General features: G+C 37.6%; 1 protein-coding gene and 1 long non-coding RNA gene across 3 annotated transcripts; one reads left to right on the top strand and one right to left on the bottom strand.

Annotated features, from left to right (window-relative positions):
• The first annotated feature begins 38,898 nt into the window (after window positions 1-38,898).
• LOC146542321 (uncharacterized) lies at window positions 38,899-44,278 on the top strand. Its single transcript, XR_014880505.1, has 3 exons — window positions 38,899-38,969; window positions 39,461-39,608; window positions 42,765-44,278. It is a non-coding gene; the product is annotated as an uncharacterized LOC146542321 (long non-coding RNA).
• Window positions 44,279-62,399: 18,121 nt separating this feature from the next.
• On the bottom strand, window positions 62,400-140,769 carry LOC146542320 (uncharacterized). Of its 2 annotated transcripts, XM_085213482.1 has the most exons (3): window positions 140,362-140,769; window positions 73,032-73,251; window positions 62,400-70,954 (listed from the first exon to the last, which is right to left on the bottom strand). In XM_085213482.1, exon 3 carries the CDS (start codon window positions 70,869-70,871, stop codon window positions 69,933-69,935), a length of 939 nt encoding a protein of 312 aa, XP_085069608.1. In that variant the 5' UTR covers window positions 70,872-70,954; window positions 73,032-73,251; window positions 140,362-140,769; the 3' UTR covers window positions 62,400-69,932. The 2 variants fall into 2 exon arrangements, with proteins under 2 accessions (XP_085069608.1, XP_085069609.1); XM_085213483.1 differs by lacking the exon at window positions 73,032-73,251.
• Between the last annotated feature and the right edge of the window lie 3,410 nt (window positions 140,770-144,179).

Genomic DNA, 144,179 nt, shown 5'->3' with positions numbered 1-144,179 from the left:
TTCAAACACTAGTCATTTTAGTAAAATGCTGTTTAAAAGCAGGCTTAGTCTTTTAATTGTACCACATAATCCCAGCAAAGTTCTGTTACTTTGCCATCAGCCCATATAAGCAATACCTACATTGACGCAGAGTGCTTCACAGAATTTTCCTTAAATATCAATTTCCTGGAGCTTTTTTGGACTACAGCTTTTCAGTCATTATTATAAGACTTTTTAAAAATAGTTTGATATAAAATTTATGTTAGAAAAATAAAGTGTGTATCTTTGCTTCTGAAAAGGAAAAAAATAACCTTTTATGTCACTAACGTACTATGATGTCAATGTAGGAAAATGTTTAATTTTCTAAGAAAGATACAAAAAAAAAAAAAAAGAAAAAGAAAAAGAATTTTTTTTTATATTACCAGAAAGAATTGCTTCCTATTAGAAAGAAAGAAAGAAAGAAAGAAAGAAAGAAAGAAAGAAAAAGAAAGAAAGAAAGAAAGAAAGAAAGAAAGAAAAGAAGGAAGGAAGAAAGGAAGAAAGAAACAAAAGAAGGAAGGAAGGAAGGAAGGAAGGAGATATATTTTATGTAAGTTCTCTTTGGGAGTACCTCTGCTATGAAGAAAAGCGGAGGGAGATGGCTCCAGGTTGAGCCTGGAGAAGAGAAGGCTGTGGGGAGTCCTCATTTTGGTCTTTCTGTAAAGGAGACTTAAAGGAAAGACAAGAAAACTTTTTACCAGTGCTTGTAGAGGCAGGAAAGGTTAAGTTACAGTAGTTTTAAACTGAAAAGGAGTAGATTCAGATTGGATATAGGGAAGAATTTTTTCATAATGAGGATGATGAAATAGACATTGGAACAGTTATACCAGAGAAATTTTGCCCAATTTTGGAAGTGTTTGAAGTTTGCCTTGAAGTGGAAGGTGTTCCTGAGACTAGACGATCATTACAGTTTCTAAAACCACTTTATAATTTTATGGTTTTATGATCCTGTGCTTTATGGACTACTAAGATAGCATTGCAGTATGTAGTACTGTCACACATATGGCTAAAAAATTACTGACAAATATGAATAATTTTTTGTGTGAAATTCCCAGTTGCCAACAGCTCTTAGCAAAAGGCAAAGTTTAGAGCCTATAACACCCTACAACCTTCAGAAACTTAATATGAATATAAATTAGACAATCACAAGAAACACCAAAGCCAGTGTCTCACCTGTCCTGTATAGGTGGTCTCCTGTGGGGGCATTAATAAAGAAAGATTCCAATGAACACTCCACATTTTGAAAAATCTAGTGGTGTTTACAGGAAATACTGACAAGTTCCAACTTTATGATACCCCGAAAACAGTGCTGGTGTGCTCTTTTGAAATATAAGACTTCTGCTTAATTCTTAACTATTACAGGTGAATATGCAGAGGCACAGTTCTATATTAGGAAATTAAAGAATCAAATTCTGATATTCTCCCAGCTGTCTAGTCTAAAATTAGTGGAAAGTGGTGTTTGATTCCAGTTGACATCATTTTTCTCTTAGTAAAGGGAATTTTCTAGCAGTCCCACAATAATATTACAGAGAAGTAAAGTTGTCCACTAACAGTGACAACAGATTCAGTGTAGGCATGGTTCTGCCATACTCCTGCCCTCTATCTATCAAGATTCTTCCTCCTTCCTCCCTATGCTCAGTGATGAATCAGCTCTCGCTCAACTTAGCAACGGGTTGATAGGAGCAAAGGTTTCCTACATAAATGTTAGGATTTTGGAAGAGTAGATTCGATTCAGAATTAAACTCTCCCATTGTGAAATAAAGGAAAAGTTGCTGAAATAGGATTTTCTGTATATCATTCTAATTTGCCTCTTTAATAAATTCCCGCTTCAAGACTTTTGGTTTGTGCTATAGCACCCACAGTGTGGTGAAACAGTCCTTGTTCATACAATAACTTGACAGAAACACATTAGAGATCTTTCAGTGCTGCAGCGTTTATCGTGTTAGAAACATTTAGCTCTGCCTGTGCAGTATTGTCCTTTATAGTCAAGCTAAATCCTGTAACTGCTGATTGCATGGGAGGTGTCTAAATATGGAACAGCTAACTCCTATGTGGGACCCAGCAGTAAAGGTTTTATAATAAACCATTTTTCTTGTAGAAGCAAAATCACTGCAAGAATAAAAATAATCCATGGGAGAATTTTCTGACTGCCTCTAAATGTGGTGCAACATTTAACTCCCACTGTGCCCACCCTTCTGCCATAGACCTGTCATGATGCTAAAGGAAGTTATTTAAAATAAAATGGGAGACTCCCACTATGTGAAACCAAGTTGATCATCTTCACCATTTTGTACAGAATCCGTGTCTTGGAATGAATTATGTATTCTAGTAGTAATAGCTTCTAGAAATTTTGCATTAAACTTTTCTACTTCCTATGGTGAAGGAGAACTAAAAAACACGTGGAAAAGTTACTGTCTGTCTTATAATGGTGTAAATTTCCTTCAACATCAAGAATGTACTCATTTGCATGAAATATAAGAGTTGAAGGAGCAGGTATCTCGGGAGATGTGGAGATTTAATTTTAGTATAAAGCAAAAAATTAACCACTACTTTGGTGGGAAACTGCACAGTATATAAGGGAATTGAGCTGAGAGACTGCTTTGCTTACTGGCTGTTGATTTAACTTCACACAGTGTAACTATAAAGTTTGGCCACTGTCTTGGTGTAAGTTTCTGTTCTAGTTGCATATGACATTGCATGAAGCTGTAGCTGGTATAGGAAAGAAAAGTGAATAATAGAAAACTGAATAATAGAATCACTTGAGTTGGGAGAGACCCATAAAGGTCATCTTGTCTACCTCCTCTGCAATAAACAGGAACACCTACAGCTAGAACAGGGTGCTTGGAACCCTGTCCAGCCTAATCTTGAATATCTCCAAGAACAGGGCATCCACCACCTTCCTGGGCAACTTGTGCAGTTGCCTCACTACTCTACAGTAAAAATCTTCTTCTTTATGTCCAATCTAGTTCTCCCTTTTAGTTTGAAGTTATTTCCCTTTGTCTTATCACCAGATCGCTATTAGAACTGGCAGTAGGTAAATGAATATTTTTTGGTAAAAAAGCATTTTCTTTTTTCCTCAATAGCCAAATAAAATGCTTTCAAATCATAGAATCACAGAGTAGTTGAAGTTGGAATGAACCTCTGGCTGCCAGCTGGTCCAGCAGAGCATCTGTCTTGCCTTTGTCATTGCCTTTGGTGCTCTCCAGGGACTCATTTGGATTGCTTACAGTATTGTTCTTCCAACAGCTATGAAGATAGCTTAAATCCCCCATGAGAACTGGGACTTCTTGTGTGTCTGTAGAAGGCCCAATCTACTTGTTTTTACTAATCAGGTGGCATACAGTATGCATGCACTACAGTCTCACTGATACTGGTCTGCTCATAAATTCTTACCAATGAAATTAGTTGGCTTGTCATCCAACTCTACAAAGCGTTTCATGCATTCCCACATTTTCTCACAAATGGAAAGCTTAACTTCCCTGTCTTATGGGTCTGGTTTTCCTAAGGAACATGTACTCCAATCAGCAATACAACAATACGTCTTACCTTAAAAAATGTCTGGCCAGTCATCTTATTATAGTCAGGCATGAGCCAATGAACATTCGCTTCCTCAAGGAGATATTACTAGCAGAAAATACAGTGCCTGGACTTGGTACTCATGCTGAACAGCATAAGGTTCTAATTATTTATGCAGCAAAGACATTAACTACGAATAGAACTTGGAGCTTCTTCCTAATCCTAAGTATTTCCCGCTCATACACTGCAAATCTCAATTTTCTTTTCCAGTTATAACAATTCTTCCCTAATCAACCTCAGTGCATTTATTATACCAGGTAATAGAAGAATAAGACTGATCTTACATATGATCTTAAAAAAAAATAATAATAATAAATAAAAATCACTGTCCTGTTCAGTAGTTAGCATTCATGACAAAAAAAGATAGATATCTTGAAAACAACAATATTCACTAAAACATTGAATCCAAAGAATTTTTTTTTTTTCTATTCAAGGTGCTGGGTTCAAAAGAAAGACAATAGTACTGAGGAAATTTTATCTCATTTTTTTTGCGTGTGTGTGACCTGTATGATGGAAAATGCTGAAAATGAAAATTTCAAACAAGTTTTATGCCTGCAAATTGTTCTGTGCAAATATTGCCTTGGAATGGGAATTAATATTACAATCAGATTCAAACTGAAAGAAAGTTTGAACTCCTGCATGTAAAATGTGAACTATTAGAATTGATGAATTCTCCTCATTTTCTATTAAAAAATAGATAATGAATACAACAAAAATGCATGTTAAATGACAACCGAGTGTAAAACATAGAAATGATAGTGAGCTGTAATATCTTTATTCTGCGATACGTTGCCTGGAGACTTTTCATAGTAGTCAGTATAAGTTCATTTGCACATGCCTTGTCATGGGTAGCAATCAAACAATGTAGTTAATATTGCAGCTACACTTTCCTGTTGCCCTGTTTTCTTGCTGATACTTATCCTGCTTATATGAAATTCTAAGCTCCGTTATATTCAATTCCATGTTCAAATGTCAAATGTAACATTTAATTCTTTCTTTTCCCACATTATTTTTTCTTCCCTTTCTTCTTTTATCCTGTCAGATTTGCTTATTAACTCCATGGGAAACTTGTTCTATGCATATTAATATTCTTCAGTACTGCTGCCCCAATTCTGAGAAACATTAAGTGGAAGCATGTTTTTCCTTTGGTTTGTAGTAGAACAGAACGTTTGATTACTGAGGTTGTTTTTATGATGAGCTTGGAATCTTGAAATATTGAAGTTTATGACTATTTTGAAACTGAACAAGTGTAGGTGGCTTTTAGCACTGAATCGCAGACTTTGCAAAACAGAAAAATCTGTACTTCAAGCTTCTGAATACAAGTGAAAAAGAGAAGTAAGAGCAGTTAGAGTGCTATAAGAGCACTTTATTAAAATCTGAGCTGGAATGTATCATATCTAGTAAGAGGACTCTGACAGTCTTTTCTCCACTAATCAACAAGACTTCTTCTTTCTCCATGTGATGTAGACTTTTTTTTTTTGTTTAATTCGGTTGATGAAGCACAGTAGTAGCTCTAAAGGTCTCCAGAGGAGATGTATGTGTCTGAATTTGTGATCTGATGAATGTTAGAGCTTTCTGAAAGCAAATTATCACTCTCCATAAAATAATACAGACTAGGTGTTCAGGACTTTGATAAAGTACCATATGTGCCTCAGTATTTATATGTACACAGGAGGGAGCAGGATTTAGGTTGCAGTGGCAGGTGCTGAGGTATTTAAAGAGTCTCAAAGCAGTTGGAGGATATTTTGAACCATATGTGCAGAAAAAGCTCTTACAGTGGCACAGTTACAAAAGCAAAGGAATACAACTGAGAGGGGCAAAATAGACTGTTTTATACTTACTTATAAACATTTTTTTTTTTTCCCTAATGAAAAAGGCTCCCTGGGGGAGTTACATCTGTAGGTAACCTTCATTTTGAATAATAATAATAATTATTATTATTACTATTATTATATCTATATATAGTTTACTAACATAATTATGTAAGTTTTTTTATATCTGAATTACATCAAATCAGAATGAACACTGATTTACTTCCATCTGTATTTGTTCATACATATTGTTTATCAGTCAGGAAGTCTAATATTGGTACAGTACAGTTACGCTGACCACAAAGACTCGAAGCAATTATGCCTCAGACCAGTCACTAGAGTGTTGAATGAGTCATTAGGACTTAAACTGAACATTTTGGGGATAAAGTAATAAGACAAAAACTATCCAGTACAGGATGCATCTAGATGGATAGTAAGATTAGGATAACAAATGCATATCCATATAAGCTGCTCCTAAGTGTTTAACAACAGACAATGGAAATACATTCTCCTTGCTCCAGTGGTGCTGAACTATCTGCCTCGACTCTGTATTAAACAATTCACAAGCCCCCTAAGGTGAGAGAAAGCACATTCCAGATGAAATGTGACTATTAGCAGGCACATATTCAGTTACCAAAATGGTGACAGCATTTGAAAGACATATATAATATTTGGTAATTCGGATGCATGGATTCCCCATTTTTATTTTAACAATATATGTCGCTTAGATTTATCTCTCACACTGTGACTTTTCTGAGTCTGATTTATGTTTATGTCTTCTTGTTTGTTTGTTTGTTTGTTTCAAATGTGGAGGCGTGAAGGGAGTTATTTTCTTAGACTTAGGTTCTACCTTAGAATCTCTTAGGAGCTGACACTCAGGCAGTGCATAATTATCGCTTACTGAAGAGGGTATTTTATTAGGACCAATTTATATACTTCTGTGTCTTCTTTGTGGTCTCCAGATGGAATTTAAGATGCTGGTTATGACCCATGAAGTCCTAAATGGCCTATCAAGAATTAAATCTATCCTTGTGCTGTTTAGCCACAGCTGCTACCAACTGACATATAAGAGACATGGTAGTTGGCAGAATGTTATCCATGAAAGCTTTTTCTCTCCTCTTGAGTGCAAAGTGGTTTGAAATTGGCAGATTTCTGGGAAGCCTGCAACAGATGTTCATTATAGCTGTTTGGAGAGCAGTAGAGGCAAGGACTGGAGGAGGTAAGCTTCTGTCTGAAATTTCTGGGAGACGCTGAAATTCACTTGAGATCTTAAGTCTCATCATTATCTTATCAATTATTTTACACTGCCAAGTAGCAATAAATAACATAATCATATCCAAGCAATAGAACCTTGTTGATTAGAAAACCATCTCATACTTAACTGATCTTCCAAAGCTCTGTCATATCTCTATCCTTACCTCAGAATAACGATTAATGAAACACAGTAACAAACAATATGCTAAATCTACAAAACAACTTATTTTGCATGCACTGTTAAAAACGATTCATTCTAAATAACATTTGTCAAAAATTTTAGTATTTTAGTATAAAAATTGTAGTATTTTTGACAAATATATTGAACTAGTTTGCTTATATAATGGTATACAGAGGTTGGATGACTGACAAAATTGAGTACTGGTCAGTATCATAGAGTAATTATTTTTTCACTCTGTTTTTTACATCTCTCAAAAGTCCAGTCATCTGAGGTTAAATTTCCTCACCTAAGAGAATACAGGTACCTAGAAGATTGTAACTAGCTAAAACATACATAGTTAAAATCGCTGGTATTGATGGAATTTATTATGTATACATTTTAGTCTAGTTGAAGACTTGGGGAATATCTACAGTTTCTCCATCCACACCCCAAACAAATCCAAAATAAAATCCAGCCATGCAATGCAAGCTGAGTAGGAAATGAATTCCCTGGCAGTGTTAGGGAAGTAGAAACTTTCAGTCATATTTCCATATTACACAGAATGTATGAGCAAAGCAAGTTTTGCTTTTTTTTTCTTTCGTCATCAGACAATGGAAAGTATCTCATTTCACAGTCCAATTAATTTTAAAAGAATGTGAATTACCTAAGGGTAGAATGCTGACAGACAATAAAAGGACTAAGGCCAAAGGCATTCAGTAGTCCTGAGGCGCTATACAGACATGTTTTTAAAGCTTATATAAAACAAACAAGCAGAAATAACAAAAGAGAAAAACTATGCAGCAATTTTTCTTTTCTCTCAGGACAATAGAAAGAAGAATCAAAATGTGGCTATGGACATTTCATGTATCCTAGGTGGACAAATGAAAAGACCAAGAGCAAAAACTCTAGAACCAGTAATAGATACTGCACTGAATCAATCTAAACAGAAATAGTGCTTGGAGTTTCAAGCAGGATGCAGTCTGGTTCTAGCTAGGGATAACTTTAGTTTCTGCGTAGGCTTAGCAAAGGAAGTCCTCAAAAGATCTTTTTTTTTTTTTTTCTTCCTTAAACAACAGATTCACAATATTCAAAAATTTACTGAATTCCATTGAATGGAATGGACATGTTAAAAGAAATTTAGGATGCCATTTTGAAAAGAAGAAGAAAAAAAAGCTAGTTGAATTTTTTCATTTATTAAGTTAAATAGCATTTAAATACTCCTTGAAAATTGGTCACATTTACACTATTTCTTAAGTGAATAGACTTGTTAAAAACATTAAAATTGCTACTTCTCTGCTTTGATAAATGCTGTGTTACTACTTAATCATCAGTGACGTTGCACATAGTCAAGATTGGTTTGCTTCCAGAAGTTGAAGAGTTAAGATGCAGAGGTGATTTTAAACTTGTTTTCCAACAAGCATGATACAACATTGCTTGAAGGCATTATTTTCAAAGGCTGGTTTGTGCAAAGAAATAGAGGTACCAGAATCTTACTGTCTCCCTATTCAGAAAATACTTCATGTCTCTCTCAGTATTTTCAAAATACAAAAGTTGTGGTTTTGTCATACTTTGACAACTTTTGGAACAGTAATATGGGAATTTTGAGGGCTATACAATTTTTCATGGCCAAGTGAAGCAATTTGCTTTAAAGCCTTTTAGAAAAAAAAACACTCTCAAGTGTGCTGATAGTTTTTAGAAGAAATGCAGAGGCTGGCTAACACGTTATTTGTTATTGCCAGATTAAAAGGTGTCCTTACAGTTGAGGACATCATAAGAACAAGCCTTTTATTTCTCGATATAGCATATGCACTTTGTATTTGCAGACTGACGGTGTTGAATAAGCTGTTACTACTCATGACACATAGCGGAAGGTGCTTCGGGTTTTGTCTCTCAGTTTCAAGTACGTCTTCTCGTGGGTTACAGTTCTATCGCTAGGTGGGAGTATTGCTCACCCAACTCAGCCCTGTTCAGAAGGGCTTTGGCTTTCGATGGAATAACAGGAACTGCAAACTCTGATGTGTTAATTACCGAGTGGCAGAGGGACAAGCTCCAAACTGCTAACTCTCTTTAATTTTAATGTAATGAAACATATGTTAGTAGATTAGGAGCGAATTTTTTGAAAGGCCACGCGTAGAAAAAAAAATATATATATATTAGGTTAAAAAGCACTTTATCTAATAATTGTCCAGTTCCTTTTATACTGTTTCTGTATTTGACTTTATTTCTTTGCCCTCATCACCTCCCTCTTGCCCTTTAATCAGCTGTCTATGGGTCTCAGCATCTCACAGAACTGAGATTTGTCTCATCTTGACAACTGAAAATCTTCCCTCACAATGAACATCTTTCTTTGCAGTCTGTAAACACTTCTATGTTATTGTTCCTGAAATAGTTTTCACCCACTGCTTCGTCTGCAAAATGTTCAGCAAACAGAAACTAAACAGAAATTAAACAAAATGAGATACTACTTGAGTTATGCCAAAACTTTACAGAAAATCACTTGTTACTTATTGGTAACATTTATTCATTTTCCTCCAAGTATAAATGTTCAGGTTCCTCACCTGTGCATGTTCACCATGTGCTTGCTACAGCATCTGTAACAGAATCTACATGTGTCAATTAGTTCCTTATACCTGCTGATCTTCAGCTCTCCTTGGGAAAAGCTAGGAATGGTTTTTGAAAAGCTAGGAATTGTTTTCAAAAAGCAACAACTCGGAATTGTTTCAAATGTGGTGACTGTAACATGATCCGTAGTCATGTCCAGTTCCTCAAGCTGGTTTGCTACATTCTGTTTGCAAAGCTCAGTTTTCTGTTTAGGAGAACAATGATGTTAGATATTAGTAGAAATGTTCATTATACCCTTTAAGGGTAGGTCCAAAGAAATGGGAATAAAACATTCGTATGTTACAAACTAGATGCCACTTCCATGTCTCACGTGCCAAAGTCTCTTTAAAGCGGGAAGCATTATATATTACTTACAGAATAGTACTCCCTGTTGTTCTACAGTTCTTCAGTTAATTCCTAATAAAATTCGTTTAAAAACATTCAAAATGTAATCCCTGAATTACCCCTTGGATATGTAGGGAAAAGCACGCTACTGAAGATACTTTTTAATCCAACTGTTATATGAAGAAAGTGCTTTCTCCTCCACATTGACTCTTCATTCAATATTTTGGAAAGATGCCAAAAGTAGGACCAAAATTGCAGAAATTCAGTATTCATTTTCTATGTATCAGTGTTTGTTTGTTTGTTTTATTTTTGTTGTTGTTTTTAAACTGTATTGAAAAGATACAGATTTCTTCTCTCATCTTTCCAAAGCAACAAGAAATAGTGATAAACATCTACATTTTAATCCCTTTACTTATATTTATGAAAAACAAGCTCATAGTTTATGGCAGTATCAGGACAGCTAGCCATCTTTCTGAGAACAGCAGTCTGTTGCCTTGTGCACATTCAGAAGAAAGTGGGCTAGTGACCAGTGTAGCTCAGGAGTTGCAGTACCAAGCACCTTATTTTGTGTTTTATAGCTTACTCTCTCTGGGAATTATTACTGATAGGCTGCCATTTGAAGATGGTAGTCAGCTACCTACAAACTGGCAATTTCCTATCCATCTCAGGACGAAGTATCTCTGGATTCAGTCACGTAGGAAAGAATGCCTACACTTCTACACCAAATTGTTCCATTTGCATTTGTTAAAAACTGCTGCATTTGTGAAAGGGGAGTGGTGTAAATTTCCCTTGTTGTTAACTGGACTGGATTATAACTTGTCTGTACCTCCTATGAAGAGGAAGACTATACATTTTCTTCCTCTGCACAAATTACTTTGAGGCAGCTGCAATTACTATTCCTCTTACTTCCCTGCAGCAGTTGTAGAGTGATGGGAGATGGCTGTATGAAATTGAGGGTGAAGTGGACTGTGAAAATACATTTGTAGGTTCAGTAAGGAATTGATGTTTCTGACATAGCTCCAAATTTATATCATTTAATTACTCCTGGCCTAATGCTAAGTCTTAAAAGCATCAACTAGCACTTCTCTTGTATCAGAATTAAAATTGATTTTCATGTAACATTGCTAAAACATTGTTAAATAGGTAAAACTATTTTTTTTTCCTGATCTAATTTTCTAATAGTTAGAAATAGGTGTGAGGAAATATCCTAATTTTCTCTCTTTCTTCCAACACCATTTGTGATCTCAGGGTCTTCCTGCTTCTCTGTATGTAACTGTCTCCTACAGATACGACAGAATTTGTACTTAAGATGACACGTACAACAGATATATACACTTAACCTCTTCTTATATTAATCCACACTTAGTCAGACACTACACCAGTTGTTCACTACATTAGTTTTTAAATTAAAGATCATATAACATTACCAACTTAACCAATTTTGTAGTGATTCTTGTTAACATACATTGATATGAAAAATAACAGGGGGAATTCTGAACAAAATAAAAATAGAAAATACAAATAAAACTGATTGTTTAATGGGCAGGTGGGCTGTATCTCTCTGCAGCCATTCAGACTCTCTTCTAGGTGTAATCCTCGTTCCAAGGCTTTCTATATTCATTTCTTGAAATTAATCGGATTAGGAACTGCACAGCACACATTCAGAGGAAGAAAGAAACAAAAGAGGCAATACTTTCTTTTAGAAACAAAGGAATAAAACAATATTCTGTGGAAAACTCGCCCCAAAGACTCTGCATAGAAGAAAGTCTGCTTACCTGCAATATGTAACAAGCTCCTAGAAGCCCCATTTTTCACTACCTCCTTCTTATGAAAAGGTCGACTACCACAGAAGTACTTGCTAGCTCCTTGAGAGAAGTGAAGGCTTTTTAGTAATACAGACTTTTCTTGCAGTCAGTGCCTAGTTCATCTACCCATAGTGGATGTTGATTGGATAGTTATTTTCCCTTGACATTACATGCTGCATCTAATGATATTTTAATGAAATTTATTCTTTTCTGAATGTGTTTTTATGTTTGTTAAACCACAAATACCATTTCACACACTACTAATACATGGTATACTGAATGGTTTGTTTATATCATCTGATTAAATCCCAGTTAATGTGGCATGAAATATTAAAAAAAAAAAAAGTCTTTATTATGCAGGAGTATTATAATTACCATTAACAATTATTCATAAAAATACATCAATTAAACTTGTAAATGAGTCATCTAGCATTCTTGTGGTGCTTCATAGCTGAAGGAGAGACAGAATCACAGAATCACAGAAACACAGAATTGTAGGGGTTGGAAGGGACCTCTAGAGATCATCGAGACCAACCCCCCTGCCAAACCAGGTTCCCTACACCAGGTCGCACAGGTAGGCGTCCAGGCGAGACTTGAATATCTCCAGAGAAGGAGACTCCACAACCTCCCTGGGCAGCCTGTTCCAGTGCTCCTTCACCCTCACCGTGAAGAAGTTCTTACGCACATTCGTGCGAAACTTCCTATGCTGCAGCTGATGTCCGTTTCCCCTCGTCCTGTCTCCACGTACCACTGAAAAGAGACTGGCCTCACTGCTATGGCCGCCACACCTCAGATATTTATAAACCTGGATCAGGTCCCCTCTCAGTCTTCTTTTCTCAAGGCTAAACAGACCCAGTTCGCTTAGCCTTTCCTCATAGGGGAGATGCTCCAGGCCCTTCACCATCTTTGTGGCCCTCCGCTGGACTCTTTCCAAGAGATCCCTGTCTTTTTTGTACTGGGGAGCCCAGAACTGGACACAGTACTCCAGATGAGGCCTTACCAGGGCAGAGTAGAGGGGGAGGATCACCTCCCTCGACCTGCTGGACAAGCTCTTCTTAATGCACCCCAGAATGCCATTGGCCTTTTTGGCCACGAGGGCACACTGCTGGCTCATGGCCAACCTGTCGTCCACCAGGACGCCCAGGTCCCTCTCTGCAGAGCTCCTCTCCAGCAGCTCATCCCCCAGTCTGTATCGGTGCATGCAATTCTTCCTCCCTAGGTGTAAGACCTTACACTTGCTTTTGTTGAACCTCATCCGGTTTCTTACTGCCCAGCTCTCCAGCCTGTCCAGTCTCGCTGAATGGCAGCACAGCCTTCAGGCGTGTCAGCCAATCCTCCCAACTTTGTATCATCAGCAAACTTGCTGAGGGTGGCCACTATCCCCTCATCAAGGTCATTGATGAAGATGTTGAACAAGACCGGACCCAGCACAGACCCCTGGGGGACACCACTGGTTACAGGTCTCCAGCCAGACTCTGCACCACCAACGACGACCCTCTGCACTCTGCCAGTCAGCCAGTTCTCAACCCACCTCACTGTCCACTTGTCTATCCCACATTTCCTCAGCTTTGTTATAAGCATGTCGTGGGAGACAGTATCAAATGCCTTTCTAAAATCAAGGTAGATTACATCTACCGCTCTTCCCCCATCCACCCAGCATGTGACAGCATCATAGAAGGCCACCAGGTTGGTCGAGCACGACCTCCCCTTGTTGACTACTCCTGATAACCTCCTTTTCTCCCAGTTGTCTGGAGATGGTATCCAGCACAAGCTGTTCCATCACCTTTCCAGGGACGGAGGTGAGGCTGACAGGCCTATAATTACCCGGATCTTCCTTCTTGCCCTTTTTGAGGACCGGAGTGACATTGGCTATCCTCCAGTCTTCAGGGATCTCCCCTGTTATCCAAGACCTCTCAAAAATGATGGAGAGCGGTTCAGCAATGACCTCCGCCAGCTCTCTCAGCACACGTGGATGCACCCAATCAGGTCCCAGGGACTTGTGGACCTTAGTACTGCCTAGGCGCTTACACACGTCCTCTTTCCTGACTAAAGGGAAGTCTCCCATTCCCCAGACCCTCTCACTAACCTCCAGGGTGTGGGATTCCTGCGGGAGAGCCTTTTCACTGAAGACGGAAGTAAAGAAGGCATTCAGTATCTCTGCCTTCTCAGCATCCCCCGTTACCAGAACCTCCCCCCCCCTCACTTAGTAAGGGGCCCACATTCTCTCTAGTTTTCCTTTTGCTGTTAACATACTTGAAGAAGCCTTTTTTATTATCTTTTATCACTTTAGCCAGATTCAATTCCAGACGGGCTTTAGCCTTCCTCGTTGCATCCCTGCAGGCCCTGACTACATTTCTATATTCTTCCCAAGCGATCAGACCCTTTTTCCACATTTCATGGACCTTCTTCTTTCCTTTGAGCTTGCGCATGAGCTCCTTGCTCATCCACACAGGTCTCCTGCCACCTTTTCCTGATTTCTTGCTCACAGGGATGCACCGATCCTGAGCTTGGAAGAAGAGCTGTTTAAATGCTGACCAGCTCTCAGAGGCCCCCTTACCTTCTAACACCCGAGCCCACGGGATAGCTCCAAGTAGGTCCCGGAAGAGATCGAAGTTGGCTCTCCTAAAGTCCAGGGTAGCAATCCTACTTATTGCTTTGCTTCTTCCACTCAGGATCTTGAACTCCACCATCTCATGATCACTACAACCCAAACTGCCCCCAACCTTTACTTCCTTAACAAGTCCATCCCTGTTGGTGAGAATAAGGTCCAGTAACACCCCTCCCTGCGTCGTTTCCTCCACCACCTGCATCAGAAAGTTGTCTTCAACACACTGCAAGAACTGTCTGGACCGTGTGTACCTGGCCATGTTGGTCGCCCAGAAAATATCTGGATAATTGAAGTCCTCCATAAGCACCAGTGCCTGGGAACGTGACGCTACATCCAGTTGCTTATGCAAGGCCTCATCAGCCTCCTCATCCTGATCAGGGGGCCTGTAGTACACACCCACAACAGCATCACCCTTACCAGCTTGCCCCTTGATTCTCACCCATAAGCTCTCTACTGCTACATCACTCTCCCCCAAGTGAAGTTCAATACATTCTAGCTGCTCTCTCACATAAAGAGCAACTCCACCACCCCGCCTAGCCAGCCGATCTTTCCTAAAAAGCACATAGCCCTCCATGACAACATTCCAGTCATGTGAGCTGTCCCACCACGTCTCCATGATCGCAATGAGATCATGACCTCATGACCGCACGCAGAACTCCAGCTCTTCCTGTTTATTCCCCATGCTACGTGCATTAGTATACAGGCACTTAAGAGAAGCAGCATCCCCCCACTCCAAGCCTTTGAACTCCACTGTCTCCACCCATCAAGTTCTGTTTGGAGCCTCGAACTGCCCCCTCAGTCCCAGAGGTCCTCATTTTGTCCCCTTCCCCCTTCATACCAAGTTTAAACACCCGTCAATAAGTCCTTCGGCTAGAACCCTCTTTCCCCATGGAGACAGGCTGCTTTCATTTGCAGCCATCATGCCAGGTGCCGAGTAAATTGCCCCATGATAAAAAAAAACAAAACTCTTGTGTTTGCACCAACTCTTAAGCCATTTGTTCAAGAGATGGGTTTTTAGGCTCATCCCAGTATCATTTCCTGCCACTGAAGGTACAGATGTAATAACCACCTGCACACCTGTTCCTTCAACTACCCGCCCCAGTCCCCTGAAGTCATCTTTGATAGCCTTCAGGCTTTTCTCACCAAATTCTTCACTGCCAAAATTTGTTTTTTTTAAAAAAGTGTCACCTGAGATGATGTTTCTTCCTAGGTTGTCACTGACAGATAAACAATGATAATTAAAAAATCTGTAAATAATTTTCATGTGTTTCACAGTCAACATCAACAAAACTCCCCATAGCAATCCTGGAAATAAAAAAAATACAAGAACTGAAGTAATAAAAATTTTCTGGCTGCAGAGAGAAGTGAAAATCTGGCAATGATGTATTGCTATATTTCTCCATGTTGGTGCAGGACCATTGGTTTTATTCTCTTCAGTTGATAAGTGGAGGCCACTTCTGAAAATCAAAGCTAGTAAATCCCACTGTTGGAAAGATTGGATGAGAAAATCTCCGGTGCAAATGCTTTGCTATTCTGGGGCAATGTAGAGCATGCTGTGATGCAATGGAGTATGAAAAATCTTGCTTTTATAAGTTTCTGTTTCTCATTCTGTGAGAAACCTGTCAGTCATTCCAGAGACTCAAACTTACTCATTTTTCCTTGGCATGACCTCAACTTAACTGTGAACACTAGCCATTTTTCAAGACTTAATTCTGGATGTTTGCAGGCAGTCTAATCATCGCATCTCTTTTTAGCTAATACACTTAAAATAAATTTCAGCTTTAATTTTAAAAGCTAGATTTCCCTTGAGAGCCTTTCACTAGAATTCCATTTTCAATCCACAAATGGAATATGTTCAGCTATATTTTTAAGTCAGAAAATAATAACTATCCTAATTTACAGAGCAGCAAAGAACAATTATCATTTGCTTTCACCTTCCATATTTTTGACTCGTATGAATTCATCTCATGGACAGCACTGTTTGGAATGGTCAGAATGTCAGTCAAGTTACATCTTGACCAAGATGAACAACACAAAAAATCTGTTTAGTTTAAGAGTTTTAAGAGTTTAAGGTCAGATTGGAACTCTAGGAATATCTCCAAAATTTTCAACGCTGCTACTTTCTGCTGGAGGCTCTATGTCAGGCAGTTCTCCTTGACTGTGGTGTAGAGCATGTTTTTCACATCTTGTCTTGCCCAGACTGGCCTAATGGCTATTGCATGAACTGTCTCTTGTTTAATTTGCTCAAAGACTTGTTGTTGCTCAGGGTCCCAAGTGAAATCATTCTTCTTCCGGGTCACTTGATAGAGAAGGTTTACAAGACTTCAGAAAATGCATTCTTCAAAACCCACAACACCTAAGAAAGCTTGAGTTTCCTTTTTGCTAGTCTGTGTGTACATAGCAGTTATTATGTTGATCCATGAGTATCTGACAATATCCATCTCACCATTTTATTCCCAAGAATTGGATCTCCCATGAAAGTCCCTTGACCTTACTTTACTTTATGGCAAAACAGTTTTTTAGTAGGATTTGAATTATTTACTTCCCTTTCTAAAGACTTTCCTCTGCTGTGTTGCCCCACACAATGGCATCAATGTATTGCAGGTGTCCAGGAGTTTCTTCATGTTCCAGTGCAGCACATGACAAATGATATGGGCATGTTTCCACCTCTGAGGCAGTCAGTTCCAGGTATCCTAGATGCTCCTTTAAGAGAAAGCAAACCATGGCCTGCACTCTGCTTCCAGGGGGACTGCGAAAAATGCATAAGCTATGTCAGTTGTGTCACACTACTTCACTGCCTTCGACTCCAGTTCATACTGGAGTTCTAGCATGTCTAGCACAGCAGCTCTTAGCAGTGGCGCAACTTCATTCAGGCTGCAACAGTCCACTGTCAGCCTCCACTTTCAATTGGATTTTTGACTGGCCATATGGGACTGTTAAAGGATAATCAACTCTTGCTGATTACTACTTGGCTCACCAGTTGATGAGTCAGTTTATGCATGGGAATCAGAGAATCCCAACTGGTGCAGTATTCCTGCTGGTGCGCTGTTGTAGTAGAAATCAGCACCTGCTGTTCCTGTACTCTTAGCAATCCAACAACAGAAAGATTCTCTGGAAGACCAGGGAAGGTAGACAGCTGCTTAATGTCCTTCATCTCCAGTACAGCTATACCAAAAGTAACTTTTTGTGTCCTTGAAGTATTCTCTCCTGAGATAGTCTACACCAAGGATGCACAAAGCCTCTAGGCCAGTTGCAATAGGGTGGTTTTTACATTCATTTCCAGTTAGGCTCACTTGGCCCCCAACACAGTTAGTGTTTGAGTCACTCTAGAAATACAGATGGGTTCTTCCCCTTTGTAACTTGATAACATTGGAGTACACTTTGTGCTAGTATTCACTAGAGCCTTATACTCCTGTGTTTCTGACGTGCCAGGCCATCAAATCCATGTAATCAATAAACTTGATTGTCCTTCTCCTTCATCTGGCTGGAGGTAGGACTCCTCACTTGGAGAACTGTGCCCAGACTTGGAGTGTTCTCAGTTCAGGAGAGATGTGGACCTGTTGGACTGTGTCCAGCGGCAAGTCACAAAAATGGACCAAGGGATGGAACACTTATTCTACGAGGACAGGCTGAAAGAGCTGGAGCTGTTCAACCTGGAGATGAAAATGCTTCAAGGCGACCTGTTAGCAGCTTTTCAAATATCTGAAGGGGAGCTATAAGAAAGAAGGGCACAAACTTATTAGCACGGTACGTTGTGAGAGAACAAAAGGGAAATGGTTTCAAATTTAGTGAGGGTAGATTTAGGTTGGATGTAAGGAAAATGGCTTTTGTACTGACAGTGGTGAGGCACTGGATTAGGTTGCTTAGAAATGTGGTGGATGCCACATCTCTGGAGACTGTCAAGGCCAGGGCTCTGAGCAATCTGCTCTAGCTGTGAATGTTCCTGTTCACTGCAGCGGAGTTGGACTAGATGTCTTTTAAAGGTACTTCCCAACTATTAGAATTCTGTGACTGTATGAATCTGGAATTCTATATCTAACAGGCACAAGGAGGGAATCTTTAGTAGATGAATTTAATCTCCAGATTAGATGGAGATTAACCAGGGACTAATTAATATCTGCTAACTTTGGTAGATAAATCTTCAGTGAATAATTCTATAAATAAAGCAGTAAATTAGAACTTTGTTTATGCAGGAATTAAGAAGTGTAATGAACATTTTCATATTAAAATCAGAACAATACTATGTACTGAAATAACATGAGTTAGATCCATAAAATAGTCCTCTTAGAAGACATTCCAGAGTGCTTCTTCTCAATATGTATGTTCATTTTTGAACTTTACATAACCGCAGTTAACATAATAATTAACACAGAATCATAGAGTCATTGATTGGCTTGGTTTGGAAGGGACCGGAAAGATCATCTGGTTTCAAACCCTACTGCCATGAGTAGGCATACCAATCACTAGATAAGACTACTAAGGAACTCACCAAGCCTGTACTTGTCCCAGGGATGGGACATCCACAGCTTTCCCAGGCAGACTGTTCCAGTGCTTCAAGCACGATTAATGGTGTACAGTAGATGTTTCAGGGTACATTTGGATCCAAGAGACAGGATGTCTCAGGAACAGAGGCAAGCAAACTGCACACTCAGAGCAGCACAGAGGGTTACGAGTTTTATTCAACATAAACACACACACACACTAGCATCTATTTTAGATAATACCAGTAAGTTCCCTAAGGAAGTGCACAATTACTTACTGACACTTAGGAGATGGTGAAATGTCAAAGAGAGGGAGAAGGAATATACCGGCGTTGCATTTGATAGTAGTGCCAGCAAGGTGTCCCCTGCTTCAAAATGTACTTTTCCTCTCTCCCAGCACAGTCTCTCTCCTGCTTATTCTTCCAAGGGTCTGCAGGTTTTTTTCCACTTGCACTCTGTAACTGCACGGCCAATGCATGATATAGAGCCCAAGTGGAACACCTGCTTGCAAAACAAGTCTTCGTAAAACAAGGTCAGCTCTCTCTACAAAACAATTTGCGGATGTAGCTGCAAATATCACTTTCCTTAAAACTGTCGGAATACTTTGTTCCATCCCAGGATCATTCTCTGGTCAGGGACCTTTAGGTCCCCAACAAAACAGGTTAACACGATAACATCTTAGTGGCTTTACAAATTACTTCATATGGTTCTACAGCAGCATAAATATTGCTTTAATTTTGTTGTAACAATATAATCTTGTTCTTTCACATAGCCAAAAGACAGCACTAGCTAATAATACAAACATTCTGCGTTAAGAAAAATATCATCTTATTTTTTAAGCAACAAAGAGAGAACCATAATGTTCTAGGTAGTAAAGTAGCTCTGTATTTCAATTCTCAAAATATTTACTTCTATTAGGAAGATTCCATAGGCTTTATTTTTCCCAGTTTGTTTTTCAAATGCTTGAGAATGGTCAACATCAAATCACAAGATGAAGATGGAAAAAAAACCTGAATGTGGTGAAGGAAAGAACTATACACATCCTGTTTTTCATTGAGAAAAAAAAAAAAAAAAGAAGAGAAAAAAATGAAAAATGAAAAATGAAAAAGCTTCACAGTATTCTAGCAATTCAGAAGTTCTTTCATTACTATCTATAAAATCAGTGGTAGTAAAAAAAAAAAAAGAAACATATGACATAGAGAAGTCTTTAATAGAATGATAGAATGATAGAATGGTTTGGTTTGGAGAAGACCTCAACGAAAATCAAGTTCCAACTCCCTTGTTACAGGCAGGGTTGGCAACTGCTAGGTCATGTATTGGATCAGATTACCCAGAGCACTATGTTACCTGGCCTGAGCACCTTCAGGGATAAGGCATCCACAACCTCTCTGGGCAACCTGTTCCAGCAGCTCACCACCTTCTCAGTGAAAATCTTTCCCCTCAAATCTAATCTAAGTTTTTCCTTTTTCAGTTTAAAATCATTTCCCCTTGTCGTGTCATTATCTACCCATGTAGAAAAATTGATTTCCCTCCTGTTTCTAATCTCCTTTCCAATACTGGAAGGCAGTAATGAGGTCTCCTTGCAGAATTCTCCACACTAAATAACCCTATCTCCTTCAGCCTGTCTTCACAGGAGAATTGCTTGAACCCTCTGATCATCTCTGTGGCCTTCCACTGGACCCTTTCAAAAAGCTTCACATCTTTCCTGTGTTAAGGGCCCCTAACCTGGATGTGATACTCCAGATGGGCCTCAGGAGGGCAGAATAGAGAAGAACAATCACCTCCCTTGCCCCATTGGCTAGAACTCATCTGATGCAGCCTAGGATACAGTGTGGTGTGCAAGCACGTCCTGCTGTCTCATGTTAAGTTTTTCTTAGTCACGATTTAGCAGGGCTACTCTCAAATAGTTCTTCTCCCAGTCTGTATACATATTTGGAATTACCCAGACCCAAGTACAAAACCTTGCACTTTATTTTGTAGAACCTCAGTAGGTTCACATGGTCTCACCTTTCAAATTTATCAAGATCCTCGTGGACAGCATCCCTTCCCTGCCATACCAACTGCACCACTCAGCTTGGTGTCATCAGCAAACTTGCTGAGTGTGCACTTGATCCCAACATCTATGTCACTGATAAAAACATTATAGAGTACGTCCTGAGACAGATCCCTGGGGGACAGTGCTCACTATCACTCTCCACCTTGACATGGAACTATTGCCCATAATGTTCCAAACAACTCTTTATCCACTGAACAGTCTACACCTCAAATCCATATCTCTCCAATTTAGAGATAAGGATGTGATGGGAGACCACATCAAAGGCCTTGCACAAATCCAGGTAGATGACATCATTTGTCTTCTCTTTGTCCATTCCACCACTGAAGATCACTAAACTGGTCAGGCATGGCATTCCCTTGGTAAAGCTGTGCTGGCTGTCTCAGAGCACCTGCTCGTTCCTCGTGTGCCTTAACATATCTTCCAGGTTAAATTAAGGGCCTAATAAAGAACAAAGCCAATTTACTTACTAAACTAAACAAGCAAATTATTTGGTAGAACACATATTGTCTGCTACTATGGGAACTGTTCTCTGGAGGTAATCTGGAAGACTGAAGGATTGCTTGCCTTCAAATAATACAAAATAGAAGAAGGGAGAAAGGGAGATTAGCTTCATTTCCTTCACAGCAGATGGAAAAAAAGGCATTTAAGAATATGAAAGTTGAAGGCTATCATAAATGAAAACAAAATCATGAATAGTTTCATAAATATGAGATGATTACTTCTACCAGTAGCTAGAAATGAAGTCCAAGGAATGAATCTTTGTATATGTTATTCAGAGCATCTTATTTTATTTCCTAAAAATAACATCTTTTCTGGGTGTCTGTAGACAAATCACTTTGCATGAATTTCACAAGGGGAGGTTGTTTGTTATTCACAATATTTCCTGCTGTTCAGAGGCAAAGAATTTATTCATGCGTGAGCTAGCAGAGGAGAGATTTGGCCCATTCAAAAATACCAAATAACTAAGTAATTAGGGAATTATCTTGGAAGCTGAGATATGTTCATTTATGTTCCTGTAGGAGCAGCTGGAATCTATATTACAATCCCTTTCAATTCTTGATTGCTAAAGATACTATATCACTATCAAATTGCTTGACTGGGGGTCATGAAAATCTGAGTTGTCCAAATCTTCTAGACGTATTTCAGGGCATCTGAGTATATTGGGGTGTACTTGTAGGTGAAGAGTGAGGGAAAATGGCACATTTAGCTTTCTGGCAGAGCTTAGGCACTAAGCTCACTAGCACTGTCAACAAGTAAGCTTATTTTGGAAACATTTAGGTGAAGTTAGTGGGCAAAAATAAAAGTTCTGACCTTCAAAGAGATAGAATAGCTGTACCTCAGTTTTGAGGACATGAATTTGAGGAAGGCACTTGGCTCTGCTTTTGCATCTAGCCTGATTTAGTTTGGTTTCTCACATTCCTTTTCTATCTTGTATCTGTAAATATCAGCGTGTCATATCATAAGAGATGATATCCTTATGAAGAGGATGAATTAGTATGTGTAAGAATTCAGTAGGTCATGTGTTGATGAACACTTGTAGAAATGTTTATAAGAAAATAAAACATAAGCAGTTAATATATTTGTTGTGTTGATGATTACATTTGCTTTGGGGTGCGGAGCAGTCCAGCTGCTTTGTTATGTCTAGGAGCCAGGACCAGTGAGGGCTCCCCTTGGAGTTGCCAGGACAAGGAATCACGAGCCAGGGAACAGTGCATGGGGTCAGCTGGAGGCAGCTCCATTCCTGTGTATCAGGAACCTTCCTGGGGGTAGGCATGGGCTGTTGTCAAGGCAGGAGTGCAAGCCAGCGATTCAAGGTTGGGATCATGATTGCCTTTAAACTGCCTTGTTAGTTTCACCAAGCAGCCGCAGAATTACTGATGGTGGTGATTTGGTGCACTGCTGCCTGTCCAACCTCCCTGTGTTATGCAAGTGTTAACCAGAGTCTGAATCAGGAAGGTACATATTTTTGTGGACTTAAAGGTAAAAGCTGAATCCTAATTCTGCTGTTTTTACTTATATCTACAGAAAAAAAGATTATTACTTTTAGTGTGGCTATTGCCATGTCTAATCTCAGTGAAAGACTAATAATGAGCTAAGAACATTTATTTCCAACATAACATTTATATGAATTATCTTTCTTAACATATGGATGCTGGCATAAAATAAATGGTTTGGTATCTAGAGGCACTTTACACATTGTTCCCAAGAAGGGAAAAGGAGTTTCACGTCATATTAGATCAATAGTTATCTGTCTGTTAAGCGGGAAAGCATACTGGAATGGTTCTCTTGAATGCTGAAATGCAGACTCTCCTTAATGAGAAAAAAATGAAGTATCAGATCTGAATTTTGAAACCATGCTGCAGTATTATCCGAAGTTGTATATTCGTAACATTATTCTTTATTTCTACTTATTATGTGAAATGAATAGACCTCTTCAAGGTACCTGAATTCTTTCAGCTAAGGAACTGAAAAGCTGAAAAGGGCATTTGAATATAGGTATCTTGCTTAAAAATCTAATGTATTAATCTATTGATCTAAAAGTTTTGTTTGTTCACATACTTGCTGAAGAAGTTTTAACAGATTAATCAATGAGGACTGATTTAGGCTAATGGCTTTACCTCCCGTGGCCAGCATATGAGGTTATTTATGAGATGAGAGAGAAAAGAAAAGGCAATCAGTTTTCACTACAAAAGATAAGAGAGACTGGATAACTACATGACAGAACTGGGCTGTGTTACTGAAATATTGTAAAAGCACAAAAGCAAACAGGAGTACTTGGTGTAGGAAGAAAATCGCAGACATTTCTAAAAGTGCAGCACATTTTGTTTTTGAAGATTTTGTTAAAGTGTTTACCAACTACAGTATATGCGTCAAGGAAAAAAGTAACAATGCCTGAAGTAAATCTAGGGAATCTCATTATTTTTCAAAAAAGAGAAAATATATATGCACATACATGCACATGAGCTACAAGTCAATGCTTGAATTCTGATTTTCCCGAGAGAGTATAAACTAACTGAACAGTCCTACTGGCATCACTGAAAGGATATGTGGGGGCTGAATTACTGAAAGCATAGCAGGAATTTTGTACTATACTAATTGCTTAAAATAAGTATGTAAAGGTTAACCATTTAAGGGCTAATGGCAAGATAACAAGTAATTGAGAATGTTTGTCTAATTCATACATATTTTTTGCTTCCTTGTAAATAAAAGTGTCCAACAAGGAATGCCTCTGTTCTGGATATACATTTTTTGTGAGGAAGAAAAAGAAGAAATCTGCATCCTAATACTTTAGGTAGGAGTTGTCATTGATTGCTTATGACAAAATAATGCACAAGTAGCATCCTTCTGAACCAAAGGAAATGTTTACCATCATAATTACACTAGAAACTGATACAATGTCCCTATGACATCTTTCATAGAGTGGGTGTGAATTAAGTTCCTACAAGAAAGGTAGGTCATTCAGAAGGCCTGAGTAAATTCAGGGGAATCATTTACTCATTCTGTGGCAAGGTTGAGAATTTTACCCACAATCTAGGAAAGTATTCAGATCACTGGTGACAAAGGAGCAAGACGGAGCTTTACCTTATAAAGAACTTGGAAGCTAATGATAGAAGATTGGAGGAATGTACAGCATTAATGTAGAGGAGAGTTAATCTCTCATCATCTTTGTGAATGATTGTAGCCCAACTAAGTGGTAACCTCTGAAAACTGTTACTTGAAATAAACCAATGATGGAAGAAATATACGGCAAAAGAACACAACGCACATAACAAAAATTGCATGAATTTGTACATAGATATATATACACACATGTACTTATCGGTGTATTTGCATTACTCCTCAGATAAATAGCATTAAACGTAATTTGTTACCTTTTCAACACATTCTGTTCTATTTTAATCTTTAGAATTCATTCATGTTTCCTTTTGATTTTCTGTCATGTGCATTTTCTATTGTTTTTCTTAATGTTCTTTTGTTCTAGGTCAGTGGGAGAGAAACTGAATAAAATTCAGCACTTAACTTTGTGGCTGACCACTTGTAGCCTTCATCTGCATATTCTCATGTGTTTTTACTCTTCAGGACCATCTGTTTTCAACTCCCAGTCAGTTTTGCCCTCAGACAGCTTGCTTCTTCACATCAGATCTGCTAATCTGGTAGATGAATCTTTTCTGTGTTCTGCTGCATTGAAAGCTTTCTTAAAGTGGCAGTAAATTATGTCCTCTGCTTTTCCCTGCCAACTCTTTGTATCAACTTGTCAAAAGATTCTGTGAGATTTATTGCACAAGCAAAGGCTTTTCTGAGACTATGTTGTGACTATCTTTAATCTAACTATGCCTCCCTAAGTACCCTTCAGTCACATTCCTGATTGTTCTTCTGGTATTTTCTCTGATAGCGAAACCAGTCTTACACTTCTCTGATCCTCTGGTCAGCTTAATCTTTGCAAAACCATTGCATTTTCTACGTACCTTAAAATGTTTTTGATAAAGAAAACTGAAACGTCATCAGTAAAGGATTTTCCTCTGCATTCAGAGCCGAGGACTAAAAACCATGTGTAAAAGACAAGCTTACCTGGAAAGATCCAAAGTTAAGTAAGCGTTTGTGAAATCCCATAAAATTACGAAGTGGTTGACATTGGAAGGGATCTCTGGATGTCATCTGGTCCAACTTCTCTGATCAAGCACAGACATCTAGGGCCAGTTGCCCAAGACTACCCCCAGATGGTTTTCAAATACATCAATGAAGAATATTTCTTTCACATCGTCTCTGGGCAACCTGTACCACTGTTCCATTACCTGTACAGGATCTAAGTGGGATCCTTCTCCCTAGCTGCAGTGTAGAGCATGTTTATTACATCATATCCCACCTGGACTGATCCCAGGGCTACTGCACAGACTATTTTCCACTTAATTTGTTCAAAAGCCTGTTGATGTTCAGGGCCCCATACAAAATTGTTCCTCTTCCAAGTCCCTTGATGGAGGGGACATAAGGCTGTAGTCTGCATACGCATCCTCCAAAAACCCACTACACATAGGAAGGATTATGTTTCCTTCTTACTTTTTGGCTGAGACATAGCAGGGATTTTATTGATCACATCCTTCATAATGCGACAATGTCCATTCTGCCATTTTATTCCTAGGGACTGAATTACCCATGCTGGTCTTTCACCTTTCTTAACAGTGAAACCAGCTTGCAGTAGAGTTTGGATAATTTTCTCTCTTTTCTTAAAAAATTCCTCTGCTGTATTTCCCCACATGATAACATCATCAATTATGTATTTCAGATGTTTAGGAGCTCTGCCCTGTTCTAGAGTAGCCTGAATCAGCCCATGGCAAATGGTAGGGCTATGTTTGCATCCCTGGGGAAAACAGTTCAAAATGCCCCTCTAAATGAAGGCAAACTACAGTCAAAGGGATGGAAAAGAATGCATTGGCAATGTTAGTTGTGGCATACCACCTGACTGCCTTTGACTCCAGTTCATACTGGAGTTCACACATGTCCAGCACAGCAGCACTCAGTGGTAGTGTGAATTTCCTCCACATAACCGATGAACAACTAATTCTATTGGAATCATGGTCTAGATTTGGATCAGAACGTTTACATCTTCAGAGTTCAGTGCAATTAGCTTTCGGTTTCAAATTCAGGAAATCTATCTATAAATGTTTTGTGAATGCTAAGTGTCAGAGGCTCTGCATTTATCTACAGCAAAATCAACAGCTTTATTTTAACCATAGTCTGAATAACGATAGAATGAAAATCTAGTAATTACAGAAGACTTAAATTAAAAGCTCCAGAAGTCAGTTATTCTAGGATGGGAAGAAGAATTTACAAAAATCTAAGTTCATGAAGAGACCAATAATATGGCATTTACACCATACATTTGTATAAGAATAATGCAAGCTTCAGAACACAGCTGCAACAACCCTATAGGAAACAAAAATATGGGAAAAAAAAAAAGAAAAAAAACCCACAACAGTGTATGTGTAGTACTTGAAACAGGTATTCCATAGGAAAATCTAACTCAAGATAATATGTATGTACAAAGTACTATGACATTCCAACACGCTATTACTCAAAGTTTAGCTTAGAATTACAGAATCAAAGAATTATGGACTTATAGAACGGCTTAGGTTGAAATGGACCTTAAAGATCTTCCAGTTCCAATTCCCCTGCCATAGGCAGTGCTACCATCCACCTACTCAGGTTGCCCAGGGCCCCAACCAACCTGGTCTTTAAATGACTCCAGGGATGGAGCACCCACAGCTTCTCTAGGCGGCCTGTGCCAGGGCCTCACTGCCCTCTGAGTAAAAAATTTATTGGTAACATCTTACCAAAGTCAAAGATGTCCCCCTTGTTCTTTCACTATCAGACCATTTAAAAAGTTGTCTCCCACCTGTTTATGAGTTTCTCTCAAGTACTGGAAGGCCACAATGTGGTCTCAAAAGAGTCTTCTCTGGGCTAAACAAGTCCAGCTCTCTCAACCTGTCTTCATACAAGAGATGCTCCAGTCCTCTGTTCATCTTCATGGTCCTCCTCTGGAGCTGCTGCAATAGCTCTATGTCTTTATTGTGCTGGGGGTCCCAGGCTTGGAAGTACTGCAGGTGTAGTCTCATGAAGGCATAGTAGAGGCAGGCAATTTCCTCCTTCAGCCCACTGCCCACCTCTCTTTTGATGCAGCCCAGGATACAGTTGATCTTCTGGGCTGCAAGCACACCCTGCTGGCTCACGTTCATCTTTTCACCCATCTGGAATCCCAAGCCCTTCTTTGCGGGGCTGCTCTCAAGGAGTTCTTCTCCCAGTCTGTACACATATCTGGGATGGCCTTGAACCAAAAGCAACATATTGCACTTGGCCTTGTTGAATCTCACAAGGTTCATTTGGACCTGATCTGACCTCAGTGAAGCCATGCTGGCTGTTTCAGATCACCTCCTCATCTTGTAGCTGCCTTACCATTGCTTCCAGGAGGATCTGCTCCATGATCTTCCCAGAAGTGAGACTTACTGGCCCTAGATCTTCCCTTCATTCTTTCTCCCTTTTTAAAAAATGGGAGTGATGTTTCCCTTTTTGCCAGACACTGGGGACTTCTCCTGGCAAACAGGACTTTTCTGATATGATGGAGAGTAGCTTGACAACATAAGCCAGTTCCTTCAGAATTTTTGGGGTGCATGTTGTCTGTTTGCCAGACTTAAACACATTCAGCTTTGTCAGTGTCACAATGCAAAGGTCAGAGATGATGGTTTGTCCAGGTTCCAGAGAATCCAGAAGGATCATTGCTTTCCTGTCCCAAAAAGATACTGCACATCACTTTCTCTGATAGAGACTTGAACTTTTTCATTGATGGGGAATTCACATGCCACCACTCCGTGGACTCAACAGGTCTTTACAAACTTTCATATGCTGTTCTTTCTGTTTCTATATGAACACTCATGGGACCCACCTGGCACAAACATTGTAATAGTCGTGTTGCCACCATCATTTCCAATGCAGTGAAGCTGATATTCAGCTCCACATACAGTTCCCTGGTTGTAATCTGCTGATTTTTGCAAATGATTTGATCAAGATACTTTTCATTTCATGGTGCGACAGCTGTGTATGGCCATCTGGAACATGGCTTGTTTTTCACATATCACAGTTGTCACTGATAAAACACCTTCCCCCCTTTCTCCCTCCCTCCCCCCCATATCAGTGTGCTCACATCCACTGTTCGGTCTCCATAAACATTCAGCAAGCATCAATGACCGTCGATGGGTACAATTTCTTTCAGCATGGAGGAATTCAGAAACACACCTTTGTTTCATATGCTCTTCCATGTCAGACACCATTCTGTCTGATTGCCCCCCTGCTGCCATCTGTCAAACAGCACCAAAATGTAATGGAATATTGCCAGGAAGGTTCAACCCCTGCTGCTGTACCACCAACATCTGCCTCTGACATTGCAGGCCAAAATCATAAAATAGAAGGCATTACATTTGGAGGAGCCTCCATCTTCAGAATCCCTTCTCGTTATTTTTCACATCCCTCGTTACGTTCAGGTCCGTCTACATTTTGACTTTCCTGATCCCATCTCTCCACTTCTGAACTTCATCCCTGTATTCTTCCAAGGCCACATAATACTTTCCAAAAGGTGTTCAATTATAGAGATCTACGAACAAAGTGAAACTGTTACTAAGTGGGCTGTCACCTTCCCTGCCCCAAAACATCTGTATTACTTTCTGTCATTATAAGTCTGCCAAAGTTTTTACTTTCCTGCCCATTGCAGCCGTAGTTTTCTTTTTCTGTTCATATGCAAATTCTTATTTTCTGCCCGAAAATCTTCCCTTTTCATATTCCAAATCCGGAAATCTTTATGATACCACTTTGAATAGTTTAATATTAATCTCATTTTTCCTACACTGAACCTCACTCTCTAGTAAGGTCACCAGAATGGCATACATTATTCAAAGTTAATTGCACAAATTCTTTATGCAATACTAAATGTAAATAGGATGAAATTATTCTAGTACGTCCATGCAGTCTAGTGTTTCTATTGTCAATTACCCTGTATGATAACTCATCACTTATCAAGAGTTTCCAGGTACTTTTCATCTTCTATATTTGCAAAGAAAATCACTTTAGTTTGATACATTTTCTTCTGCACTGACTCTTCCATTTAATGGCATGTCTAGTCAATGTTGCTTCTGTCTGTCATGTTATTATTGTTATTATTGCTATTAATAGTTACAGTTTACTAGTTCCAAAAGGCTTTGATCAGGGCCTGAATGTTGTAAAAAAATAACACCTGTGCAAAGCAGCTTGCAACTGAAGAGCTTACATTCCTAAAATAATCACACTTGTGTCATATTCATAAAAAATGGTCTGTTTTTCCAACATTGACCTATTTCCAATGAGAAGTCAAAATCAGTCGTTATTTAGACTGAGCTGTGGAGCTGAGGGCATGATCAAGAAAATTTTGCATAAGTTGACTTACTGGACAGCTGAAAGAGTGCAAACATCAATGGTATTTTGTATTATTCAAAATTATTATAATTGTATTATTATTATTTGTGTTATTATAATACATTATGTATTATTATTATTTGTATTATTATAATACATTATTCAGGAAAAAACAAACAAACAAACAAACAAACAAACAAACAAAAAAACCACCCAGCAATAAAAAAGCACAGTTATAGTCTCTACTGTATGCGGTAGAGATGACTTGACATCTTACTTTCTACTTTCCTAAACGATTCATTTGTAGGTTTATAACACTGTTTAGAACTTATGTGCATGGAGTCACTTGCAGATTATGGAAAGAAGATCTAGCTTGTAGACCTGACTATTGCCTTGTCTTTCAATAAAATTCACAATAAAATACATGTAAGCTTTCTGAGTTGCAACACAGTACTGATGCCATGCTATTTTATCACTGTAAGAATATTTATAATATCTGATTAAGGAAATAAATGTGGTATTACTGCAGTCTGGATCTACATTAGTGTAACTGACAGTTAAAGTTATTTTATATTAGATATCCCCGACTTCAGTGATATTTCCTTAAGTACTTTCCTAGTCTTGATATCTTGGAGAGTACTGTTTAAAAATGGAAGAGATAATGATTTATTGTTTTTTATTAAATAGTGACTTTACATATATTCTTTGATCAGGAAAGTACTGACAAACATTCACCTGTAAAAATCAGGTTTAAAATTATCTCTATATTTTATCTACAGTATGGCAGTAGTACTTCAAGGACTGAATCTCCACTTATCTTTCCTCAAGGCTTCAGAAAGAGATGATAGTGCTCATCAGCCTTCTGGGCAATGACACTTTTGAAACTTTTCAATATCAAACACAGACAAAATTACTTTGGATCTCATTCTTCCAGTTTGTATTGGGTTTTAAAAGTGACATTATCATTTTAAGACAGTCTAAAGAACTTTTTCTTCATTATTAAAATATGTCAGCTCCAATATTACAGTTGTCCTTCAGGCAGACTCTTGTTCTAATGCTATCAACTGTGATGGCATTTTTGGTGATATGCTCTTGGGCAAAGCACTGGATTTTGTTTCAGCCTTGAGATGAATTTCATAAATTCTCAGCTCACTGCATCAACAGAGGAAACCAACTGTGGCATTTGAAAGGAAAGGGCATTCAAGAAAAACAATTGCAATATCAGTCTGCAGATGGTTTATAAAATTATACTTTCTTTTCCTGTTTTCATAAGTATACAACGATGTTACAAAATTTTTATAAGACTTTTTTTTTTGTCCTATTGTCACATACTCATTTAAATATTGTGAAAACTACTGCTTACATAATGCTCATTTTCTTACTTAAAAGTAATTCAGCATACTATAATCTTCTGCAGAAAATTAATAAGCATTATTTTTAAAAAGATTTTGTTCCATTTGGATTTTAGAAAATTGCTTTAAATTTTATATATGTTTTTACACTTCTACAAAGGTTGATGATTTGTATCTTTTAGACATCAGCTTTTGTGGTTGTAAGCATTCATTACATTTCCTATTCATTGTTCTCTGGATCAATTATTGATTCATTTTCACCAGTTGCTGAAATTACTACAAAAAAAGAAGAAGAACTAGATTATCAGTACTGACCAGGTTTGTCTGGATGCTATGTCTTAATATATATTTTTTCAGAACAGTAACATTCTAAATGCCCGGAAGGATGCAAGCTTGTTGTCTTCCAAGATGTGCTCTTTGTATAAAAATTGTTCCTAATATAACGTTTTACATCAATGCTGTAGGTTTATGTGAAGACTTCAGATAACAGCGCCCAGCAGCCCGGTGTCACAGCAGCGCCCTCCAGCAGTGCCCCGCCGCTGCCCCAAGGGTGGGCCCTGCGCTATGGAGCCGGGGCGGATTGGTGCCGGGAGAGCTGCGGCCTGTGGGAAATCCACGGGCACCCTGCGGGAGTGGACGGCAGCCGTGGGAGGGACCCGCGAGAGGCTGGAAGAGAAGTGGAGCGTTATGGACTGACTGAAGTCCCAATTCCTTCCTCCTCGTCCCATTCCTTTGCACTGCTCATGAGGAAGAGGTAGAAGAAAGTGAGTGGGGAGAAGAAATTCTTTAGTTCTCACTGTCCTAATCTCTTACCAACAGCCAATAAATTACACAAACCTCCCTTATGCTGAGTGTTGATGGTAACTGGTGAGAGGTCTCCCTGCCCTTATCTCAACCCGGAACCTTTTTCATTCTCCCCGTAACCAGCTGAGGTAGAGGAGTGAGAAAGCAGTGTGGTGGAGCTGAGCTCCATATCACTGTGAAATCACCACAGAAATTTTCTCCATATTTAGATTACACATAGAATCATGTGGATCATTTCTGTGGCCCTCCTTTGGACACAGTCCAACAGGTCCACATCTGTCCTGTACTGGAGTACATCTGTACTGTACTTGGAGAACACTCCATGTCTGGGCACAGTTCTCCAGGTGAAGTCTCACCAACGCAGAGCAGAGGAACAGGATCACCTCCCTCAACATGCTGGCTACACATCTTTTGGTGCAGCCCAGGACACGGTTGGCTTTCTGTGCTGCAAGGGTACACTGCTGGCTCATGCCCAGCTTCCCATCTGCTAGTACTCCCAGGTCCTTTTAGTCAGTGCTGTACTTCATCCTCACATCTCCCAGCTTGTTCTAGTAGTGAGGGTTGCCACAACCCAGGTGCAGACCTTGCACTTGGATTGGTTGAATCAGGAGCTTCTCCTGGGCCTGCTGCTCAAGCCTGTCTAGATCCCTCTGAATGGCATCCCGTCCCCTGGTGTGTCGACTGCACCGCAAAGCTTGGTGTCATCAGCAAACCTGCTGAGTATGCACAACTCCAGTGTTGACGACACTGATGAAGGTGTTAAAGAGCACTGGACCCAGTACTGATCCCGGAAGGACACCACTTGTCACCAGTCTCCATCCAGACATGGAGCCATTGAACATCACTCTGTGGATTTGATCCCACAGACAGTTCTTCTTCCATTGAACAGTCCACCCATCAAATCCATGTCTTTCCACTTTGGACAGAAGGCTGTTGTGGGGTACCATGTCAAAGTCCAGAAAGATTACATCAGTGTTCACTGATGCAGTTATGCCATCATAAAAAGTGAACATGTTGATCAGGCAGGACCTGTCCTTTGTGAAGTCATGCTGGTTCTCCCATATCACCTCCCTGTCTTCTACTTGCCTTAGCATAGCTTCCAGAAGAATCTGCTCCATGATTTTCTCTGGCACAGAGGTGAGGCTAACAAGTCAGTAGTTCCCAGGGTCATACTTCTTACCTTTCTTACAAATGAGCATGATGTTGCCTTTTTACCAGTCACCAGTGACTTCATCTGACTGCCATGACTTTTCAAATGTCATCAAGAGGGGCTTGGCTACTACATCAGGCCATTCCCTCAGGATTCTGGGATGCATCTCTTCGGGACCCATAGGCTTGTGAATGTTCACATTACTCATGTAATCACAATTTCTTACAGGAGGTGGGCCATTGCTCCTTTTATTCCCACCTTCTGAATCATCTGCTTGAGGGCTGTTTGTAGAGCAGTTGCCAGTGAAGACTGAGGGAAAAATGGCTGTTGAATACTTCAGTCTTCTCCTTTCCTGTTGTTACTGGCCTGTATATAAGCTTACTAGAGAGTGTATAGCCTCCTGGACTTTCCTTTTCCCTTTGACATATCCATAGAAGCCTTTCTTATTCTTTGTGCTCCTTGACAATCCAGCTCCAGCTGAACTTTGGCATTCCTAACTCCATCCCTTCACAATCTAGCCACAATCTTATACTCCTCTCAGGTTTTCTGTTACTGCTTCCACTGTCTGTGCATTTTTGTACTGCTTTCCAGTTCAACCAGTAGATTCCTGTTCAGCCAAGGTTCTCTTGCCTTCTTTTCCTGACTTCCTACACCTGGGAATGAAGAATTCTTGTACCCTAAGGAAAACTTCCTTAAAGATCTGTCAGTTCTGCTCAGCTCCCTTTCTTTGAGGACAGATTTGAATTGTTTGCTAACTCTCTGAAGAGCTGGAATTTTACTTTCTTAAAACTAAGATTCCTGATTTTACTTCTTGGCTGTCCAGTCTCCTTCAAGAGTTTGAACTCCACCATCATCACTCCATCATCAATACAGCCCAAACAGCCTTCTATCCCGATGTTATTAATCAGTTCACTTGCATTGGTGAAAAATAGGTACACCATTGCATTCCCCCCAATTGGGTCTGACTGTTACTTGGCTCAAGAAGTCATCTTAGATACACTGTAGGAGCCTCCTGAAATGCCTGCAGCTCACTGTGCTACTTTTCCAGCAGATGCCAGGGTAGTTAAGTTCTCTGGCTTAAGGAAAAAGTCTTCATCATCAGGATCCAGTTGATCAGGTGGCCTTCAGTAGACACCAGCCACAGGGCTCCCTTTCTTGTCTTGGTCTGGATCTCTCACCCACAGGCTTTCAATTTGCTCATTATAATTCTTCAGAGACAGCTCTTCACATTCCTTTCCTTTCTTGATGCAGAAAGTAACATCCCTTTCCCTCCTTCATTGATTATTTTTTTTCTGAACATCTTGTAGTCATTGAGAGTTATACTCCAGTCATGGGAATTATCCCACCAGGTTTACTGGAAACATTGTAATTTTCCAATAATGCAGTGGCTTCCAGCTCCTCCTGTTTGTTTCTTAAGCTGAATGTGTTGGTGTAGAACCACTTCAGTGGGCAACTGGTCTTGTTTTAAGGGATAACTACTTAATTCCTTGAAGTATTTGCCTTTAGTCTCTCTGTTGCCTTCATCATCATCGTAAAATGAAGAATGCTGAGGGTCCCTGCTAACACCTTGTCCTTTTAACTTAGCTATACTGTCTCACATCTTCTTGTAGGCATGCTTGCTATCTCCCTCTTTCCCCCTTTGTATCTAGTTTAAAGCCCTGTTAACAAGCCCAGACAGCTCCTGGGCTGGGTCATTTTTTTTTTTTTTCATTTGATATGTGGACCCCATCAACAGTCATCTGGCCAGGCACAGAATAGACTGTCCTTTGGTCAGAAAAGCCAAAATTCCTCTGGTAGCATCAGCTTTTTAGCTGTGTATTTATCAGGTGGGTTTTCCTGATCCTCTCAAGTATCCCTTGCTGGCCGTGAAGGGATAGAGGAATACACTGTCTGTACTCCTACCCTGTCCACTAAACACCTCAGTCCCCCAAAGTCCCTTTTGATAGTGTCTCAGCAACTTTCTTGCTGCTGGCCTGATCAGTAAGGGAGCCAGACTAGGGAGCCTTCTCGCAGTGTCCATGTCCTAGGTCACAGGGAGGCAGCATACTTCCTACGTCAACCGCCGTGCAATGCTCTTACTAACGTGGCATGCCCTGTTTGCCCATAGCTGTGCTCCCTGTTTTTTGCAGCACCCCCTGGTAGCTGCTTTTGTAACTGCGGGGTGTAATGCCACTACTCCTGGCCCTGCCCCTGCCGCATCAGATCCACTGCCACATGAACCCAATGGCACCTGGCTGCTTCTTGCTGACAAGAATTTGGTTGCCCTCCAAAGTCTCCAAAAGACGATTCCTTGCTTCATTGCAGAATGCAACCACACCAGAGCTGTCTGCCTGAAGAGAGAAAGCCTGGATGATGATCTGGATGATGGGACAGTTTACTCACAGAAAACCTGCATGTGATGCAAAACTTGGAGGACATGTTCATGTACCAGATGGTTATGCTGTGATTCAGAAGAAGAATGGTAACAGGCTCGAGAGACAGGCAAATAGGAAGCTCTTTAAGTTTAGAAAAGGGAAATACCACATTTTGCATCTGCAAGGAAATAAGCCTATGTCACGGAGTTAACGAGATCAATTTACACCCGTGACAGGGGGCAATAGGCCCCTGCCCTCCCCTCCCCAGCCCACAAAATGGGAAGGAAGGGAGGAAAACAAAAAACAGCGGCAACAATCTATGGAGGAAAACTTATTTTACTATGATATCGGAATGCAAGATAACACAATATAATACAATCTGATTGAAAGTGAGACTAATAAATCAAATAAGATAGGAGAGAAAGAGTTCCCGAGACCAATTCAAACCTGAAAAGCTTGGAACGGCCAGGAAAGCACCCTCCAGCACCCACTGCCAGGCAGTAAGAGTCCGCCCCACCCGGAAGGGCCAGATCCCATGACTTCTGTAATGTATAGGGATAGGTGCCTGGAATTGGAGCATTAACACTTTAACTCCCAGTACACTACATGATGTTTTGATGCGGAATACTGAGAACCAAAAACAAAAAACATAAAACCATGACAGCCTAGCTACTCGGGAGCCAACTGGCTGGAAAACTGGCTTATGTTGGATGGACCTGCAGGAAGAGATGCCAACAATACTTGAGCTGAGAAGTTTGTGGCTGACTTACAACTCTGTTCTTATAGGCCCAGGGAGAAAAGACAGTGAGGTGAGTTGTTATTTCTATAGGCCATTGTGATATCCACACACAAGGGCCACAACCAGCCTTTCATTCTGATATAGAAGGAATGTAAGAACGAAAAGAATAAAAATAAACTTTAAGGAAGTTGAAAGGAGTTCATAAAAGAAGTTTTAAAAAATTGACATAAAATACATTTATTGATGAGGACATTGAAAACCCTTTAGGTCATCTGCAAACAACTAAGCCTACAGATAGCATAAAACATGCTCTTTTTCGTTTACCCCAAGAAAAAAAATAAAAATATCAAATTAAAGAGTAGTGTGGAATACTATAATTCCACATATAATTCCAGGTATATTCTCTTTTAAGAGATAAGTTATAAACAAAAAAATAATACATTTATAATTATTGAATTTTTTCTCTAATAAAATGGACAAGCTGCTCAATAATGAATTTTAATCAATAAGAATTATAGAGATGCTGTTAAAAACACTGAAGCTCAGAAAAAAGTAGGAAATTGTGAATGTTTTTCAGGAAAGAGATGTGATATTGAAATATATATATATATATGGAAACGTATGCATAGTATGTGTAGATGCTCCTGGAGCAGAAACATTAAAGATATGGTCCAGTCCAGTTTATGAAAATTGTGTCTAATTATTATCAGGAGCATATCTGTTAATCTAACAACACCAGATTAAAAAGCTACCACAGTAAACACTGTACTTTGAAGAAAAAGGAGATAATTCTTTCTTTCAGAAAATTTGCCCTCTGAAGCAAATTAAAATGGATTAATTTTTTGAAAACATGATCTAAAACTTAACTTAATAAAACCTAGTTTTATTTTCCTTAAATCTATTTAATGTTTTTATTTCCTTAGTAATCCCTACTTTCATTTCTAAGTTGTTAATTACCTAATTTGAACAACAAAAAATTATTTCAGTTAAAGTAATGCAGAAATCATAATCTTTGTCTTTCAATATGATCTTAATGAGGTATTTGAAATTATTTTTATTACACTATCTGAAAACCTTTAATTGCTCATGAAAGCATCTTCTCTCTTCCTTATTAATGTGAAATGATCCTTTTCCCTCCTCCACTGTGAAGATTCGACAAATATATCATTTCTCTAAGAGTGTATTTAAATATATTTATCCACATAGTTCAAAAACATGCTGCTTTTTATCCCTAAAGTATTTGTGAAATGAATACTTTGTCAATTAAATGCTAATTTTGATACATGAAAGGGATAAATACAGAATCATTTAAGAATTTCCTTTTTTTTTTTTTTAATTTACAAATGGTAAATAATTTTTTAACGGTTTGTACTCACCCCAAATATACTTACATCTTTTTCCTTTTTGAACCATACAACCCAAGTATTTATTCAAATTGAGTGAAATGAGAGGGGGGAAATAACTGATGAAATTTATGTTACCACTTCCTGAGTGGTAACAAAAACTACCCTACATGTCAAAAATCTACCCTGAAGAGATTGGTTTAAATCTTCCAGAAATTGAAAGGCAGAGAGGCGAGGAGGAAGGAAAACCAAAAACAACGACCCTTTACTACTCTGTACAACTCTGTAAGAGATAATCCAAGCCACATTTATGTAGATTAATCCTACTAGTACTGAAGTTATTGTTATCTATAATAACTAAAATATCAGTGGAACTGAAAATTCAGGCACATAGCAGAACAAAGTAGTTTAGAGGATGTCTGAATCAACTTATACTTTATAAGACGGTAGTGTTTTTGGTTAGATCATCTTTTTCAGAGCAGCCACTAGCTTAGCTCTGTACTCTGAAATGTAAGTTCTAATTTTTCTTTGTCACATAAGTGAATTAGTCATCTGAAAAAATGATAATTATTATGATCATCATGAAACTAGTCTCGGGGGAAAGAAGTCCACACCAAACCATTACAAAAACTGACCAGAAATGACAAATGGAACGGAACTTGTAGGAGTGTAAAATGGTAGGAAAAATGTGGCACTGGCTCATGAACCATTTGCTGTTGAACTATTTTCTTTTTCTTTGGTCATGACACAGTGTAGCAGAACTGCAGTATTCAGTATACATGGCATTACTCTACAGCTGAGGAGATATTTGTTCTTGTGCTTCAGACATTTGAATTGAAAATATATATCAAAGTGCTACAGATATCTGTGCAACAAAATTGTTTAATCAGGAAACTCACATGCCTCAGGAAATTTGCATGCCTGAATCCATATATATCCATATAAAAACACTGTCAATAGTCACTGAGTGTCTGAATGTCTAGATTTACCTGGTTTGCAGAGCCTCTTCTGTAAAGCTAAAACAGAAAGATTTACTGAATATAATAGCAACCTATTATTGGGCAGCTTGATGTGTTTCAACATATTTACCACCACTTAACATTTCTTGTGTATAATGTGTATCTTTGCATGTTTTCAGTGTATTTTAAGCACTCTGGTGTGAAAAAAAGACAATTCTTAATTTTTATTACTGTTAGACTTTATTTTTTAATTACTTATGTTGTTAAAAAAAAAAAAAAGCTATGTGGAGCAGAGAGAAAGAACTAATACACCATTAAAATAATATACAGGAACAACTGTTAGCTCAGAGTCTGAGAAGGTGGACAAAATAAGTAGAAAGAAAGCTAATAAAGCAATAATGCCAATGGAATTTAAAGATTTGCCAAGATGACCTACAGTTGAAAAAAAATTTAAACCCTTTAAAGTCTCAACAGACACTAATCTTTCCTGGATGGTTCTCAACAATCACATGGAAAAATGGGCTTTCTAAATATAACTTTACTACTTGAGGCAACAGTGAATCACTGTTTTTTACAGAGTGAAAGGGAACATGAAGCAGAGAACCTAGAAGGAGAAAAGGTAAATGCCTATGTGTATGCTTACAGAGCATAGCTTTATGGTGTGTTAGATGTGAATACTTGCAAGTTAATATTTTGTTCTGGTGATTATCTGATTATTTTGTAATATTAGAAATATCAGAAAAGAGCTCTGGAAAGCCATTTTGTACCTCTTCGCAACAGTAAAATTCTTTTTAATTTTAGCTTTGATAGTGAAAATGGAAGCTCTGCTTCTAATTCTCACCTCATTTTATGAAAGATGAAGCATTTAGTAGGTATTTGTACCTAGATATACAGGTGTGGAGTAGTCATCACTAGCAAATGAACTGGTATCATATATGGCTACTGTATTGCACTCTTAAAACTCACCACAGCTGTTACCACTGTTTCTAAAAAGAAGAGCCTTAAGTTGCTGGTGGTCAATTTTAAGTGTGTTTGTTTGTTTTTGTTTTGTGGGGGAGGGGTGAGGAGTCTTCAGGTTCAAAGTAGATTAAACTTTTTTTTCTCTTCTAGAATAATTGCAGCTTTGCAGTTTCCTGCTGTTCTTTAAGAAACGTATTAAAAAGTCTGATTGAAATAAACATTTGTGTGGGGAAAATACAGATGGTCTGAACAGGTGACCAAACCATGAAAAAGAACTCTATTTATCTTGGAAACACAGGTAGACTACTTCTAACTTCTGCATGTAGACAGAAGAAACTTGTTTGTGAGAAACTGTTTTGTATCTTGCTTTCTGTGGATGACCTTGCTTACTCATTGTCTCCTGCTGCTATCTATGTCTATGATGCTGGGGTGTTGTTGGACATCTTGCCAGTCTGCTGCCAACAGTATCTGCTCATGGAAACACGGGGTGGACACTCTACTTGCCAACCACCCCTACGAATGTGGGTACCTCTCTAGTAAAATGATTAATGTTAATTTTCCTCCACATATTCTCTTTGGTATCAGTAAACATTTTGCAGAAGTTCTGGTGCTTCTGCATTACAGTGTTAAAACAAAAACAATACAGTAACTCCTCTCTCATTCTTAGGAGGGAAAAAAAAAGAAAAGGTGTTTTATGATCATTGTTCTAAATAAGAAATCAAGATTTTAAAGATGGAAACAAAAATCCCCTGAATTTCAAACAAATTCTGAAGTCTACTTCCTCTTTATCTGCTTTGCCTCTTTTATTTTGAAGAACTTCCAGCTCACAAAACTGAATATCAAATCATAGAACTGTTTGAATTGGAAGGAATGCTTAAAGGCCATCTCGTTCAACTGCTCTTCTATGGACAGAGATGCCTATAGCTAGATCAGATTGCTCAAAGCCCTGTCCAGACTGGACTTGAATGATTCCAGGGGCAAAGCAGCCAACACTTCACTGGCCAACCTGTTCCAGTGCCTCATCACCCTCACTGTGGAAGACTTTCTCCTTATATCCAACCTAAATCTCCCCTCTTACAGTTTGAAACTATTTCCCTTTGACTTGTCAAGTGCCAACAACACTGCCTACTTTTCCAATAGCTGTCCTCTATCATGCCTCTAGGATTGGCCTCAGGCAGCTGAGACACTCACAGGACCACTGCTCCCACCTCTGTTCTCTGCCTTGCTCCAGCCTCTCCTCAGAATTCTTTACAAAGAGTATGCAGCTTACAATTCTTTTCTTGCTGCCCATTTTCATTAATGTCTTGCTGTCTGAACTCTACATTGTGTACGTTGTGTTCTTCATGCTTTTATTATAGTCACCTCGATTTTATAACAATAATATTTGATTAAGTGATTAATAGCTAACATTAGAAGTAGGGCATTTTATACGTATAAATTTGTGTGCATATGAACTTGCAAAGCTCTCTAGTTTTGAAAGACTTTTTGAAATTGCAAGGCAGCTCATTATACCTATCATCTGTGCAAGCTCCAGAACAAGGATTCTTAGGTCTAAATCTTCAGGGATGGGTTACACACCCATCTTCACAGTCAACTGTAGCTTTTATTCACATAAAATATTGCTCATGATTTACCTAACTGGTTGCTAAGCTGACTGGCTGTAATGAATAACAGTTTGTTACTGTTTAAAATTTTCCCTTCAAAGAAGCTAGTTCACTGTCTCTGTGATCCCTATATTTTCTTGTTTACCTGTTTTTCCTTATATTTGTTTTGCAATGTTGGTTTGAAAACTTGGATAAAGTAATGAAGCAATAATTTTGTCAATTGAGAGTTTCTGTATTATTTTCGACACATTTCACAAATAAAACTGCAGAATATAATTAATTTACACAGTTACATTTGAGTTAGAATGTAACTAAATAATACCAGTCAAAAAGCAGGAGTCTTGATCTTTATAACACGTGTATATATATATATATATATATATATATATATATATATACACGTGTTATAAAGATATATATATATATTTTCATTTCTCAAAACAAAATAATAATTTTATGTATTTTATATTAAAGTCCTAACTCCAGAGATTCAATTGGATGAATGTTAAAGGTTTATTTAAATAAGAGATATAGTAATCAGAATTTTTATGTAAGTTCTAAAACTTATAGTCTTCTGAAGACAAGGCATCAAGTCACAGTTTTTAGTATTGGGCTGGTAGTGATAGTAAATTAAACAAATTCTATAAATTTACTTCATGTTATCTTAGAGTAGTTAAACTTCTGGTGGTGAAAATCAGCTCTGTCCTTGCCTTAAAGATCTTTGAACAAACAACTTAAAAAGATAGTTGCTATATTCTAATTCTCAATCCTCAGATGCATTTATCTCTTTACACAGATGCCTTCTTGGCAATAATTCAAGAGTATAGTTAATCTTAAGAAGCAAAAGAGAACTTGAAATTTATTGACTGTGATCACCATAATGAAACCATCAGCAGAAGTAGTGATTAAAACACGTTTTTATAAATTGAAATAGCTATTTCTGTATGCTGTTACTTAGTACTACTAACTATTCTTCAGTGTATTTAAAAATCCTTATTGATATACCAAAACTTGTGACATTTTTTAATACTGTGAACTTGTAAATAATACTAAAGTATTACATTACTTCAAAGGAATGCTAAAGTATAGTAAATTATTTTTAATTACCTACGGCATCAAAAGAAATTTAAGGTCACAACTGGAAACTGATTAAGTTGATGGAACTCTGAAGGTTTGGGGAAAACATATATGTTGGACCTAACATCTTCACAGAACTCTCTAATATGATTTCTGGTTTTCCTTGTCTACACTATGTAGAACTCATCAGTGGGTATTAATATCTCAAACATTTTCTTCTCTGTGCAGTACTCTGCATTCTTTAATTACTCTTACAATATGATGTTTTACACTTACTTTTAAATCTTTACAGAGTTCTACATATTACTTCTCAACATCAATCAATCTCTTTGATACCACTGTCAGATTGTTTTCTACCTTGATGTCTCTTTCCTTCTCCCTAATAAAAACTGTCTTTTGCTGTGTCTCTTGTCCAAGGGACTCTGAGCACTGTTACTCTACAGAACTTACCAGGCAATATGAACATTAGAAAATGTGGTAATCAAACATGTAAAAACGAATAAGAGAAGAGTCTTGTGTGGAAATGTGAATTAGAGGTCCTGAATGCATAATTTTATAATTAATGATTGTATTTTCTTTTTTTCAGAGATATGTATTTTGATTTTCAGCAGTAACGAATTAGAATGGATTTTATGGATTAGAACCATACATCTGTATCTTGCTTGAATTTTCTAGTTTGTTCACAGCTGTGGGTTAATCAGCAAGCTCAGAAAATCCATCCAGAGCTTCAGTAATATAGCTGATAAAGATGTTCTCCTCCTGATCAATTGCAGGTGTCATTCGGAACACTGGTACCTGTCCACACTGTGGTTAATATCATCAAGATAACTGAACTCAAAAGGAGCATTACAGTATTTATTACAGGAAGACTTTCACCAGAGGTAAAACATTGTTTTTGTTGGAGCAGGCTTTAATCTTAGATGAATGTTCCCATTTATCTCTGAGAAACTGAAATCCAAAGAACTATATTTTGGTTCTTTTTAGAAGTGGGAAACTTAATAGAATTTAGACGATTTAAGGATCTTCCTTCAGCAAATTTATCCCTCTGGAGATTAAACAAGCATAAAAGAAAGAAAGGATTCTTTCAAAAGAGGCAAGCATTTCAAACCCCATATCATTATGTGGACCGAGTGATCACACAGAAGCATTGTAGATTTCCAATGTAACAAATTCAGCAAGAGGATATGTGAAACTGTTCTGTTTTGAAGAATGGATTGCTCAGAGGAATTTTCTTAATTCTGTTGAAGAAAGGCATGATGATGTGAAAAGGGAAAGAAATATATTTTTGCCAAGAATGCTGACAGACACCAAATATTTTTGAGCTTGTGTTCACAGACGATAGAGCTAAGGGACTGTATGCCTCTGGGAGTGCTAAATTTATCAAGTAGATTCAGCCTCAAAAAGGGAGAGCTGGCACTTCTACACCTTCACAGAATCACAGAATCACAGAATTGTAGGGGTTGGAAGGGACCTCCAGAGATCATCGAGACCAACCCCCCTGCCAAAGCAGGTTCCCTACACCAGGTCACACAGGTAGGCGTCCAGGCGAGACTTGGATATCTCCAGAGAAGGAGACTCCACAACCTCCCTGGGCAGCCTGTTCCAGTGGTCCGTCACCCTCACCATGAAGAAGTTCTTACACACATTCGTGCGAAACTTCCTGTGCTGCAGCTTATGTCCGTTTCCCCTCGTCCTGTCTCCACGTACCACTGAAAAGAGACTGGCCTCACCACTATGGCTGCCACATCTCAGATATTTATAAACCTGGATCAGGTCCCAAAACCTGGATCAGGTCCCTTTTTTTTTTAAGGATGTCGTGGGAGAAAAAAGCCATGAAATAAGCCATGAAGAGTGAGCCCAAAATGCCCTTGGAACCTGACTGTTCATGTAGAGTTTTTTAGAAAAAGTATTCCCATAGGAAAAGGGGCAAGAAAGAAGAGAAAGTAGAGAATTAGTTGAAAATGAAAAAAAAAATGAGGATTGTTATAAGTAATTCAATCCAAATAGACTTGTAATGGGAAAAAAGAATTTTTTAAAAAGTATTCCCTTAGACTCTGAAGATATTTTCTTTAGTTTCTTCAGAATTCTCAGTGCTGCCCTTTGTTCCCTTGAAGAATAAGATGCTTCTCTGTGCATGTTTGGATGGTGGACATGTCATTGCAGCGTCCCAGTAAAGAATCTATCAAGTCTTGTGACTCCAAGAACAACCCTTCCAGTACAGGATGAAGGCACTGCCAGTGAAGCATGCAGAATGGTTGCTGGATGTAGTCCCAGACTGCTGCTGACCCTGAAGCCATGGCTGAGACCCATTGGGTCAATGCTAAAATCATGCCAGGGTCCATTCTATGTGCATGCTAGTACTTTGAATGGACCCTGGCATGATTTTAGCATTGACCCAATGGGTCTCAGCCATGGCTTCAGGGTCAGCAGCAGTCTGGGACTACACCTTGATCGGAGATGGTTCAGATAATTAGCTGACTGCTCAACACAATAAGCCTGGATACCACTTTAGTCCAGTCTGCCAGCACTGGACTCAAAGAGCCTACTCTGAAGTCTCAGAGGTAAATAGATTCTTATCTAATGACTGTTGTAGCAGTTAGCTAATGCTTAAAAACCCCATTGTGAAAGGCCCCAAAGAGTCCGGAAATTTAGAATGCAGGAAGCAGAAGGCCCTGGGTTGTCATCTTTCTGACAGTTTACTGAGCTGGGGGCCTCAATATCTCAACAGGTGGTCTGCCAAAATTCTTGTCATGTTTCAAAATTAAATTCCCTCCACACAAGATTTCTACATTGACAAATCAGTAGTCCTCTGTAGAATGACGTTTGTATCTGAAGCTGTAGGTATTAGTCTCCTGCAGGAACTGCTTGACAGAATGAAGTAATAGAACATGAGATGACTGTTAGGTTGGACATGCCTTTTCCTGGAGTAATTGGCCTTGTTTTACATATGGTATATTGCCTGTCATTGCGACAGCTAGAACTCTAAAGAGTTCTATTCATAGCATCGCAAATTTAGAGATTCTTAACCAGCTCATTGACATGAGGCTGATAAACAGCCAAAACAGACTTAAGACTGGTATGGTTTTATGCAACAGAACACAGTTGAAATGTCATCTTTTGGCAGTGTAAATATATGTTGTTATTATTTAGATTATTATTTTTTTTAACACAAAATACAGCAAGAGCAGATTTATTCTGCTTGAGCTAAAATCTGAATCAGTTGAAATGGGATATTAATTCTACTTTTTGAGAACTTAAGGTTTTCTTCTATTATCTTCTCTCCTGGAACTTTCTTCTATAGCTGTTTACAAACAGGCCTTTGAAGATATTAATAACATGGCTGATGTTTTTTATAATATAAAGAAAAAAAGCAATTAATGATAGTACTATCGAGCTCAGGAAAGCCTGTTTCGTAGCTGCCTTTTTCCTATCCTGCTTTATGAAGAAAGCTAATTTGAGGGATGTCAGCATAAATTTTAGGGATAACTAATCATTATTCGTCTTTCAGATACTTCTTTCCCCAAATTATTTTCAGTATATGCTCTAAGAAGCTCAAATATAGTTATAAGATAATCCCAGCTTTGTTAATATATATATATACTTTTTTTTTTGACATTATAATGCACAATTTTGATTTGGTAAGTAGAATTAATGTTTCCTTGTAGAACACAGACAGCTTTTCCACTGGTGCACATGGGCATGTTAAAAATACTTAATTGTTTTTATATGACTTTTTATTCTGGATGATTTAACTAGGCGTTGACGTGTTATTTAGTAGAGAGAGGATGAGATCCCTAAAAAAACATCTTTTCATCTATAGGCTTCAATTGAAAGCTATTGAGGACTAGACATAGTGGTTAGGTAGGTCCACCGATATATTCAAATTACAACTGAAATTTGCATAGTATGCTTTCTTGTATGGCAAACACACCTCCTTTATGTAATCCGTCTGTTCTCAGATGTCTGTGGAGCTGCTGTGTTTTAAAAATCCATTTATTTTTTTTTTTTAAGGCATCTTAAAAGCAAATCAGCAGATCCTTTTAGGAGATTTTGTCTCTTTGTGAAGCTCATAGTAGTTTGGCTTCTTAAGTATTTTCTGAGGCAAACTTGTTGGCGTTTATAGCTGATTCTATGCAGCTATCCTTGTTGCAGTACTTAGATGAACTTGTATTAATTTTAATTCATAGGTATTTGCAATATGGTCTGGTTCTGCCTTAGATGATGGACATATAGACAGTATGTCTACATACAGTTATAGTATGTCGTTCTGAAATAGAAGTGATTACTTGGCATAAATGACATTAGTTCATTTCAACCAGTTCAATAAACTCACAGTAAACATAGTAGTGTGAAAAGGGAAAATACTGTGTTCAAAAGTTTAAAGATTTTGAGTGCACATTTTTCTGATCTGGTGAACTCTAAGTCTGAAGAAATTGCATTACTATCTTTCTAATTTTACTCTCTGTCTGTCAGAAGTTTTCATCTTCATAGTGGAGTTCTCTTTAAGTGCTTATTAAAATGACTTATTTCTCTGCTCTTTAAACTAAAACCCTATTCTGTCACTTCTACTCATAGCTGTGGATTTGACTCATGCTAATATTTCCCAAAGTTAGATTTTAATATGGGTCAATAGCCTTGACTTTTTGTTTGAGGTTTTCTGTTCTACCTCAAGAAAGCAAATCTTACAGATGTGCTGATACATTAAACTGCTAGTGTGACTGCCTTCAGATCTGAGGCTGGTCAATTTTAAACTTCAATCTCTCTGATCCTTCTGCAGCAGCTATTCCCAGATTGACCTGTCTTGACTTTTCTGTGCTTCTGAGATTTGTAAAATCTTTGTTCTGTCTCTACTTAATTTTTTCTCAGCATGATTGGAGCTGCCTCTTAAGGAGAGCTGCTTATTGTGATAGTCACCTCTGACTTTTTCCTCTGAATTTAAAAAGTTTCTAGATACTGTTTTTGTCGTCAATGCAGCTTATTACTTTGGACCACTACCTTTTGCTCTTCCATTGTTTGGTTAGTCAGTACAGTCAGACTAATCCAAGCCCTTTATTTGGTCTTAAATGATATATATTTAAAGAGACACTTTCAAACTGAAGTTGATTTTGATGCATCATGAATTGAATGAATCAGTCTGCACTAGAAGTTAGGTTTATATATACATAAATTAGCAACTAGCTAATGTTGAGGCAAAACAAATTTATTCACTCATATGCAACTTCGAAAGTATTTTGAAGTTTTGAGTTTTCCCTAATTGTCATGGATTCATGTCTTGTCATTAAGGTTGATCTCTCTCCCTGAAGCATAAAATGGTAAAGATAAACTAACAGTGTAAGTTATTACTGAGGGGATCACAAATGTACTGTGGAACAACAAAAAAAAATCATTACTGCATATTATATTTATTGCTAATCTGCTGGCCAAATACAGACAGTGGTAGTAGTTGTATACTGGCAGCGCATAAAATATGCAAGAGAAAAAGAGGCTAGGTGTTTTTCTATAAGCAGAAGTATATTTTATCTTAACAGATATGTCAGTATAAATACCCTTTTTGAAGGATTTGTTATGTTACTGCTAATCACTGTTTGTTTAAAAAAAAGGATCAAGCCCATTAAGAAAATCCAAAAAAACAAAAAACTTCTTGAGTCTCTTTGATGTTTATACAAAAGATTCCTGTTTCTCTGTGTTATGCAAGTAAAATTCCTGAAGTAAAATGAATGCAAGAACTATAGCATCCTGTCTACCTTCTCGGCTTTGTTAGACACTTAGATATGACCACAGAAAATGGAAGACATAATTGTTAAAATTAACTTACTTAAAATGTTTTTAGCAGTCTTTTGCATTCTGTCTACAGCATTAGTGAGTTTTTTTTAATACAAATTCTGCCCATTTTTTTCTTACAGTGTCCAGTTCCCACATGCTTCTTTGTGGAGAGCAGCTCAGCCCTTTCTTCCATTTCCTATCCGCATTTATTCTTAGATTTTATCATCAAAAAGCCTCCCCCTGAGAACTGGATTATTGGAGCACAAGAATAACTCATGCCATCCTCATTGATAACTAGTACAGGGAATAGTATGGGAGAACACACCAGCAAACATCCTTCCCCAAAATACCCTCGCAATGTATTGTTATATGAATTTTCTAATCAGAAATGACTTTTGTAGGTAATGGTCCTTGCCAGATATCTCTTTTATGGATATTTTAATCTTGAATTTGTATGTCCACCAAATCCTGTGGCAAGGCTATTCAAAGATTATTTACAAACTGAAAAAGCAATCTCCTTCTATATTTGGACTTTTACTAAATCACTGTTGCTCCTCAATGAAAGATAATCTTTCACAGACCTTCTGCCTCACTGGAATTCAATTATCTTGATAACTGTCTTTTTAAATACACAGTAGACCCCTCTAATATAATAATCATGCAAAACCTACATTATCCACACAGCAGATCAGATCAGAACAAAATCTGAGCTTCTGAAATTGAGCCATAGAGAAGATGAAAGGAGGTGTCACTTCAGCATTGTGAGAATATATATATATATATATGCTATAATACTGGGGGCAATAATAATCACTCTGTGCTGATGAGATCTCACCTGGAGAGTGTGTCCAGACATCAGTACAGGAGAGAGACAGACCTGTTGGAGTGTGTCCAGAGATGGCCTGCAAAAATGGTCCAAGGGTTGGAACTTTCCCTGTGTGGACAAGTTGAGGGAGCTGTGGCAGTTCAGCCTGGAGAATCAGGGAGACCTGATTGAGCCCTTTCAGCATCTAAATGGAGTCTATAAGAAGGAAGGATTCTGACTTTGTAGTAGAGCCCACTGTAATAAGGGGAAATGGTTTCAAACTGTGAGGGGAAATTCAGGCTAGATATATGGAAGAAGTTTTTTACAATAAAGATTGAGAAACACTGGAGTATGTTGCCTAGAAAGATGGTGGAAGCTCTGCCCTTGGAGATGCTCAAGGTCAGGCTGTATGGGGCTATGAGCACCTGATCTAGCCATTGATGTCCTTGTTTATTGCAGGGAAGTTAAACTAGATGACTCTTAAGGATCTCTTCCCAACTTAAATGATTTGATGATGATCTCAAAAACAATGAGTGGGAGTTTAGAAGGCCATAAATTCATTTCTTACTCATATTTCTGCTGAGTTTTTCACATACTTTCTTATATGGTCTTGCTTCTTCTCCTGCTATGTAATACAATTGAATTATTTCATATGAGCTGAAAGGAGAAAATCTAAAAGTCTTGGAGAATTGTTGAGCAATTGTAAATGTTACAATTTCACAAGAGAAAATGAAATTCTGTAGAATGAACAGAAACCCTAGTTGTACAAATAGATGTTCTTTTTCTTTTTTTTTTTAATTTATTTATTTAAATAAAAAACAAAACAATGCAACCTCTTGAAATTTCTGTGACCAGAAGTCACTGTTAACACATCTACTTGTACAAAGGCAGCTTGGCACCTTCCTGCACTGTAGAGCTTCCTTTCAAAATCAGATTTAAATTTAACCTAATTTTTGAGGTTTTTTTTTTTTTTTTAAGTTAACATTCTGTGAACAGAACATATATTATAATGTAAAACACTGCTGTTTGAACATAGATGCTTTTGTTTGGACAAGAGCTGTGTATGAGTATATATATGTACATATTAATATATACATACTGGAGTAATTATAGCTGGCAAATCCCATTTTAGAGTTATAGAACGCTTTCGGGTATTAAGCATCTCATTTGCCTTCTGGGTCTTTCTACAGTGCCATTATATTTTATTTCTGAAAAATTAAATAAAAATCCCCTCTTAATAGCATGCTTTTAAGTCTCTGTAAGACTCTAGTTTTCAGACACCAAAATCTTAGATCAAGTTAATGTGGAAAAAAGTTAAGTAGCTGAAATGTTGAAAAACACAAATCTGATGAGTTAAACCACAGAGCTCTGCATTTTGTTTGATATAGAATCAAGCTCACTTACAAAAATATGTTCTGTAATTTCAGTTATAAGCAGTGGATTATTATGCAGCTATATATATATGTGCAGCCTTTATTATATCATATAGATAGAAGAACTCAAGTAGACTTTTAATTATTCATGGTTGTATTTGTTGAAGGTGTAGATACAAACAGTAGAATACCAGCATTTGTTAATAACTAAGGGAACACACTTGGTTTTCTGAATCAATATTTTCTATGTAGTTCTTGTTCCCATTGACTATAAGCCAGAGTTATTAGAGATTTTCTTTCTAGGCTGGTTTTATTGGACTTTATGTGGCAGTGAAAAAGATAAGGTTCAAATGTCTGACAGAAATGATATTATATGATATTATTTATACGATAATATGATGTTAAGTTTTGATTTCCTGAAAGGCTTCAGTTGCCCAATAAAATTAAATAAAAATATTCATTTCAGGTAACGGACTTTTTGATAACCAGCATGCAGTAATTCGGTGAAGCTTTGAACAGTCTGTTCTTATTTCATTCTAATGCATTCTGAATAGAGTAACTGATAGCTGATGGGAACCTAGAGTACTTCAGATGGAAAGAACATCTGAGTCTTTTTACATGCTACTGTGGAGCAGAAATAAGTAAAACTTTAGAAAGGTTCTGTGCTTCTGACAGTTTCACAGGAGTGCTTAAGTGTGTAGGTAGTTCTTGTTTTTACTTCTAATGCTCACTTCATCAACTGTGGTTACATCAGTATCATTTCTTTAAATGAACATGGATATACTAGGCTTATATTCTTCCTCCTATATATGGATTATCACAGTGCCTAACTTTATTTTCTCCAGGAATACTACAAACGTCTGATCGTTCGCCATGAATTCTTCCAGTAAAGTTACCATAGTTCAACATAGTTCAGCTAACCTTCTTTGGTTAGTACTCTGTCTGAGTCCTCTGTTCTCCCTGCATTCCATCACACTGCCATCAGTATAGAAAATATTTTTCTTTTTCTAGATTTCTATGAGTCCTTCGAACTGCATTTCATTTTCAGAACATTTCTAACAATGCAAAACTTATTTAGTTCTTTATCTTGCTTTTGCTTACCAAGTTCCCTTCTAACTGCAGGAAATACCAAGCTTGTTTTCAAGCATGTGCTGTTTCCATGGTTATTTCACATTTTTTAAAAAAAACATCTAGCTCATCAGTCATTTTATCCGCTAGGAAAAACTTCTATTTTCGTAAAACCAAGTTAGCAATCAGCCTAAATTTGGTCCATGACTTCCACATCCTTCTTTAAAGCTGAGCCCATATTATTCAAATACATTACTTTAAGTAGAAATAGAAGAGTCAATTGGGTTAAAACAAAACAAGCAAACAAAAAGTCACTAGTTAAAGCATCAGTTATAGTGAGGATGCTTACTGAATAAATGTTTTGGGAAAAAGTTATTCAAATGAATCTAAAAAAGCTGGTTACTTTGTTTTGATTAGTTTGAGACTGGCCGTAACTCAGGTCATGACAACCTTCCTTTTCTGCATTTTACAGTCCATTGTCTCTTGAGTTCAGTTCCATCATTATTTATGATTCACCTTCCCCTTTCCAGCCATCTTTTAATCATCTGGATAATCAGATGATCTAAAAAATGTCTCTGCAAATTAACTCACAGATGCAACATGTCTTGCAAACAGTGTGTTGATAAAACTTGGAATAAAAAGAAAAACAGGAAGACAGCTTAGTTCACATAGAAAAGCAACATTTAATTCCTTATTTGTTAATGTTTGTATCTTCTTATAAGACCAAATGAAATACCTGAAGATAATCTCATCGAGACTTTTAATCCCTTCAGCTGAAGAAGTGTATGTATTAAATTGATAGACATATTATTCTGTCTTTTTAGATTTAGTAGAAAGACTACATAAAATATATATAGTCCTATATAGTCCCCAGTGACTGGAAAAATGGAAGTATCATTTTCATTAAGAAAGGGAGAAAGGAAGATGAAGGAAACTATAAACTGCTGAGCATCATCTCTGTGTCTCAGATCACGAAACAGATCCTACTAGAAGATATGTTAAGGCATATGCAACACAAGGAGGTGATCCAAGACAGCCAGCATGGCTTCACCTAGGGAAGATTGTGCCTGACCAATCTGGTGACTTTATACAATGAAGTTGACTGTTCAGGCTGGGTGAGGCTCTGGGCAGTCTGATCTGGTAGGCAACAAACCTGCACATAGCAGAAGATTAGAGCCGTAAGTAGATGTCCCTTAATGTTCCTTCCAACTCAAGTCATTCTGTGATGAACACTAAGAGCTCCCTCTTTACTCACTAACCACAGAGGTTCTTGGTTTTTAATTTGATCTAAAACCTAAAGAGTGTGGGGAAGTAGATTGCTACTGTTGTTACATATTAGCAACCACTATGTTTTATAAAATAAGAAAAGCAGCAGAAACCTATAATTATTTACTCTTTACAGGAGCCCATAGTTATTATGGTAGGTAAATGCCAGACAACTCAGTTTAAATTCTTATGAAGTTCTTCAGCTAGCACAAGATATTCTTGTCACATGTGACTTCTTTCACATTTTCGAGAGATCGGTATGTATGGAATTTGTAACTCTCAGCTTGGAATTTTAACTGTCCTTTTTGATTCACTGTCTTATAGTTTCCTTTGTGATCAGTGAAGTGCAGAATACTGCTCTCGTAGACCTAGAGAAACAACTATTACTTTTTTTTTTTTCTTCTTTTTTTCTATTCTTCTATCAAAGGACTAGTTGGATTATTTGCTTTGAAATGAACAGAAAGGAATTAATCAGTAATTTGTGTCTGACTTAAACGAACAAAATTGCTGAGTGGCTCATTATTGACTGACTCTTTTTTCTGATATAATAAGATATTGGGGAAGGAGGGGCAAGTGGGCATTGTGAAAATGTTTAAACTTATTATGCAATTTTTAGTATAAATTGTTTTACTGTATGCTCAACCCATTAGTGACTATGTCATTTAATCTCTGCTGATAGATATTTATTTTCTGTCACTTCCCAGTATTGGTAGTGTGAGCTACGAAAAGCATGAAAATGCTTTTCTGGAAATGCTGTCTTTACATAAGGAACTTGCTTACAGTGCATATGAGAAAAGGGAGTCTGCATTATTTGGTCAAAATATTTCTTATCATGTCACCCACATTTTCAATTTCTGCAGTAATAGTTATAAATTTAAATAAGATTTTTCTTTCCTATTTACTAAACAGAAAAGTTAAACTCATGTATTTTAATTATCTTAGAGCTCATTTAGTTGTTCCTTTCTTATTATAGAGAAAGTCTAGTGAAATAACTGGCTCTCCTCACAGTTTCATGAGTTGTAAAACAGGAAGAAAATATCATATAGCCTTGCTATTGCCTGCTCTCCTCGTGCTGAAGTTATAAATGACATTCAAAGCAGGATAATGTAGGCTACTGTATAAGTGTCTAAGTGTCTGTTGGGAAGAGCTAGATTTCAGAAGTCAGCTGTATATCTTTTTTTTTGGTTATACTGATTATGATCTTTAGTGTATTAAGTTAGTGTATTAAATGCATTAAGATAGCAGCATTAAATGCAAGAGTTAGCCCTGAAAGAAGAAACAGAGGAAGATCACCTAATTGCAATAGACAAGTTAAAAAAAAACTTCCACAAACTTTCCAGAGTTAAGAACCTGCGAAGGGGATGTTCAGTTTTGTGTCAGGTCACATCAGATTCAGCTAATGTTATAGATCTTAAGTGGGATCACATGGCACTTGTAGAACAGCCAGGGGATCAGGCCCAGCCACCATGAAAAGCAGGAACTGCTTGGCCAACATGATATCCTCCTACGATCAAGTGACCCACGTGGTGGATGAGGGAAAAGCTTTTGACATAGTCTGCCAAGACTTCAGTGAAACCTTTGACACTGTCTCCTGCAGCATTCTGCTGGAGAAGCTGGCAGTCCTGGCTGGATATATATACTCCTTACTGAATAAAGAACTGGCTGGATGGTCAGGCCCCGAGAGTGATGGTGAATGGAGTTAAATCCAGCCAGTGACCAGTCATGAATGGTATTCCCCAGGGACTGAGGCCTGTCCTGTTTAATATCTTTATTAATGACCTGGATCAGGGGATTGCAGGCACCCTTAGTATGTCTGCAAATGATACCTAGTTGGGAGGAACTGCTGATCTTCCTGTGGGTGGGAAGCACCTACAGAGCAATCTGGGCAGGCTGGATTGCTGAGCTGAGTCCAGTCACATGAAGTTCAACAAGACCAAGTGCCAGGCCTGGTGCTTTGGCCACAACAAATCAACACTGGGCAGCGCTATAGGTTTGATGCAGAGTAGCTGAAAAATTGTTGAAGAAAGCAACCTGGGATGTTTGCTGATGCTTGACTAAATATGAGCCAACAGTGTACCCAGGTCAACAAGTAACAAGGTAACAAGGCCAATTGTATCCCTGTTTGTATCAGAAACAGTACTGCCAGCAGGAATAGGGAGGTGATCACCCGACTGTACTCACAGCTGTGGTGAGGCCGCACGCCAAGTACAGTGTTCAGTTTTGGCTCACTACAAGAAAGACGTTGAGGCTCTGATGCATGTCAAAGAGGGGCAGTGAAATTGGTGAGGAGTCTGGAATGCAAGTCTTATGAGGCATGGCTGAGAGAGCTGGGATTGTTTGGTCAAGAGAAGGCTCAGGGGAAATACTATTGCTCCCTACAGCTCCCTGAAAGGAGGTTGTGGTGAGGTGGAGGTTGACCTTTACCTCTTCTCCCCTGTAACTGGAGATAAGACTAGAGGGAACGGCCTCAAGCTGTGCCAGGGAAGGTTCAGATTGGATTCTAGGAAAAAATTATTCTCTGAAAGAGTGGTCAGGTGCTGGAATGGGCTGCCCAGGGTTGAATGGTTGAGTCACTGTCCCTGGAGGTATTCAAGAAACATTTAGATGTTGTACTGAGTGACATTGTGAAAATATTGATGGTAAGTAGACAGTTGGGCTAGATGATCTTGGAGGTCTTTTCCAACCTTGGCGATTCTATGATTCTATGTCTTGTAACCCTTTTTCTTGTTGAATACAATCTGAAGCTATCTTTTCGTGCTTTATAAGAAGAAATAAGATATGAAAGCACTTCTCTACTCTCCTTGTCTGTAAGAGATGATATATTCAAGCTTGTAACAAAAACAGATGGACTGGTATTTTTTTTCTAGATGCTTTGGCATCTGGGTAAATGATGTCCTAACTGATGCTTTAGAATACTTAATCTACTCTAGAATCTTCCTTGCATGTTGCATGACAATTTTAAAATTAATTTGCAACCATATTAATTTCACTGCACATTGTGATCAATATATTTTTTTAATCAGTGGTAGCACAGTATACTGTTACTTTGTTTCTCATACACATTTTTAATGCAGTAAAGACTGTGTGGAAGAGAAATATCTTCCAATTCAAGGTGTGTGATCTTCTTAATTACGTATGTTTATCTGCTTATAGATTGATATGTTTATGTTTTATTATGTTTCTTGTTTGGAGTATTAAAAAATGTATTGTAGTACAGTATTTTTCATATCACCTGACTGAAAACCATTGGATACAAAAAACAATAACAACACAACAATATTGTATTCTTACAATAATTACTCAACATGACCTTAAGTATGAAGCTTCACTAGGAGCAGGCAGATACAATAAAATTACAAGATTGATTCTCAGAAGTGGAAAAAATGTGGTTAAGGGAAAAAATGCATGATGAAGTTCATTGGTTCGCTGTGTTTTACCACTTATGATTACATAACTTGTTATTTAAATGTATAACATACAACTTGTGCATGCAGTGTAGATGTATGTTAGCTCATGTCTCAATTCTTTGTTCTCAGATAAAAAAAGAATTTTCACAATAATTTCAGCAATAACATTCTGTTGCCTGCGTAACTTTTACTTGGAGTACAACAAAATTAAACATTTCAAATACTTTAAATCCTAATGGATGAAAGAAAATAATACACATTTTATGCTTCTAGAATCAAGGAAGATAGGAGTTCAATTAACAATAAGTATTGAAAGTATGTTGTATCTGATATTATATATCAACTTCCTGCTATATTTTTTTATAGGTACAGATATTTCTTATACTATTAATTATCATATTCTGTTATAATAATAATAATAATAATTATTATTATTATTATTATTTTAATATACGTATGTGGAGGCTTGTATATACCAATGTGGAGGTTGGTGGTCCTGCCTGTGGTGGGGGGAGATGGGGATTCATGATTCTTGAGGTCCCCTCCAACTTTGTCCATTCTGTGATTCTGTGATTCTATTTCTACACTTATATATATGTGTATATGCTGTTTTTATCTTCATACCAAGAATGTTCATAATCTATGTAGGTCATTCCAAAAATGATTCCTCCTATATTTATTTTCATGGAAACTACAATAGATGCAAAGAGCACAATAACACTATCTAATAGAGAATATTTTCAGCTATAAAACACTCTTTCAACATCAACACCACCTTTAGCTGATTCATGCAGATGATATGACTAAGATGCTCTTTGCTTTGTGGTGTGACAGCTATGCATGGCTGTTTAGAACATGACTTGTCTTTCATATCACTGCTGTCACTGGTGAAATGCATCATCTACAACCTCACTGTGCTCACATCCTCTGTCTGGTATCAATGTCAATGATGGCCGTTTTTTCCACATGGAGGAATTCAGTGACACACCTTTGTTTCATCTGTACTCCTATGTCAAACACCATTCTGTCACACTGCCTCTACAACGAAAGCCTGTAACAGAATATTGTCAGGAAAGTTCAGCCTCTAGAGCCAAACTACCAACATCCTCCTCTGACATCATGGGCCAAGAAAATAAAATAGAAGGTGCTACTTTTAGATCAGCCCTCATGCTTCTAATAAAACTTTGTTAATTCTTGAGGCCTGACTTGTGAACAAGAACAGCCATGCCATGTGAACAAAAAATATACTGATATCAAGCCATTTTATTTGTTATTTCATCTGCCATCTTCCCCAAAGATAAGTTCATCTCCTTCAAATGAGCAGCAGTAATCAGTGAATTAGGATAATCTTATAATTCCTCTTTATGTTGTGTTTTCTTTGGCAACCATGACTGAATTACAATATGGAACAAGTAATCGAGCTAAGAAACAAGAAAATGTTTTCGTAAGTATCTTTTTATCTTAGAACTCTTATCACTTTGCAAGCTCTTAATTATTTCACGGATGAGTAAACCTGTTTATCTGCAGATTAAATAACATGCCTGAACTGAGGCTTTGAGTTATGGAATTAGGAATTTTGTAAATCTGAATCTGAATCTTCTGATATGTTCCAACAAGTGTGATTCTTGGAAGCTATTACCATTTTTTACACTGTTATTCTGTTCATAAAACAGGAAATAAAACAATTATGGTTTGTACTCAAATAGCCTTAGCCACCATACTGTATATGATGATTCAGTCTCTGAATATCTGGATGTAGGACCAAAATGTAGCTTTTATTTTCAGTCTGAAGAAAATGTATTGCAAATCAAATATACAAAAAGCTTGGAAAAAACAAAGGGCATATTTTGATCTCCTGTATATTTTTAATAAATAACAGCATCCCACAGTCATTGTATTTTGCTTTAATTTACACACATGTTTAGATTAGCTAGAGGAATAAATATGTCAAGAAAGATAAAGGAATAGAAATTGCACTATTTTTTACCTTAAAATTTACATGTAAAATTTTTCAATATAGTATCAAGATAAACAGATATGTTAAGAATTTGCTATGCTAGTAAAATCTGGTTGTTTGATGAAAATGTAATAGTCTATTTCTCATAACAAATCAGCTTGTAAGTTATACTGAGAAAGAAATAAAGGAAAATGAATTATCAGTTACATTTTCTAGGTTTCAACTTTTCATAAGATGGCATTATATAAATATATGTATTTTGCACAAGGCAATCCTTCCAGTAGCATGAAAGTGGTATTAACCTAAATTGGACATTTGTTTATTTGTTTGTTTTATCACAAGCAACCATTGCAAAGGCTAGAAAATAGCATTTATATGATAAACAGATTACATCAAATTACATAATGTTCCTGGTATGGATACTTGCTTAATGGGTACTTAGACAAATTTTATTGTCATTACAGTTTCATTGCCATTTAGTCTTAAATTAGAAAAGAACAGTGCATATTCTTTTTTGATTTTTCAATGATTATGTTGTTATAAAATTGGAATCCACAATGGATTTTAGCTAATATAATAAATTTTGAGGAAAGAAAAACACGTTAATTTATGGAATTAATTTGTGTTATTAGAATTTTCAGAACACTGGTGATTTGGAGTCAAGCAGCTTATTAATATTTCACATCCCAGAGGTTAATACAGAACTTAGGCTAAAGGGCAAGTTACTATGATGCAGTTCCCTCTGTAGTAAACTTTTTTTTTTTTTTTTAAGTGTCTCTAACCTAGAAAATGCATGTAATTAGTAGAACTTTTCTCTAATTAACATTGTAAATTACTTTGGACTAGTGTTAGTTTCTCCTGTTTGAAAGTATAATTCTAAATTCTGAAAATGTTTTATTGTTTATTTCACCATTAAATGAGAGCTACTTGATAAATGAACTAGATTAGAGACTTTATGCGTTTAGGCATCTGCTTTGTTATGTGAATTGTACAGAATATGAACTTGAACTTGGCTGTTTAAAAGGTTTAAAAGGTCAGCATTTGGATCTGCCCCCATTCTTTTATAAAAAAAATATAATCAGCTGATGGAATTGTTATCACAGGATTTGTTAGAATATTTCTGGAAGCAACTTTCAATGAAGACTGCTTTTCAAAATTCAATAATGTCAGCTTGGGAAATTTCTGTAATGCAATTCTTAACAGTTTTCCATAGACAACACTGGCTGAAGAAACCCACTGATACCATATTTTAACTGACTGAATAGAAAGAAAAGAGGCCAGTCCATCTATTCAACGTGTTGCTTCTCTCACATTTACAATCACAACAGTATTCATTGTATAAAAGTGAAAAAAAGAATTACTATGAACTCCAAGCACTAGATTTGAATTCAGGAATATCTGAATTTAATTGTTATGTAATCAAGTTCTTTTCATTTTTCTTCTATTTTTTTAGCCATTTCAGGGTGTATTTCATAAACATTAGAATAGTGTTCCCATATAATAAAAAACAATGTATGCCAAACCACAATGGCATTTCTAAAAGGCTGTTAATCTGCTCTTTGAAAAAGAGAAAACAGAAGGAAACAAATTCAAGTAGATTATTCCAAGTCATAATTGAACTCAGCTGTGAGACCGGTGGAAATTTCTGCTGCTGAGGTGTCTAAAGTTGTTTCCTGCTGTTCTTGCCCTGTCAAGGTTTTATGATTTTTTTGTTATCAATATTCCATATCATTGCATCATGTAGTGCACTGGAAGTTAAAGAGTTCATGCTGCCGCTCCATAGATTCTCAATAGTTCTGAGTACCTACTCTCAGAAGAGAAGAATAAACTACATATCCCAGAAGACTTATTCCATTTCTGTTTTCCATTCAGAAGGACCAATAAACTCTCCCTGCATAGGGAGGGGGGGTTGGAGATTCATGATCCTTGAGGTCCCTTCCAACCCTGGCCATTCTGGGATTCTGTGATTCTGTGATAAATCTGACTAGGAATAATGGGACTGTCTATCTTTCTGCTTATCTCTATGGTGTGTGCTCCTTAGTCGTCTTGTCTTCAGTATTAGAGTAAGGTCTTTGGTTTTCAGACAATCTATCGTTTATTTATTAGCTTCAGTTACAATTATATTGTATTATACTGTGTTATCTCACATTCTGCAATCATATTTAGTTTTCTGCCATAGACTGTTGCCTCTGCTTTCCTCAACTGGGCACATTTCCCTATCTTCCCCCTTCCCCTTTTCCATGGGTCCCTCCACTCCGTTAGTCACGGAAGTAGGCCATACCAGGTTGGAACTGTGACATGCCCCTAATTGCAAACACTGATTTCTTTTGAACTCAACTTTTTGAGGAGAAGTTTGAATTCCAAATTTTCATCTAATCCACAGTGCATTTTAACCAGTATCTGAACTAGGTTACCAGTCCTTTTTATTTTTCAAAGAAATATTATACACAGTATCTTTTGAGTTAGAAGTGGTTTCTTGTTTGCATTATTTACCTAGACTAAGAGATTTCAATTAATAAGAAATTAGTTTCATTCTCGGGGCAACTATGGCCTTCAGAATGACTATACACATTGTTTAATTATTCCAATCTTCTTTCCTGTTATATATTTTTATATATTATTAAATGGGCACACTGAAGCAGCTTCTTTGAACAAAGTATCTCAAGGTAGGCCAGGGCTTTCCTGGCTGTGCATGTGGGCTTCCTGGAATTCCTCACCATTCTGCTCCAGGAAATGAGTCTGCTCTCCATTGACCTAAGAATTTTATTTCTTTAGGTGTCAGAACTGTACTTAAATTTTGCCACAGAAAGCTCTACTGAATGTGATTTCACCATGAATATGAAGTTTTAAAAAGTGAATTTGCACATCCTTGATTCATCACCCATGAGAAAAAGACATGCATGCAGTTAGCCAGAACTCTAGGGCTGAATCTATGCAGATATTCTTCTAAAGCTTAGAGTTAGCTGTGTCCATAGGACTAAGCTTGTGATCTCTGTATAGTGTCAGTTGGCTCAGGACATAAACATGTGCATGACTTAAGGCTCAGAATGTCTAAAATATATTCTGTTTCATCCTATTGCAGTGGGATTTGAACATTTTGAAAACAGAGTTATTCTTTTTATTGCTTTCTCCAATGTGTAGCTCTTCACACTGACCTGAAAGGAGGTTGTGGTGAGGTGGGAGTTGACCTGTTCACCCACATAATCTGCAGTAGGACAGAAGGAATTGCCTCAAGTTGCACCAGGGGAGATTCAGGTTGGATATTGGGAAATACTTTATCCAAGGGAGTTGTCAGGTGCTGGAATGAGCTGCCCAGAGAGATGGTGGAGTCACTGTCCCTGGAAGTGTTCAAGAAACATATAGATATGGTATTGAGGGACATGGTTTGGTTGGAAATACTGGCGATATGTGGGTGTTTGAACTGGGTCATCTTAGAGAACTTTTCCAACCTTGGTGACTCTATGGTTCTTGTTTCTTGAGGTGTTCTAGATTGGTTGTCACAGGAAGATGCATAAGAGTCTGAAGATTGAAAAGCTACTAGTGTTGGAGGGAGTGGTAGCAATAATGCAATCAGAACCTTACTGCCATTAAAGACAGTTCCTTGACAATCCTGTTCCCTGATCTATGTCTGGACACTGCACCAGTGAATACTATCAGCCAGAGATGAAAGCAGCATGATGGAACATGGAATGCAATATGGATGATTAGTGGTGCAGTTAGAATAGTGTAGCTGGCTTTATTCTGTCTAGTAAGATGGCAGCAGTAGAGGCATATCTTTAAAGATCACTGTCTGATTGGAGGTTAGGATATGATCTTGAAAAAATGTAAGATAAATGTTTGGTAACAAAACCAAGCAAATAAATTGAGTAAAAATATAACAAAAAGTTCTATTAAGAGCTAGTAAACATAAGATGTGACAGAACTTAAGCTTAGAGATATTTAGGAATAGTTCTAAAATTGATGTCTGCCAAACACTGACGCTAAGACCGCATTTCTAATGATATTTCACTATTTGAATTACTTTGTAAAACTAGCTTCTTGATTTCTATTTATAATCTGGGTTACTGGGTAACAAATGAATGAAATAATTGAGAAGAACTTGGAATCCTACCTCCGTTTCTTCCTTTATTCCCTGTATTGCTATTATTTTGAATCAGTTCCATATACGGTGAAGATGAAAGTGAAGTAGTTATGATTGCCCAAACAAAAAAGACAGAAAATATCTTTGAAATGTGGACTTGGTATCTCTGCATTGCTGTTCTGCTTACACTTCCCCTGAGTTCTTTAACTGGCCTGATCTTTCTGGCTAATTCAGTTCTTCCATTCTTTCTGCTCATTTTATTTATTTTGTTGTGGTATGCCAAATAAAGTCAGAAAAAAACTGCTGTACAAAAGTCTTATTAACTTTACAGCGTTTTGTTCCTCAGGCTTTCTATAGATACCAAATCTGACACATTAACATAAAGAAAAGTACGAGGATTATTCAACTTTCACCTTTATTCTTTCGACTTTCACCTAATATTTCTGGGAATTGTTGTTTGAATTTACACATCCTTGAGTGAAGATCCTTTAGACTGCAATGCTGTATAAACTTGACTCTTTGACTGTTTAGTGAATCTCAATGTATGTGCTTGGGTAGAGTGTTTTCCAGTTTAGTTATAGCCAAAAGCTGAACTTTGTATATCTACTAGCTTTGTTAGTTAAAATCAATAATATTCAACTCTGATCTTCTTACAGGGATCCTAACGTAATCATAGGTGTACTTATTTTAAGCAATGAGGTCAGGTAATACAAATCTAGCATATTAATATGAAATGATTAAGTAACAAAGGGGAAACAAAGCTACAACAATGACAAAACAAACAAACAAAACCAAACAACATTAAAAAAACTCAGAACTTTATTAATAGAAAAAATGTCAGCAATGTATATGTATTATATGCTTAGTCTCCCTTTTTTTTTACACCAAACCGGGCTGCACTTCAATCAGTTAGAAATCACTAAGCTTTTATAAGCTGTCTATTCTGAGACCATATTAATAGTTCATGGACAGAATTTTTATCTTGATTGGTAAAAACTGACTATTTTTATCTAAAATAGATGAGTGAAACAGTTCTGTATTTTTTATCCACTACCTCTGTTGCAAATTCTGTTCACAGAGGGTTTTCTTTATATCCAGCACTAGTAAAATGCAAGTGAAAACATTTAGAGATAAGGTTCAGACTTGCCATAAAAGTTTCCTGGTTAATGTAACTGGTTCAAAGTTATTGGGTTTTGGTGGAAATTTTCATATAAAGTAAGTCTATTCCTGAAACTCTGAAAACAATCTGGCTAGAATTTTGCTAAGAATTCCATATTCTTAGAACTCTCAGCAAAGTTTTTTGTGCCAGTGTGCTGGTCAATAAATATAAAGTCTCCTCCTGCATACACTGTGAGTCAAACATTTGTTCAGACCAATATAGGTGGGCAAAGAGATCAAGGTTTAGAAGCACACTAACACTTAGGATGTTTTGCTTAAGGTATGCTTCATTTAGAAGCATAGTTTTGGAAGGTACAGGAGAAAGTTTTGTGTCAGAGTTATGTTTATGTGTATGTATGCACGCAGTAGCTTAAACAGCATCAGCTGGGTACTAACTGAAGAAGTGTATTAATGTACTTAGTAATTGTTTGCTCAAATTTGGTTCAATTAAAAAGAATGTCCAACCTATAGAAAAACTTGACTTTGCAAGATACAGGGGTATGTCCTTGATGCTCAATCACTTCTTTTATAGGTATCTCTTGAGTGCTAGTTCTCTTCTTGATGACAGACTAGCTGCTTAAGTGCTGCGGAATGGCTGCAAGAGCAGGGTGGCCATGAGAATATGTATGAGCATAACTGGTGTGGCAGCACAGAGTGCATACCCATGAGAAAATATTAGGAGTTAGATGGGAGTCACAACGTCCTTGGAACAGCATGTAAACAGCAGGCCCACATCTGCAGCTGTGCTCTGTGGATGTGTGGGGGCTGACAAGTAAACGGGCTCAGCAGCACAGGGGTGAATGCTGACTGAGCATTGGTTAAAGCTAAGCAGACCACCAAGCAGCCCACGCTGTGCACCAATAGTAAGCGAACACGTGTATTAGAACCATATATAAACCCTGTGTGTGCAACAATAAAGTGAAGCTTTACCACTCATATTGAGTACTGTCGTGCTTCCCTGCTTGAGAACAATCTAATTAGGATGCTATCTGCGGCACTTAAATGCTGTTTTTTTTCTTTATTTCCTTCTCCCCAAAGCTATTTGAGTCTGTAGTGAGGAAGATAGGCAAAGGTCTATGGATTTTCATTACCTACCCTAGGAAAACTTGAGACAACTAAAGTTCACTTCTACCATATTCAGTTTGTTTCTAAATATGATCTGACAATCTGAACCTAAAAGGATACCATTAGAAGAACCCTACTGAAAATAAGCAGAAGGCAATTGAGGTAAATCTACAGTCAGTATACTATCATTTTCAGCAGTTAGCTGATGGGAGCATTCAGTTTCCTCACTGCTTCACAATAAAACTGTATATGTATCATTAAGTAATGTATTTATCTGTATTTGTCAATGTACCTCACACTTACAACGAATGAGAATTTCAATTTCACCTATAAGGAAACATTTCATTGGTACATGTGAGCTATAAAGACAACAGTGCACTGAGTTCCCTCTACACTCTGTCTTGGTAATGTTGCACAGTAACTTTGTGTTTGATTTCCCAAGCTGAGCTTGCTTTTTCTAAGTGATGATCAGCAATTAAAAGAAGTTCAGGGAGGATGTGGGCCCTCTCTGGAAGGAAACAAGTGAGCTGGTCACAAGGGATACAGAGAAAACAGAAGTGCTTATTGACTTATTTGTCTCAGTCTTCATCAGCAATGGTTCTAGTCACACTGCCTAAGTTGCAGAAAGCAATGGTAAAAACTTGGAGAAGGAAGATCTGCATGCTGTAAGTGAGGATCAGATTTGAACCATCTGAAGAACCTGAAGGTGCACAGGTCCATGGGACATGATAAGATCCATCCACGGGTTCAGAGGGAACTGGCAGATGAAGTCACTAAGTTACTATTCATCGTATTTGAAAGATCATAGCAGTCTGATAAAGTTCCCACTGACTGGAAAAGGGGAAACATAACTTCCATTTTCAAGAATGGAAAAAAAGAAGATCCAGGGAACTACAGACCACTCAGTCTCACCTCTGTGTCTGGCAAAATCATGGAATAGATCCTCCTGAAGACCCTATTAGTGCACATGAAAAATAAAGATAAGGTGACTGGTGGTAATGAACATGACTTCACCAAGGCAAATCATATCTGACAAACCTGGTGGTTTTTTATGATGGAATTACAGCATCGGTGGATAAAGGAAGAGCAACAGACTTCATCTACCTGAACTTGTGCAAAGCACATGACATTGTTCCACATGACATCCTGGTTGCCGAATTGGAAAAAAATGGGTTTGATGAATGGACCACTTGCTGGATAAGAAATTGGCTGGACGGATAAACCCTGAGGGCTACAGCTCAGTGTCCAATTGGAGATGGTGATGAGTGATATTCCTAAGGGATTGGTGTTGGGACCAGTGCTATTTAACATTTTTGTAGGCTACATGGACAGTGAGTGAGTGCACCCTAGCAAGTTTGCAAGTTTGCAGACACCAAGCTGAGTGGTGCTGTTGACATGCTAGAGGGAAAGGATGCTATCCAGAGGGACCTGAACAGGCTTGAGAGGTGTATCCATGCCAATTTCATGAAGTTCAAAGTGCTGCACCTAGGTCAGGGCAATCTCAAGCACAGATAGAGGTTAGGCAGAGAATGGATTTAAAGCAGCCCTGAGGAGAAAGATGTGAGAGTGTAGGTTGACAGAAGATTCAGCACAAGCTGGCAATGTGTGCTTACAGCCCAGAAGGCCAACCATATCATGGATTGCGTCAAGAGAAGTGTGACCAGCAGGTTGAGGGAGGTGATTCTGCCACTCTACTCTGCTCTCATAAGACCCCATCTGTAGTGCTGTGTCCAGTTTTGAAGCCTACAACTGAAGAAGTACATGGAGTTGTCAAAGCAGGTCCAGAGGAGACTATGAAGATAATCAGAGGGCTGGCCTACCTCCCTTATGAGAACAGGGTGAGAGTGCCGAGGCTCTTCAGCAATGAGAAGGCTCTGAGGAGACCTTCTAGTTGCCTTCCAGTACCTGAAGGGAGAGTACAGGAAAGCTGGGTAGGAACTTTTTATAAGGGCAGGCAGAGAGAGGATGGGAGCAAATGGTTTTAAACTAGAAAAGGATAGATCTAGACTAGATATTAGGAAGAAATTTTTTACTGTGAGAGTGGTGAGACATTGGAACAGGTTGCCCAGTGAGGTTGTGAATGCTCTCTCCCTGAAAGCATTCAAGGCCAGACTAGGTGGGGCTCTGAGCAACCTGGTCCAGAGGGAGGTGCCCCTCTCTGCAGTGGGGGAAGTTGAAACTAGATGATCTTAAAAGTCCCTTCCAACCCAACCCATTCTATGATTCTGTGACTCTAAAAGATTAATTTAAAATACTTTTTTTTTTTTTTTTTTTTTTTTTTAATTCAGTGTCTATAGTGCTATGGGAAGATATTGCTGGAAAAAGGTTACAATGGCAGATACAACTCAATGAATTAAGATTACAAGCAACAAAACCACTGCGCTGAGGGTGGGGGATGTGTTAGTTTTTCTTTCAGTTCCATGTTATGTAACTAGATTGCTTATATTGCTTATTCCAAAGCTTGTGTTTATTGAAAACACACAAACAGTTTCTGAGCATTTTTACTAACAAGATTTTAAGAATCAGATTCATTGGTCTGTGCATTTCTACCAGATTTTACAAAACTGAAAACTGATAGATGTTCTAGTCATAGGTATTATGGTAGGAATGAACGTCATATAAATCTTTACCTTGTTTTTCTGGAAAGTGTTGAATAGTAGATACTTGATGCTATTTTATTTTCATAACATGGGGATTTTCAAGCATGAAAATAATCCATTAACCTGAAAAAAGACAAGTGAGTAAACTAATTTCCCCATGTCCTGGAGAGACTATAATACTTGTGGATAGTAGACAGTGCTGTATCTGCCTTCCTTATCTCTGGCTATGCAAATACATGTTACCTTGACTCATTTCTGTTTAACCCATTGCATCTTCTTATGCCTTAGACAGAACAAATGAGTAGTATCTAAAAGTTACATATTTACTTTACAAACAAAATAAACTGTTACTTAATCAAGACGAAAAACAAAGTTCTGTGTGGAAGCATCTTCTTCTATCGCAAAATAACGTGAACCATATAATAATCTCATTTACACAGATGAAAGATGCAGTAAAGGTTTGGATGCGTAATAGAAACACAAAAGCTTGTGGATTTTTTTATTTGTTTGTTTACATCTATCTTTTAATCATACCCTCTTAATATGGGAACTTGAAATGTACAAGTGCTTCTGCAGGTTGCCTGGATAAAATTATTTGGAAATGAGCTCAGCATTTCTAGAACCAGAACATCAAATAATAGAAACAACTGTTCATTCCATCAGAATTTTAAAGAGAATTACTCTAAAATGGGAACCCACAATAATCTCTAAGTATTTGATACTGAGCTTACCTGAAGAGTTTTGATACTTGATATAAAGCACAAGCCTTTCAAGCATTTTTACAAAAGGAGGGAAATTACGTCAAAAATGGCAATAAAGACAAAAAGATAAAAACAACTGTTTTATTTCTTGATCTCTCTAATACTTTTTATTTATTTATTTATTTATTTTTGTAAATTGCCTTTAAAGGAAAAAGAAAGAAAATGTTTTAGTTCTATACCATTTGCTAACCTTATCCCTTTGCTTGTTAACATTACATCTGTTGCTTTTGCTAGCAAGCATGCACATTGAAAACTGTCCAACAGAGCTGCTTGCCTATTCTTTGCTGAACATGTCTCCTTTAGAAGTGACCTTGCACAAAACCAATATGTCTGATGTCCCTTATGTATCACTGCAGGCAAATCATGAAAGTAATATGCAAAAAGTTAACCAGATCAAGTAAGAGAATTTAAACTACATTTTTATCTATTATCTGTCCGTGTATAATCCACTCACAGCAAAAGAGAAGAATAATTATTCTAAAATTTCTTTTTAAATTTTCTGCTTTTTTTTTTTTTTTTTTTTTCCTTGAGAATCAGTCACTGGTTTTTCTATGCTATTAAACAGTATCAAGATAATTTAATGTACATATACAACTAAATGACATAAAGAAAATAATGTTACTTTTCACTTTACGTGATACTTGGTTAGAAATAGTTTGATCATTAAATTCAGCTTGCTATGTGTAAGAAGCCAAACATACGGACACATCCATTTTATTTTCTGCTACCCATTGGGAAAATGTTAAACATAGTGCATATTATATAGATTTTCTAGCAAATGTATTTATCTTTGTGCTAAATTTTCAAAGTGTACTTAAGATAAACACATCACATTTACAGACAGCATCATTTCAAGGATCCATTTGGATGCGATAGAACATTTTTTAGAGGTACCATGTTTTAAAGCATTTTTTTCACTTATTTTACATCTGTAATGAAAATGCTGCAATGTTCTGAATTGATGAATATTTTGCATGGGTTTATGTAAATTACTACTAGTAGAGGAGAAATAAATATGCTTTATATTTTAGACATCATACTGTACAATTGTTGAAGGCAAGATAGTTCTGTGTTTTGCTGAAGATGTTTAGACATCCCTATCTGTAAGTTGACATAATAGATATAGTCCTATCACAGTAAAACTCATGCTGCAAGAAATATAGTGTGTACAGTATAAATACCCTGATGAAAAATTGGCAGTTGAAATTTTTTTTCTAGTTGGTTTTCATGGTTTTAAAATGTGACAATTTTACTGTACCTGTACCTCTCTCTACAGAGAGCTGCAACACAACCAAATGCATCTGAGACTGATACCTTTGTTATTCCTGAAAAAGCATTTATTCTTTCTTTTCATTTTACTTTTAATATAAACTTCTGGACTTAAGCAAAGGAGTTTTTCAAATTTCTGTTTATCTTGAACTACCCATATGCATTACTATCTTTAATTGAAAACTAAGTCTAAAACTAAGCCAGACAGGTTATTTTACCAGCCCTTCTAGTGGTAGGGCAATAGGAATATTTTTGGCCAGCATATTCTTAGCCAGGAATTTTCCAAGTGGTACTTGAAAAATAGAAACAAAATGCACTCGAGTGTAGGGTTTATCTTATACCACAAACAGTGGTGGAGATGATCCAGACAGTAAGATCCTCCTACTAAAAGTGGAGGTGTTGGCCTGGAAGGGTGCAGCAAAGTACACAGTCTCACAAAATGATAGGCCAAGCAGTGAAAGAAAAAACTGCTATTGGAAAAAAGTGTGAGGGTGGAAAAAAAAAAAATCAAAAAAATAACAAAAATAAAGACAGCCGACTGCTTAGTGTCACTAGTGAAACATTACATCAAATGTTAAGTGATATAAGTTAGATCAGCTGCTGCCTGAAACAGCTTCCATCCTGCTATGACTATCCCACAGCAGCCCCAGCCCAGATGCTGCCTGCAGCAGCCCTGAACACAGGACCCCACACATGAAGGGCACAGCCTGTTCCCTCCCATCCTGGGGCTGGCAGAGTCAGCAAGCTCTGTTGCAGGCCTACATGCAACATCCCTGGGACGTCACTAGCACTTGCGCACCTACCACCCCCAGCACAGAACAGCACAGCCCTTCTGCCCACACCCCAGGACTCTCAACTGCCTGTGCATCCCCAGCTGCTTTATGCCCTGAGTCTGACACCTGTTGCTGGCACCCAATCCATTAAAGGGGAGAAGCTGCACATGAGGGAGGGGCTGAGCTATAAGGAGTTCCTGCTTGGCAATGATGTGGTTGAGAGCCTCTGGGCAGGGATAAAAAGAAAAAGTAAATAAAGTGGATGTGGTTGTTCAATAGTCATCCCACCCAGGCTGAAATCATCAATGAATTATTCTTAAAGGTTCTAAGACGAGATCAGCTGACCTTATCCTTATGGGTGATTTCAAAACCACAAGATATAACCTGGGAACACCACAAATCTAATACAGATAGATCCAGGAGATTCATAAAACAGCTTGCAGCACTGCAAAGCAGTGACAAAGGCATTGATAGCAACACAGAGATTTTTCTTTAATATTGTATTACTCAGTCTGACACAGTCTGAGCGCCTGAGGGCTGGTTGTGCCCCAGCTGCAGGCCCGGCCCTGTTCTCGCCAGCTGCTGGGGCGGTGTCTTAGTGCTGCCGACGGGGTGGCCTCTTGGCAGGAGGTGCAGAGGCCTCAGAGTTGCGGGCCCTCCTCTTCGGAGCTCTCCGAGGCGCCCTGCGTGAGCGCTCCCTGCCCGTGCCGGTGCTTGAGGGACCTGGCACTGCCTCCCCCAGGTCCTCCTGTGCTGCTGCTTGGCTGGTCTGCCATGGAGCTGGGATGGATGGAGGCTGGCTGGGACCCTCACTAAGGGCAGCGGTTGAGGGGACAGGAAGCTCCTCCTCCACATTGTCTTCCCCGGTGCTGCTGGAGGGCTGTGGGCCAAGGTCGGGAGTCTGTGCACCATGGGCAGCTGCACCACGTGCAGCTGTTGGGCTGCCCTCCCGTCCTGTGGCAGCATGGGAGGCCTCTGGGCCAGGCAGATGTTGCACCTGCCCACTGCACACCCGCACAGCTTGTACAACGAGCCGTCGCACAAAGCTGGCGGCCTGGCTTCGCAGGGAGCAGAGCAGCCACAAAGTCAGCGCTCCCTCATTCAGGCCAAAGTAGCACAGGCCAGAGATGACATGGCGCTGTGCTGCAGAGGCTGCCCTGTGGTCAGACCCAAAGAGCTGCCTCAGCTCCTGGCACAGCCAGGGCAGCAGGGGCCGGAGCACAGCTGGAATCTGGTGGAACATGGACGGCCAGCTGGGTGGTGCCCCTGTTTGCTCTTGCTCTGATGTTGTGTGGTGGGGGGCTGTTCTGGCCCTCTCCTGCAGTCCGACGACAAGTTCTTGAAAGATGTCGTCCGAACACACCGAGTGCACGATGGACCCCATCCTGCGTTTGCAGAGGGGGCACGTGGGCCTGTTTTCAGCCCACCGCTGGATGCAGCCAAAGCAAAACTGGTGCAGGCACGGCATCACATAGCTGGCATCATCCATGGTGTCCAGGCAGATGGGGCAGCGACGGTCCAGCTCGGTGGCCATGCTGTCCAGCTGCTGTGGTGGGCAGGAGAGCGAAGGGGATGAAGGGCTGCTCCTCACCCGCTGCTGCAGCAGCAGGGATCACGCTAGGAAAGGAAGAGAGGTCATGGTTACTCGCTGACCCTGTCAGAGGAGGAACAAGTGCCTGGGTCCCTCAGGAAGGAAACCCTCCCAGCTGGGCTGCCCAGGCTGAGGCGTCCCTTACCGGTTCCCTTTGCTGCTGCGGCCTCCTGGGTTCCCTGGCTGCCTGAGCCAGGCAGGGCGGGAAACAAGCTTCAGGGCTCTGGGGACGAGCACTGAGAGCGGCTGTCGGCAGCTCCCAGAGCACGAGACCAGCTCCAAGGCTATCCTCGCTGCTCACTCCAAACCTCACGGACACGCTCGGCTGGAGTGCGGGCACAAGGCAGAGTGAGAGACTCTGTGCCCGGCTACAGGCAGTGAGGGCCAAGAGGTCACAATCCACTGCTGTGTATGTCACTATCCCTCACATAGGGGATGGGTGCCAGTGACGTCACAACGGGCGAGCGTCATCTGCAGCACTCCAATCTCAGCAATGGCATCTGGGTTTCCCACAGTGCCCCTGTCCATTCCATTCCCTGTATTATGTCTACTCGTTGTTGGCATTTTGCAGTGAGGCTGGAGAACTTATCCTGCAGGAAAGACTTGCATGGCTAGGACCAGTTCAGCATGGGGCAGAAAAGGGGAAGAGGCAGTTGACATGAACTGCAATTAGTAGGATCAGGCTGGAAACAGAAAAATCACACCAGCAAGACGGTAGAATCCATAAGCCTGAAGGGTTTGAAGAGTTGGGTGAGCACAACCCAGTCACAGCTGTTGCAAGCCTGTGGACACACAGTCAAATCCAGAAAGAAAAGCATTGCCGGGGAAAAATGTTACAGTAACATCCTCATTTGCAACAATATCTAGATGCTGCAATATGAGAAATCTACCCTCTTCATTTACTTCACGAATTCTAAGCATAGAATCCTTAGAGTTGGGAGGGACCTCTGAGGGCCATCTAGTCCAAGCCCCCTACACAGGACTCACAGCTTTTTCCAGGCTGAAGAGCTCCAGCTCTCTCAGCCTGTTCTCGTAGGAGAGGTGTTGCATTCCACTGATCCTTTTTGTGGCCCTTCCCTGATAACAGTCCAGCTCCATGTCTCTCCTGTTCTGAGGTCTCCACACAGTACTCCAGGTGAGGCCTCACCAGCTCAGAGTAGAGGGGCAGGATCACTTCTCTTGACCTGCTGGTCACACATCTTTTGATGCAGCCCAGGATATGATTGGTTTTCTGAGCTGTGAAGGCACACTGTTGGCTTATGTCCAGCTTACCAGTATCACCAGGTCTTTTTCAGCACAGTTGCTCTCAGGCCTTTCATCTCCTAGTTTATAATGGTAATGGGGGTTCCCTTGACCTGTTGCAAGAGAGCCTCAAGCTCCTTTGCGGGTGAGGCGAAATAGGTGCTGACTCCTTCACTGGTGCAGAACAAAAGACCTTTATTCTAGGTGCTTACCAGCTTTTATACCCACACAACACAACAGTTTTCCCACACAACCAAGACTGGTTACAGGTGAGGGCTAGGCGCCCTGTGGGTGTATAGGTCTGTCTCAAGTTATTTTTGAGCTTTGCCACTCATTAGCAATACAACAACATACATTGGCCCAGGTGCAAGACCTTTCACTTGGATTTGTTGAACCTCATGAGGTTCACCTGGGCCCACTGCTCAAGTCTGTCTAGGTCCCTCTGAATGGTATCCCATCCCTCTGGTGTGATTACTGCACCCTGTAGCTTGATGTCACAGTTCATCAGCTTCTGAGAAAGTACTTCAAAATCCAGGAGGTCAGACGGGAGGTTAACTATCAGCTTTCTCTTTTTTGTCTTCAAAAGAAATTCCTGCAGTTAAATGTTTGGTGGAATGTTTTGATGTGGCAGAGGATAAGTGATAATATTTACGAAAGCAATTCAGGTTGTATTTTGGCATCACTAGTTTAATGGCTGTGGTTCCCCTTTTCCACACAAACTGGAAGGAAAGTGGAAAATAAAAAAGTGTGAAAACAATACCCAGAGGAAAATAAAATGCGAGACTGCCCTAAAAGGGACTTTTATTTAGTACACAGCAGCAGATTTTGTTGCCAAAGCTAGCAGCTCCTGCTATTCCTCACCTCAGCTCACTCTGGATGGCTGGTTTGTCTCTAGTAATGCTAATAGAGCTGTAGGTCTGAAGCAGTCAAGTGACCGTGGAGAGCACAGAGAGTATGCATTGCCTTTTCCATGGGATTCACTTGCAGCAGAGGAACTATGCTGAGGAAAGTGTGCCAGAGAGCAGTGGTGGTGGTGGTGGAAACGCTGGGGAAGTGACGGTACTCATGTGCTGAAGAGAATCTGTATGAGTGGCAAAAAAGAAATTCCAGAGTCAGGGTGGGATTTCCGTGAGGCCTACTCACTGCCCTCATGTCAAAAGGACTGTTTGGGGATTGTGTCCCTTTGCTTCCTGTCCCAGCTATAGACTAATTGCTGCAGGTGGAACAGTCTTCCTGGATGCCTGTGGGAGATCAAGGCCCTTTAGCTCATGGCCTGCTGCTCTTGGGTTGTCTAACATCACACAGAGAAGTCACTGAAAGAGGATTTAATAGAGAACAGGACAGTCTGTGTCCATTGGGCACAGGGTTCAGTCAAACACAATGGCCAGCCACAGGACTAGCCCCTCTCTCATCCCTTCTGCCTGTTCCCCATTTTGTCTATGTCTCTGTTACGTTTGTCTACCAGGTTTGTGCCTCTGTTTATTTTATTACATCTCCCTTTTCCTTGGTATCCCACTTGACAAGTTCCTTCATCAGACAATAGTACTGGAAGAGATATTCTCACATTCCGCATTACCAAACAGTGTGACTGTCCAGTTACTGCTTCCATTACATTTGTTTGTTGGGTTTGTGTTTGTCTGTGTTCTTGTTTATAGCTTCCTCCTTTTCTTACCATCCCCTTTTGTGATGAGAAAGTCCTTGGCCAGTCACCCTTAAAGGAGCAGACACTTTCACCTTCCACACATCTTGCAAGATCTGCAGTTCCGTATTGTAAGCTAGGTACTTACAAGGTTTCTTGAAGTTCAATAATAGATTTCATTAAGAAAAATAATTAAGAAAAATAATGTTACCTATTCACTTATTATCACACAGAGCTAATTTTTTTCCAGTGTGCTGAAATTCTTCCTTAATGAGGTTCAGAAATCCCATCCTTTCAGATCAGTCAAGCAGAAATTTTTGAATATATGATCACAGGAACAATTTCAAAGTCAAGCAAGCAGTAAAATTTGAAAATGAACTCTCCATTTACACATGCATTTTTATTAGAGACATGTTTACCAAACCAAAGAATAAATATTGGAAAGTATAAATTGAATTCACTAAATAATCTTCACTCAATGTTGAAATACTCTATCTGTACTTTTACTGTTTAACTGTGCCTTTCAGATCTCCAAGTGATTCCCAGTTTGAATTTCTGGTGTTTATATTAATATTACTGGCTAATAAGCTTCTGTTGCTAAAAGATATGCTTTCAGTATTGTGTTCATTGTTTTAAGTTAACAGACTCCCCGTGTTAGAAAATCTTTTCTAAGAGATAGGAAATGTTAGGAATAAGCCATTGTTGTTGCTGCTCTTGTTAATAAATAGGCAGACAGTTTTTACAATTAGTAAATAACACGGTATGTAATAGTAGTATTGTTCTGGTTTTTGAAAAGGTTTACTCCATGTTCATGTATTATGTCAGTGAATATCTCAGTTTACTATTTATTTCAAAAAAATGGTTGTGCAGTTTAAAGTTGATTCACATCTTGTAGCTTGGTTTCCCTATATCAACTGAGTGTTCATGTGTCCCATGTTAAACCACATTAGCTACTTTGGAACTGATTGGCTGTATCAGTTAAAAAGTTGTTAAAGCTGCCACAGACAATTTTGTACTGAACCAGAGAGTTATGACTCCAGATTGCTGCTTGCTTGATGTCTTTACAGCTGATTCTGGCTTGTAGCTTGTTCTGCAGTGAGTATCTGACAAGATTCTAACAGTCTAACTCTAGCTGTATTTTTAGCTGCATGTCTAGCAATATTCTTAGCAGTTACTAACAGATAAGAAAATGGTAAACAGAGTTCTGACTGAGAAAGCAATCTAATTTCTTATTAAATTAATATAAATAATTAAAACATCTTCAAAACTATTAAATGATATTTTAAATTTACTGCTGGAAAATTGTCACTTGATAGCTTAATCCTGCTAGTTAAAGTAAGCAAGAAGGTAGACAAAGCTGAAGATCCTATTAGTAGAATACATTTCCATCAAGATTACATACACAAAACTAAGTGTGGCTTGTGTGTGACTAATTCAAATGAGACAGCAACATGAAAAATATGCAGAGATTGAAATGAGGCAGAAGTGATTTCAGATTTGCAACTGTGATCATGAAAAAAATCTTGGAGAATAAAAGACAGGTAGCTTACTTGAAACTTCAGAAAAAAACAGAGGGGTCAGATGAAAAGATGTAATACTGCAAACACTTTCTCTGAAGAATGCCATGGGCAATAAAAAGAGAAGGCAATTTGAAGCAATAGGAAAACTAAAGTAGGTGTGAAGATAAAATAGAAGAGATGCTTAAGGAATTGCTCAAAGCTTTGAAAGATCTCATTTGTGTGGATTTTTTAGTATTTTTTGACATATTCTTTAGAGAAGGTTTTCTATCACATATGTCAAATCTAAACATCTCTCCTACCCCCAGTACTTGAGGAATGGCTTTAAAAAGCATGAAATAATCATGCATACATACTTTCACATGTTGTTGAAGCTGGATGTGCTGCCTGAAGCTTCATGTTCAGTCAGTGGTTCAATTAAGGAGACATCCTTGCTCTGAATGCAAGCTCTGAATTAATCCTAAGAAGCATGGGAGACCTGGAGTAAAACACTGTGTAGCATCTCAGGCAAATCAAAATTTCCCTGGAGCTAAAAGCTTCTGAAAGTGCTGGGAAGTAATAAGTCTGTTTTACAGCACAATTCATGCTCTCTTACAAAAAAAAAAAAAAAGGGGGGGGGGCGGGGGAGGGGAGCATACAGCTAGTCCATATGACAACATCTGTTTCTGAAATGTTTATAATTCCTAACAGTTTACTGTAAATTCAGATTACAAGAGATGATTAGAATTAGTAGCACTCATCTTTCAGGAGTATTATACTTCAAGTAACCTAGAAGAACAAGTATATTAAAAATTGGCAAATGGTGTTTTGCTTTTCTATGCATGAACAGCCAGGTCTGGAATTTGAGGAGCCAACTCTTAGGCTCTGTCATGCTTAAAGTAAAAGGAGTTACTGAATAACCTAGAATGAGAAGCCATAACAATTGATTGAAAAGAGGTAATCATCAATCCAGACCGAACTATCTTTAAAGATGGTTGTGCAGAAAAAGGAAATTAGTATTTTAAGTAGATAAATTCTATACAGCGTTGAACAAAGTATATACAGATAGCGTTGACAGTTCATTGGATTTTTCTACTCAAGAGTAAGGAAGGCACTGCTTCACAGTGAGGAATTGGTTATCTAAACTTCCTGACATACTTACCAATATATGGAAGAGTCTTAAAGAGTTAAATAGTGTTTTGAAAGTCATACGTATTGTGTGACTTGTGGATACATGGGAGATCCATCTAGATTCTGTCCTATAATGTCCTTGTCAATATGAATGTGTTGACTACAGTGTTCTACAAATTTGTCTTTTTTTTCCTATTGCAGAGGCTCTGAACTAAAAATAGTTGAAAACGAATTCAAATATCCTCTGTAAGCAGCATTTGAAACTTTAATTTCAGGCCCTTTAGAGAGAATATAATGATACTGTGACATTAAAAGTGTAAGAGAGTATTGCAAAATTTATTTCTGTTTATTTTCATGATATTTAGTATCCCTAGAGGTTGAATCATTTCTTCACGTCTGAAGACATAAATTTTATATTTGATAGGCAATTTAAGGATGATTAAATTAAATCATCTGAAGTTCTGTGATCTAAGAAATGCTAAAATATATTAGTCCAAAGACCTAATAAAAGGCCAAAAACAGGTAGTAAAAATAATATGTGTTCATGAGGGTATAACACTACTGAGTTACACAAAGCAGATTTTGAGTCTGCTTGAGAAAGAAGCGAAGATCAGTATTACAGCAGATTTATCAGAAAACTGTTACTCCTGTGTCTACCTAGAAAGCAACACTGAATGAAATTAAGAGGAAGTATATTTAAAATAGGAGAGAAGCAGTAATTGTCCATTAAGTTGAAATGGATCTACTGAACTCTCCTTTGTGATATATTACACTGACAAATTGCTTTGTAAATATGGGCTACTCTGAAGAGTAACTTTAGCTCTATATAGTGGGGGAAAAAGGTTTTATTTCCTAATTCTTCAAAGAAGATAATGACATTAGATATTGTAGTTCTGAATGCTAATAAGACTTTATAACTTACTACAGAGGCATATATAATTGCTCAAGAGGGGATAATTATTTTTCACAGCGTTATGGTAGTTTTAATGGTCTGACTACATTATTATTATTATTTTAAGTTTTACAAGTATTTGCTGAAAACCATAAAATATTTATTCATTTCTTAACTTTATGGAGTTTCGGCCAGAAAATACACACACAAATATGCACACATAACAAATTTACAGAACTTTCAGTCAAAGGCATGTATGAAAGTCAGAAGAAAGTGAAACAGAAAAATTCTTCATTGGGTTATATATGTATTTAGGTTCACTAGATTAGATATTTAGAATAAGTAATGGTATTATTAAGAAAATGTTGATCAACCTAGTTTTTTGTGATTATCTCAGGACATGTGATACTGTTGCAGAGTTATCAGATGTTTCTTCTGGTTGTTGGCCTAACAATCTTGAGTTTATAGTAAGAATAATTGTGAGAAACATACTGTTGTTCTCACTCAAGAAAATAGGATGGTATTCTTGCACATCTCTTCCCAAGTGTGGCTTAGCTAAACTTGACATTAGTCCAAACGGAGTCAGAGGTTCAGAGGTGCTCTGTATCTCTGACAAGACAGGTCAATTATTATTATTATTATTATTATTATTATTATTATTATTATTATTATTTTATAGTCCTGCGGCTCCCATAGCAACTATGTTTTATGGGATGTCTTTTGTAGCAAATTATGTAATTGAAGTCAGGATTTAGAAGAATAATGAGCCTCTACAACCACTTTCTCTTAAGCTATTTTGAATGGAGAAAGAAAAAAAAAAAAGAAAAGAAATTATGGAGCCTGTCCACTGCTTGTTAAAAAGGCACAGATTATATCAATCCATATTAAATCAATCCAGGCATTTGCTAACATCTGTGAAGTTTTTAGCAAGTAACTAATCCTGCCAAACTGTGAGATAAATAAGATTTGAAAAACATTGGTTAGGCTCTGCTGCAAAAGAGACTGGAAGAATGCACCTTGGTTTCTCAGTATCTAGCAGGAGATTTTATTACTCTAATTCAGATAACCATCTATTGCGTATCCAAAATTTAACATTTCTTTACTGTTGCACAAATATCCAGGCTAAATTCTGATATTGAAGAAAATCTCAAACCATTCTCAACTATTTCAGTCTTACATGGTGTTCTACTAAGAATATATCTGATTTTCTAATTGTTTTTTTATGATTGTGAAGGTCCAGTGATTTTGTGAAGCTCCAGTGTAATAAGACTAATAATGAATTTGTTGAGTGAAGAGTTTTGTTTTCTTTGTTGTTTCTGTTATTCTTCTATATAAATACAAAAATGATACTTCCTTAGAAAAGAACCCAGGATGAGATTATAATTTCAGTTCCAAATTCTGTATAGAAGCAGAAAGAATCATCAGATATAAATTAGTTGTGGTTCTGAGATGCATACAAAATAGTTCTATGCCAGGCCTTCTGTCTTTTTCAGTCATTCCACCACTGCTATTGCAGCAGCTTCATGGGAGAGGTGCTTCATTGTTTGTTTGTTTTGCGTTATTGTATTGTTTTGTCTGTTTCTTTTTTTTTTTTTTCCATCAAGGCAGCAACTTTCCTGTTCAAAGCAACAACTTTAGTGTTCATGGATATCCAGGAATAGGCAAGATTTATTCCACGAAACCAAACTGCCATCAACTGGGCCCATTCTCATTCTCATTATCATTTTGGCACTGCACAAAGAGAAGAGACACTTGAATTATTATTGCATTGATCTTCTAGGGGTTAGACAATCTTTATTATTAGGATCTGGTGAATACAGAACGTTACTTGAAAGTTATAAACTTAAAATAAAGCAAGTCGCTTAAACTGCACATTATTTTTTGCTATAAAATCAATGGGAGATGACTTTTTTGGCAGAAGAGTAACAAAATAATTTATATTTTCTGTTTAAGCTTTACTATGTAATCATTAAATGTTATTAGTACAAACCACCTTATAGGTATACTCTATGTAAAGGTAAAAGTATAGGACCAACAGCAAATTGTGAGAAGAATATGGTAATCTCAAGGAAAGAACAAAAAGTGAGCTGTTAGAAAAATGATGTGAACTTTCTTTAATCTATCATCTTTTTAAACCATACTGAAGGAGTTTTTTCCATATTTGAGCACACCCATTTGAAGTTATCCATTCTTATTAGGCAGGGTTAACCAGAAAGGTTTGTGTTATGCATACACATATCTCTTCAAGTGCAAAAATGATCAAAGACATTTTTGAAAATTACTTTTAAGTAATGCTGACTTTCAGTAAGTAAATCAATCTTTTCCTTTGGAAGCTGAAGTACTAAATTAGTAAAAGCAAACACGGTTTTTCACTTTGCTACTTCACTATTCGTGAAAATGTACTTTGAAAGGAACTGCAACCCATAGTGCTGCCACTAAAATGAAATCCACGTTTCTTGTCTGTAAAACAGCATTGTTAGAAATACAATGAAAAATACTACTGATTTCTTTCACCTTGATAAAATGTTAGGAAGTCCCTAATCCACATTCATGAGTGAAGATGAGAACTTTAAAGTAGGATTTCAGATACATCACACAAAACAGTGGAGTATGCGCTGTTAGAATGAACTGAAGCATTGCATAGGATGAATGGTAGGAAGCTCATCAATTTTAAGCCTGAATGCTTTTTATATTTCAGAAGCATTTTTTTTAGGACATCAAAGCCCTATCAGTGCTGATTTTATTCCCTGGTCCCAGTGCCTGTCCACAGGAATTTTCTTTGTAAAATGGTGAACTGTACCACTTGTTCTTAGCCTGTGTATTACGGAAGTTGATGATGGTGTTAGAAAGATGCCTGCAGGGCCTACAGGAGAACTTGTAGGTCACTCTGTGAGAATATGTGTACTGAGTTTGGTTCAGATAAGTTAATTTTCTTCCTTGCAGAACACATGGCACTGTGTTTTTGATTTGTGACCAATTCAGTGTTAACAACACATCAGTGTTTTATCTGTTGCTAAATGATACTTGCACGTTACCAAGGCCTTCCGTGTACCTCACTGTGTTCTCTTAGCAAGTGGAGAGCAAAGGTAAGAGCTTGGGATTGGAAGCAGGCAGGACAGCTGACTAAAATTTACCAAAAATATATTCTGTGCCATTTACTGTAATATTCAGTATGAACATTGAGAAAGAGTTATGACTTCCATCAAGCTCAAATGCAGTAAATCCTGGTGAATAGGTGGTCAAGCAAAAATGCCAGGAGGCCTGCATGGATGAACAAGGTGTTCCTGGGAAAACTTAAGCACAAAAAGAAGGCATATAGAATCTGCAAACAGGGACAGGTAAACTGAGTGAAATACAGAGACATTGTCCAAGCATGCAATAATGCAATTAAGAAAGCCAAAGCTCAGTGGGAATAAATCTGGCCATTGACGTCAAAGGCGACAAAAAGGACTTTTACAAGTACATGGATGACAAAAGGAAGACTACAGAAGACACAAGTCTGCTACTGAATGAGATGGAAGAGCTGGTTACTCAGGATAAAGAAAAGGTTGAAGCACTGAATGTCTCCTTTATCTCAACCTGTACTATCACAATCAACCTTCAAGAATCCCAAGTCCTAGAGAGGAAGAAGTGGAGCTAGGAGGATATGCCCTTGGTGGAAGAGGATCAGTTAAAGCAGTTCTTGAACAAATTCAATTTAACGTAAGTTGCTATGGACCCAAAGGTATGCACTGGTTCTGAGAAAGCTGGCTGATGTTATTGAGAAACCACTCTCAGTTGTCTTTGCTTCATCAGAGTGACTGGGGAAAATGTCCAAAGATCGGATGAAAGCAAACATCATTCCTAAATTCCAGAATGACAGGAAGGAAGACCCAGGGAATGACAGGCCTGTCAGCCTCACCTCATCACTGGGAGTGTGATGAAGTAGCTAATTTTGGGAACCATATGGAACATGATGAGTGAGAAAATCACCAGGAGGGGTCAGCACAGATTCACTAAGAGAAAGACACGCTTGACCAAATGGATGAATTTCTACATTCATTCAGCCTGACAGACCAGTCTATCTGGATATCAGAAAGGCTTTTGACACTGTCCTCCTTAAGACCATCATAAAAAAAAGCTAGTAATATATGAACTGGTTAGCCAGACAGTGGTATAAACTAAAAACTGGCTGAATGGGGAGGTGATCATTGTGATCAGCAGCACAATGTCTAGATGAAGACTAGTAACTAATGGTGTAACCCAATGATCAATACAGAGTACAGTCCTGTATTTAATATCCTAATTGATGATCTAGATGATAGGCCAGAGAGTACCCTCAGCAAGTTTGCAGATGAAACAAGACTGGGAAGAGTGGCAGATAAGATATGAAGTCTTGCTGAGAAATGCTTTTTCCATCCAAAGAAAACAGGACAGGCTGGAGAAATGGTAACTTCATGAAATCCAAAAAAGAGAAGTGCAAAAGGAGGGCATGTTGTGGGCCACCCATCTGAAAAGCAGTTTGGCAGAAATGATCCAGGGTTGTCCTGCTGAACACCAAGTTGAACATGAGCCAGAAGTGTATCACTGCATCTAAGAAGACTAATGGTATCATGGGATGCATTAGATAAGGTCTGCCAACAGCAGATCTAGGGTCGTGATCTTTCCCTTCTACTCAGCAATGGTGAGGCACTACTGGAGAACTGTGTCCAGTTCTGGTCTCTTCAGTACAAGACAGACATAAATATTCGTTGGAAATATAACACAGCACAGAGGAAGCAGTCCAGGAGGTTACTAGACTGCGTGGAAGATAGCTTTCTTATGCAACTGGTAGGAGAACCTAATAGGAGTGATGCCCTGCTAGACCTGGTTTTCGCTAACAGAGAAGGACTGGTGGGAAAAGTGAAGGTTGGGGACTGTCTTGGGCAGAGCAACCATGGAATTGTAGAATTCTCTATTCTTGGAGATGTCAAAAGAATGACCAGTAAAACTACTTTTTTAAACTTCCAGAGGGCGGACTTTGATCTGTTCAGGGCACTTGTAGCACGGGTCCCTCGGGAGTCACTTCTCAAGGGTAAAGGGGTCCAGGAAGCCTGGACACTCCTCAAGATGGAAATCTTAAAGGTGCAAAAACAGGCTGTCCATGAGTACCGTAAGGTAAGCTGTAGGGGAAGATGACTGGTGTGGATGAGCCAGGAATTACTGTTGAGACTCAGGGAGAAAAAAAGAGTCTATGTCCTCTGGAAGAAGGGGCAGTCTACTTGGGGGGATTACAAGGGAATAGCTAAGGTATGCAGGGAGGAAGTTAGGAAGGCAAAAGCCCAGCTTGAACTCAGATTTGCCACTGCAGTAAAAGACAATAAAAAATCCTTTTATAAATATATCAACGGCAAAAGAAGAACCAAGGATATTTCTCATCCAATACTTGATGCAGCAGGGAATGTGGCCACTGAGGACAAGGAGAAGGCTGAGGTCCTCAATGCCTTCTTTACAACTGCCTTTAATAGCCGGACCAGTTATCCACTGGGCATTTTATCCCCTGATCTGGAAGTCTGGGACCCTACTCAGAATATACCCCCGGTGAATCAGGTGGAGACAGTCAGAGAGCTTCTTCTCCATCTGGACTGTTACAAGTCCATGGGACCGGATAGGCTACACCCTCAGGTGTTGAGAGAGCTGGTGGGGGTGACTGCCAAGCCCCTTTCAGCCATCTATCAGCGCTCCTGGTTAGCTGGAGAGGTCCTGGAGGATTGGAGGCTTGCTGATGTGACTCCCATCTTCAAGAAGGGCCGTAAGGAAGATCTGGGGAACTATAGGCCTGTTAGCCTGACCTTGATACCGGGGAAAGTAATGGAGCAAATCATCTCAGGTGAGATTGCACAGCACATGTGTGGTGTCCAGGGAATCAGGCCCAGCCAGCACAGGTTCATGAAGGGCAGGTCGTGCTTGACCAACCTTATCTGCTTCTATGACTGGGTGACCAGTTTGGTAGATGGGGGAAGGGCTGTTGATGTAGTCTTCCTAGACTTCAGCAAAGCCTTTGACATGGTCTCTCACAGGCTTCTGCTGGGGAAACTGGCTGCCCATGGTCTGGACAGGTATACACTTCTTTGGGTAAGGAACTGGCTAGAGGGCCATGCCCAACGGGTAGTGGTTAATGGAGTTAAGTCCAGCTGGCAACCCGTTATGAGTGGTGTCCCCTAGGGCTTGGTACTGGGGCCCATCTTGTTTAATATATTTATTGACCACCTAGATGAGGGGATTGAGTGCACCCTCAGTAAGTTTGCAGATGACACTAAGTTGGGAGGTGGTGTGGATCTGCCTGAGGGTAGGGAGGCCCTACAGAGGGATCTAGATAAGCTGGATCACTGAGCTGAGATGAATGGGATGAGGTTCAACAAGGCCAGGTGTTGGGTCCTGCACTTTGGCCTCAATAACCCCAAGCAGCGTTATAGGCTTGGGGATGAGTGGCTAGATGATTGTGAAGAAGAAAGAGACCTGGGGGTGCTGGTTGATGCTCGGCTAACATGAGCTGACAGTATGCCCAGGTGGCCAAGAGAGCCAACAGCATCCTGGTCTGCATTAGAAATAGTGTGGCCAGCAGGAGCAGGGAGGTGATCATCCCCCTCTACTCAGCACTGTGTTCAGTTTTGGGCCCCTCACTACAGGAAAGATGTTGTGGCCCTGGAGCTCCAGAGTGTCCAGAGAAGGGCAACAAAACTGGTGAGGGGTCTGGAGCACAAGTCTTATGAGGAGCAACTGAGGGAGCTGGGATTGTTTAGTCCAGAGAAGAGGAGGCTCAGGAGAGACCTCACTGCATCTACAACTTCTACAAGGGAGGTTGGGGTGAAGAGGGATTTGGCATCTTCTCCCAGGCAACAAACACGACCCGGGGAAATGGCTGCTAGTTGTACCAGAGGAGGTTTAGGTTAGACACGAGGAAAAACTTTTTCTCTCAGAGAGTGGTCAGGCACTGGAATGGCCTGCCCAGGGAGGTGATGGAGTCACCGTCCCTGGAAGTTTTCAAGAGGCGTCTAGATGAGGAGCTGCAAGATACGGTTTAGTAGCTTGTGGTAGCAGTGGTAATGAGAAGACTGTTGGACTAGATGATCTTATAGGTTGTTTCCAACCTTGTGATTCTACGATTAAGAATCCAACAAAGGCCCACAAAGAGCATGAAGGGAGCAGAGCACCTCTCCTATGAGGGAATCATAGAATCATAAAATGGCTAGGGAGGGACCCCAAGGATCATCAAGTTCCAATCTCCCCTGCCCCACAGACAAGTCCAACGCTGGGCACAGGCAGGGAAAGCTGTGAAATCTCAGTGTTTAGAATAGAAAGAAGTCAGCTGAGGGGGTATTCATCAGTATATGTAGGTTGCTCAGAAATTAACACCACCTATTTCTTTCAGTGGAAACTACAACAGATATGAATGGCACAACAGCAATTTGATAGAGAAAATTCTCAGCTACAAAACATCATTACTCACCAGCATTAGCTGGTACATTTTTTTTAGTACATTTAGTACATTTTCATCAGTGTGGAAAAGGAGACTGCATGCCACATTCACAAAAATCTGCACCAGTGAAGGTGACCCATTATCACTTTACCAATGCTGAAATGCAACATACACCATCTCACTGTGTCACATCATCTGCTTGGTCTCCAGAGAAGCTCAGCAAGTGTCAGTGAATCAATGGGTGCCATTTTTTCTATATGGAGGAATTTAGTTACATATCTTTGCTTCATTTGCACTTCCATGTCAGACTGCCTTTCTGCTGCCATCTGTCACACTGCAACAAAAAGTAATGGAGTACTGGTGGGAAGGTTCAGACCACCACCATCTGCCTCTGACGTTGTGGTCCAACAAAATAAGATAGTAGGCACTACATTCAGAGTCCTTATATATAAAGACCTGAAAGAGGGATGCAAAGAGGTTGGAGCCAGGGTCTTTTCAGCAGCACTTGGTAATAGAAAAAGGGGATGGTCACAAAATGAAACATAGAAAATTTCCTCTAGACATCATGAAGACATCTTTAATGTAAAGGTCAATAAGCAGGTTTCCCAGGTAAGTTGGATAAAATTAGATTTATTTATGAAACCATGCTCAAGTCAGGTAAATTTAAGTGACAAAGCAAGTACTCTACCTTCAGAGTCACAGAGATTTTGGGTTACTATTAGAACTGCAATATTGTTTTCTCCTGTTCATTACATAATTTATTTAGATTTCTGCAAAACTCAAAGTATGTGTGGCTGCTTATTATAATCAAGAGTTACATAATGGTCTGTTTATATTCCAAACTATCACAGTAAAATTTAAATTGAATAAGTTTTTGCTTTTAGGCCAGTTATCTAGAAAGTTGAATTTAGTGGTGCTCATGGATATTCCCATTCAAGAGAAATCATTGTGCCATTAGTATTTTGATTTTCTCAGCATCATGTAGTTACTTCTTTCTTGCTTTTAATTTTTTTTTTCTGTCTTAAATTTAATAATGAATTTGTCAATACAATCACAGCTTATTGCATTGTTGTTATATTAGTAACTATTTTGTGCCATTTACATAATTGATACATAATTCAACTTGGAGCTTGACTTAGGAAGTTTCTTGTAACAAGAGGAAGTATTTCAGTAGACAAAGCAGTTTTGAAATAATTCAAATATATTTGGCAGTCAGTCTTTCAACGGTTTTGTCATTAGTATTGTCTTTAGGAAGATCTAGTCCCAAGCCTAAGATTTTTCACTTTTAATAAAAATCTCCACTCCAGAAGTCTTTTCTTTCCTGTAGAAAATCAGAACATGCAGGTTTTATTAGTTAAGAGGCATTTATACCTCTGAAAATGATCTGAAATGCATTGAGCCCTGACCATAGTCACTGGTATTTATGCACTTTGAAACTTCTACAGAATTTTCTTACAACCTGTCATTTTTTTGTTATTTTTGTTATCAGTATTTCTCATTATAACATCATGTAGTGCATTGCAAGTTAAAGCGTTAACGCTCCAGTTCCATGGATTGTCAATATTTCCAGGTATATTGTTCTCAGATGAGAAGAACTATATCTCCCAGAAGACTTTCACTATTTCATTTTTGTTTTCTGTTCAGAGAGAAAGATAAAACTGGAGACGTCACGAGACATCTCCTTTTACTGCTCATCACTGCAGTGTGTGCTCCCTAGCTGTTTTGCTTTCAGCATTAGAGTAAGACCTCTGTTTCTCATTTATTTGATTATCTTCAGTTCCAATTATATTGCATTATATTGTATAATCTTGCATTTCACAATCATATTTAGTAAATTAGTTTTCTCCCTTAGCTCATTGCTGCTGTTTGTGTTTTTTAAGGTCCATCACCCTACCTTTTCCTCTTTTTCCCTTCCCTTGCTGCTGGAGCCTCTGGAGCCCTGCTCCATTCATCATGGAACTGGGCCGAACCAGCCTGTAAACCATTGACACAGTTCTTGAATGCAATCCTAATGCAGTGCAGTGGGAGAGCTGGACCTAACTTGCTTGAGTAATCAAAATCTATGAAAAAGTCTGTCCTGGTCTGGCACAGATTGTCCTTGGTAGGTACAAAGAGGAAGTTACAGGTTCAGGAGTTTCCCTAGAAAACTGGTCTCTGCAAGAAAGATTGCTTAATGATATCTCAGGCCTTACTCACAAATCTTACTAAGCAGTCAAGTCCTTACACAAATATATATTGTACTAGTAGTCCAGTCAGAGGACTTTGAAAAGCTACATATGAAACAACAGGTGGGAGCACTCATAAGAAATTCAGTACAATTGACCATATTCAACCTTTTAAATATTCTTTCAATGAGCAAGGCAATTCCATATCTTCTAAGTTATCTTAGTGCAAACCACCTGGATATGTGTCTTACTTCACAAGCCAAATGACAGTGTACAAATAATTTCTTAAAATGGACGAGCTTTGTGAGCCAAAAATGTTTATTTGATTTATCGGCATCCAATTCTTTAAATGGAGTCACTGGCAGAATGTCAGGTGCTTCAAAAAAAATTAAAGTAAAGCAAAACATACAATTCAGAGAATAATGCATATGCAAATTTTATTCTATTTTTGGTAACAATCCAATCAAGTCTCATCTTCTGTCTTTACCCACTTTTTATTATGTTTTCATTAGCATTCTCTTGCCAAACAGCAATTCTGTTGCCAACTCAAGCAATTGGGCAGAAAAATGTTCAAACAAATGAGAATTTACATGCTGGTGACAGTTCATGTTTTTCAATATTGATATGGTTTCATTATTTTTAATTTGTTGGTTTTCTCAAATGATCACCAGATTTGCATTTGTAGTTTTTTTTCTTTATTGGGATAGAAAAAACTGTATTTTAGTTGTCAGAATGGCAGCAATACAAACACTAGATTTCCTTAATGATTACCTGCTTCAAATAAAAGTTGCATTAAGGAGTGAAAAATGCCTTGGTAAGAGCAGTGGCAGATGTATGTCAGAAACTTTAGTTTACCAAAAATCTCGTACACCAGGTGGGCTTTCTTCTTGTCTGCACAAGTCCTTTTTTTTTTTTTTGGTAAAATAGTGCTGCCAGTATTTCTAATCAGTGTTTAGGTTATAGAAGCTGAAGAGAAACAGTCTTGTCAGTTAGGTTTTCTATTTTTCTATTAGGTTTTCAAATTTGGGGTTTGAAATTAAGGAATAATCATAGTTTGAAAAAAGAGATGAGAAAAGATTTGGGATAGGAAGGAGGATGAGTACAAGCAAATTATTTAATGAGTGTTAGCACCTCAATTCACTTCAGTCTTTGTGAGTAAAAAATGAACAAAATACTCAATAGGAACACAGAGGTACAAACCAGCCATTAAGTAGGACTGCTGAAGAGGCAGTAAGAAGTCTTAAGTCAGGCTAAGGATAAACAAGAACTTGGAGAAAAAAAGTAAAGATTAAAAATAAATGTTGTGAGGGACAATATTTAAAGGAATGAAACAGAACATAAAAACAATTGAAAAAGCTTAACACAGAAGACTAAAATAGTTTAGGACTCAAAATAGGTAGTATGTGTGAAATTAAATGTTAACAATTTACCAAATTGTTTTGAGAGAAGCATAAGAAAAAGAGTTGAATTACTCAGATATATCCTCACTTATCATTTAAGAAACATTGTAGTCTTTAATTTTACATTTCATTTAGTTTCATTTGCTTTTTAAAATCAGCTAGAAATTCAGCATCTCACCTGTTGGGCATTTCTTCAGTCAACGATGGCTGGTAAGGCTGTTGTGATATAATGTCACTGCTATAACTGTGAACTCTGCTCAGAGGAGGAATTTATTCTGAAGTATATATTCAGGTGACTTTCCATGTCAGCAAATATGATCTGAGAAGTGAAGCATAATAACTAAACTATTTTTTTACAGCAAGAATTAACGAAAGCTAAAATTATCATCAGTTTTTTTTACGAAGTCTTGCAGAATGCTCTGATGAGAATCAAGCAGATGCTAAGCTTCATTTCTAAAGATGCTTGGAAAACTGCATTTGTGTTTCCTTCTGCACTTTTTTGAGATAAGCAGGTAAGGGAGGAGGGACTGAGTGAAAGAAACATCCAGGATTGTTACAGAAACTAACAACACACACTTGAATAAGCACAGATGGTATGCTTATAAAGATACATGGGAAAAATTACACGTATTAAGCGTCTGTTTCCCTTTCAAGGAAGATGAAGAAAGTGCTGAGCATTGATCAAGTAAGTATGTTAACAATAAAAGTGCTGAAGTTCTCAAATTTTGGATAAACTTGTATATCCCCCTGAAAATCTGTCTCTTGCTAGAGAATTATGAGTATTACTGTTCTACTCTATTATTGTTCACCTACGGTAGCTACCTAGGAGAAAGTAAAGATGGGAACAGTCTTACTGCCTGGGACAGATGTGAAATGAAAGGCATACATATTTATGTATTTAAGTTCTGTATCACTGCAGATTTTATTTCCTCTTCAGGAAGGGCTGTAATGATGAAGTATTCAAACTCTGGAGGGCTAGATTCTTGTGCCGTATTAATCATCTTGAAGGTCTTTTCCAAAATCGCTCTGATTCTATGTAAGATAATAAGTCATATTTTTATCAGCTGAAGGTCCTATCCTGTCAGATGGACTTAAGACAGTACTGGTAAGTAAATCAGATGACAAGAAGACAAAGATACTCTTTGAGGAAAGGTAAAATCTTTTGAGAATTTTCAGAACTGCTCTCATTTCTGCTTTTATTGGAGTGAAATTCATGGCTAACTATGCACTTCTTCCTCTGACCTTGAATCTTATTTTATCTGTCTAATCATTACCTCTTGTTCTATAAGTAGCTATTTAAAACATAATTATTCTTTAAAAACATGATGAACAAAAACTATTCTAACAAACAAGGAAAACTCAATCTTTACCAATATACAAGAAGGAGAGGGGATAGCTGCATTTACCTTCCCCTCCACCTCCCCACCCCCCCCAGGAATTTAATAAAATTATATAGTTGTTTTAATCTCTCGATTATAGAAAAGGCTCTGATTAAAAAGCTAAGAAGTGTTGAAACAAAATGAGGTCGTACTGAAGCAGGTCAAAATCCCAATTCTTAACCTAAGAAACAATATAATATTGGCTTTCCTGCTATATATTGTGATCATTATAGAAGGCAATAAAATACCACCTTCAAAAATAGTTAATATGCCTCAACTCCATTGCAAACACGAGAATCATAGAATTGCTTGGGTTGGTAAAGACCTTAAAGATCAACAACAACAACCTAACCATACTACCTTGACTCTATCAACCCTCTGCTAAATCATGTCCCTGAACACAACATCTGAATGGTTTTTAAACACATTCAGGGATGATGACTCAATCACCTCCCTGGGGTGCGTATTCCAATGCTTAACAACCCTTTCTGTAAAGATATTTTTCCTGATATCCAACCTACACCTCCCCTGGTGCAACTTGAGGCCATTTCCCCTCATCCTATCACCAGTGAGAAGAGATGAACCCCACTCTCGCTGTAAACACCTTTCAGACATTGGAAGAGAGCAATAAGGTCTCCCCTCAGCCGCCTTTTCCCTAAACTGAACAGCCCCAGTTCCTTCAGTCACTCCTCATAGGGCTGATTTTTCCAAGCCCTTCACTAGCCTTGTTGCCCTTCTTTGGACCTGCGTCAGCACTTCAATGTCCTTTCTGTACTGAGGTGCCCAAAACTGAACACGGTACTCAAGGTGAGGCCTCACCAAGGCTAAGTACGGGGCAGGATGACTTCCCTAGTCCTGCTCATCACTGGTCCTGACACAAGCCAGGATGTCATTGGCCTTCTTGGCCACCTGGAGACACTGCTGACTCATATTCAGCTAACTGCCCAACAGTGCACTAAAGTCCCTTTCCACCAGACAGCTTTCCAGCCAATCCTCCCAAAGTCTGTAGGGGTGGGGACAATTTAAAATATAAATATAAAATGACAATATTTCCATTCTGTGAACCAAAGCAACAGTGCAGTGTTCACTTCCCCCTGGATACAGTAGATGAAGTTCTGACTACTACTAGCCTCTGGTTAAGATATTTTCTCAGGTTGCTATCTGTCCTTCAGCTTTCTCAGGAGAAATTATTATATTCCACTTTGCTGATTTTAATCTGAGGATGGCGTAGGTCTTATATGACATTAATTACATACAAAGATTTGTTCAGGAAAAGTTTTTAAAAGATAAGATCCAAAGCCTTCCAACCCAGGGAAATTTCAACATTTATTATCATTATTGTATTCAACATTCAGTCTTCCTCGCTAGAAGCATATGTATATTATTAAAATTATTGAAAAATTAGCAAGTATTTCATCGGTATTGAACAGAACTTTTTTTTGGCATCATTTAAGGCATATAAGGTCAGAAAGCAGTAATATATCTCTTGATATATTCAACTTGACATTTTCTGTAATGTCTGCCGTGGAATTTCAAATATACACCAAAGATACAAGTACATGAAATAGTTTGAGATTTTAAGTTTTTGTTTTGGGTACACGACAGTAATACTGACACCTTAAATGCTACTCGATCCTCTTGTACTGAAAGGGCAAATCAAATCCAATATGAAGATAGTAGACATAAAGGATATAATTTAAAAACAAAGCAAAACAAAGCAAGCAAGCAACCAAACAAAACAGCCAAAAGAGATGCTGAGCATTTTATCCAAACAGCTGTTGGCCTCTTGTACAATTAGATTCAATTTCCAGTGGCTCATAAATACATACTTCCCAAAGATGCTTTTGTATCTTGTTATAACTTAAACCAGCAGGCAAATAAGCACCACACACTCATTAGATTTCTTCCTCCCAGCAGAATGGGAGAGTGGGCCCTATATGAGATTATTCTTCCAAGTCAACTTGATAGAGGGTGTACATCCAGATTTGGGGATAAGTATTCCCCAAAACCCACAACATCTAGGAAAGCACATTTCCTTTTTGCTAATTGTGGAAACATAGCAGATACTTTATTGATCACATGCACTGGGATCTGATAATGTCTGTCTTGCACTTTTATTCCTAAGACCTGGGTCTCCCATGCAAGTCCCTTAATATTATTTTCTTTATAGCAAAACTGGGTTTTAAAGGGATTTGAATTATTTTCTTTCCTTTCTCAGAAACTTTCTTTGTTGTGTTGCCTCATGTGGTGATGTTGTCAATGTATTGCAGGTGTTTAAGTGTGGTTATCTGTTCCAGTCCAGTGACATATGGTAGGGCTGATTTTTCTGCCCCTGGAGCAGTTGATTCCAGGTGTACTAGATGCTCTTCCAAATAAAAGCAAGTAGTGTCCTGCACTTTGCTACAAAAGGAGTTGAGGAAAAAAAACATTGGTAGTATCATTTGCAATGTACAACTTGGCTGCCTTTGACTCCAATTCATATCACATTTCTAGCATGTCTCTCACAGCAGCACTCAGCAGTGGCATGACTTCATTCAGACCACAATAATTCACTGGACTGTCTTGATGGCTACATGTGACTATTGAAAGCTGAGTGAGTCTTGCTGATTACTCCTTCAACTACAGGATATGTCATGAGAGTCAGAGTAGCCACCTGTTACAGGTGTTGGGTTAGCTAAAGTGCCTGTTCTGGGAGTGGGATTAGCATTGAATGTGGCTCAGTAGGCATAGGACAAACACGAGAACATTGTCATGATTTGTGTTTCTCTAGAATTGCCAGAAAGACATTATACCTTTTTCAGAGGTTGAAAATACTGGGGTACTCACTCTCCTAGGTACTCACCCACAATCCCTCAGTCTCTGCCAATCATAACTATCCTGCCTTAGGCAAACTTCTGAGTGGTATTCTTGAACAGTTGTTAAACATTAAGCAAAACCTGAAACACATTCAGGAGACATGCGTAGCAATGGGAATACTCTGGTCTGAACATCAAAAAGATACTCAAAATTCTCAAGAGCTATTCCCGTTAGCCTGAAGGAAAAGGAGAAGGAGAAATTGTCTTTTTTTTTCTGCCCATGAATTGCCTCACTGAGGAGAAAAGCTAAAGCATAGCTATCCATATTTTCCAAGAGATGGTTCACTAGGTACAGAGATGGTGTCAGCGTTGAGTACAAATACCAGATTAATCTCACAACCAGTAATTTTATCATAACGTAAATCATATTACGCAGTACAGCAAATTGATAGCCTTAACCAAAGCAGTGACAGCAAACAAGATACCACATAACACAACCCTGAGAATGATTCAAAGACATAAAAACCAACAGTATAGCAAACAGTATAACAACTTATTTTGGTAATATGCTCTGGTCAGATCTGTTGTAATCTCAATACTTCAAGCCCCACATTGGTGCAAAAAGGACAGTTGTGGTTTAACCTATCAAGCAGTTAAGCACCATACATTTACTTTCTTCCTCCTGCTTCCTCCACTCCACCCCTGCAAAAAAAAAAAAAAAAAAGGGGGGGCAGCAAGGAACCTGTGGATTGATGTAAAAAGTATTTAGTAAGACAGGAGAAGAAAATCATAGAATCACCAGGGTTGGCAAAGATCTACAAGGTCATCCACGATGATAACTATGTCTGTCTATCTCTGCAATGCAATCACTTATCACCTGATGACTCATTTCCAGCCAATCTCCAAACACCTGCCACCCACAGCCCCACAACTTTATGGCCTTCTGCATGATGTTACATGGCATGGAATCACTCCTGGCCCAGTTCAGGCCAACTGTCCTGGTTTGCACCACCATGCTGCCATGTCCTAAAGACCTGCTGAGCAGATTGGCCTGTCCTGGCTTCAGCATGTTCCCATCACTAGGCAGCAACCAAAGCATCAGTGTGCTGCTAACGCTATTTTGGCTGGAACATGAACAGGTTTAAAAGAATGTGCAAAACAGATGTTGTACAATGCAAGTGGTCACTGAAGAAACAGTCACCTAGTGAGCTGTCACAGTTTTATTGCAGAGCATGATGCCAAATGACATAGAACATCCCTATAGCAAGTTTAGGTCAGTTGTTCTGGTTTTGTCTATCCCCAGCACCCCCAGCTCCTAGTTGCAGGGCAGCATGAGAAGTCTTAAGTCCTTGATATAATGTAAATGCTGCTCAGTAGTAACTAAAGCATGGATGTGTTGTCTCATCCTAAACATTATTCTTGTCCTAAATTCAAAACAGCACCATACAAGTTATCAGGAAGAAAATTAACTCTATCCTAGCCAAAACCAGTTTTTCTAAGTTTGGGGCAACAGAAGAATCTAGAGCTTATATTTTCACAGCAAGTATGTCAGTTCAAACATTCTATTGCTAAATGCTAATTAAAAAATTTGTAAAGTGCTGTATACACATAGGTATTAACGTTTCAGTATGCCATTTCTTTATTTTGCACAGATAGAACAATTTTAATTTTTCTAGTCTTCTCTCCATGTTACTTACTATAACCTTGCCAAATCACAATATTTTTATTTCTTTCTTAAATATCTGGTGGTTTCTATAAATCTAGGTCCACCCCTTTGGTTTCTCATTCAGCAATGATCCCTTACACAAAAAGTTTCAAAGCAAATACAGTTTTCACCTTTCTCTCATGGAATTTGGACAGTAAAGTGAAAGTGATTGTTGTTTTTTTTAAAAAAAAATGTAGAGTGAATTTTATTTAGTTTTCCATTATTTATATTCTGATGAATTACACCCATTAGATATGTCCAGTACTGTATTATTTTACAACATTTCAGGGAGATTAGAAAAGGAGATAACTGAAGACTTATACAAACACTGGTAAATAAGTTAACTATTTGGCAGCAAATAACAGTGCTTTCTGTTACACTGGGACCTACAGAAATTACATTCAGAAGTGGAATAAAGGAGTAAGAAACTTGTGGCCACCCTCTATGGACTTGCAACTTTCAGGCTGTAGTACAAAAGAGTTGAAAGCCTCTTTGAAAATTGGGGACATAAGTACAGTGAGGAAAAGCTGGAGAGGGAGCTATGATTTTCAGATAGAGAATGAATGAAGAAAATGGATGGTATTTGGGGAAGATCAGAGGAATGAAAACTTCCAGGAACCTGAGGCAAAAGCCTCCTGTGTGGGCAGGCTTTACACTGTAAATGTGTATGGATTAAGAAAGATGATAGGATGCAGTTTATTAAAATGCAAGAATTAGAGGAAATGAAGACTTAGGGAAGAGAAAAGAGGCCTTGGTCAATAACAGTGAAATCTTTCATGGTCAGGAGATGAACAGAATGGCAGTGTAGTTTTAAAAAAGAAAATAAAAGAAAATAAAAAGAATGAATGGGGATGAGAAGGAAGAGGTTAGAAATGCATATAAAACAGAAATATGGAAAAAAAAAAGAAAAAGAAAAAAAAGGAAAAAAAAAAAGAAAAACCATAGGGGAAATAAAACAGAATCAAGAGCTGTGAGAAAGATTTTCTTTGTTAAATACATGAGTGTACAATCAATGAATATACAGACAATATAGTATATCCAGGAGTTTGGCTGATGTAATTATTATACTAGAGTAGGAAAAAACAACACTCAACCTGTCCTGAGCTTGTATGATAGACCCTGGTGGAGCAGATCTCCAGAGAGATCCTTCCCCACTGGCAGTCAGCTCTTAAATGGGTCTAGGAGAGGTGGATCCAGGCTCCACTCTTCCTGCAGCACAGGTAATTTGCCTTCACCTGTGCTCTCGTGGTTGACTCATTGCTCGCCTCAGGTGATCAATCAGAGGTTCAGGCTGTGATTCAGCAGCCCCATACTATGAGAAAATTGAAAATGCTTTCAGAATACAGCCATTGTAGCTGGAGAACACAAGTCTGGAAACAAACAAGTATTTCATTTGCTAGGATCTTTCAGAGGTTAGTGATTCTAGGTTCTCAGAAGGATCTACGTTTTCTTCTGATATGAATATCTGATATCTAGCCATTAGTTCTTCTTGTGAATATATCATTAAGCATATGAGATTTTCTGTGTTTGAAGAGACTAATTAATTAATTAATTTATTTATTTTCAAGTCATCTCTCAATCTTGACTCACAAACATAATATATTAAACTCCTAAACATTTTCACTATGTGGCATTTTCCCGACTCAAAAATAATTTCCGTAACAGTTTTCTACAACATTTTCAATTTGCCAACATTGTTAAAAAGGCTAAAAGCCAGAACTGAACCTTTTTTAATGTATGTCTCATCTTCATGATATACAAAGGCAAAGTTTTCTCTATTTGTATAGCTGGAGAATGCTTTGTCCAACCTTATTTCAGACTCAGTTGAAGTTCCTTGTCCACTATGGTCTATAAATCTATTCAGAATTACTATTTACTCAGATCTGATCCCTCAGCAATTTTTGTAGCCTATGTATCCCTGTCCACAGCAGTGGAATTCACTTTTATTATCACTGTAAAGCTAATCATTTCAATCCAATCTTGTTATGGTCTCATGCATGTAATTCCTGCTTGTGTTGAAGGAGTGCTGTATGCCTGCATGAGAGATAGAGAATTCGTGGGAAGGGATTCATTTTACCCTTCTGAATCATCTAATTTAGGATAGAATAAGCTGAAGTACTGAAAAAATCTTGTGGTGTCAACTAAATACATACAACTCTTCTATATATAGGATACTAAGTAAATGGAATACCAATAAAATAATCAGCAGAGCTGTTAAAATAGTTTACTCATCTTTTAGTTAATGGAAGTCATTAGATTCAATAATTCATATCTTGAAATTTCTCAAAAAAACCTCAGAGGCTAATACAGTAATCAAGATTACAGAAAGTATGACTACTTTACACAAAAAAAAAAGACTTGAATTTTTAACTTCTTTGTTTTCCTGAAAAATCTCACTTGAAAATGAGCCAGTCTATTCTGTAAGATATTCTTACTTCCTCTGTGACTACATAAGAAAAAAATAATCCAAAAGAGCAAGAACTTTGTTTGGACAGGGACAGAGCATAAAAGGACTGCACATGTTTTATTATATTGGCCAACTGTGTCAGAAGTGGATGTTGATAGTATGACAGTAGAGGTGGAACCTTCCCACCAATATCTTGTTATGTTTTGTTGCCATGTGACAGATGACAGCAGAGCGGCACTCTGACAGAATGGCGTCTGACATGGAAGTGTGGATGAAACAAAGGTGTGTCACCGAATTCCTCGATGAGACAAAAATGGCACCTACTGACATTCATCACTGTTTTCTGAATGTTTCTGGAGGCAGGTGATGTGAGCAAAATGAGGTAGTGGATGGTGCTTTTCAGTACTGACGACAATGATGTGAAAGACATGCACATTTCAGATGGCCTTTCACAGCTTTCATTTGTTGTAATTTCCATGGAAAAAAAAAAACAGGAGGCATTAGTTTCAGAGCAATATACATATCTAAAATTTCATACTTACTTTTCATGTCTATTTTTTTAAGACACTGTTATAAGCAATGTGAGAACTTTCTATAGCTATTTACAGAAGACTTCTGTTAATGTTTTCTTGTGTATTGTTTGGAGTTTATGGTCTGTCAACAGGCACCCGGAACTCGAGCATCAGCAGTCAAACCCCCAGCGCATTACATGATGTTATGATGTGGAATACTGATAACCAAAAATCATAAAACCATGACAGTGGTCATAATAAAATAGATGTTTTCTCATAGAAATCTCAGTTATTTCTGATTATAGAGTCAATAGACCTTTAAAAAACATTCTTTTCATATTACCCTGTCTTTATAGACAAGCTTGTGTAAATATTTTTATTTTGAAATCCTTATTTTTATGCTTTACAGTACACTTATAATGTTATTTTTAATAATATATTGACCTTTTCATGTAATCAAGTTTCCTGATAGATAAAACAAACACCTTATTTATTCTTGTCTACTAAAATATACTATATTTTAATTACCAGTGAAAAAGTATTCACCATTTACTCTGCGTATAAACTGCATATAAATTCCTGTAAACAAGTCTTAGCAGTTTTACTGTCCATTTCACATTAAGTATTGTATGGTATTTCAATTTTCCCAGCTTAATTAAGGACAGTAATGAGATTCTAATGCCCACTTAATTACTTCACCACAGTTACCAATATGATTAATCAGCTGCCCATGATGCCCCACTTCTCTATGCAGACTGCAGTAAGTAAGTCTCAGTTGGCAAAGCAGCTTGTGGAAAGGAATTACTATGTCAGAAGTTCTGCATACAAGCAGAGCGAAAAACAAAAGCAAACCTTTTGCTAATCTTGCAGAAGGGCAGTCTTGAGGGAAAAGTAACTGATACAGAGTAGACATCTAGAAGAATGCATGTAGCTTTTATTATTATTATTATTATTATTTTTCTTGTCATCTTCATAAGTCTCTTTTTAATTATACTAGTTATACTAGTAATAAGAGTTGTCAAGTTGAGCCCATTTGAAACAAAAACAAAAAACAAAAAAACAAAAATTTCATCTGTTCATATTTTTTTTCCAAAACAAAACGTAGAACATCACCATATCTGAGTAGCAGGTTATTACCTCACGAATTGCAAAAACATCTTCCCTACTTGCATAGCTGCTCCTGTTACATGGGTACACCTTCATTGCAGAGATACCTCAGTAAGACATTGTTGAATCCTGCATCTTGGATCAACCAGCATCAAGGTATGTATCAAGATATTTCCTACATATGGCTTCTGTTGCAGACCCTTCTGGAGTATTTCAAAGACAAGATGAAACTCGACTGATCTCCAATTGCCCAGATCTTCTGAGATCAACCCCACAGTTCACTCGATGCCTTACAAAGCTGTGGTATTCCTCCTGGAAATAAGTGTAACTTTTTAAATGTAAACTGGAGATGATCTCACACATGAAATGCAAATAACGTTTAAATTACACATTTGTCATTATTTAAAACCACTGGAGGACCTATGCCAGTTCCCACAAAACAAGGACACACATATACTGTCAGTTGTGTTTTCTTGTCTGCCCTATTTCCTCTCTGACTTTTACTGTAGCCATAAACAACTCCCTTTAAAAGTCCTGAGCACATTCCTTCTCTGAAACACAGACTTCTGCTTCTCCACCATCTTATCTAATGCTCTGAGGAATATACTGAGAAATTATATTTTAAACTAGTAGCAAAATAATTTATTCTTGATTAAGCAACACAAGAAATACTGAATATTACTAAAAACAATAAATAAATAAAACTCTACTATTTCGCCTTTGCTTTGCCTTGCTCCCAGATTTTCTGTACAGCTGTGGTGAAAGAAAGTTCATGTTTACAAGTCATGTTAGATATAGCCAGCAGATAAGCAGAAGGAAACACGTTGTGGGTGGTAGTGGTATAATGGCAGATCAAAGGACCATTTTACTACACAGTTCTTTCCCTATGTAATTTTAAAAACTATGTCAGAGCTACTGAAAGCTGGCCCAATAGGACCATTATATAGAACTATTAAGAGACTGCAGTACTAATTAATATAAGCACAATGACAGAATGTAGTCCTTTCGGGTGTTTGAATTCAGAAATTCGGTACTAGCTACCAAAAAAAAAAAAAAAGAAAAATATTTCAGTACCTCAGAGAAATTATACATATGATGCTACATAAAAATCTAATCAACATTTTGAGTGTACTTCAAGTTATCTAACCATTTAAGAAACCAAATTATTTTTGAATGCTTTCCTCCTTTCCTCTTATCCTAAATTGCATTTAAAACTACGTTTGTAGTAACTATAATAATTCATTAAAATGTAATAGTGTTTTTATTGAAGAGTTTTTTTTTTTTTCTTTTTTCTTTTTTTTTCTTCTTTCCACACCCCCAAATTTGGAAGGGCATGAAAAAATTAAAATTATATTGTGCAAAGAAGGAAAGTAAACATTTCTGATTTGACACTGCCTCATCCCTGCTCGTCCAAAAAATAGAATACTTGACACAGAATATCCAGATAGATAGCTGGTTTTAGGCATACTGTGACAGTAACTAGTAGATTTATTTACTACAAATTTTTCTCCTCTCTTCTTGTTAGTTTATGAAAACAATTTGCTACATATCTTGAGCACCATAGTACCAGGTCTACATTTTCCTTCTACTTCAATAGAGGCTAATGTAACAGTCTCAGTGGTAATATTTTATAATAGCAGGTACTCACAGGAGATTACTGTCTGATCTCATTAGCAACATTAGCTTTTTATTTAAATTTTCTTACCTAATTCTGTTGATGTGTAGGAGAAAAGATGAAAAACCCTTGCCTCACCTAACATTGCCTTACTTCTTTTGTAAATCATAGCATCATAAAGTTTTGGATCTACTGCACCAAATTATGCTAGAGAATTGTAGAGTCTTACAATCATTTAATTATGGGAAGACCCAAGTCAAACCATCCATCTAACACAACAGAACCCCCCCTAGACCATGTTCCTAAGCACCACATCCACTCATCTCAGAAACACCATCACTTTCCAGGGCAGCCTGTTTCTGCCTAACCATACTTTCTGTGAAGAAATTCTTCATGATATCCAACCTAAATGTCTTCAGGCACAACTCGAGGCTGTTGCCTCAGCTGTGTCAGTACAGAGGCAGGAGGAAGAAATTAAAAAAAATGCTGCATGTTCCTGTTATTTGTTTCACGTTTAGACACCGACAAGGAAGGATTATTATCTTCAACATTCGGAAATAAAATAAAAGTAAGACAGCAAGTCTATTCCAAAAGTTTTGTCACTTTGATACTTGCTAAAATCTTTCATTTTACTTGCTGTAAGTAACTATGCTGTGAATTAGTAGCAACAAGAAATAGCATTGTCTGCAGATAATTCTTTCCTATTACTGGGAAAAAAGATTATTTAGTATTTTTCCTTTCATGAAATATTCAATCTTCTGGTAATTGAAATAATTTAACTACAGTCTTCATAGATATGGGATCATAAAAGCAGGGAGAAAAACCTCCATAATTTTGATTTGCTATTATATTGTATTACAATTTGCCTGTTGGCAATATTTCATGAATGCTTTAAGTACCATCACTACAAGACAGCAATCCTGATTTGTATCAGGATTGCAGCCTCTGTGCTCCAGCCACAGCTGCTGAATAATGTAGTATGAAGCAGAAAAGCACAGCAGGAGAGTTTTGTTTTTATAACTTAGCAGCTCTAAATTCAGCTTAGAGTGTTGAAGGGAGTAAGTCCTTGTTAACTGTAGGGCATGATCTCCTGCATTTTCCAGGTGTTGAACTCCCATTAAGTCAACTTGATAGTTTGAATTCATTCATCTTGGATAGTTTTGCTGATCTCTACATTTATGAAAAAAATGCAGATTACCTTTTAAGGGATACAGATATGTTTAGATTTTCAAAGCTTGCAGCTACACTTCTTTGGGAGCTGAATAATACATCACCAGTGCTTCCAGCAGATCTAAGTACTGCTACTTAGAAGCAAAAGGAAAAAATGACGCCCGGTTGGTCACAGTTATCTGAGGTCTGAAGTTCATGATTCAACATTTCTTCAAGGAATTGTATATATGAAAAAGAAAATATTACACCTTTTGTGTTCAGACATATCTCCCTTAGCAGAATATAAGTCAGTTGCCCTGAATTATTTCTATAATATTTCTATAAATAAATATTTCTAATATTTCTATATTGTAAACTCCACAATTCCTAGGAATAAGATTAATAAACGTGAAAGAAAATTGCCTTTGTGTAAGAATATTGCTGTAATAACATTAAATACTGTAATTGAAGGTAAAATATTTGTAGGTAAAGTAGAGCAGATTTTGTAAGAGGAGCAATGATTTATTCTTAGAGTCAAATATTCAACAATGAAAGATTCCCTGTACACTGAAAATCTAGTGATAGCATAACATTTTGGAAAAGGAGAACATCAAGAAAAATCAGTAATAATTGTAATTCACAAATATTACCATATTTACTGTGTGAAATCAATGAAGGTAAAAAAGTGGTTTATTTTTATGTAAAATCACATTAGTAATGTATAGAAAACTTAAAGGCATTAGAGATGAATTGCATTAAAAAAATAATAAAAAAATCATAGATTTGTAGGAGAAAAATATGACCAGGAAGTCTAGACAGAACTTCAAAAACACTGATCATTTTAAAGACGAAGTAATAGTTCTGAACCAGCTGTGAATTAATTTATTTTTCAGATGGACCAGAATTCAGATGAAATGGGTTAGTTTCCATTGCAGACATTTAAATGAAGCTAAATAAAATTTCAAATTTCTGCAAGGGATATGCCATACACTTCATATTTGTTGTTGCAGAGGAGACTTGCTGGAAATCTCATTCTCAAAAATTCCAGCAATTCAAACAGTGTTCACGAAGACAGAGGAAAATTCTCTAAGGGAAGAATCAGGAAAATTAGCATTGAGAAGGCAAGCAGCCAACCTGTTGAAGAGTTTGTGCGAGGACATTGTATACTTCCATTTAACACAAGGGGACTAATTAGCTTGAACAACCACATTTATTCATAACAGTTCAACATCTGTGTCAGGGGAAATGTTGTTTCTCACTTGTAGGAGACAATAATTAATATTAATTAAACTGTTCTTGCTGTAGTCTGATCTAATAACTTCTACCATCCAAGTCCTTGGTCTGTTGATCCTTAAATTATTTCCTTTGTTGAATCTGCGTAAATTGACACTTTAAAACTATGCAAGGTAAATTGTAGAGAGAAGAGCTGCCCAGTTATGACAGACATGAGGGAATGATATATGCTAGACAGAGGATTTCTGTCTGTTCATTTGTTCAGCCATGAACATCAGTGTTTCTAATAGTAAGCAGATTGAACCATAAATATACTATAATAATGCACTAAAATACTGCTAATGGGTCATGCATTTAAATATTACTGAGCTCTTGAAGTTATAAATTTTGCTTATATTAAATAACAGAATTATTTAATATCTAATATTTCAAAGAGAAGCTGAATTGATATGAATTCTGTGTCTAGTGATTTTTAAGGGTAAGTTTTTGTTCTTCAGAGTTCACTGTAATTCAAATATAGAAACCTTTCGAACTGTATTTGCCTTTAACAGTCTTGAGACCAGTGCCCTTCAACATCTTCATCAATGACACAGACAATGGCATTGAGTGTATCCTCAGCAAGTGTGCAGACCACACGAAGCTGAGCGGTGCAGTTGATACATTGGAAAGAAGCGAAGCCATCCAGAGGGACCTGGACAGGTTGGAGAAATGGGCCCACATGAACATAAAGAGATTCAACAAGGCGCTGCACTTGGGCTGGGGCAATCCCAGGTATTTATACAAACTGGGGGAAGATCTTGAGAGTAGCCCTGCGGAGAAGGACTTGGGGATCCTTGTAGATAAGAAGCTGGACATGATCCAGCAGTGTGTACTTGCAGCCCAGGCCAACTGTGCTCTGGGACGCATTAAAAAAGGAGCATCCAGCAGGGAGAGGGAGGTGATTGTCCCCCTCTACTCAGCTCTTGTGAGGCTCCATCTGGAGTACTGTGTCCAGGCCTAGGGCCCCCAACACTTGGAATGGATCCAGAAGAGGGCCTCTAAGATGATCAGAGGGCTGGAGCACCTCTCCTACAAAGAAAGGTTGAGGGAACTGGGTTTGTTTAGCTTGGAGAAGAGAAGACTCTGGGGAGACCTCACTGTGGCCTTCCAATACTTGAAGAGAGGGTATAAACAGGAGGGGGAAATACTGTTTTTGAGGATGGAAAGTGATAGGACAAGGGGGAATGGTTTTAGACTAAGATAGGGGAGGTTTAGATTAGAAATTAGGAGGAAGTTTTTCACACAGAGGGTGGTGTCACATTGGAACAGGTTGCCCAAGCAGGTTGTGGATGCCCTATCACTGGAAGCATTCAAGGCCAGGCTGGATGTGACCCTGGGCAGCCTGGTCTGGTGGTTGACAACCCTGTCCATGGCAGGGGGGTTGAAACTAGATGATCATTCTGATCTTTTTCAACCCGGGCCATTCTATGATTCTATAATTAAGTGTTCCTTTTTTTAATTTGTCCATCTAAAATGTATATTTCATAGAATCATATAACGGTTTGGGTTGGAAGGGACATTAAACATAATATAGCTTCAATTTTCTGCCATGGGCAGGGCTGCCACCCATAACTGAGGCTGCCCAGGGCCCCACCCAACCTGGCCTTGAATGTCTCCAGCGATGGGCATCCACAGCTTCTCTGGGTAGCCCATGCCAAGGCCTCACCACCCTCTGAGTAAACAATTTACTCCTAATATATAACTTACCAGTATTTTAGTTTTAAGCCATTCCTTCTTGTTCCATCCCTATCAAACTGAGTAAAAATTTCGTCTTCCTCCTGTTCACAAGCTCCCTTTGAGTACTGGAATTCTGCAACGACGTATATATAGAGCCTTCTCTTCTCCAGGTTGAAGAAGCTCAACTCCCTCAGCCTGTCTTCATATGAAAGATGCTCTACCCCTATGATCATTTTATTGGCTCTCCTCTGGACCTGCTCCAACAGCCCTACATCTTTCTGGATGCAGGACTCCAAAAGGGGTCTCAGGATGGTAGAATAGGGGAGGGGAACAAACTCCCTCTCTTTACTGTCCATCTTTCTTTTGATGTAGCCCAGGATACCATTGGCCTTCTGGACTGCAAGAACACACTTTCTCTTAAAAATGAAAGTGGTACTTCCTCTTTTTCAGTCACGGGAAATTTTGTCTGATGGTTATGACTTTTCAAATATGATGTAGAGTGTCTTGGCACCCACATTAGCCTATTCATTCAGGACCTTGGGATACATGTAATCTGTCCCCATTGACTTGCACACTTTCAGTCTCATAAGCTGGTCTTGACCTTGCTCTTTGCTTACAGTGGGATAGATTCTGCTCCCCCAGTTCCTGCCTAGGGGTTCAGGTACATATGAGATGTGGGAAGCCTGAGTGTCACTGAAGACTGAAGCAGAGAAGTTGTTGTGTACCTCAGCCTTCTCCATATTCTGTGTTGACTGTTCTTCCTTCTCAGTTACCTGAGGAGGTGTACTCTCCATTGCCTTTCTTTTTTGACCAATTACATGTAGAATCCCTTCCTATTATTTTTCACATCTCTCACCAAGTACAGTTCCATTTGTGCACTAGCTCTCTTCATCCCATCCCCACACATCTGGAGAGCATCCCTGTTGTATTCTTAGGCCACACATCTCTGCTTCCACTGCCTATACTTTTCATTCTTATCTCTCAGTTTGACCATCAGGTCCCAGTTCTGCCATGCTGGTTTCCTGTTCTTCTTGATTTCACTCACCATAGTATAGAGAATTCTTGTGCTCCCTGTAGGGCATCCTTAAAGAACTGCTATCTCAGCTATGTTCCTTTGTCCCTACGGACAGTTTCTCATGGGGATCTCATCCAGTAATTCTTTAAACAGCTGGAAGTTTACTCTCCCAAAGCTCAGAATTCTGGCTTTGCTCTTAGTCAGATCCATATTCTTTGGGGTCACAATCTCAACCAGGGTGTGGTTGCTATAGCCTGGACTGCCTCTTAACCTCTTTAATGAGTTCATCTGCACTGGTGAGTACCACGCCCAGTAAAACTTTTCGTCTGGTGAGTTTGCTTAATACATGGACCAGGAAGTTATCCTCAATGCACTCCCAAGAATCTCCTGGATTGCTTTCCCAGCAGGCACCTGAATAGTTGAAATCCTCCATGAGAATGAGAGTCTGCGAGCACAACACTTCCTATAGTTGAAGCAAAAAGGCCTTATCAATATGATTTCCTTGATCAGACATTCTGTAGTAGACCTTGACCACAAATGCCCTTTATTAGTCTGGTCCCAAATTTTTACCCACAAGCTCTCAACATGTGCAAACCCGTTTCAGTGTATCGCTTCTTGGAGATGCAACATACAGTCAATCCAATCTAGTCAAATATTTAGTTTTGGGCAGTGGCTCATAGTGGATCCTGTCTTCCTGGGATTGCTGGTTAATCCCTCCTGGGATTATGTGGTTAAAAAGTACATACATGGCAAGTAGAATTTATCTGATCTCTAAATCCGAAGTAGTTGTTATAGACCTAATCTTGAGTTTGCACATTCAGGCTCAGCAGTTATATGCACTATACAGAAACACTTGACAACATAAGCTATGTTTTTGTTTTTGTGTGATCATTATGTGCCATTTTACACTTTCCATTTTTTGTACCCTTGACATATGAATGTTGAAGTGATTGTGGCCTTTCTTTCCAAATTACTACAGGGATCATTACACATTCAATGCATGGAAATTGCTTTCAGCCTAGGAGCTCTTAGCACATGATAAACATATATTTTAATACCTAGATTGTATTCTTGATCCACTATATTCAAAGTATATTATAGATTACACTACTCTGTCTTCCACAGAAACTTTCACAGAAGAACAGTTTTCAACTGCTCCCAATGACTAGATAAAACGTTATCTGAATATAATGATAATATTAAATTCATTCTTTTGATCTTTAATATTCATTGTCTTGGTCCCTCTGGTTAGTAAAACATCAGTCACAGTAAAATATATTGATGGGTAGTCATACAACAAAAAATTCATCGTGAGTCTTGAATCCTAGGAAGTGTCACCCATTTTCTTTTGAAATAATTGTTTAACAATTATATAAGGATAAAACTATAGAAGATAAATCTGCTTGTATCCAAAAGAGATTCAAAAATTTTCCTGGGAGGCTTTTAACACTACTGTGGTTAGTTTATTCATTGTTTCAATGATATATGAAGTAGCTCTGTCCTTGGAGGGATTCTGAAATATCCTTGGCTGAAATATTAAATATGGAACAGATAGGCTGTAAGGCTGTCTGTCCGTAAGTCTGTTGTGCTAGCATTCCAAATCCTCTGTCCATTCCATTCTAAATTTATACCACAGATAATCTAACCATTTGGCCAAGTATGACATGACTCTTTGGTAACTGCTTTTGTTTAGCATGGGATCCTAATTTGCTTGATGTCACATTATGTCCTGAAATGACTTTCCAATAAAAACTCACAAATCAGTACATTCTAGTTTTCTGTTTGTTTGATTGATGTAGTGATTAGTAGAGTTTTATTGGAAGGGAGAAAAAAATGAGAATTCTGTCGACTTTAGTTTTTCTTCTCTAAGTGTTTTTTAGTTTTTCTTCCCTAAGTGTTTTACTCTCTGTGCAATTCTTACTAGTATGTAGAAAGATCACCTTATGGTTCATTATGAATTAGTTACTGTTTCTCAGAAGTTGTACTGAGATAAGATTATTTTAAGATATTTTATCTGCCATGTGTTTGAAATAAAGTGTGACATTTTTTTAAAAATGTGATCCTCTCTGATACATTTGACATGCTTCCTACCCCCAAGATTTTCCAGCTGACAGACAACTAATTCTTTCAAACCAGTTGTGAATTCTATTAATTTTCTTTGGTGAAATATATCTACAACTTCTTATCTCATGAAAATCAACAATAATTATGTACAAATTACACATTACCTGTTAAAAATAAATAAATAAATTGCTGTTATCCATGACAGCACAAAAAAAACCCTATTTCAACCATTTCCAGAATGGTGACTCAAATTACACAAATTTAGTATAAAATGAGCCAATTTTTGGGAGATAAATAATTGTTCGTCTGATGCAACTTCTTTACTCTTTATGGTAGAACAAACATTGTATAAAGCTGCCAACTTTTTTAAAAAAAATCCATGCCCTGGATTATTTAATTACAAGCTGCAGCAGATGGTCATGAAATTTATCCAGAACACAATAGAATTTTGCAGTGGGTCCAAAATTAGCTGCTTTGGATGAGGGGGAGGGAAAGTGAGGAAAAGATTAAAAACAAGAATGATAACTTTTTTTCTGCCTTTTCCTACATTTTTTTTAATGCTCTCATCTAGAGAGCAGCAATTGGAATAAGTGATACGCTGGTTTTTTTCTTTAATTATCAGAAATAAAGTCAGTGATGAATCATAAATTGTACTGAGTTGTATATACACAAACAATGGAGGCAAACAATGAATTAGAAAAAATGTAATTAAAATGTAATGATTAGCAAGCTTCCAACATTTGCGAACAAAGCAATTGATAAGCTGACTCTACCAAAGTACATAGCATCAGAATTGTCATAGTTACTGCAACCAAATCTAGTAATCTGCTTCATGAAGCAATTAATTAAAGACAAAGGAGTGGTTGGTACAGATCTCACAAATGGAGATGGCTGAGTGTGAGTGATAAGAGAAACTTCTGTAGATATATTATGTATCCTTGATTTGTCTTGATTCTTTTATGTTACTTATCCCTGAGAAGAGAAATATTGGAAAAAAATTATCTCTGTTGAAAAAGGCAAAACTGTAAATTCGAAGGGAAATATTAAGAGAAAAAAATTGTAACTTCCTCTGTTTTTTTTAAGAATGTGCTGCTTCTGTGTAAGAATCTTCAATTGCTTAATGTGACAGAAATTTGATTATTTTGTAAGCCTGACTCCTGAAAAAAGGAGTTCTTTTGTACTCCACAAATCCTTTTATTCCAACAAACATAAAAGTTTTTTTGCTTGATCACATAAACTGGAATGCTATTAAGCATTGCTTAATGAATTCATTTTCAGAAATCCATTTTGCCTAGAGTCCCATAATGTAAAATGATGTTTGAATCCTTCAGAACAAAGGATTGATGCAGCAATTGAATCTTACAGGAGAACTAAGAGTACATAAGCACTGTGGTGGCTCCTTCCCAAGACAGAGTACTATATAAATAATTCTATATTTCCTTAAGTGATCCTTCTAAAAATGAAAGCTGATTTCATTTATATTTAGATAAATTACTTTATATCCGACTGTGATTGCTCTGTAATATTAATTACTATTTGTTTATTAATTGATAAATTTCCTTTATGAACAAGAACTACATAAACAACATCTGATCTATTTCTTTGGAATCAGAGGTAGGGGATCAGGCTGAGTTTCAAAGCAATATGCCCAAAATCTCAGAAATACAGTAGCCTAGATGGTTTCAATTTTTACTGTTTTTAAGTCTATCTTTTGATAAGGGTTGTATAATCAAAAAAAGAGTTCATTTTCAGTTTTGAGAAGCTGCTGTGACAGTTTAAGTTTTTAAGGTGTGATATTTTCCATGCAAAAGGAAAAGAAAAAAACAAGCAAAACCACCTGTTGTGTACAGTTTTGTGGTGAAACACTTACTCCTTCAATTATACTTTTCCTGGAATCTAAACTGTCCTCATGACAGTAGAGTTTTGTCAGATCTGTCTGTGTTTACTGGGAGCAAGAGAAATTTGCTCACCTGAATGATAGAGTCACCTATAAAGCATCTCTATTCTTTGCAAATGTAGGACTGTGTGCTATAGATTGTACCCCAGAGACACAACATTATTTTAGGAATGCTGTGTCACAGTAGACAAAGGATCGGAATATCTATCCTTCACTGGTTTTTATTTCTCTGTTGTTAGACCATTTTGCAAAGCTGATACCTACTTATGATAGGAAAATTCATCAAAAATAGAAACATCCTGGGCAGCAGAAAATTACAGTCAGCACTCTCATTCTTCGTCTACAAGTACTTTTACTTAGTGAGGGGCATCTGAGTATTGTTTCATTATTGCACATCATGAATATGTTCTGTGAAGTCCTTGATGATAACATCTTAGAGTAGCTGCTGGTTTGTTGTGATACAGTATCAGAGAAAAACAGAATCACAGAAACACCAAGGTTGGAAAAGACATACAAGATCATCCAGTCCAACCATCCACCTATCACTAATAGTTCTCACTAAATCATATCCCTCAACATAAAATCCAAACGTTACTTGAACACCTCCAGGGTCAGTGATCCACCATCTCCCTGGGCAGCCCATTCCAGTGCCTGACCACTCTTTCAGAAAAGTAGTATTTCCTAACATCCATCATAAATCTCCCCTGGCAACTTGAAGCCATTCCCTCTGGTTCTATCACCAGTTACACGAGAGAAGAGACCGACCTCCAGCTCACTCCCTTCAGGTAGTTATAGAGAGCAATAAAGTCTCCCTATAACTACCTGAAGGGAGGTTATATTGTGTTCATATCTATATTCATATATTCATAGTAATGAATCACGATACACAACACCTAGCTCCTCAGAACTCAAGGAGTATCTAAACTGTGAAGCTATCTTAGCTCTTACCCAAACTGTGTAACTGCTTTTTCTGTCCTTCTCAATCAGTAGCCACAACACAAAACATAGGTATATGCTGTATCAAATTAAAGCCAGTCTAGCAGGTAAATATACATACTGAATTTAAGGAATTCATTCTCATTTTGAAGCTCCTTTAAAACTTCAGTCATAATCAAAATATTCTTCCCTTCACTGTGCTCTTTGTAAAATAACTGTCCAGAGGGAAAGAAATGTGGTGAATGTCTGGAGGGGACCATGCTTCATGAAGCAGGTCATTCATGACTCTTATTCTTTATGTGGATTCTATCATCCATATTTACAGATGAACAGCTTCTGTTCCTAGCCAGTCTTTTGGGAGAGTACAAAAGTATATGTTCTATATCAGAAGAAATTTAGTAAAATGTTAAATGTAAAATGTTCTACATTTTTAAAATGTAAATTTTAAAATGCATCTTTTAAGCATCTTTCAGAGACCTCTGATGATGGAAAAAGTCATTACATGAGAAGATTCATATCTAGATAGTAGAAATATTTGAGCAAAGCCCTCCGAATATAAAAGCTTAAACTCAGAAATGTAAAATATGCTGCTGGCTGTCGTGCTACTGGGTATCTTGTTGCATCTAAAGATAACTGGAAGAAGCAAGAATAAGTAAGCCTGTTACGTACTGGGAAAAATAAATAAATAAAAAATAGGAAGTCTAATCCTGATGATGGATTTCATATTTCCTGTGACACTTGGCACTTGTAATTAGGTCTTCACGCTTCTGTACATAAATGCTCCTTGTGTGAATACATGCATCACCAGCATATTTCTAATATCTTTCACCAGAGTCACAAAATTTATAGAAACTTCGCAAGCAGAAAAGGAAGTAGAAATCTTCAAATTATAAATCATTTTCTGGTCAAAAGTTTCTACATTTACACTTGCTCACATTATCCAGGGTCAAATATTATTGTCCAGAGTAAGTACAGTCACCTTTCAGCTATCCAGAGTCAATTCATCTAAGTTATGAACAGTGCTGTAGGTTCAGAGGAGGTTCGTCATCTATCTATAAAGCAGCAGCTTGTAAGCAATTCTGTACTGCCTCCAAGACAGCAGTGATCCTTTTTTTTTTTTTTTTTTTTTTTTTTTTAAAATTGGCAGACCCTGAAACTAACATATATTGGTAAGTCTAACAGGCTTCATGAATGACCATCAGAGATAGCTCTGCAATAAATTTTCAAAGGGGACTTCTGTATGGAAAAAAAACACTGGGTTCTTTTCAGTTTTTTTACGTCAGGTATGTTCAAGATGAGCAACTTTTCCTTCTCAAGAACTTGTTTTTATTCACACAAACCATGAATGTTTGTTGCCTGGGGTTTCCTATATAACTCTGAATTCATACCCCAATATGTGTTCATATATTGCACACAGGTACTTATACATGGTGATCTACAGAAACTCAGAGCAGCTGGCAATCCATTCAAATTTAAAATAGATGCACCTTCGTGTCAAAAAAGGGACATGACAACTGTTTATTCATTGTATTCTTTATAGTTTATGACACCCTAAAGTTTTAAGTCAAATATGGACTTCCATGGTATTTGACAGCTGTAATTATATTTCTGTACAAAAATGCTTAGAATCTGATTGTGTGAATACTCATATCACCAGTGTAAGATAAAATTTTTGCATCACTGCTACCGAGTTCCAAAACATAAAGTCAAATTTCAATATGTATGCAAAATTTTGATTTTTTTTTTAATCTCAAGATGTCTAAAATTAATAAGCACATTTAAATAGCGTATCTTTCACCTGAAGTGTTCCTACGTGATCAGTTAAAGCACCTGGCCTATGTAGCACTGGATGACCTGGTTTGTCTGTATTGCTTCCAGTGCTATATTTTTGCAAGTTTAATAATTTTAGCCGTGATGCAACAAATCCCGTGTCTTGCCAGCTCTTATCGGCTAAAAACCAATTATGTAAAAATAATATTTTGAAAGTGAAAATCCTTTAATATTAATGATAATTACTATTTCTTTTGCATACAGGCAGCAGCAATTGTTAAAAAGGTTATCACTGCAATGCACATGAGGTGAATAAAACTTTGTTAGTGAACTCCATGTTGGTGCCGAGTTCAGTTTCATTGTTCCATTTCATGTCCTGATTTTAAGAGGTGAGCTGAAGGTACGTTACGTTGTGCAGAGCAGGATTGCTGCTGCTAAATGAGACATCTTGCAGCTCTTCTGTGGGGCCCTTTTCTGGTGTCTTATTTATCAAAGACTTAGGTGAGGAAATGTAAATGTTAAATAGAAATCTCATAGAAATCTCATAGAAATCTTTGTTTAAATGCAAATGTTTTGTAATGAAGAAATTATTTTTTGGAAGTACTGATTTGCTGTTTTGGTCTATACTCAAAACTTTTAAAAGTTTGCTTTTATTTGGACACTTAGAATTGTTAAATTTGTGTTGGAAATTATAACTCAAGACTGGTAAATGATTGGCTAATGCTATTAATTTTTGGTTACCTTTTGAGTCTTGTCAAACATGAAATTAATTTTCCTTTTCTTTGTTTTTAATTTGCAATATAAGTATAGTTGGGGATTGGAATTAGATGATCTTGTAGGTCCCTTCCAACTCAAACCATTCTATGATTCTATGACTGGTTCACCACCATTGTGCTAAGTACCTGCACTTCTAAATTTCAGTGGAAACTAGAATTATTACTTAATTGTTCTGAAATGCCTGGCTGCCGCTAACAATGGGGACATGGACTGAATTTCTTTCTGATAATGTCACTTTACACAATACAGCAGATTTTTAAAACCACACATTTTATCCAGTTGCAGTTCTTAAAACTCATCCAAGGCATGATCTATTTTTCCAGTCTTTTTATATTCATTATTCTTGTCCAAAATAAGAAAGCTGAAATAAATGCTTTTCATGTGTTCCATAAGTTTTGTGTTGTTTCTTATTAATCTCCAGAGCTTCCAGCTGTTGAAAAATTTTCTTATGTATTTCCAGTTTCACGACTTCCTGAATAAGTGAGCCATAGTCTTACTGTCTGAAAATCATCTTATATTGTAAAAGCTTTTTGAAATTAAAAATTAAAAAAATCTCCTTTTGATAATCTTACTTCCTGTCATAGATTAAGTAAGTAATTGAAAAAAAGAAATTAGTAATAAGAAAGTCCATGAATCACAGTAGTTCATCTAGTCTGCCACCCCACTGAGCTGTTTATGAAAATTTATTTTTGGCTCTCATTCAGATTTCTGCATGCTTTATCTTTTTCTTTTCTTTTTTTTCCAAGAAGGCCTCCCACTCTTGTTCCTAAGTCTATATCCTGGTAAAATTTTCAGTAAGTTTCTTTAGTTTTACCTAGATAATAAAAACAGTAGAGTGAAAAATTGTTTCTAGTCAATCCAATAAAATGAGTTTAGCGTTAGGAACAATTTTTTTCCTACATTTAATCTCTATTTAAATCCTATTCTGTGATATTAATGTCTTCTTCCATGAGACTCTACAAGGATTACCAGATTCATGTTTCTACATCTGCTATTCCTAAATATTTAACAGACTCAAATCATTCTGACTTCTGTAAGCTTCGACTGTTTCTTCAGAACTTGTTATGTCAAATGACAGAAATAACTAAAAGCAGGAATTTTAATAGAGAAGTTATATTTATTCTTTTCCTCCTGATGTACTGTAGAGCAAGAAGTAGTAACAGTGAAGGACTTTGTATGCACACTACCCCTTTTCTGGTTCCACATCACAGAAACACATGGTTGAAGTGTGGTGAAGGGATCAGTCATCTATACCACTATCCTACATCAAATTAGGATCAATTATATTTATTCCAGCCTTAATGGAGGCTTATCCAGTCTATTCTGAACAACTCATTTGCTTTCCCTAGACATCTCATTCCATTGTCTAATTGTATGATTGTAAGTTTTCCCTCAACACTGAAAGTAAATCCTGCTTACTGCAGATGAAGATATTGCATCTTGATCTATATACTCTGGGTATGGAAAATCACTTGCACTTTTCCTTGCTACATCTACTTAAGAATTTTAAGAATACTAAGTTGTATTCTTCACGTTTTCACATCAAACTCTCTCTAGCTTTTCTCATGACATATTAAACCTTCACTTAGTCTCTCTGATATTTTTTGAACCTTCTTCACTACTGTCTCAGTTTTCTTGAGTTGGAAACCTAAAAATGGAAGCAGTACTACAACCTAGGCTACAGCATCACTGCATTTAGAGGAAGAACCACTTCACACTTTAATGGCAATGTTCTTGATTGCATCTTAATCTCTGATTGGGAACATTTAAAAGTTCCTCCCAGAGCATATGAAATCAATACCTTTGCATCAGCTGAGAAGTGATACACCTACTTTGTGTGCTCACTCTCCACCTTGAGCATTAATTTGTTGACCACAGATTTAGCTCATTTTATATTTGTGTTTTAAGGCTTCAATATTCTTTATAATCCTATGCTTTACATCTGGAGAGATTACATCTTTTTTTAAACCGCTGAAGCAAAATGTGAAGTGTTTTTTCCTTCTTTCAGCATGTAATGAATTCTACCATCAGGAGCTCCAAAGTGTAACTATCTGCAATCTCCGAGTTATCCCACATTGATTTATTCATTGCATTTTTTTGATTTAACTTTCAGCCTTTAAGGAGGGTTATATTAAACAAGTATTTGTATGCAAACACAAAAAATATTCATAGTATTTATTCATAAGAATTTGCATAAACAAATATTTATTTGCTAGACTAAGTATTACAGATAGTCTTAAATATTCACAAGACTGAGCTTCTTAAAACCATTTTATAAAGCTTGCATTTTTATTGAGATGGGATAAGGAGGAAAAAAAGAAGAAAAAGTGCAAATAGCAGTACAGCTTATTTCAAATCATTGACCTGTTATGCCAGTTCTCATCTGACGATGAATAATCACACAATATGAATGCAATGTAATGAACTGTATTCACCAAATTTAGATGAGATTAAGATTGTGACAAATGAAGTTTTAAAACCAAAATTATGTCCCAAAGCTTGTGAAATCACAATACAAGGATTAAAAAACATTATCTTTGTCTAAGCTTCTATTTCTAGTGAGTTATTCAATTAATCTTTCCAGTTAATTTTTTTTTTCTGTACTTAATGCTGCTTGTTAAAAAATAATAATAATTAATAATTATTGTTGTTATTCAGAGCATCATTTATACATCACTCAGCCTCTGTAGAAAATAGCTAGGAAACTCCTGCTCTGTATGTTTGCTAATGACTTAACACCTACTGAAATGAATTTCAGAATCATGATAGACCCTGCATGACTTCTTCAAAGTGGAAACAAAAGACTGTACACTGTGTAAGCTGAATTCTTTACACTGACCAGATCTGCAGCTCTTCTCTGGAATTATAACATACTTCATTTACAAAATGCTACAGAAGTCTTTCAAGAATAGGTAATATGTTTCATATTTGAGGTAGCTGATATAGGATCATAGAACCATAGAATCACCAATGTTGGAAAAGACCTCCAAGATCATCCAGTCCAACCATCTACCTACCACCATTATAACCCCACTAAACCATGTCCCTTAGTACCACATCTAAATGTTTCTTGAACACTTCCAAGGACAGTGACTCAGTCAGCTCCCTGGCCAGTCCACTGGAGAAGAAATGTTTCCTAACAGCCAATCTGAACCTGCCCTGGCACAATGTGAGGCCATTCCCTCTCATCCTATCACTAGTTACACAGGATAAGAGTCCAATTCCCACCTCACAACAAGCTCCCTTCAGGTAGTTTTAGAGAGTGGTAAGATCTCCCCTGACCCTCCTCTTCTCCAGATTAAACAGTTCCAGTTTCCCCAGTTACTCCTCTTTAAACTCCAGAGCACTCACCAGCTTTGTTGCACTTCTCTGGATGTTCTCCAGGGCCTCAGTGTCTTTCTTGTAGTGAGGGACCCAAAACTAAACACAGCGCTCAAGGAGCAACCTCACCAGAGCTGAGTACAGGGGGACAATCACCGCCCAGCTCCTGCTTGCTACGTTGTTTACAATACAAGATAGAATGTCAGTGGCCTTCTTGGCTACTGGGGCACACTGCTGGCTGATGTTCAGCCAAGTGTCAATCAACACCTCAGGTCCATTTCTTCTACACAGTCTTCCAGATGCTGTAACATTGCCTGTAACTGAAGTGTTGGACTCAGCGCTTGCTCTTGTTGAACTTCATCCTATTGGTCTCAGCCTGTCCAGATCCTTCCAAAGAGCCTTCCTACAGCCAGGCAGATCAACATTTCCTTATATCTTGATGTCATCTGCAAACTTACTGAGGGTGCCGTCAATCCCCTCATCTATCTCATCCATAAAGATACGGAACAGAACATGCCCCAGTAGTATACCCTGGGGAATACCAGTTGTGGTTGATTGCTAGCTCCACCACCACCCTCTGGGCCTGGCTCTCCTGCCTGTTCTTTTCCCAGCAAAGAGTAATATCTATCCAAGCCACAGGCTGCCAACTTCTGTGGGAGAATACTGTGGGAAACAGTGTCGAAGGCTTTGCTGAAGTCAAGGTAGACTATCCTTCCTCTCATCCACCAGGTGGTTCACGCCATCATAGAAGGAGATCAGGTTTGTCAAGCAGAACTTGCCTTTCATGAACCCGTGCTGGCTGTGCCTGATCCCCCAGACAACCCTCACATATTTTTAGCCTTAAATATGTATACTAACATTTTAATTTTATTTTTTAAACTGATAGCTGATCTTCAGGATGTTTTGATAAATTAATACTTAAATAAATATTGTATTTTCTCTGAGATTTATAAGGCAGAATGGCACATATGATTAAAAAAAAAACTAATGCGTAGTAATGAACAAGAGTATAAGAATCCGCAGATTATACTTCAGTACTTTATATTCACATCTGAATTATTATCTGAATATTCCGAACAGGCTGAAACACTGATGATCCCGTATGTATTAACTTTTAAATTGCTTAAAAGTTAATCAGGTTGCACATTCATTTTCTACTCTGGTGCCTCATTGGAAACAATAGAAATATGCACTATTCTTTTTTCATTAGGACTAATGAAAAAGTTGAATCTTGCTTTTGTTTTCTGACTTCAACTAGTGGGATAGATAAGTATTATCCCATTCCTAATCTTAATAGTATGGCAAACAAAATTCCAACATATTTATCATTTTAAATCTGATTTCTGGATTTTTCTTTTTCACTAATTATTTGGAAAGAATGTTGCATGTATAAGCAAAACCAAATCCAAAGTTACTAATATGCTAGAACCTCTATTTGTTGGCTAACATCTTTACACTAGCAGTAGATATGGGCATTAAACTTTTTGCTTGTGCCATGTGCTATTGAAAATAACAGTGGAATTCCATTGCCTTTGATAGAGTTTGGATTTTGTCTTTGACGAAAATACTGTGATGAAATACTGACATCAGAGTTTTTCACTATAGACTGTTGTCCAAACTCTATTATTATCCTTCGTTTAGAAATAAGTTCTGCTGGATTCATCTTAATGTTCTGGAGACATTTCTTACTCTGGTCTGAAAGCCTGAACGTGGTTCCAAACATATACATATTCATGAACAGACAAATTGAAATAGTAGCATGAATTACATAAACTGTCCTTTCTTTTCCTAGTGGTCTAAAGTGCAGAAATTCTATTCTGATATTTCTCTGCTTGGAGCAGAGGTAATGTTTAGGCAAATGGTCTGTTTCTATTTTCACTTTCCTCTCTCAAGTGACTTGGAAAACAAATAGCTAGCATAATAGAGATTACAGTTCAGCTAAAGCAGTAAGAAAAATCTTTTGTACATTTCTATCCGAGAATCTTGAAAGTTCTTTACAAATGTTAATAAAAGGAGTCTAGTAACTTTGCTGTAATGCTAGCATTATTGTCCCACTTTACAAGCAGGGAATATGGAGATGATAAGATCACATGAAGCATTTTTTTGGCAGGATCTTCACTGAAAGCCCATATATCACATGCATAAGCTGCAGAAGACCCAGATTTTGGCTTTCTTAGCTCTGAATGGAAGCACAGCATCATGAGCCAATGGTGAACTGACAGGTAACAGAACTCAACATGCCTCCAGAAACTGATCTACAGAAGACAGAGTGACAATTTTATGGTCTCCTGCCAGAATTTGTGCAAGATTTTGTTTAGAAAGAGATTTCAGAATACAAGTAGCAGCCTGAGCCCCAGAGAGCCAAAAATCACTGTACTGTGGACTCTGTCTAACGTAAGTATCAAGCTGCCTCCATTCATACAAAACCATATAGTGATGCTCCTGTATAGGAACAACTGAGCAATTTAATAACAGGAATAGGGACAGCTCACTTATTTACTTTCATTTAAGGTGGGAAATAAGGTGGGAAAATGGGTTTTTTTCTGGGAAGTAGAGAGCAATTTAGCTTAAAGGAGTGGTTCCATCTTCCATTACAAAGGCTTTATAAAATGACAGCTTTTACAGAGATTTATTGCACACAGTTCTTCCTTCCTGAGCTGTCTAGTAGGTATTTGAGTTGAGTGAAAGTAAAAGATGCTGCCTTCTTCTTTTGCAGGAAACTGCAAAATTTTGTTGAACATTTACAGCACAATGAAATCTCAAGTATAACACAAATAAAGAACAGTTGTTTACTTAGCAACTACTTTTGATTTTTTTCTTTTTCCCCCAGTAAGCACCCATTCAACTTTTTATTAAGTTTCTGTCCAATATGAATCTAATCACTGCAAAGGAAGAGGCTGGTTTAGAATGAACACATTAAAAAAGTTTTCATTCTTAAAAACTCCCCATGCACCAGAAATACTTACAGCTTTTTAAGAACAGGTAGGGTACCAGAAGTATCTGATAGGTATTTCAGGCATGAATAACATATCAGATATATCTTTTATCTGGCAAAAATAATTAGCAATATCTGAATTAATTCTTCTATTTCGACATGATCCTGTACAAAAATCACTAGCATATAAGCAACAAGATTGTACTGTTCTAATGGATTGTCTAAAGTATGATCTCGTTCTTCCACTAGCAATTAAATTCTTCAAAAAAGTGAAACTTGTATGAAATAAATCTATTAGATATGCAGTGCTTCTTAGTAGAATAGATTTCTGACATTCAAGAGCAGTCATTTTTTTGCCCTAAAAAAGAGAAGAAAAACCTCTGACAAATACAACTTTGATCAACTCATCTGGTCTGAGGGAATTCTCAGTTTTCTAGTCTTCCTTACAAAATGTATACCTCCGTATATCTTGGCATGTTCTTTCTGTCTTCATAATCCACAATGCTGATCCATTCTACATTGGTGTTTATGTTGCTGGTTGCAGTGAAATCCCATGCAGAATATGTAATGTATTTTCACGGAAGCTGGAATACTGTTTCCAGCATAGGCATATTCTTGGTCCTGCCTCTGTAAAAAAATAATTTCTCATCAACAGATGAAGTAGTAGGAATATAGGAGACTTAGATGCCTTTCTCTACATTTCATCATCATTAGAGTTTGTCATGTTCTCGATTGGCAAGTCACTGTAATGTGATGTCTGAACTGCCCAGTTTGTAGCTGTCAGTATCATATTCAGGATGATACAAATTCCAAACTCAAGAAGAAATAAAATAAAATAAAATAAAATAAAATAAAATAAAATAAAATAAAATAAATAAAGCAGTTGAAGAATCTACCAGTTCTGTAATGTCTATATACCCTAAGCTTATTCAGTGATTTTGCAAATGCAATCTCTGCAACAGTAAACCTGTATCTGATGTATCATTCATTCACTGCGAAAAAATTCACTATCTTCAAAATAATAACATTTTTTCCTTCTGATTGATAAGACAACTATCTAATGTAAATGAAGGATGGCTGTTCTTGTATTTTGTTTTAGGAAGCTGCACTGAAGTTTTATATTTAATCTCAAACAAACAAAAAAATCGCTTAGAGATGGACATTCAGCATAGCTAAATGCAGTCTTTCCAAGTATCTGGATAGTGATGATTTTTTGCCTACCTAAATCTGCAAGGCTAAAGATACTGACTGGAAAATATTTGATTTGTAATTTTCTAAAATAAGGCATATTTCATGACCTCTCTTCTACTTTCTATAAACTTCAGCAGGACTGATTTTATATTTGGAAAATCACTTTGGTGCTATCTCAACTAAATTTTTTTTTTTTTTTCTATTTCCCCCTCTGCTTTTCCTGTGGTGAGAGAGAGATGCTGTATGATTATCACCACAAACTGCTACACTAGCTAAACAAACAAGAAAATATCATAGTACATCTCTAAAACCTCTAAATCTCTAAAATCTCTAAAAATATACATGCTGTTTTTTTCTACTGAGTGTACAGCTGGTATTACATCTTGTATGTTAAATGTATGGTAAGACTCTTGAAAAAAAGACTGTCTGAAATATATGAAATAATAATGCATGCTTAGTTAAATAATTATAATTGAGAATAATTAGTTATAGAATCTGAATGATTGATCTATCCATGTGCTTATACTGGTTTTAGAGTTGTCCAGTTTTTTAGGGGTCTCCGACTGGGTATTACTTTTAACTGCTACATGGTAGATATACACTATTGCAATTGATGTATTTTTAGAATAGATTAGATTCTAAACAGTAGATTCTGTTGTTGTTATTGAAAACTGGACACTCGAATGAAAACATTCTGATAAAATCCTTACATTTGGTGATGTATGAACTGAATAGCCAAACACTAATGTGAATTCAAAACTATCTGAATGGCAGGGCCCAGAGGGCCTTGGTCAGTGAAGTGTCATGATGTTTAGTTGGAGCCTAGTAACTAGTGTGTCTTGGGAGTCAGTACTGACTTCAGTCCTGTTAAAGATCTTCATTAGTGATCTGGATGATGGAGCAGTGTACCCTCATCATGTTTGCAGGTGACGCAAAACTGTGAGGAGTGACTGACACAACAGAGTATCATAATGTTATCCAGAGGAACCTAGATAGGCTGGAGAAACAGGCTGAAGGAAACTGCATGAAGTTTAACAATGACAATTGCAAAGTCCTTCACCTGGATGAACAGCTTCAGGCACCAGGACATGCTGAGAGCCACCCACCTAGAAAGGAGTTTGTCAGAAAAAGACTTGGGGCTGTTCTGGCAAAGATTGAGTTGAACATGAGCCAGAAATAAATCTTTGAGTCAAAGAAAACTAATAGTATCTTGGTCTGATCAACAGCAGATCAAGGGGTGTGAAATTTCCCCTTTGCTTAGCACTGGTGAGGCACTGCTGGAGTACTGTGTCCAGCTCTGGTCTTCTCAGTACAAGACAGACATAGATATATTGGAGAATCCTGCAAAGAGTCACAGAGGATGAAGGAAGCAGAGCACCTCTTCTATGAAGGAAAGCTGAGAGACTGTTTAGCTCAGAAAGATGGCAGTACAGGGGTGAAGGATGAGTGTAATCATTAAAGTAAATAAAGTCATAAAAGAAAGGCATAAAGAGAGTGGAGCCAGGTTCTCTTTAGTGGTGCCTTGTGATGGTAAGAGACACATGAAATTTCCTCTGAGCACAAAGAAAATCTTCTTTATTGTGAAGTTTACAGAGTAATGGAATACGTTGTCCAGAGAGCTTGTGGAGTTTCTCTTCTTGGAAATATGGAAAATCCATCTGGATATATCACTGGGCAACTGGCTCAGGTGACCTGCTTGAGAAGGGGGATTGGGCCAGATGACCTTGAGAAGTCTCTTACAAATGAAACTGTTCTGTGGTTCTGTATTTCTTGGATTTATAAAGTCTCCCTGATAGTGTAGCAGGAGCAGGGTGAAGTCATTCTTACGATATTCCCATGGTTGAACGATTTCCTGTTTGGCATGGTTTGACTGAAGCAAAGTTGTTCAGAGATCAGATCTGCTTTTTTAAGCATTCAACAGCTACAGTGAGGGCCAAGTTTGGTTGATGATCCCAAGGTTCTTGCATACTGAGTTAGACTGAATATTTTTAGAAGCATTGTGGAGATTAACAATATTCTGTGCTGCAGTTAAAAAATAATCTATGCAAAGACAATGTCTCACTGAATAGCTCTTCTTTTATTATCAGAGCTTACCCAGTTACTGGTTTAGTTATTAATAATGGCATTTTAATTATTATGTTTTAAACTTATGTCAAAGGATATTTTCTTTGCGTACCACTCAGTACATACATTTGTATTTTTAGGAAGGTGTTTTTTCTTAAATTCCTGTTAAAGAAAGAAGGAGAGAGAGAGAGCTTCTTGATCTTCTGAATTTCTGTCTGATGATCCTGCATTTTTCAACACTAAATTACAATTAAATCCTTCTTACCCATGTAACTGTCTGGTCATAATATTTCCTGGATTATTATTATGCATATTACATTCTGTGTCTCTCAATTAACCATCTGATGAAAGAACAGTCTAACTCTAACCAGTAATGCAACAGGACAACCGAATTAGTAGGTAGCAGCTGGAGAACTAGTTTCCCAGGACTCTGCTCATTATGGTAAATAATGAGTTCTGTCCCCATAATATTCTCAATTTTCTGATGTATTTTTGTGAAATATTTGAATATTCAAAAAGGTGCACAATATTGATCCCATTTATTCAGATTTACCAGATCCGACTGGATATACAAATATTCATTAATTGCTATTGGAGTTACTGCAGGAAAATGTAGCTCCCAGTTTTGTGGCACTTCTTATAGATTTGGCATTGCAGATGTAATGCTGCAAGATTCCTGTTTCTCTGTAGCAAGTACCTTCCAAGAGAGAAGTGGTTTTATTTGATTAGAAGCACTCTGGAAAATCTGTCTTTAGCATAATCACAGTTTTTTCTTGAAACATAAACAGTAATTTTATTTTCAGCACTTTAACACAAAGTCAGTGGAAAAAGTATGAGAAACCACAGAATGAGATAAAGACAGTTTACTAGGTAAAGACAAAACTGTATGTGCAAGCAAGATGAAGTGAAGAATTCATTTATTGCTCCCCATCATCATGCAGGTGTTCAGCTATTCCAGGAAATCAGGATTCAGAAAAAGGGGACTTGGGGACTTCCAGAAGTGGACACTGTTGAGACACTGAGTGGGAATTTGTTAGCTTATGGGAGGTGGGGAATGATTGCCTTTGTGTCTGTGGTTTTATTTTCCTTCTATCCTTCCCTTATTCAATTGTCCCTTGACTCATGAGTTATCTTCTGCTCTTGCTGTTCTCCCTCCTTTCCTGCTGCAAGGTAGAGGAGGAAGACCAAGTGGCTGTGTGGGTTTTTGACTGGTGGACAAGACCAACTTAACAAAAACTATAAATCAGTATTAGACAAACAGTCATTAATACATGAATGCACATAGGCATGTGTGCAATCCATAAAAATCTTTAGATTGTTACTATTAGAAGCTCTTCACAAGGAGAAATCACAGTTCATTTGTAACAGAGACCAAGAGAACAGAGGAATTGGAGTCCCTGGACATGTCAGTGCATCTTTCCCTACTTCTATAACACATTTGACAAAAATGGTGCTATTTTTTATATAATCCCTGAGAGATCTCTTGCACATATACCATATTTAACATCTTGAACTGATATATGCACTGCAATGTTTGTTTGCTGGAAATGAGTGCAAATTAAAGAGCTGAAGAAACCAGATATTGTTATGCCTGGGTGCATATGGATTAATTACTGCAGACAAATTATTTTTGACCTTTAGAAAATCTGATTAAATTAAACAAATCTTCTACCTTCATCTTCACTGGAAAAATGCAATCGTTTTCACATATAATTTTCTGAATAAATTTTATTAATAAGTCAGTTCTCTCCTGTTCTGCCATTATGCAGCTCTTAATTAAAATAATTATGTTTTATCTCAGAATTTTTAAAAAAGGTTACAATAGTACATTAAGTATATTGCATACCTGAATAAAGCTATTTTATATCTAAATGTGAAGACAAACTAGGGGGTTCACTAAAATGTAAAAGCTGTATCCTTCTTAAGAGATGTAATCCATGATGGGTTTTTTTTTGTTTGTTTGTTTGTTTCATTTGAGAGATTTTCCTTTAAGTGCCTCAGCATCCACTGCTATAGACATGAGCAGTTGGCAAGTCTGACACAACTGCACTTGACTGCAGTCCTAAAATGCAAACTTGGAGATACTCCTAGAGTACTGCTGTGTGTTGGATACATAACAGTGTCTCAGTGACATTGAATACTTAAAGTAATGAAGATGGGATGGAGAACATAATTTCTGGGGGAAGAGAGTGAAAGAATAAGAAAAAAGGTACAGAAAATTACATAGCTGGAAACCAAAGCACATAACAGGAAATTGTTATTCTTACAGCCAGAGACACAGCAATTGCTATGAGTTGAGGTTAATAAGACAAAATAAATAAATGACTTCTGAGAAAAAAAGGAGTGTAAAAAATGGACATTTATATGTTCTTGGCAATTCAAAATTTTATCTAAAGCTATATCTCAGTGAAGATTGTAAGGATCTTTTAAAGTAAATAATATTACTTAGGACTTAGTGAGTAGGAGCATTTTAGTCATCACTGCAGACCACTTGGGGAATTTCAGGAAAGGTTGCCAGAAACCACACTGCTCAGTGACGTAAAATCCAGTATCTGTTTAGTAAGTGGAATGGACACAGTGGATAGATAGCAATCACTATTTTAAAGTATTTGTTCTACCAGAAGCATACAAGGCAAGGCCCCCAGCCCTAGTACATTTACAGCAGAACTGATAAAGCCCAGACCTTTCAAGTACATCTGCCCGTAATAATTGCCTCTGCTTCGTTTGGATTTCCAGAAGATACCAGATTGAGCTAATGAGAAGAGCAAAGCAGACGTAATTGAAATCTCCCTTATAATCAATACATTTTAGTAGGCTTTACCCTAGGATGAAAATGTAAAAGCTTGATTGTATTTGCACCTTTTCTATCATTACCCACCCCTTTTACTTCTTTTCTTGCTCATTGACTCATCATTTCTTTCGGGTAAGTTTCTATATGCATATGTAAAATAGATAAAATATTTTTTTTCCAAAATTGCTTTATCGGGTAAGCAATGCCCCATGAGGTGAGAAAGGAGATAAAAATCAGCTGGAAAACAGCACTGTAAAGGTCTTGAGACTTTAAATCTGAAGACGATTTCCTTTCCTATTCTGACTTCTCAACTTGTACTGCTTTCAGAAGGCAGGCTGTATTTGTTATCAGAGTCATGAGAATCATATTTTGAGCAGGAGTCAAAAGTGAACGATAAGGGTTTACCTGAGTTCGTGTAGGTCTATTTTTGCCATTGTGGTTAAGTACGTCAGTTACCACAGCCCACGGAGTGCAGAAGAGTCATACAGCTGGACCTGGATCACTACCATTGTTGACTCCCTAGGATTGGTAATGATTGTCTGTCAACAGATAATACAGATGAGGAAATTGTTTGGCCAAAGCTATCAGTGCAGCCCAGATTGGCAAGGGGGGAGCCACCTCAAGGTGTCTCAACTTCATCAACAAGATAATTCTCCACATTAGGAATTCTAGAAGAATAAAATGATAAAGATCCTTCAGTAATTTCAACTCTCAGTGTATGGGTCAGGCAATGAGAGCAAGTTCTAGTTTCATCCAGATATGTTATACTTCATCTTGACTAGAAATAAAAGCAGGTCAACAGAATCTTCTGTGCTGTAAAAGCTGCTTTATCTGTTTTGATGATCTTTGAAGTCTCCTTTGTGGCAAAACAAGGTCATAATTGCTGTGTCTGTGCTGAGAAACGTTCTAACAGGATAAATGAAGAGTTTGGACAAGTCTTTCTCTTCTCATTTGTCTCCACAGTGGTTTTCCAAGGCACTTCTACCTTTCAGTTCTGTCTTTCATAGGAAAAAATATCTTTGTTTTTCAGCTAAGAATTATTCAGTGACAGTGGTAAGAGTTCGAACAAGCTTTTGTAGTGGAGACAATATTCATTAAGAATTCCAGCAAAACAGTGGAAAAGAGTATAAACTTGATGAATAAAAATAATCAGTAGTAATTGGGTGGCACTGGTGATTTACATAAAATAATAATATTCCCAGTGGTGACATTATGTTGGGAATTTGGACCTAGTGGAAAAGATTTTTTCTACATTGATAACTATGATATATTCCAGCAATTATTTATTGCATAAGATAGGAACGAAAGGAAAATTAAACAAGGATATAAAAGTATAATCCAAAGATGTAGTCTGATTGAAAGACAAATGAAGTAATTTTACCATATCAACATTCATTTTATTTTTCTGTTGAAACAAAAAAAAAAGTTGAAGAGGTCAGAATTTATGTTGAAATATTTTCAAAATATTGTCAGGTTATTTCCTTGTCTCATTCCAATTTGCGTGTGTGTGTATTAATATATTCTGCATTTTATTTAAACTGGGAAAATATAAGACCTTTTCTCTTTTCCAATCTTTAGACTATTCAAAAGAATAAAGATTCTTACAAGTAAACAATATCTCTGTAATATCCCCTTAAAGAAAAAAAATCAAAAGTAGTTATAGCCTTTTGCTTATAAATCATAGGAATATTATAGCCGTAGCCTGACCACATTTCTGGACTGAAACATGTTTTCTTGCAGTTAAATTACGAAGAGGTTCATCTACCCTTTTTTCTAGTTACATTATTCAAAATATCTCTTCTTAGCATTCTTCATATCTACTGACAGTTTTTCTGAAAGCTATTTCAAAAAACCTTTTAGACAACTGTGGAGGGAAGCAGGCCTGTGAACAGAGCCAAGTTTGTATCCCTGAATGCTGCAAAATACCATTATTAAGCTATTACTGAGCTGAGGTGCTGCATCCCTTGGCAGCATGCGGTTCCATGCAGTGATACTACCTGAAGTCTCAAAGACTACGTGGCTGTATCAGTGCTGTGCAACCGTTCTCTATGGTTTGGGGGAGCGGGAGCACAGGATTGAATTTCTCCCATCCTCACTGATGGAGCTTCGGCTAGATCAATATTTCAGCAGAGCATCCCATTATGCTCTGCAGATGTGCTAGGAGTCTGTTGCAAGCTTCTTCCATTAATCTTCTGACTTTCTGTTGAAAATTGTGAATGTAGTTAGTATCCTATGTAAAAAGAGTAAAAGAGAGATGTTTATTGATTTTAAAAATGCAGAGGAGATAACTGAACTGAAAAAGAAGTGTTCCGAGATCTAGATTTGTGTAGCTTGAAAGTGTGCAGGGCAGTCTCATTGCTTTACTCACAAATGTCAGTGCACCTCCTCTCTTTTTTCTTATGTTTTATACGTAACTGGAAAGATAGATTTCACTATATATCTAATTTGATATTTGAAGAGGCTGACATTTACTCAGTATTTCTTATTGGAAAACAGAAAACTTTTCAGCTGAGGTCTTCTTGCAGGCATGTGTTTATGACTTGCTTCCAAATAAATAAATAAATAAATAACAAATAAATAAAATAAAAATCAGATGAAATATAATGGAAATTTGGCAAAGAATTTTTGTTGTCGTGGTAGAGACCATATATTAATTCTATTACCCACGCCAAGTTATAGTGAAATCAATGAATCTTCATTGATGTGGATGAAGATACAGGACCTAACTTTTGTCTTTGTATTGTGAGTGAGTTTAGTTTTGATAATTTTATGTTAACATTTGTGTGCCTTGCTTATATTTCAGACACCTATTTTGGCTTCATTTTCCTGTTACTTGTTATTTACTTCTTTTATAATAAACAATTATTGCAATTATTTTATAAAGCATATTTTCAGTATTAACTCAGACCTTCTCTAGAGGGCCAAGCAGAAGTGCTAATAGATTCAGTACTAACACATTTCTTTCTGAATAGTGTTTTATACAAGATTGATTATAAGGCATATAAGGCACAATGAGGTTTGACATCAAGATGGTGCCCAGATAGTGCACCAAACAAAGCCAGTATTCAAAACTGATCACCATAAATGTCACAAATACAATTAGAAAAGGCAATTCTGGTGGATAGTTCTATGACAGGAAAGTAAAAGTTGCCTATACGAACTTCCCACAAACTGAGACTGTAATTAAGATGAATAATTTGTTGTTTGCAAAATATTACTCTTGGAGACAGTGTCAGCTGCACAAAGAGTATAAAGCTAAAGCAAACTGACTGTTACCATAGGACCAAATTGTGGATCTGTAGGGAACATTACATATTGTGATATTCATACAGGAAGCAAAATATCTTGATTCATACTGACACCTATCCTGACAGAGATTAAAATAATATTGCCATTATCCAGTGCTCCAAAGAAGCAGGCCAGAGGTTCAATTTTCCCTTTCAGCTTCTGAAAGCTGTGAAATGCACAGAAAAGAAAGATTTTGAAGGATCAGAAAGAGACAAATCTGACACACACTGATTCTGCCTTAGGATACTGACAGAGTGATTTTCTTTCTGGTTTCTCAAGCTTTTTTCACTTCTAGTGCAGAAGCACTATACATATATTATATGTATTGTACATATACAGTACAGTATGTATATGTATATACATACTGTATATACATACACTATGTATGTATATACAGTATGTATAATACAATACAGCATTATACATATACTGTATAATATGCAGGGTTCCAGAGAAGCCCTGTTCTGCCTCCCTCTCACATATCTGCTATCAACACTATGCCAAGCAAAGCCTTCTCCTGTCTCCATTTTTAAAATCCAAAAGCCTTGCCTTCCACAGAAAAATAAAAATGAAGGGGTTGTGTGGGCAATTCCCTATAGTGTGAGAGTTATTGGTCTGGTCACTTTGAAGAGAGCTCAGCACTGAGGTATTCAAAAGAAAGCATTCTGTGCGTGGCATGCTCTATTCCTCATAGTATTGCTTGTGTTTATTTCATTTGGCATGAAATAGTGTTAGCAGGCTGACACGGTTAAAACTGACAAGTCACTGATTCTTATCCAAGAAGACAATTAACACAATGGCTTTTCTTCCAGTCTGCTGTGGTGATAAATTAATTAACATCTTTCATGTCACAGGACAGTAAAATTGTGACTATGATGTATCTGGCACTTAAAGCAATTTGTTCATCCAAATTACACTACTTTTTATTTCTGGATTTCTAACATCATTTTAATAGGCACATCTTCTTAATGAACGTCTTTGTGCTGCAAGTATAAGCATTCTTGTTAACAAAAGCCAAATGGGACAGTAAACCTTTCAATATTAATTCATATTATCTAATACCTCTCCCCTCCCTCCTTTCCCTCCCCTCTTCCCTCTCTTCACCCCCCCGTTTTATTTCAAATTGCTGTTACGATAGATTTAAGTAATGGTACAAACAGTATCTATTTCTGAATAAAACTGTGATCAAAATTAAAATAACAAAAGAAAAAAGAATAAAATCAAAGATTATAGGAACCACTAGACAAAATAAACAGAAGATGCTGGCATTTGGTATATTAAAAAACAAAACCAAAAATAAAACAACAACAAAACAAACAAACAAAAAGGACCATGACCCTGTGTCATTGTGCCTGGCAGGCATTATGGACCACATGTTTAAGATACTTGTATCTGATACTGAATGGGCATAATATGACTCCACATAGATGTGATAGTTAAAGGCCAGTGGGGTATGTTCAACTAGTGTCAGTATGGCAACGCTGACATATATCCTGCCATTCTGAAGGATGTCTCATTCAAGGCAGAAGAATGAATTTTTCCTTGGGTTTTTGACCCAAGCATTCTCTGCTCTACATAAAAAAATAAAAATAAAAATAAAAATGTTTGGATATCTCCAGGATATTTAAATGAAAGTTCATCAAAAATAGCTACTATGGAAAAATGTCCTGTCAAGCAGGTATTTCCTTTATTACAGAGCTTGGTGCATGGGGGACCTCTTGACCAAACATGCACATCAATGGGAGAAGTGACTACATATTTAAAGCATAGCGTATACATATTCATTGCATTCTAAGAAAACAGGCTGAAATTCAGAGAAATAATCAACTTATTGTCCCACCTTTCTGAGTATGTGTTCTGAATATGTGGTGGGGATCGTGGGATGAGTCATGGGTGGTCCACTAATAATCATCCTCACTGTGAATTTCCAACATTTCCAATCCTCTTATGTGGGGGATAGCCCAAACCAGCTCTCACTGATGTTGTCTTGAACTGAGGCATCTGTTTTGTTGTCTTATCTTCAACAACAGGACAGCTATTCTAATTTCTTATCTTAATTTGTCAACAAGCTCCACAGCCTCCTCCTCAATCTGTTCTTAAGGTTGCATTTACGCAGGCCTCCTGTCTTTCAGGCTGTATCCAGTCAAGTTATGAGAAAGGCTGTTCTCAAAATATAGAAAAGCTTTTCTATGATTCAAATTAAATAGCATTAAAAACCAGAATGGATTTTTACTATCCGTGTCTCATATATAAGTTTCTATTATTTTACTATCACATTGATTTTTAAGACTGTCTTTACAGTCATAGGTACTGTAAAAACTTAGAGAGGCAACAGACTTCTAGTTAGTAGAGATCTGCTACTCAACACTAACATTTTGGAATCTGAAGATTTCCCAAGACAGTTCAGGGGTTGCTTTTCAGCTGCTGAATTCTATGTGTTTTGAGAGATATCTTGCTACTTTGTGCATCACTATCTAGCAAAACACACATAAAGAGAGTTGGAGAAAATTACAATGTCCTACAAAATATTGGAACCGAAACCACCAACTGGGCCACCCACTGCAAGAAACATATTAAGTTGCTGGAACATGCTCAGAGAATAGCAATAAATTTTGCAAAGGGTCTGGAAAACAAAACTTGTGAGGAACATCTGAGGGATCCTAGATGGGTCTGGAGAAGAGAAGGCTCAGGGGAGACCTCATTACTCTCTACAGCTACAACTTCAGAAAGGAGGTTGTAGCAAGGTGGGCATCAGTCTCTTCTCTCAGGTAACAATTGGTAGGGTATAAAGCAGTGACCTTGAGTTGTCCCACAGAGGTTTAGGTTGGAATTTATTCATGAAAAGAGCATTTTGACACAGGAAAGGGCTGCCAAGGGAAACAGTGAACTTGCCAACCCTGGAGGTTTTTAAGAGAGGTGTGAACACGGCATTTAGACATGGTTTATTAGTGGACATGGCAGTGTTCAGTTGATGGTTGGACTTGAACATATCAAGAGACTTGTCTAACCTAAGCAGTTCTACTATTCCGAGACTTCCCACAGCATATCAATTTTGAAAAGGATTCAATTACTATAAAACTTTTTCAATACAGTAAACATATTTACCTCGGATTTTTATTCATTGTCTTGTGGTGTGCATGATATATTGAACAGATACAGACTAATCACAGAACTGAAAAAAACAGAGAAATGAAAAACATCTACTAACAATTGTAGTTGTTGAAATATATATATACATATCTTATTACCTTCCAAAGGTGTCAAACATAACACAGCCTCAGGAACAATTTACTTGGCATTTTTCTGACCATTGACATATTGCCATCCTATGTGACACAGGCGAGTGAAAGCTTATTTCTATCCACCCCAAAACATATGGTCTTCTACTCAAGAAGATTCCTTGCCTTAAACCATATTGCCCACCACCACACTATTTTAACTTTTGAGAAGGAAAGAAACAGATGTATTAAAATATTCATCAGATATTTCATGACAGTTCAGAGACAGAAGTTTAAAAGTTAATGTGCACACAAGAAGAAAGGAAAGGAATTCACTTAATATGTGAGTACCCACCCAAAAGTTGTTAAGTACTATACTGGTAACAATCACTTACATAAAAACTACCACCTAAATGGTAATGGCTACAGAAAATGAGTAATTTTCTTGCAACTTATCTAAAAAGCTTTTCATGTCAGTGATATTTCATTCTGGAAAGCAGCATTCTGCAACATTTGAATCTGGATTTTGTCAAAGAACAAGAAGAAACTTACACTGAATTGCAATTTTAGTGCAGATTGTTATCTAGCTTTCTGACTTTTATCTTTTTTGGTAAACCCTGCTTACTCACTCCGATGGATTTCAGTTCAAGACTGTGGTTACATTGGTGCTATAACTCCTCATGAGAATAAGCTGAGCAGACATGGCTCACATAGTATGTCTTTGATCTCATTGCCTTTCATGCTGAACAAAGATTAATGGTTTATATCACTATTATTGCATTTTCTAAATGTATTCTTCCAACTCCCCATACAAAACACACCTTTGGCACTGTCTGAAAGACAAATAAGAGCAAAGACTGCTTGTGTTTTTTTCTGGTTTAGGGTATCTGTGTGGCTGATCATGATGAAATAAAAATATGAACCAGATTTAACATGATCTCTGTGATCTTCTCTTTTATCCCTCTGTGATAACTTGAGGTTTGGTGGTAGTCAGGAAAAAACTCACCAACCATATTTGCAGCCAAACAAGCCACACAGCATACAGCAGCATGAAAGCAGTTGTTTCTTCAGAGGGCTCCTTTAATAATCTGGTATAATTGTGTGTGTTGTGTCAATGACTATGAGATAATCCCCTCAGAAATTTGTGCATGCATGTATGTGTGTGTACTTATTCTTGTTTAGATCATATAAATATGGATTAATACATTTTGATTTCTACACATATATGAATGAGCAACATGATCTAGTTCTAGATGTCCCTGTTCATTGCAGGGGAGTTGGACTAGACAATGTTTAAGGGTGTCTTCCAACTCAACTGCATCTGTGATTCTATGAATGGTCATCTGTTTCTTCACACTTTTCCTAGCTGTTGTCTACAACTAAATATGTGCTTTAAAATGACAGGAAGTCTTTATGTGTGTTCCAGTGAGGCTTATAGTCCTAGCTTTACAATTCAGGTACTAAGCAGTTGTTGAAGGAAGGAATACGCACATATTTTGTGGTAGGGAATTTTTTAGAGAGAAGAAGTGTTCATTTCTCATACATAGTGTTGTAAGTCTCGTATTAGTTAACATTAGCAGACTAAAAAATTAAGACATCGACAAGCCTATCTTCTTAAGTTTTTAGAAACTCTTATTTCACACACTGTGTGAATATAATCAAGGCTTTTCTTAAAATTCCTTCTTAATGGAAGAGTTTTACATATTTCTTCTGCTGTGACTAACAGTATGTAGAATGTAAAAAAATAAAGATAGATGTTGTTGCAGGTAATATAGAATTGCACTTTATAAAATTTATTTTTAATGAAATAAGCCTTTATTATAAGAATTATAAAGGAAAATACTATTAAATATCTTTGCTGGTGACATGATACTGGGACTCATACAGGAAGGCCCATGTGAACCTCATGAATCAGAGTCAGAATCATTTGAGTTGGAAAGGACTCTTAAAGGTTATCTAAAAAGCTCATCTTGAATAAATAGGGACATCTACAGCTAGATTAGCTTGATCAGAGCCTGAAGCAAGACTGAGCATGGAGTTCAACATGGCCGAGTGCAAGATACTGTGCTTGGATTAGGGCAATCCCAAACAAAAATAAAACCTGACTTAGAATGAGTTGAGTTCTGAGGAGAAAGACTTGACAATGTTGATTAACGAGAAACTGAGCATGAGCTGCCAACATGCACTTGCAGCCCAGAAAGCCAACCATAGCCTGGGTTGAATCTGAAGAAGCAAGAGGAAAGTGATTTTCTGCACTACTCCACTCTAATGACACCCCACTTAGAGTACTACATTTAGATCTGGGGCTCCCAGAATAAAAAAGGCATGGATTCTTTGAAGTTAACCCAGAAGAGAGTCATGAGGATGATCAGCACCTGTCTGCTAAGATAGCTGGGGTTGTTTAGCCTGGATAAGAGGCCTCGTAGTGACCTTTCAATATCTGAAGGGGCCTACAAGAAAGCTGGAGAGGGACTCTATCAGGGAGCTCAGTGATAGAGCAAGCAGTAATGGCTTTAAAAGAGAGGAAGGTAGATTTATAGCAGATATTAGGAAGAAATTCTTACTCTAGGAAGTGAGGATGGCAAAGCATTGGGAGTGGCTGCCCACTTCCTGGAAGCATTCAAGGCCAGTTTGGTCTAATGGAAGTTACACCTGCCCTCAGAAGGAGAGTGGAAATGAGATGGTATTTAATATTCTTCCCAACCCATTCCAATATCGATCTTATGATTAATATCAGTTTGCTCTAAGAAAGTTAAGCACCTCTGGTAGTTGCCTCCAAATAACTTCTGCATGGTGATATGACAGATCTTTTCCATAGCCCACATATAAGAACATATGCCAATACTATTTGCATGGAAACCTATGTGGGTAAAATGTGATTTATTTATTTTTTTTCTTAACTGTATTCTTGTTTTACACAGGAAATGAATCCAGAATTTACAGAAGTGATTTCTTATTCCAATAATTGATTGGAAATGTAGGCTGTCTGAACTGTACTTTTTAAATTTTAAATACTTAGCTATGTTTCTAATTAACTATTTTAATGTCCAAAGAGAATGACCTGTGAATAATGAAAATAATCCTTCTATTAATTATGAATAAAAATTGCCTGTGGATTATTTATCTAAAAATTAGCATCTATTTTTGGAGGATGTATGTGAAAAGTAATAAAGAAAAAGGGAGGATTAAATCAGATCTAATTTTAAGCAATCAATTTTATTCATTAGAAAGAAAAACTCTTAATCTCACTATTAATCATCAGATTCTGCAACTCTATTCATAAATGCTGACCTCTTACATAGTAAGTGATTATGTGGTGAACAGTGAGGCTGCATGGGAAATAACCTGAAAATTTTTACATTTTCATTTTACATGAACACGAATACCATTCAAAAAGTATAGTACTGAGGTGGTTCCTGGGAATATACAGTGCATTATTTTCTGAGGCCTCATGCATGAATCATTCTTAAATTCCACCTGAAAACTGTGCCATCATATTAAAGTTAGTATGTCAGAAAATCTGCTGCTCTTTTCATAGGAGTGAAAAAAAAGAAAAAGAAAACCATGAGATTAACCCCTTAGTCTTAAGTCACAGCTTGCTTTGGAATATAATCCTTATGTTTACCTAATTCCTCTGTAACACAGCATCCAAAGTGTTCAGATGCTACTGGTGGCATGCTGCGATCTAACACATCAATGAAAGAAGAGAATAAACAGTAATAATAATAGTTTATGTTAGTCACGTGTGTCTCAGCCAGTTCTCATGGCAAGCCCATTTCACTTGTGAGCCTTCTCCATTAATAAGACTACATTCAATTCTCTTTCTGAAATTGGGATTACAGGATTTTCTGTGATGGTCCTTTAAGTGAACATTGATTTTAAGAGCCCTGGGATATCTTCATATGGTATCCATCATCATACATTTATTTTTATGTCTAGTTTATGCTATATAGCAATTTCAAACAAAATGTTTCCAATGGGAAATGTCTCTATATATGGTGCTTTGTCCATTGCTCACAGATACCACTGTAATTTTTCAGTGGACTACTGAACTAGTTTCACAGTTTTTTTGCTCAAAGCATCTGAGAAAGCAGTAATAATAATAGCTTATGTTAGTTATGTGTGTCTCAGACAGTTCTCATGGCAAGCACATCTTGAATTCTTGCTTATATTTTATGCATATCCTCAGAGCATGGATGATGGATACAGTTAAGATCTCTGTGAATAAATACAAACAAATAGAATGCATACTCTTCAAACTGAATTTAACTTGTCATGTTGCCTGTTGGTGCAGAAAAAACATCATACAATTACTGTTTAAAGCACAAAATCTTTTAGGATGAAATGGCAGGATTTTGATAATGGATTATGACGACTCCTAAATTAGCATAAAAAAGAAGAATATACGAAGAGAATACTCCTGCACTGTATTTTTTGAAAGTGTTTGTTTGTTTGTTTGTTTGTTTTAGCAAAAAAAGCATGAATTTTTTGAGGTGTCAATTCTACCTTTGGAAATTTTGAATCTCGTGGAAGTGGAGAAAGACAATGGTGAATTTTCAGCTGATGTGCAAATGCTATTGGAGAGTTAACTGTCTGCTTGTTTTCCTGGTCAATATGTCAAATCTCTGGAAACTATGATACAGTGAAGGGCAATTTCTTTTCATTCTCTCCTGATAATACAGCTGCTGCTATAATAAGGAACCTTGGTGCTGTTGGATAGTTGCCTCTACTTTGTAGTATACTTCTAGCAGCAGATGCAGTTATTTTAATATTTATACAGACATATACTTAAGGCTAGAAATGGTCATCAGCTTGGCATAAGGACATATATACACTTCACTCCCCAAATACCAACAGCTTTTCTCTGCAGTAACCGAGGAAAGGTAAGGAGAGGTACTAGTACTGCACCACAAGGAAAATATGTAATTAGTGAGTCAGTGTGCTTTATTATACCAATAACGCATAGCCTGTCTGAGTTTTAACTTTCTCTTTTTCAAGGGCAGTGGGTTTGCTGAGGCTTGGGTATCTTTTGCATAACTATAGACAATCTATGTTTCTTACTGAGGATGCATAACATAGTATCAGGATGGGATTTTTTATTATTTATTTATTTATTTATTTTGAGATCTGCACACCATTTCAAGAGATCTGAAGGCAGAAAACTTTGACTAAGCTTATATCAGAGTCACCTGGACCAGTGACACAGGCACTTCCCAGTGTGAACTACAGATATAGCTCACTGTGATGTGCTGGCTTTTCTCAGTAGGTGTTGCTATACGGACCAGAAAGCATCCAAAAAATAAATAAATAAATAAATAAATAAATCATAGAAAGATTTGTTTTGATAAATGACTAGGCTACTCTGTCCAAAAGCAGGTATTAACTCTAAATATGCAAAAATTGAGAAATCTGCAGTTCTAATCCTATACCATGGGAATAGCCAATTTGTTTTCAGAAAGTACCTCAAAAATACCCATCCCTATTATTTGAAGATAGATATACTCTGATCTTTGAAGTTAATCATCACAAGGAGATATACTGAACTAATTCGCAGTTTTAATGTTTATCTTCATTTCTTAGTTCCTTTGATTGACCTGCAGTGAAAAGGTTAACTGAATGTTGAATATTTTTATGCTAAGTGGTTAGCTAAATGCTAGATATTTTATCACTGAAATTCATGGTTTTTTTCTAACCAATCGAATATCTGAATAAACATCCCCTGCCTTGATGGAAAGAAAAGCTAGAGAGTTGGAAAAAACTCTTTAAGATAACTGCTTGCTATGAAGCTAGCATCCAGAGCATCCTAGATGCTCTAAGTGATTGTAGTTATTGATAACAGAGCCATCTCACTGCCTGAAGATAAAAAGTAACTTTTCTTTATCAGAATAAATCGTAAATTTTAGTACACTCATGAATTAGATCTTGAGAGGATATAAATCAAAGGGATCTTCTTTATGATGCTAAGCTTCTTTACGATGCTAAACCAGTACCTCATAGCAGTAGCTGTACAAAATGAACTTTAGAATCTGATTTTTTTTGCCCCATCTAGGTTTCCATCTTGCAGTGGTAAGAGCCACACACTATTCAAACTGAGTTTTTCATCATGAATTACACTGGAACTTTTTGTACTGATAAAGGGTGAAGGATTGAGTAAGTCACTTCAGTATTACTGGGCTTCTTGTTGCATGCTTGTCTTGAGTGCTATAGTGTGTTTGTGGTGGTGCTTAATCTGTATTTCTCTCTCCCCTTTTATTCAGTTCACAGTGCATTACAGAAACAAATGATTTAATGAATATCTTTCATTTGATAAAGTCAAATCACACATGTATAATTTGGCTGTTTTGTAGCAGTAGTGGCAAGAGATTTATTTATTACATATATCTTTGAATTTAGAGAAACGTGAAAGATTACAATTATAGCATTTGAAGATGAAAATTAGAATAAAAGAAAGCTGGACAAACACAAACTGGGCAAAATGTGCTGATGGAAGCCAGAACAGTACTCTTGAGACTGTGTCATACCCCTGTATTATAAAAGTAATACATAACCACATAACAATAACAATACATAACATCTTTTTGAGGGGTATCTATTTGTGGAGTATATCTTAAAAACAGAGTGGTAGATATTCATGTTAATGTGTGAAATTTGGACAATTAAATGTCATTAAGAAATAGTAATTCTTTATAACAAAACACAGAGTGAGTGCTTTCAGTACAAAGAAATGCAGAAGTGAGTTAGACACAGGAGAATATTGGGCCATGAATCCCAGAGGCAAGCTATTTCCCTCATATTTACTGCTATTCCTTTTTTTTTTTTTTTTTTTTTTTTTTTTTTTTTTTTTTTCCTCCTGGCTTGGATGGGAAGAAACTTCAAGGATCATTAAGTTCCAACCCCCCTGCCACAGGGAGGGTTGTCAGCCCCTAGATCAAGTACTAGAACAGATCGCTCATTTCCCCAGCCAACCCAGCCTTACACACCTCTAGGGATGTGGCATCCACAACCTCTCTGAGCAACCTGTTCCAGCACCTCACACCACTCTCAGTAAAAAGCTTTCCCTGACATCTAATCTAAATCTCTCTTCTGTCAGTTTAAAACTATTCCTCCTTGTCTTATCACTATCTACTCACATAAAAAAAATCAGTTTCCCTCATGTTTTTAAATTCCCTTGAAATACTGAAAGGCCGCAGTGAGGTCTCCTCACAGCCTTCTCTTTTCCAGGCTGAACAAGTCCAGTTCCTTTAGCCTTTCTTCATAGAAGATGTGCTCCACACCTTAGACCATCTTCACTGCCCTCGTCTGGATTCTCTCCAAAAGCTCCAATAATTTTTGTTTTGGGGACCCCAAGCTTGGACACAGTACTCCAGATGAGCCCTCACAAGGACATAATGGAGGGGGACAATCACTTCCTCACTTCCCTTGCCCTGAAGGCCACTCCTCTTCTGATGGAATCCAGGACACCACTGGTCTTCCAGGCTGCAAGTGCACCCTGCTGGCTCCTGTTAAGTTTCTTATCAACCAGAAACCCTAAGTCCTTCTCAGAAGGGTTACTCTCAAGGAATTCTCCTCCCAGTCTGTATACATATCTGGGCATACTTTCACCCAAGCACAAAACCTAGTTCTTTGCTTTGTTGAAACTCATTAGGTTCACAAGAACACACTTTTTGAGTTAATCAAGGTCCCTCTGGATGAGATCCCGTCATTCTTCTGTATCAACTGCACCTCTCAACTTGCTGTCATCAGAAAACTTGCTGAGGGTGCATTCAATCCCATCATCTCTAGCCCTTCCTTAACAAAGAGGGCAACTCTCCTACCCCTCATACATTGCCTATCCCTTCTAAAAAGTTTATAGGCTTCAATAGTAATGTTCCAGTTATATGAATCATCCCACCATGTTTCTGTGATGGCAATAAGATCAAAGGTTTCCAAGGGTACTATGGTTTCCAACACTCCTTTCTTACTCCCCATGATGCATGCTTTGGTATAGAAGAACTTTATCTGGTCTTCCAAATGCTCTGCCTTCCTAGAGGAGAGGTGTCTCTGGGATAACCTGAGGTTTTCCCCTGCTTCTTCCTAGAGTGACAGCATTCGCTGGCTCTTTTCTGTCACTGAGCAGTACATCCCCTTCCACCAGCAGCTTTAGTTAGAAACCTTTTTATATTTCTTTCTTTCTATTTCTTTCCTTTTCTTCAGAATAACTTTTAAAAGAAAGCTCTTGAGTCTTCAGCAATGGAATATGGCATCAGGAAGTGTACCCTGGTATATGGTATTAGGAAGCTGTTAGAAGATGAGATAGGAACTTCTTTAAATTAATGAGTGTTTTTTTTTTCTATCATATCTAATGATGATCTTGTAGGTAAACACAAAGAAGCTACACAAAGCATTGTACGGCAAACTCGGGAGTGTTTGATATTTTCAACTGATGTATTACTAAAACAGTGTTAAAAATTCAAACACAAAGATTATGCATGTTCCCACTAGGGTAGAGTCACCATGGTTTCTTACTTTCTGTGAACATGATTAACTATTTTTAATGTAGACATAGAGGACAAAAGAGGTACCATTTATCTAACCAAGACCTTTTCTACAGACAAAAAGTTTTAGCATTTAGTTTTTCTGAGTTCTTGACAGTAGCTCCTAAAGACCTTTCAATATTATCTCTCTCATTTCAGATTTTCCCTTTGCATTCCTACTGCATAATAAAATTAAATGAATGTAGTAGGTGTAAGTAGCAAGGTTTTTGTAACAGGGTGCTGAAGGGGCAAAGTCCACCGGTGGTAATCTTCAAAGAGGCCAAAGGTTACCACTAAGTACTAGCTGCAGAACACAGCTAAGCTCATCAGCAAAGCTGATGGCATCTGGGGGTAAACAAATTTAGTAAATGGCAAAACACCGCACAACAAAGAGAAACAAGGAAAAACAATGTGAGAAACAGCCACACGTGCAGACACCAAGCTCAATGAGGAGTAAAGGGAAGAGGTTTTTCCGAAGCTGGAGCACAAATTCTTTTGCAGCCTCTGGAGAGGACTGTGGTGGAGCAGGATGTCCCATTGTAGCTGTAAGGAAAGGCTATAGCAGATAACCATTTCTAAATTATCTCAAAAAGAGTGAGAGTCGCAATCCATTTAAAGAAAGATTTACTTACCTGTCCCAAGGATCAGAGCTTATCAAGTATTCCAAAAGGAGAAATCTACAGGTAGAGACTCTTCCCTGGTGGGAATCAGCCCTCAAGTGAAGCTTAGGGAGGGGTAGAACCAGGTCGCACAGTTTAATTGCCATCAGAAGTGTTCCCAGCTCTGGCTGTGTCCCTTTACCAGGTTCTTAATCATTGGTTCAGTCTGTGACTTAGCAACTCCCATACAGTAGTCTATGGAGAAAACCACACTGGAGCAGATATTTGCACTGCAGCAAGTGAATAGTGCCTGAAGGAAGCTGTATCTCTCAGAGATTACCCCCCTCTTCCCCCCCCCCAACTAAGATGAAAAGTGTGAAAATGAGAAAGCAACAGGGAAGAGTGGACGTCTGAACAGAATACTTCCCCGTTTCTCATCACTCTTGTGCTACTTGGCTGGGGATAAAAAGAAGCTGGCCAAGAAAGAAAGGAGTTTGGGAAAAAACTGGGAGGGTGGTTGGAATACTTCATCAGGTATTTCCTTTATTTAATTAACTTAATGTTCTCCAACTTTGTTTTGTTTGTGCTGGCAAGTAACCCACACAGTTTTTTTAACTTAATTTCTTATCCCATTCTGTTGAGAGAGGGAAGTGAGAGACTTGCTGGATGGACCTACAGCAGCTGGCCAATATCAACCTGCCACATTTGATAGTATCAAGTTCGACTTGGTTTATTTCTAGAGCTGTACGTGAATTCCCAGAAAAAGATTGCAATAAAGATTATAGGTTTTCAAATGAGTGTGTGCCAATCACCATATGTTTAAAGATGTACAGTATTATGCAATATTTGTACAATATTTATCTATATATATTGAGACTGGATAGAATTTAAGGCGTGGGTGGGGACAGAAGATGATAAGAGTTACAATACAGTTACTAACCTACAAAATGTTCAAATGAGTTTTTGTTTATAATAGCAGAAGAGAGTTAGTCCTCTTTTTACAAAAGTATTGTTTCAATGTTTAATGCTATGCAGTCACATCTTATGTAAAGAAACCAATGCTTTCTTCTGGAGCAGAGTTAACAAAAAATAAAGGGTTTTGAATCATACATTCTCTTGCATTAGTGGAAGCCAATTACTTCAAATGATTTCAGTGAGTCTGCAGAAATGTCACTGATTAGCACTTTGTTATGCAAATAATATTGCACACAGGAAATTTGGCATGCTTTTTTCAAAGTGTCTTACATTGATTGTGATAGTCCCAAGCATAAAAGCAAGGAAAAAGTAAACTAATTCTGAAGAATTAAAATCACTTTAATGTATAGAAATAAAAACTACACAAATACTCTGTTTTTACATGGTAATTCTCAGCACTGTGTTGGAACTCCTGTGTTAGCAGAGACAACGGCTACCACTAGTTGGTCCTCATGGAAAGTTTACTTCAGCAGTGTCAGAGCAATTATTTTATGATCAATACTAATAATTTTCTGCTGTGACAGACCATTCCCTTTCTCTTCATTCACATGCTGCAATGGTGAGTGAGTGGGAGGAGAACAGGACACTCTGTGGAGAAGTGGGAGTGGGTCCTGCCTGTAGGTGGACATGGTTCTTTTAAAATTTTCAGCCTTGTATGTGAGTGAGCAAATCGGTATGCATGAAAACAAGTAGGGTAAGCAGATGCCAAAACTGAAAAATATGTCTATTAACATTCAAATTGAGAAGACGGGAGGTGGATCTGATTGCAACTTCATAAGAATTTTAAATATGACAAGTGCATATTCCCTGTTTGTAAAAGAAAAAGCAATAAGGTGTTTGAACCTGAACTCAGGAGACCAGTTCTTACTGGAGCAAATAGTATCATTCATTCTGAGGAGACATTCAGTCCCCAAGCTTCCAGTTCCCCTCTTGTTGCCTGCTTAGTTTTAAAATACCATGGTGAAAAATACTGCCAAACTTTCAGAGATTCTTCTTTCAGAGATTCCTCCTCCATATTTTATGTCAATCTTTATGCCCTGTCTCATTGCATGCCCAAGGAACCTAGATTCCAAAATAACTGTCAGTTTTGAAAACAGTATTGAGTCTTCAAAGCCTCCTACAGGCAAGTCTTCAAATGTCTTTAGACACTTGAGGGGCTAACTGTGTGATTAGTTATTGTGATTTAATTGGGGTGGGAACTAGAGAACACCGGTGCCTCCAGGTACAAATGCTGACACTGTGGTAGATGGGAACCAGCTTATCACTCGGGGGCAGTGATTGTAGCCCAAACTGCTCTCTCTGTCGCTGTGAAGGACTGTAATGTGATCTATCATAACATATTATGCTACAGATTATTTTGTAGAAAAATCATAGATATCAATCCAAGCATTTCATGGACTTGAAATTTACGTGGTGATTTTTACCTTTGAAAAAAGGAATTTCACATTTTTCAATTCTTTTCAAAATTCACTTCAAGGATGCGCTGGCTATACATAGGTATGACAGCACTAAAAATGCTTTACTTTTGAGATACAATATCAGAAAAATACAATGGTATCGCAGGTGAGTTATGAATCTATGGACTTTCTTTTCTAATCCATAACTTCTTGATTACGTGGCCTTACTGTGTAATAATCACGAGTTATCTCTTTTTTTATTCTACCCCTTTATTATTGTCAGCTTCAATAAGATAAATGTATGTATGTTGGTATTGACCTTGATGTATACATGAATCTGAAATAAAATGAATAAATGAATAGTTCCAAAACAATGAGAAAGACAGAGAATATTATTCATCATTTTCCACTTTCCATGGAATACACGTATAAGAACATGCACATATGGAACACAAAGGGGAAGCGTAAGAATTACGTAAATAAATGCTTCTTTTTCTAATGCATAATTTCATTTTATTTATGAAAATATCAGGGGACTTTAGAAAACCATCATAGAAATGCACATTATGCTGTAATTTCAAAGATCGCTCTACAAGAACCTTGTAGTTTGCTCTGTAAAGCTGACAGCAGCAGAAACAGATCTAAACTGATTCCATGTTGAGAATCCTATGGTGTTTTTTTCATTTGTTTATTTACCAGTTTCACCATGTCATAATCAAACCGCTGAATTTTAAAATGATTGGATTTGTTACAGCTGTCTACGTTGCCCACTCACTACATTAGGGTTATACTTGTAAGAAGCATTTTGGTAGAGCAAACATGCAGTCTATTTGTAGGAGACCTGTATTGTGATTTCTCTTCCCTCTGAGAAAAAAGAATTACTTCTCTTAGTCTGAATGACATCTTTGCCAGTATTTTTTTTTTAAGAAAAAATAAGATAAAGACAATAAAAAGTGTCAGGTGATTTTCAGATCGTCTGACACTTTCTCTTGATGAAATATGACACTTCCATTTTGTTCAGACGCAGAAGAAATAGAAATTAAAACAAAAACAAAACAAAAACCAACAACAAAAAAAAACAACAGTGAAGTTTGAATATTTAGTTACTTGTTCAATAATTCCCCGAATACTTCTTTTTTAGAAAAAGAAACCTGTGCAGTACTGTATGAATGTCAGCATTTCAGAACCATATCACTGACTGTAAAGTCTGTAACCACGTCGGAACTGCCTTATTATCATTTATCTAACATAGGTTTTCAACTGAATTTTCTTCCCCTGTTCTTCCCCTACCTGCTCCCAAAATGCACAAAAGGGTGTAAAGGCAATGCAATTCTGCATTTTCAAGATGCCTGGAGTAACGTGACAAATAATCTGTTATATAGTAATGCTTATGTGTTCATTTAACAACACTTACATTTAATCCAGTCTGTGCATAAACACTCTAAGTCAAAATGCCAAAGATTCAGACTAACGTTTTTT

This window comes from Meleagris gallopavo, chromosome Z (assembly GCF_905368555.1).
Source record: "Meleagris gallopavo chromosome Z, MGAL_WU_HG_1.1, whole genome shotgun sequence".
NCBI lineage: Eukaryota > Metazoa > Chordata > Aves > Galliformes > Phasianidae > Meleagris > Meleagris gallopavo.
This window is presented reverse-complemented; position numbering and strand designations above follow the sequence as displayed.

What these genes read in the sequence shown, in the direction of transcription:
- LOC146542320 (XM_085213482.1), bottom strand. Translation starts at nt 70,871, where the DNA reads ATGGCCACCGAGCTGGACCGTCGCTGCCCCATCTGCCTGGACACCATG.